This window comes from Ictidomys tridecemlineatus, chromosome 10, assembly GCF_052094955.1.
Source record: "Ictidomys tridecemlineatus isolate mIctTri1 chromosome 10, mIctTri1.hap1, whole genome shotgun sequence".
NCBI classification, from domain to species: domain Eukaryota; kingdom Metazoa; phylum Chordata; class Mammalia; order Rodentia; family Sciuridae; genus Ictidomys; species Ictidomys tridecemlineatus.
In genome coordinates this window covers 19,061,331-19,205,509 of record NC_135486.1, presented here as the reverse complement: position 1 = coordinate 19,205,509, position 144,179 = coordinate 19,061,331, and the positions used below count along the sequence as shown (strand labels likewise).

The 144,179-nt window shown below is 33.5% G+C and overlaps 2 long non-coding RNA genes across 2 annotated transcripts in view; both read right to left on the bottom strand.

Annotated features, from left to right (window-relative positions):
- Window positions 1-290, bottom strand: part of LOC144367010 (uncharacterized) — a 7,209-nt gene extending 6,919 nt beyond the window's left edge. Inside the window, exon 1 of the long non-coding RNA XR_013426223.1 lies at window positions 1-290. This exon is cut by the window's left edge and continues 30 nt beyond it. This is a non-coding gene — a long non-coding RNA (uncharacterized LOC144367010).
- A 39,383-nt stretch (window positions 291-39,673) lies between these two features.
- On the bottom strand, window positions 39,674-135,303 carry LOC144367151 (uncharacterized). Its single transcript, XR_013426446.1, has 4 exons — window positions 134,789-135,303; window positions 122,067-122,164; window positions 96,363-96,405; window positions 39,674-45,478 (listed from the first exon to the last, which is right to left on the bottom strand). It is a non-coding gene; the product is annotated as an uncharacterized LOC144367151 (long non-coding RNA).
- Window positions 135,304-144,179: the final 8,876 nt, after the last annotated feature.

The window sequence follows — 144,179 nt, the reverse complement described above, 5'->3', positions numbered from 1 at the left end:
TCTTTTGACTAGTCCTAGAAAGGAAGAAGGAAGGGGAGTAGAGACAGAATAGTTAGAAACTACCAACTATGATGTTATAGTGTGTACTTTGGACAAGAGGGATATGTTTATATATATATATATATAATTTTTAAATAGTGCATTCACTCTTGCTTTATTTTTTTCTCTGTGTCAATGTATCAATCTCTTTTCCTCATGGACAGCCTGCTTGAATAAAATGTTAGTAAATGTGATTTGAGGTCAATCATTTTGAAAGCTTTATTCAGAAAATTGAAACATTGCTAAGTACATTTTCCAGGAAAATGGTGTACTTATTATATTTACAATATTATATTTACAATATAATGGTGTACTTATTAAATTTACAACATAATAAGTAAAAGGTCCTTCTTGTAGATCTCTACCTTCTTCCATTAAGATTGTGCACTCTTTAGAAAGTTGTTTTCAAATTGTGACCTAATGTAAAAATTACCATTCATAGTTTCTGGGTTTTTTAAAAAAATATTTGTTTGGTTATTTTGTTTGTTTAACATTGGAGAGAGAGGAAAATGTAAAATACAGTACTTTAATATACTTTTCAAATTTTTCATTGATGCATATTAATTATACAGAATTTGGGGGGTCTTATTGTGGCATGTTGATATGCATGCTATAATAAATTACAAATACAATTTGATTAATTCATTCCCCAATTTTTCTATCTCCCTCCTTCTGATACCCTTCCTCTACCCTAAAGTTCTCTCTTCTACTTTTGTAGCATCACACATAACTCTTTCTTAGTTCTTTCTTTTCCCACTATATCCACTTTATATGAGTAAAAACATATGATACTTTTCTGAGTCTGACTATTTCACTCAAAATTATAGTCTCAGTTCCATCCATTTCCTGAAAATGACATAATTTCTTTCTTTTAAATGGCTGAATAAAACTCCATTTCTATACATAGACCATACTTTCTTTACTTATTCATACATTAATCAACATCTAGACTCATTCCAACAATTTGATTATTGTGAATTGTGCTATGAAAAAGATGGGTATTCATGTATCTCTAAAAGTATGCTGATTTTAATTCTTTTGGATAATTACCAACAATTGGTATAATTGGATCATATGGTAGTTCTATTTTCAGCTTTTTGAAGAACCTCCATACTGATTTCCATAGTATGAATTTATACTTCCACCACCAGTGTTTGAAAGCTTCTTTTTTCTTCATCCTCACCAGCATTTTAGTGTTATTTGCATTCTAACTGAAGTAAGAGAATTTCAACGTATATTTGATTTACATTCTCTATTGGCTAAATATGTTGCATATTTTAAACATATAATCACTGCCGATTGTACTTCCTTGTTTTAGAAGTATCTGTTCATTTTCTCATTTATTGATTGGATTATATTTTGAGGCCTTTTTTTGGTGTTCTTTATATATTTTGTATGTCATTCCCCTGTTGAAGAGGAGTTAGTAAAGATTTTCTTCCATTTTTTAGGATTCTCTTTACTCTGACAGTTGTTTCCTTTGTTATACAGAAGTTTTTACTTTGGTTTTTGTTCTTATTTCTGGAGATAGAAGTGTCCTGTTCAATTTTTTTTTGCCTGCACCACCATTATGATAAAATGTTCTCCCTAAAAGTTCTACAGTTTCAGGTCTTATACTTAGATCTTTAGTCATATACTATGCTATAGTTTGGATATGAGATGTTCCCAAAAAACTCCTCTTAAAATGCAAGAGTTTTCAATGGTGATAAAATTAGATATTAAAAGCTATAACCTAATTAGTCCTTCCTAGTTCAGGCAACTGACTGACTGGGTGGTAAATGTAGGCAGGTAGGGCAAGACTGCAGGAGGTAAGTCATTGGGGATGTGTCCTGGAAGATTGTTCTTCCTCTGGCCCCTTCTCTCTCTTTTTCTCTGTTTTCTGGTCCCACAATCAGCTGAGCAGCTTTTCTCTGCTGGGTCCTTCTCTGAGAAGTACTGCATCACCTTGAGCCCAGAGTAATGGAGAAGATTGTCTATTGACTGAGACCACTGAAAACATGAGGCTCACACAAACTTTTTGTCAGATATTTGGTCAAAACCATAAAAATTAGACTAAACCATAATGTTGTTTAAAAGAATAAGCAGAATATTTTTCCCAGGTTTATCCTTGAATTTTTTTTTTTTTTTGAATCTTCACTCTAGAGTGTTTTGATGCTTTTGGAGAAGATATATCTTTACCTCTGGAATACTGAGGGTGATGATAACCAATAAATGAATTTTAGCAATCCAAAGGGTGGTTTTCTAAGTTTTTTAAATTTATATTGAAGTTTTCATTATTAAAAAAAAATCTTGGTTACAAAATATCAGCCTTATCAACTAATTTGAAAACTTGATGTTTATACATGAATCTTCACATCAATGTTCATAAAAGCATTACTAATTTTCAGCCCAAACTGGAAACAATCAAGATTCCTTTAAGTAGGGAAACCAAAACCAATACAAAACAAACAAACACAGGAAAGTTAAAATGAAGTCACACTGTCATGGAGTGGGGCTTTTAATACAGTATATCTGCTGTCCTTCTAAAAGGAGAAGGGACACAGACAAACAAGACAGAAGGAATACTGTGTTGAGACACAAGGAAGAACATCATTTGAACTCAGTCAGACATCAGGGTGCCAAGGATGGCCCAAGAACACCAGAAGCTGAGAGAAAAGGGTGGAACAATTTCTTCTAGAACATTTAGAGTGAGCATATCTCTGAGGACACCTTAATTTCAGACATCTGACTTCTACAATGATATGAACTCTTGTTTAGCTTTTTCATAGATACAGATAGTACAAATTTGAAATGTACAGCACAAATTCATTTTTAGTTTATTATAGATGATAAAATTTTGATAATTTTACAAATATATTCATATACACAGGATATCACACAAAATTTTACCTTCCTCTGTTAACTGGGGGTAACTTCCTCTGTTACCTTCCTCTGTTAACTGTTAACCCATCTCTTGGTTTCAGTTAACCTTATCCAATAAAAACAAACTTATGCTTCTTGCATAAATGTCTGATTATAGGATGGGAGTAGGCAATATACAATATGAGCTAGACAATAAACGAATAGTCAAGAGGAAAAAAAATCATAGTAATGTATGGCAATGGAAAAAAAGGAATCAAGTGAAAGTGTTTATAATGTCCAAACCAGGGCAATTTGAACCACAGAAAAATTATGTTAATATCGGATTCATATCCTAAATATTAAATATATGAGTTCATGATGATATTAATGAATGACTGAATAACAAAGTAAGTGGAGAAAAATGAGAGAAGTCTCTGCTTTGCAAGAATGCTAGCGCTCAAGGAGGTCAAACCTCACTTCCCGATCCAGCATCAGCTTTGTCACAGTGATTGCCTTCCAGAGAGGACAGAGCAGAAAAAACCAAAGGTTAAATTCACAGTGGGGAAATCTGAGAGTCAACATCAACCACGACATCCTGCTCTTAGTATGTACCCTTCATCTGATGTGATGTAAATGGCACTGTGTCTCTATCCTCTTCTTTCTAAAACTCCATGACCCGGTATATCACTGAGAAAAATATCAGGAAAATGACATTTGAATACATTGTACAAAATACCTTAGCAGAAATCCTCAAGATTGTGATTTATCAAAATCAAATCAAACTTTCTTTTCCCAGTGAAAAGAAGGTTAAGGATTCAGGATGACTCAATATGGCCCTGTATTCTAGAAGGCATTCTGAAAGAGGAAAAGCACATGAGTAAGATGTGGATTACTATTAATAATAACATACCAATATTGATTAGTTATATTTAGCAAAAGTGCCACACTAATGTACAATTTTAATAGAGCTAACCAGGTATGGGACATAAAGGAACTTACTGAACTATCTTCTCGATTTTTCTATAAACCTAAGATTTTTCCAAAAACGTAAAGTTTATTTTTAAAATGCCTATCTGATTTACTTTTTTTTGAGAAAGAGAGAGAGAGAGAGAGAGAGAGAGAGAGAGAGAGAGAGAGAGAGAGAGAGAGAATTTTTTTAATATTTATTTTTTAGTTTTCGGCAGACACAACATCTTTGTTTGTATGTGGTGCTGAGGATACATGCCAGGCGAGTGCGCTACCGCTTGAGCCACATCCCCAGCCCCAAAATTGGATGTTCTTTTTTGGGGAGTGGGGTCTGATTTACTTTTGACATTTATGTCACACTAGTCTTTATTGGCCTAATCACAGTTGTTCAGAAGTCAGCCATGTAGCTTTTGAAAATCTTTATACTGAATGTCTTTAACAACCATCCCAAAACCTAGTCCAAGAAATATCAGAAATACACTCAGCCACAGGATTATAAAACAGAGATAATATTGCAGTTAGAATTAAATTTCTAGTGAGGAAGAATCAATGTATTCTACTAGAGATCATAGCCTTAGGCCAAGAGCAAATAAAGTTTGATGAAGCAACAACAACAACAACAACAACAAAACATAAAAAAGGCTAACAAAGCTTTAAAAATTCAGCATATAAATTGTAGTTTTAGTGTCCAAGAATGACAATTTATAAACTAAAAAATTAATTTAATAAAATTATTTTTTAAATGTACTATATTTTGACAATAGAGCTTAAATGTAGTAAAAATGATTACCTGAAGTTCTGAATATGTACAACACATTATAACAAACTCTATTAAACTGAGCCTCTCAACTCTATAGAGGACTGAAAAAATGTAATATTAATTTGTAGAAACTTGAATTGGAAATGTGATATCACTATGTCTCATTCTAGGTTCAGTCATTATCATTGGAATGGAGTCTTGTTATTTCATTTTCAATGTTTCATTAGAAGCTTTATAATAAGAATGAAACATTAGCATTTTCATGCTTTGTGAATAAAATTGTTGTTGAACTTGCTCTTAGACATGTGAACAATCATTTTTCAAGTGCTCTTTCTCCATTGCAATTAAAGATTGGCTACTTGACAAAAATCCTGATCTCTCAAGTAATAGGCAGCCTTGCTTTTAAGGACTGTATTATCATTCAGAAAGCATTTTGTCCCCAGTTTTTGATATCTTTTAGTATTTCTACCCAAATTAGCAAGGCACTTGCTAAAGCCCAGTGCAGGCTTTTCAAGCATTATCTTATTGTCATCTCAGTTACCTTTGACCTTCACCATTCTTCATAAAATGATATCTTAAAACTTTGAAGATTCTGGATTTACTTATGCATATCTGATGTTAATTAATTGGTATTGTGTTTTTTTTTTCTCTTCTCCCAAATTTTTACTTTCCTAAGATTTCATTCCTAGCAACTATTCTTGGGAGTTTCAGAGAAATCACAATAACTCCAAGAGCTTGCATGTTATTTGATGTGGAAAAAACAGTAATCCAGAAGAGAAAGATAATTAGAATCCACGCCCTGATGACTTGAGACAGATATGTATTCAAGTATTTACTTTCCCAGCTTACTTTGTGTGTTACTTTGATAACTTCTTTAGCCATAACTTTTTCTTATATGAGTAATAATAAAAATAATAATGTTCAAAGTGTATTTCATTTCATTCTGTACAAAGCACTTGATATGGAGCCATCTGTGTCCTTTCTCACTTTAACATGGTAAAGTACTTAGTAGCATGACGGCATCATACAGACAGAAACTTGAGTAACTTTTTAAAAGTAATTTACCTAGGATTCAAATTCAGGTTTGTGTATGAGCTCTTAATATCTATTTTAAACTGCTTCACTAAGGCAAGATCTTACTCTTTTATGTAAGTGTAGTGTGTGTGTGTGTGTGTGTGTGTGTGTGTGTAGAAAGAAGACTCATATCAACAGCATGCTTACTTTCTTCAGTTAATTATAACCTGGATACATCAAATCCAACAAAAAAATTAAAAACTATTTAAAACTATTTATTTCCTTAACTATCCCAATATATCCCTCCCTCAACATACCTACTTTCCCAAGACGAAAAAAAATTACCTTTTGCTATTCATTCTCTTGCTCATTCCTTACCACCAACTTACCAAGACCCCAATTCCACTTCATGAATGTTTTACATCCATTTATTTCATCAATTTTCCAATATGTTTTTTTTTCAGTATTGCAGCTTGAACCCTGGAATGCTCTACTACTGAGGCAAATCTCCAGCAATTATTATTATTACTATTATTATTATTATTATTATTATTATTATTATATGTTGACACAGGTTCTTAACCAGGTTGGGTTTACAATTCTTCTGCTTCAACCTTGAGTCGCTGGGATGATAGGCCAATTACAACTTGGTCTTGCCCTTCCCCTAAAGCTTCAGTCCCACAGTACGGCAGTGAAATTTTGTTTTTAGTGAGATGTTTCTTTTCTATTAAAAGTTAGCAAAAACTGTCTCTCATCTAGAAACCCTATTAATGGAAAGCTAAATCTAATATTTTTGGTATGATTTCTTTTTAGAGCATTATAGTTACACATAGTAGTTGGGTTCATCCCAACAAAATCAGGACATACATGGAATCTGATCCTGATTTTTTTAATTGCAGATTAAAATCTAATCTTCTTGATGCAGTCAGCTAGGGTACTATGTGTCTGCACTTGCTTTAAATCTGTAGTCCTTTTTCACATTATTGTTTAGTAAAAGAACAGTCATTTTCCCACCTTTAGAACCTCAAGTTTGCTTTTCATTGTCTCTAGGAGTCTGTTGTCTACATACTTTATTTTGCTGGTTCTGTTTTTAGACAGCACAGCACAGTGACTGTGAGTGTGGCTGCTGGATCTGAAATAACTGGTTTCCACCATTTTATGACCTTGTGTCTGTTAATTCACCAATTTGTGTTGCATTAATTTTCACATCTGCAAGATGGAAATAATGATATTGTGTGACTCCATGATTGCTATGAGGAATAAATGCTTTCAGATATTTACTGAAGCAAAATTAGTATTTATATAAAGACTTTAGAAGACTCTAAATAAGAAAGACTACATCAGTACATGCCATAGCAACCTAAAATCCTAGAATGTTTATATAATATATATATATATATATATATTATATAAACTGTAAGTATATATTATATCATAATAAATACATTAGTAAACTGTAATGATGAGTTTAATGTTAGAAAAAAGAAATAGGGATATAAATACATCCTACGCTATTTCAAGGCAAGATGCTCAATGGAATTCTGGCTAATAATCAAATAATTAATTTAATTTTTTCCCTGAAATAAATTTCTGTACATGATTTTCTTGGTCTTTTTAAAATAAATGAGAGTATTTCTCAATACTGTCCCATCTAGTCAATAAAATTAAGTAACTCATTAATAAATTTCAAGTAAAACTTGTTCTAAAAAGCATGTTTCTTCTTTGTATAATAATGTTTCATTTGTTCAGATTTACATGTACTATAAAAATCAGCATATGTTTTTGTTAAATGTATATAAAATATTTTAAAATGGAAATCATAAATATTTTGCATGATAATTCAATCAAGTATGACAGACTTTTTTTGTTTACACGAGTTGTTAACTTACAGGCATGACTGTTCAAGAGTACATTTAGTTTTGCTACAAAAACCATCTATCCAAAGAAAAATAATTGTATTTCCTTTTTTTTTTTTTTTTGGTCTTCGTTTTTACATTTTCTACTGAGGTGTTCATACAGCAAATGAGGGCAGTTAACTTTTCCATAGGCTAGTGCAAATTAAAGAATGAAGCTTTTCAAAGGAAAGGTTAGAATCTAATATGATCTGTTCTCAAATTTTGACCTTTTTTCATTGAGGTTTCCATTATTCTAAATCAGCAGGCAGAGTGCTAATTACTCATTTAGAGATGCTAAGGTAGCTCTGGGAGGTAGATGAAAAGAAGGAAGACCCTAACTAGAAAACATGTCCCCTACAGGGACTGCTTGTTAGCAGCTCTTTCCTTTGCAAAGTTGAGAGGAAGTTTTTTACAGTCTGGAAAAAGTCTATTGTATTTTAAGTGGAAACAATAATTATTATTAGAATTTTAACATTAAAAATTACTTCATTAGAGCTTTTCCTCAGACCCCAGAGTTCTTGCTTTTGCATTACTTGCTGTTAAGTACACCCAGGGGAAGGTCCCACCTACAACCCTGAAATTTGGACCAAGGCCATCTACTTGTGAGCAGATGCAGTGGAGGGGCAGGAAGCTCCTACAGAGTAGTTGAACAACAGGCAGTTAAAGAAAGAAAATCAAGTCTGATTTCAATGGTATTTTTGTTAAAGCAAATCATAATGCAGAAAATACAGGTAAATAGCCAATAGAGTTGCCCAGTTCTTTCTCAAAAGATTGATCAGAAGCAACTTTATCAATAATGCAAATCAAGAAGCTCTGAAAAGGATATAAATTTGTATATTTGGTGAAGTCTTTTGAAGAGCATCAACTAAAACCACAAATTCTCAAAGGAGCCTATGTTAAGCTCTTTAGCTGTCCATCCATCAGAAATGTATCAGCTTTGATGTTCTCAGAACCAAACTGCCCTCTCAATTCTATGTGAAAGAAGAGCTTTCTACTGTCATGTGTAATTGATTAAAACTAATAAAGTAAATGAACAAACAAATAAATAAAAGACCTGGCTTTGTCTTGGTCACAATCAGCCAAGCAGGACCAAAGAATATGCAATCCCTGCCTCTCCCCATTGCAGAAGCTCCTGTTGTAAAGAGGAAGAGTGAACAGACAATTGAAATTTACCCTAAACCCAAGTCAGCACAGCTGCTCAAAGCATGAATTGGAAAGGGGCCAGAACAATGAGCAGTGTCGTGGGTGTATAGAAGCCAGTGGAGTGGAACTGCTGTCCTAATTCAGAATTGTTCAAAATTGTTTCAATGTTGACCAAAAAATATGCAACTAAGAGGAAAAAGTGTAAGTGCAAAAATATTCACATAACTTTTCTTAAATTGTGATTTTTTAATAAAATATTTGATAAATTCACAGAACATAAAATTTAACATCTCAGCCATCCTAAGTGTACAGTCCAATAATGTTAAATTCAATAACATTGTACAATCAATCACAAGAAGCTCTTTACTTTGAAAGTCAACATCCGTTAAACAATTCTCCCTACTTTATCCCTCCTCCCTAACAATGATTAGGGACTGATCTATTAGAGGAATCATTAGAGATAGGATCTATCATTTTGTTATTGGTTAATTTCACATAGTATGATGTCCACAAGTTTCAGACATGTTTTAGCATATGTTGAAATTTCTTTCCTTATTAAAGAGGAATAATATTCCATTGCACATATGTATTACTAAATTTGTGTATTCAACTTTCAGTGGACACTTGAGATGCTTCCACCATGTGGCTATTGTGCATAAATATTTCATGAAGATGAGTGTACAAATATCTCTTTAGTCCCTGCTTCTGTTTGTGGGGTATATACCCAGAAGTAGAATAATGGATCATATGGTAATTCTATGCTTAATTTTGGAGAAAACACCACAATTGTTTTCCACAGTGACTGCATCAAGTTCCCAACAACACCAAAATTGCAATTTATCCTCATCTTCACCAACATTGGTATTTTCTGTTATTATTATTTTTAAAAATAATCATCCTAATGTTTGTAAAATGAACACTAATGGGAGTTAAGCAGTATCTAACCAGCTACTTATATATCTATCCTAATGGGTATGAAGTAGTATTTAACTAGCTTCCTATTTGTTGTGGTTTTGACTTGTATTTGCTTGTATTGCTTGTATAGTAACGATTAGTCATACTGAGCATGTTCTCAAATGTCTGGTCATTTATACATTTTCTTTGGAAAAGCGTCTATCGAAGTCTTTTGTCCATTGCCATTTTTGAAACACTTTATTTTAATGTTTGATTGTTCAGTCATAGGAGCTTTTTTACCCTCTGGATAATAATCCTTTATCAGATATATGATGTGGAAGTATGTTCTCTAAGGCCACAGGTTGCAATTTTTTGTTTTTGTTTTTGTTGATTGTGCTCTTCAATATCTGGAAGTTTTAAATTTTAATGCAGTCAAATTTAAACATTTTTCATATGTTGCCTCTGCTTTTGGTGTCAGATTCAAGAAATCATTGCAATACAAATGATTGGACTGAAAAAAAAAATCCATTGTCATCAAGTCTCTCCCCAAGATTTTCTTATCAGAATTTTAGAGCATTAGCGCTTACATTTAGGTCTTTGATCAATTTTGAGTTAAATTTTATATGAGACGAAGTCAGGTTCCAACTCCATTATTTTGCATTTGGGTATCCAGGTTTTCTAATACCACATAATGAAGTGAGAAAATTATTACAGTGCAAAATAATGACATTTGTTGTTGAAAGTACTTGAAAGATAGGTCATTCTTACAACTTTTCCTCATCAGACTTCATTTACATTTCAGTGGATCAGAATTGTCCCCAGTTTAGTAATGCCACTGTGTATACATTTTTTTTGCATTTCGAGATAAGCTAGAATACTCTGTTTATGCCTTTTGGAGGAACCTAAATTTCCCTAAAATAGGGAACCTTATATTATTTTTCATTTATTTGCTCTCCAAAGTTAATTATCTTACCTGTTATTTCTATCATTCTTGCAACTCCACCTGTACAAGGTCTACAAGAGCATTATTCTTTCTTTAAATCTATATCGCTCTCCTTCGTATTTTTTTTTCTCTAACTCCTGTTACCAAGAAAAGTGATTTGAAAATTCTGCATAGTTCAATGTATGGATGAGTTTGTTTTTCATCTTAAGTTGTGTATTCATTGGATGTCTATTTATTCAGTAATTTAAAATTATTTTAAGGCATTTTCATAAATGAAGGCAATAACATTTACATAAGAGTAAAACTGAAAGTAAAACAAAAGCAAACAAAAGTTCTTGCTATCAAATCTTCTTTAAACACATATGAAAGGACTTTATCTAGACTGAAAGCATATGCCCTCAAACAGTGATTAAATGAACATTAAGAGATAAAACCAATGCAGCTAAATAAGCAATTATTAAATATACTATCAATTTATAATCATTCACTTAACTGACTTTTAAAAAAATTATATAAGGCAATGCATACACGTTTGAACTTTATCAGATAAAAATACAAATTTGTATATTTTTGATAACTGCATGAAGAATACAAGTTTGAAGACAGTCATACAGGAAAATAACAAAAGCATAGTGACTTCAACCTATAATAAATAAACAACCTACAAATAAAGTAAACCAAAAAAGGCTATTAGAAAGATTAGTAATAGTGACCAAATTATATTGTTATATCGTATACATGTATAAATATGTAACAACAAACCCCATCATCATCTACAACTGCAATGTACCAATAAAAAAAATGGGAAAACAATGATTATTGTAAAAAGCCTTATAAATATGTACTTCTTTTTTCTTTTAGCTCCAAATATTTGAATTATACAATTATTGTAGCAATGCACATGTGTTCATTTTCCATTGTTACAACCAAATACTTGAGACTAGATAATGCATAAACAAATAATAATAATTTTATTTAGCTTACAGTTTTAGAGACTAGAAGGTCAAACAGCATGGCGCCAGCTCTGTTTAGGACCTCACTGTTGATGTCATTACAAATGTGGGAATGTGCATAAAAAGCAGAGAGATCAGTAGTGAGACATCTAGCCAGAGCTTGATGAGTGTCAGGCCCTTACTTTTAACTGACTTTTAAAAAAATTATATAAGGCAATGCATACACGTTTGAACTTTATCAGATAAAAATAAAATAAAACAGATTCTAAAACAAATCTCTTGCAAGATCTAACTGCAATAGCAAGAAAACCACTTAATTCCTTCCAAGAGCAGCAAACCTAGTGACACTGAGCACCTTCCACAGAGCCCTGTCTCTCAAAATTCAACCAATACATGAAATCTTGGGTGAGGACAGACTTACATTGTATCTAAATTGAAGCACATTGTATTGTTGAATTTGTAATATTTATTGATATGACATGTACACAATAATGAGGGAAGGAGGTAGCAAAAGGAATAGTGTAACACTTCTATAACCACCAGGAATTGAGGTAATTTTAATCTGAAGTAGATTCTGATCAATTAAAATGTGTATTTTAAACACAACAACAGCCACTATTAAAAAAATCTCAAAAAAAATTTAGTAAAATATCATTGAAGAAATTAAATATTATATTAAAAATATTCACTTAATGCCAAGGAATTGGTAAATGAAGAATAGAGGAATAAGAGACATGAGCCATATTTAAAAAATTAAAATGGCAGATGTAAATAGAAATAGAATAATAATATTAAAGTAAGTAGAATAAACAAAATAATTAAAAGGAAGTAATTATAAGAATAAATAAGCAAAAATATCAAATCTATACTGTCTCCTGGAGATACATTTTAGAGTCAAAAATACGAGATATGAACTAAAAGGGTACAAAAGATAAATTGTATAAATATCAGCCATAAGAAACCTGGAATGCGTAAAACATGAAACTAAACAGTAAAAACTGTTCCTAGACACTAACAGGGACCTGTTGTAATTGAAATGACATATTTCTTAAGAAGGCAGTCTAAGGGATTTAAAAGGATCTTGTACAATCAAGCTTGAATTTTTATGTTTTTACTTAGCTTTGGCTTGACTTTATATATTTGTGTGTTTCTTTATATATTTTGTACTGGCTTTCTAGCTAAGTAGCTGAATACAGACAACCGTGAAGCAAGGATGGGGCTTGTTTGGTTGCAGGCACAAGGCTAAACTCTAGACACTGGTTCATTCAGTCCTGCTTATCAAGGTCCATACCAAAGTCTGAGAATACAGTTGAGATTTATTTTATAATACGCTTTCTTAATTTGGTTCTCTATGTATATATTACTCCTGGGATCCTCTTTGCTAAGCAATTTTGAAGGGGTTATTTAGATTTTAATTTACGGAGCACTGCCATTTCTTAATCTATATCCATTTATCTTAATCCCATAATCTTTTGTCAATATGACTGACTATTCTGAATTTATCTGTTTAAAGATTCATTGTTATGGACATGCTTGTGAAGGAAAAGGTTTGTGGCTACAGAAATGCTCTTAGCAACATTTGAGAAAGCAGAAAAGGAAATTTGTAATCTTATTGGAAGTCTTGTTAAATTGCTTGCTGTCTTGTTTCGGTTGCCTAATTGGTTAAAGTCAGAGAATCATTAGAATTTAATGTTTATAATAACTGTAAACCATATGAGTTCATTAATCAGTCATTAAAACACTTGCTTGAAATTTAGAGGATCCAATTATAGACACATTCTGAAAATTAATTTTGTATATAAAATTGGAGGTCATGTACATTTATTTCTTCCCTGAAAGAATGATATATTAATTAAATTGACAAGAAAAGGCATATTTAAAATAGAATTAATGATTTTTAAAGAAACAATAATGTACTATTCAAAAAAACTATTTAGTTTATACCTGGTATTGAGAATTTTAAAAAAATAGAAAAATATATGGAATATAGTTGTTAAATCCAATTTAATCATAATCTATAGTTTTAGGATTCATTAAAGAGTGTAGAAAGCTCTAGAGATTTTCTAAGCCAGTAATTGTTGGCCAGAAGGGATTTTGCTTCTAAGGGGACATTTAAAAATATTTGAAGAAATATTTGTTTTTGTTTATGTTTTTGTTTTTTAATAAATTGGAGGGTGTGATGTATTACTAGCATGGAGTTAACAGAGCCTAAGCAGACTGCTAATCATCCTGAATTAACAGAATGGTTTCCCCACAAAGAATTAACTCGTGCAAAATGTCACTGGTACCAAGGTTGAAGAAGTCTGTTCTCTGTTCAAAACAACATCAGTTTCATAAGTGGCTCAAATCTTAAAAAGTCATTCTCTCTGATTTAAATATTGTAATTTCTGCTCAAATTTTCTGCTAATTTAAAACTTATCTAAAAATAATTTTATTTTAAAAAGCTAAGATGAAATACATCTATATAGATATATATGTATATGTATATCTATCTATATATATGTATATACATATATGTGTGTATATATATATATATAAAGTAAAATTAGGTGTGAGGACAGTTTACAATGCTATTATAAAAACTATATCTGTGTCATGACTGTATTTAGAGGACTACTGCATTGAGCTCAAGGGGATTGGTGCAAAGGGCATCTAGAGAATGACCAAGCATAAAAACCACATGACACAAAGTAGAGAAAAGTGATTCTGGCATTAATTTTATAAACCTGAACTTATATAAGAATGTTTCTTTTATATCATGTTATTCACTGTTTCTAGGTTGAAATCTTTAGAATGAAGACATTTTGTACTGTCCCAAATCATTATCACCAAAACTTGTTCCCAGATTTATTTCCAAACATCCACCTATCCATTGACCCCATTATTTCCTTACCTGGTGCTTTACACATGTATTTAATGCAATGTTTACTACAAGACTGTGTGAAGTCATTTGGATAAGTACCTGTCTTATAATGGAACATGACTGTCATAGAAAAATGGGCTGCAATTTGTTCTTTTTTTTTAATCTAGTATGCTCCCTAGCATATATATGTGCTCATATGTGTATGTATGTGCTCCTTGTCCTCTGGAGAGGTTGGAAGCACTGACGGAAGGAGGAAAGGAAGAAAGTAGAGAAAGAGAAGAAGGGAGGAAGAAAAGAACAATGGGAATTTCACTCCTAAAAAAATTAAAATATTTCTCAACCTTCCTGTATCAGTTAGCATCTAAGGAAAAGAAGAGAAAATCTAATTTAAAATCATCCTAATAGATATGGGAAATGAAAAGTCCCCCAAATAATGTGGGCCTGAGAAAAAGGGAGTAAAAAAGAAACCCATGCACTGACAGCTTTCCTCTCCCAAGACAAAAGTTTTCCTGGTGCTAATTGCAGGCAGGAAGGAGGTGGCTCATCACAGGAAGGTGATTGCATCTGAGGGGCACTGACCTTCTTCGAAGTAAACCCTCTCCAGGTACAGAGTGCAGACCCCTGACACAGGAGATGAAATTCGCAAGCACTCTAACCCACCCCTTCACTGATAGATAAAACAAATCCCAAATTCCTGGGTGCCCAAGAAAACTGATACCCCCACTAGACCAACTCTCTGGATAACCCATACAATCCAAGTCTCTTCCTTTGTTCAGTGGCTCATTTTCCACCAGGAAAGTGGGTCCATCCCCATAGGGGTAATCCCATTCCTGAATAAAGGCTGAAGTGATCTGTGAAGTTTGTGTCCAGCCTGGTCTCTTGGTTCAAGCACATCTCAAAATGCAGAAGAGGGAATATGATGCATTCTAGAATATAGGAAGGTGCTATTTTGACACTGGAAACCTTGCTCCTGGAGGCACTTACATTGTTAGCAGCATTTTTTTTTTTTTTTGTAGATGGATAGTATGCCTTTATTTTATTTTATTTTTATGTGGCGCTGATGACTGAACCCAGTGCCTCATACTATGTGAGGCAAGCGTTCTGCCACTGAGCTACAGCCCCAGCCCTGTTAGCAGCTTTTTTATTGTCTTATAAAAATAACATTGGGCCACTATCTGCATCTACAACCAGAAGGAGTTTTGCCTTACTTCTATTTCAAAACCTGCCCAGAAACTAAAAAAAAAAAAAAAAAAAATTGAACTTTGTTCTTTATACTAAAAAAAAATTCATGGTAACTTCAGTATTATTCAATTATATATATACACTTACTATACAATTTTTGTATGGAAATATCACATTGATGTCAGTGATAAGGAGAATCTATAAGGGTGGAGTCCTGTTTTCTCAGATGTTGAAGAATGAACCTATATAGGCAAGTGTAGAAAGCAAGTTTTATTTAAACAATAGAACAGAGATAGACTTCTCTGAAGAGAAGGGACCCCAGAGCTGTGTGTCCCAGGAAGTGGGTATATCCTGCCCCTTTTATATATTTTTTATTTCCTTTTATTTCATGCTTCTTCACCCATCCTGTTTAGATAACTAGTGAGCCCAAGGTGTGCCAAAGGTGGAGTGATCCAAGGGCACATGAAGTGGGGTTTGGGGGATACTCATTAACAACTCTTACAACTCCCTCCTGGCAGAGAGGAACAAGTCTTGTCAACAGGTTGTAGGAGGGGACAGGATCTGGAGGAATTAGCATTTCATTACCTCTTAAATCAGCCTCCATCTTTCTGATCCAATTATTTATTACCTACACTGTCTCTACCCTCCAACATCATAAAAATAATATATTTTACACTTTATTTTGATCTTACTTTTTTCCCTCCTATCTAGAAAATTCAAATATAAAGTTTATAAGAGTTTTCAGGAAACATGCATGCTTCTTTGAGATAGACCAAAGTATTTAACAATCAATGAGCAATCCATTTTTCTTCATTAGATTGCAATAAAAATTTCATATAGTAGATAACATCATGGTGACATACCACATACCACATTTACTTTTTTTTTTTCTATAATTTCCTTGAAAACTGATGCTGTCTAGTAGATGAGCATGAATGCAAGAGATGTGATCACCCACACAATTTGTCTCAAGGTCATTATTGCCTTACAAAGTATTAAAACTTCTGAATATTATAGTTCTCTTTTATAATAATAGAGTAAGATCAAAATCAAAAATAGCATTTCTTAACATTTTTATAGTAATCTAACCTTTCTAAGTGAAATGCTTAAAGATGCCATAAAGTGTATTTTAAGATAAATTTCCTGAAAATTGTTCCATTGTGTGACAGGAGTCATAAGCACTGAACTGCCTTCATGTTTATCTTTAAAATTCCTCTAGATATTGTGATTCTAAGAAATAATTTATGGAAGAAAGAAAGTGCCTAGAATTTGGAAAAATGCCTCAAAATGTCATAAATCATTGGAAGATTTCTGAAATGGAGCAAATTTACAAATGTTTTAGGCCAGTTTTATTTTCAGTAAATCCAAGAAATATTGGGAAAATTAATTGTAGGTTTATATATAACAGATATATTTTTCTTAATGTGTCTATTTTTTAAATGTGTGACTATTAAATTATAAATCATAAAATTATGTTTAACTACAATGAAAATAATTTCAGAGCAAAATATTCATGAATGTGTGTATGTACATGTATGTATTCTAATGCTTTGTAAAAGAAATATGAGAAGACTTATCATATTCCGCAAAATCATCAATTTAATGGTAGGATGTAAACACATTATTTACTTTTTATTGATATTTATTTTTTCTATTTTATAGATGTGCATTCCTCTTTGAAAATCATAATATAGACTTTTTACTGTATTCAGTAAGAAATAATGTTTTTAAAAGTGTATGTTTCTAAAAGAAAAATATTTTTCTTCCCAGTGAATTTGTAAGTAGCAGTAGACCACATCAGCAAGAACTTATTTAGAAGATAAAGCAAAATCTAATTATACCTGCATCTCTATATCTGGGCTTTTGCCAACACTATGGAAAGTGATTCTGCTTTTGTGAGTACAATCAGCCTAGAGTACTAGGAATTAACAGCCCTTGGAGAACAGGCCTCAATTAAGACTGACACAAATTAGGATATGAATACCCCACCTTCATTTCTCCTCCAGTGTGAGAATTCTGTAGCAAGGGCTGTTTTAAACTGCTTCTCTTAGTTTTCATATAAAACAAAAATCAATCACTTATAATCATAAGTGGCTTAAAATTAAACATTATATTTCCTTAACTGGCTTTTTTTCCTTCTTTTATCAATTCCTCACACTACAGGTTATGTTCCTTGTACCTGCCAAAGGATTTCTTACACTTAACATCATTATATAAGGTTGAAAATTTCATCAGTTTCATAACAAAGATGAAAATAGTGATGATGGTGGTAGTTTCTTACATGCTATAATTTCAAAATGTCCAAGGATCTCAAATATTGTACATCATTATAATATGGTGGCAATTTCTGTAAAAGCTTATTACTTAATAGCGCAAAAATATGCAGCATTTTTTAGTATTTAAAAGATAAGCTTAAAGACAAAAAAAGATAAGCTTACAATGGTAATTTTAAGATCTTGGCTGGTTAAGCTCTTGTAGTTGGTTGGGTGATGATTGTTAAATATCACCAATATAATGAAAAAAAATTATAGCATAAGTCACAACAATCACCTCAGACTATGGTGTGAATGTCATAAGGCCTTTATGATTGTACTTAAGAAGACTTTCTTCTCCTGCAACTGGAATATTAGCCTGAAATAACTCTTCTAGACCCCAGTATGACAACAATAGAAAGGAAAGCCTAATTTACATCATAAGTAAAGTCTAATGGGTCAATAGGGCATGCATAGGGATGGATTTTGAGGGAGCTAGAAGAAGGAGAATGCAATGATTAGATAAGGAGAATTTCTGGATGAAGTATTCTCTTCTGAGACTGGATTTTGCAAACTGCCAGGAGCCAGTCCCAACACACAGCTGGAATTCCTATTTGGAAGATAAATAAATAAACAAGGTACTTAGTTGGAAATGATAAAATTGATCTGGCAGAGTACTAAAAAAGGGATCAAAGGCTCAAGGAGGTGAGCATGCTGTTTTGCATTTATTGCATAGACCAGAGAAAAGAAAGCTAATCATGTTTCTCAGGAAGCACTAAAAACATTCTCTTTAATAAAATTTGTAACAATAGGCAATAGCTGTGAATATCAATGAGAAGTCAGAGTTGATAGTACAGAGACTTTTTTTTTTTTAACTAGGGATTGAACCCAGGGTGCTTAGCCACTGAGTTACACATCATATCTCTCTCTCTCTCTCTTTCTCTCTCTTTCTTAATTTTTAAATTTAGAGACAAGGAATTGCTAAGTTGCTTAGTGACTCATTAAAATGCTGAGGCTGACTTTGAAATTATGATCTTCCTGCCTCAGCCTCCTGAGCTGCTCAGCTTAGTATATGAACTTTTATAGAATTTATGGGGATTCTTACTATTGGCATAAGTCAAAAGACATTTTTCTTTCAGAAGTAAGGTGGACATGTTACTGTAAGGTACAAAATGGAAATTGGAAAAAATACTCATAGAGATTTGTAGCAATTGCTAATATACCATGGTATTCCTGGAACAAAAGAGATGAGACACCTACAAGAATATTGATGAACCTATATAACCTAAAACTAATGTCAACCAGGTAAACAAACAAACAGCATTTTAGCCAGTTTCCAGACCTGAGCCAGTTTCAGATCCATCAAATTAGATGGAGCCTAGGTCATCTTTAAAATGGATTTTAAAACACCCCAGAAAGGGAAAAGAGCAGCAATTTCTCTAATATTTTTTTCTTAAGGGACAATGCTTATTTTCCAAAGAATTATTGTCTGGACAAAGGGGGATTCCCAATTATTTTCATGACTTTTGAAAACACAGATTGATCTAATCCTAATGTAATAGCAAAGAACCACAAAGGAACAGCCATGGTTTTTGGAAAGGAGGTGATTTATAGGCCCAAAATAGTTCATTGAGTACATTCTTAAGCAGTGGCTCTCATTATTGGTGCTATTGGAAAACCAAGCCACAGAAAACATACAGTGACTAATAGTGTGATACTGAGCTACACACTGTGGATGCCAGCCTTTCAGGTGGCCATGGGTTGATTGTGAAGTTGCATTCCATCATGGAGGTTGATGTGATACCTATTTACTGTGGTTTGTAACACATTCTGAATACAGATGTGTTTTTCTTGCCTGTTGTGCCTCAGCCAGGGCATTACTTGAGGGCTTTCCGGAATGCTTGATTTATTATCTTGGGCTTTCTACCTTAGTATCACCATAGAGAAAAGAACCCATTTTTATAGTAAATGAGTTGTGACAAAAGATCATGGTGACTTGAATCACTGGCTTCAACATAAATCGCTTTGCTCAGAAGCTGTTAGACTGACAGCTTTTGGAATGTTCTCTTGTTACAGACATAATTTTATGTGTCCTCCAAAAATTCATACATAGAAACCCTATCCCTCACATGATGGTATTTTTAAGTGGTACATTTGGGACTTTATTAGGTTTAGATTAGGTCATGAAACTAGGGCTGCTGTAATGGGATTGATATCCCTATAACCAGGAGGAGAGGAAACTACAACTCTCTTCCTCTCTCTTTCCCCCATGTGAGAATAATATCAGAAAGTAGTTATCTAAAGCTAAAATAAGACCCACCACAGGGAACAGAACTACCACCTCAATCTGCACTTCCTGTCTTCCAGAACTCTAAGAATTAAATGTTTGTTGTAAAAGCCACTCAGTCTATGGTATTTTATTATAGAAACCTGAGATAGAGTATTCATATCCCTGTGTGTACAGGTTAAGGCCTATCCCCTGTGGGATTTGTGTACTATATTCTAAAAAGTAGAAGGTATGCTACATACTTCAGATGTAATGTATACCCACTGCAGTAAAATTACTGATGTCTGGGAGCCAAGATGTAGAAGATGCTGTGTTTTGTCTAACTACTAATCCCTGTGACTCACCTGAAGAAGGAGTTGTTGCTTTGTTAGTCAGATTTCCATTTCTATTATAAAATATTTGATGTAATCATTTTAAATATGTTTATCTTGGCTCACAGTCTTGAAGGTTTCAGTCCATGGTGAAGTTTCTCCATTGGTTTTTGTCCTGTAGCAAGGCAGCAATCATAGAGGGAAACTGTGGTGAATCTAAACCTCTCACCTGTTGTCCAGGAAGCAATTGAGTGAATGGGATGCCAAGGTCCCAGAATATCCTTTGAGGGTATTCTCCCAGTGACCTGAAGACTCCAACCATGTCCCATCTTTTAATGGTTTCACTTCCAATAGCACCTCCTGGGGGATTGAATCTTTAACACATAAGCCTTTGGGAGACATTTAAGATCCAAAGTATAGCATCTGTCACATCAAATTTAATCATATCTGGTCGAAAAGTGCTATTTCAATGACAAGATTGTTGTGCAATGGGAGCAGTAAACATTCTTCGTAACCTAAAATCATGCCTGCCATCTAAGAATATTGGGGTTCTCATAACAACAAATTAGTGGGTAAAAGAAGGAATTATTCTATGAGATAGATAGCTGACTTGACTGTTGTGACAATATAAGGAAATATTATTAGTTAATAGCAGCACTGAAGAAAAATCTGGAAAGGAAAGTGCTCATGGGGGAAGTGAGTTGTACTTCGTTATCAGCATATAATTTATAAATCGGAAATGACAATCAAGTAAGCAGTGACTCTGATGAAGGTCTGAGTTTCCCAGTGGAGTGCAAGAGCTGGCTCAGACCAGTTTAGGAAGAGCTGTTGTGAAAAATTGTAGGACTTGAGCTGACAAAGTTAGTAATATTTAAAAAATTAAATTATATAAACTGGCAAATAGTTCTATAAAGACCAAAGGTAATAAATACTTACAATTCATAACATCCTAATTATTTTGCTATGTTTTATGTCTTTCTACATTTTATATTCTATGCTTCTAATTTCATTTACTATTTATTTTTTCAAACATTGTATATAATGGTAAGCTACTGTGTATCTCTTTCCAACTCAATCCCAAAAGCATAGTGCCAAGCTGGTCATTGTTGGAGTATGTATATCATAAGAATTTACAAATGTACAAAGTTTGATTCATTGCTTTATTGATTATCTATAATAGGTCAGCAATCTATAATCAATATGCCAAATCAGGCTTGTGGCCTGATTTTTTTTCCCCTAAAAAGCATGTGGTGAGAGTGATGTTTACCTTTAAATGAATAAATACATACCTAAAAAAAGAAAAAGAAAATAGTAAAAGAGAAAGCATATGCAATAGAACAATAAGTGGTTCACAAAGCATAGACTATAAAATGGATTTTCTGTTCATATTTCAAGAAATATGCATAAAATATTATTCATACAGATTGGATTTCATCATGTGTTAGTTCTACAACTCTTTCTTGTTGAATAGTTCAAACAATAGGGAAAATGTATCCTCAAGATTCAAAAACTATTTTCTGACTCGGCAAAGAAGTCACTTGTGTCAAAGACAAATGAATGAGGCTTTGGCATATAAACTTTGCTTTTTGTCTTATCTGTTAACACATCATAAAAAAACACATCAACTAAAACTCAAGTTGCAAATTCACTGAAGGAGCTAGAAGGCAATTACCAGGACCTACCAGAAATATCCACTGGCAAGCAACTTAAACCTGGAAAAGTGCTATTGGAAAGTTAAGGGAATCTAATATATGTGATAGAAGAAGACATAATGAATATTAATTGGATTATCAGAACTGATTGCCTCAGAGTGTACAAGGTATTACCCATCAATCCTCCTATTAGAAGTGTGATTCTTAGGTGTTGTAACTGGTCATCACCTTAAAGAAGTAATAACAAGATGAAAGGAATGTAAGATGTAGCACAAATAGATCTGATTGATGAAAAGTGTGGACTCTACCAGAGGCTGATAATACACCCCAAACCCCCATAATATGCTTCAGTAGTTTTGTAGACACTGTTAGTTTCTCTGTGTCCAAGAACTTTCATTAACCACAAAAGATGACCCTCAGTGCATGGGAGTTGTTAAGTGCCTGTAGATGATTAGTCCAGGTACCATTTCACCACTAATGCAAGGGGTGGAAGTTTGAAAGCTCAGTCCCCCTTCTATCCACTAGGATAATTCAGACTCATGTAATTTACAGCATTTCCTAATTTACACATAGGTTTAACTCTTGTCACCAGGGATTATTGGCTAAATATGGCAGACTTTCATGACTGTTTTTCTTCCTCAATTTAAATCCCCAGTCTCTTGTCAATGTTCCTTGCACCTCCCCACAAACATGGTACACTGGAATTTTTATCTTGGTGTCTGCTTCCCCAATAACCCAAACTAAGACAACTCTCAGCAACTTAGAAAAATTCCTAGGTATTAATGCCATCTTCTATATTTCCTTCTAAGTGCTTTAAGCCTCTGAAGACAAGAAGAACATTTCTCTGTCGCTTCAATGGTGTTTATAATGGTTGATGTCAGTTACAAATTGGAATAAATTGAGAAATGTCTAGAGAATTGTTGAAACTCAACGTGAGTATCTGTAAGGGTGTTTCCAGAGATGATTCGCCTATGGGCTGCCAAACTGAATGAATGCCCACCCTATAAGGGTCAGCACCACACGATAGCCTGGGAGCCCACATACAACAAGATTCAGAGGAAGGGGGAAGCTTGCATTCTCACATGCACTGCTTGTTCTTGAGTGGGTGGGGGTTTTGCTGTTGCTTTTGCCCATGGTAGGGGTTTTGCTGCTGCTATTCCTCATCTGCTAAATAGAGGCTCTTCAGGGGACTTCCAGGCCCTCAGCCCTGGGCTGTAGCTGCATCGTTTTCCCTTCTTGCTCTGAAGCTTCCACCTTCCTGGACTGAAAAGCTGCAAGTTTTCCAGCCTTCAGATGGTCACTTTGGGACTATTTGCAATCCAACTGTGTAAGCCAATCTAATAAATCTCCTATAATTATATATATTCTATTGGTTCTGACCTTCTAGAGAGCCTGTCTATTAAAGTTTTTTTTTAAGATTTAAAAAGCAAAGTGAAATAAAATAAATGTATTTTAATTGTTTATGTTTAATTGTATGTTTAATTGCATATTATAAATTACCTGTTTTCTTTAGCATTTGACAGGTCATTAGCTAAACCTCTGGTCAGTGGAGAAAATATAAAATGTATTATAAATGAAACTAGGTCAGATTACCTGGTAGATAATTATTTTTCCAGGGATACCATTTCTCTCTATCACTCTCCCTCCCTCCCTCTGTACCTAGCTATCATTCTGAGTTGCAACTATCTTTATGGAAAGCATTAAATATATAACTGAAGGAGCTGAAAAAATAGTATGGATTTTTCTGAACCCCAGAGAAGCACTAGAAATCCTCTCAGTCATCATATACTTAAATGTACTCTGGTAAAACTAGTACTTCCATAGCTCTTTAAAAAGTAGAAAATTTAAATATCATCTGCAGAGACCATGAAACCTCTACTTCTTTCACCCCAATCCTCCCTTTTTTGTATTCCCAATGGAGATGTGAAAATTCTAGGTTAAAAAATATTTTACTTTTTTCTTAAAATATTAAATATTACTTAAATATTACTTTGCTTCATATTCATCTTACTTTATCAAGGATTATGAAGGAGTATGTATAGTTACGTGAACTCTGGAGAGCCCTGTCCATGGTGCTCAGACATGAAAGAGTCAGAATTCTCAATGACATAATGTGATCTCAAGAAGATCACATTCTTCTGCACATTTCTGTTTATTTAATATGTTTCCTCCAGTATGATATGTTCTATATGAAGTGTGCAACCTTTCCTATAATAAATATGGACCCTACATTGATTAATGAATTACTCATGTGTTTATAATGTGTTTAGTATCTCAAACACTGGATATAGTCAGCTAATCAATTGGTCTTTTCTAAGCAAGTTCAAAATTTATTTAAAAGAAACAATGTAAAAGACAGATTTTAATATTTAATAAAGGTAGATGTTATAAAGAAAGGTTTTATAGAATGTATCATTTCTTTGCCATGAATAATTTGAAATTTTAGAGGAAAACCAACTTACGTACATTTATGAGTACAAAAGTTATCTTAATAAATTCAATGCTAAGCATCACTCTATATAATAAAATTGTTTCAAAGAAAACAAATCTCAGTATAAACTTGTCTATAAGTTCCTGTGAATTGTTATTGCATTAATAAGAAACTACATTAATTATATTATATTAGTAGTAGCTGATTTTCTTAAGTCTACCCATTTTTCACTTCCTAATATTGGCTAGTTCCGTAGTATTATTCAAAGTATAATTTCCATTGATCCAAAGAGAACTTTCTTCAAAGGCACAGTAATCTTCATGTTAATGTAGCTTAGAATTTCAAGGGCATACCTGATATAACTGTGTGTTGTCATAAATATTTCTGACATTTATTCATTGTACTTTCTTTAAAAGCAAGTTAATATTTCAAAAATAAATGAATAGTAACATCATTTCTCAGCTCAATTATAAAATATGCTAATGTGTCAGACATTCTTAATGTATCAGGATTGGCTAGGGACAGCTGTATCATAAGTAAAAAGAATCTTAAAAAGCAGTATTCCATGGTGAATAATTTAACCATATGGTCATTTGGCTTTGATTTAATTCAGTGATGGGTGTTAGAGATTTTATGGTGTAACTAAACTAGATCTACTACTTCTAAGGGCATTTTACAGAAAGGAAGATATAAATAGTATGAAAACTTCATTTATTACATTTTTCCCAAAATTTTAACTTGGGTTTTTGAAACTCTCCAAGGAAACATATTTTGTTTGATATATTAGAAATGACTTATTCAATTCAGACCAAATCCAAGAACACTGACATCCTTAATGTGCATGAATTATATTTTGGATGAACTTTGAGAAATCAGGTATTATCAGGGAAATTTCTCTCAATTAAATTTTAATTATTTCTAGATACCAGAAAGAGAAAGGCAGAGAGACAAAGACAAGAGTTTTTTTTTTTTATTGGTTGTTCACAACATTACAAAGCTCTTGACATATCATACTTCGAACAATAGTTTCAAGTGAGTTATGAACTCCCATTTTTACCCCAAATACAGATTGCAGAATCACATAGGTTACACATTCACATTTTTACATAATGCCATACTAGTGACTGATGTATTCTGCTACCTTTCCTATCCTCTACTATCCCCTCCTCCCCATCTTCTCTTTCTATCCCATCTACTGTAATTCATTTCTCTCCTTATTTTTCTTCCAATTCCCCTCACAACCTCTAGGACAAGAGTTTTTAATATTCAATTGTTCTTCCCTGATTAGGTAAAACCTATATTTTTTTCTTTAGATTTATTTTGAGAAAGCACTTCAAGTGAGTGAGTGAGAGAGAGAGAGAAAGAGAGAGAGAGAGAGAGAGATTCTAATATATTTATATTATATTCTTACATATTTATATTATATTATATGTGTGTTTATCTATTCTTGCACACACATATACTTTTTGGGATTAGAAATTTGATTTTCTAATAAGGTAAGTGTTATATTCAAAAGAGAGCATTCATTGGAGCTTATTTCCTTGGTAAATCAATGCATTTATTAATGGTTACTGTAAGGGGACCCTGTATTTACTTTGTACTCCTGAGAAAAAAAAGCAGGTCATGATAATGATGTTAGCAGCTGAAGTAACATGAGCAGGATTTGATAAAATTTAGGCTGAGTTTTTGTGAATTCTATTAACGTCTTGTGTTTAAAATGTAGTAAAAGTCGATGACATGTCTTTGTACAGGATGTATTACTTCTTGAGCATTCCCATCTTCATTTATAAAATAGGGATAATAATTTCTGCCTTACATTCTTCTTGATTTTATGTTGAGTGATGATAATTGAAAATACCTTTACAAATATAAAGTTTTATTATTACTTCTATTTTTGTATCTGTCTGTATTTATCACCCAAATCTGTTGGGCAGGCAGAAGATGGTATGCTACAATAAATTGAGGCAAAGAAAATAAATAAGAGATATGAAAGTGGAGTTACCATTTAGAGAAGACATGAAATACATTTTTTAAACTGACACTTCCAAATGAAAAAAAATGGCACCAGAGAAGATTCAGTGTATGCCTGATATTCTGTGGAGGAGGAAGAGATGGTAAAATGCTGCTTGTGTATTGAAATCTTGGACAGCATTCTTCACAACATAAAAGTATCACAAGGCTGTGAACATGCTACTGATAAAACTGAAAGATAAAATTATCAAATCCCATTCTAAGAATGATCATCATAATTATGTTTAATTGCAGCAATGTGATACTTTATCATCCTTTAAACTATCATTACTAGTGGAATCCATTAATATGATGCACAGAGCTCAATGGTAATTTTAGGCAAAGGTTCGCCTTTCCTTTCTAGAAACTATGCAACAACCACTGTTTAGCATCTCTCTTGCCCTCCCATTAATTCACTTCACTGCCCTCTGTGTCAGGTGTGACCCCTAATTGCCACCAATATCACTCTATTCACAAGGTGACACATGCAATAGAAGCTCTTGCACCTAAATCATCATGAGCAACACTATCGTCTGCCACCTATTTCTCTGATTGCTTGGTCCCTATTAGGAAGTTTTTGCTTCAATTAAATTTAGTGAAATATATTTGGGATTCGAGAAGAGGAGAATGTGTGAAAATTGCTTGATTAAAAAGAAAAATATACTTTGGTGCTTACTTCATATCTCTGCTTCATTCTATATTTTTTTTATTTGCACAGCATATATTTTCACCTTCTGTTCTGTCTAGGATAAATCCACTCCTTCCTCTAGTGTTCATGATTATAGAGGACAATTAGTATTGAGATGTTGAAAAGAAAAAGATAAAACAGTGGTTTATTAAGCATTATCCCTCAGAGATACAAAACAGTCAATATATTTGGAAGGCTCCCCTGCAGTTCCTAGTGTAATATTCTTGTTGCCTTATTACTTTGGAATAAAAACAGTTTAATCCTGACCATTCCACATCTTTCTTTATGATCCTGGCAAGTTGTTCAGCTTCTCAAACGTGTCTTCTGATCACTAATTTGGCAATATAGTTTTAAATGGTTTACATCATATTTATTTATTTATTTATTTACCCATTCATTCCTTCTTTCATTTATTGATTTCTGTAATGTTTATTCTTTACTGCATGGCAAATTCTAGGAAAAAAATAATCTGCTTTTTAAACTTTATATTCCTAGTGCCTAACATATGCCCAGAATGTTATACTTAATAAATACATAAATATTTGAGAAACTACTAAAATATTCTGCATTATGTATGCAAAAAAGAGAACATACATGTTCTAGAACATGCATGTTCTAAAATACATGTACTAATAAGTTGGCAGTTTGAAAGTCCTCTAAATAGGAATTTTTCCAAGTTGATACTATAAATTCTTGTACATAGGGATCAAATTAGATGTTATAAAAATTAGATTATATGAAGGATTTGAAAAGAAGAAGGTAGATTTGATCAAAGTAATACTTTGCCTTGTAAAGCATAATTGAAATCAACCATATTTGATAAATGCATATTAAATATAAAAATTATATTTGTTATTTAATGTAAATTTTATGTTTCTTTATTTTTAACTCATCTGCATACTTGTTATCAATTTTTTTCTTTTGTTGGATGAAACTGTTTTTATTCCATTTTAGTTAGATATCTCTAATTCCCATTTAACAAAAAAAGTGTCAGAATTCTAGATTGATAAGTATTTCCCTATGGTACTATAATGAAACATTTCATTGATTTTGGCTTGCACTGTTTCCCATGAGAAAGATGCTGTCATCTCTTTCTCCTCTGTATATAGTTTGATTTTATTTTCTGTTTTTAAGTCTTTCTGTTTATCACTGATTTTGAGGACTCTGATCATGGTCTAATTTTATTTGTGTTTCTGATACTGGCGGTTATCTCTAGTTCTCTTCCTTGGAGGTGTTCCCCTGTGGTTCAGGGAAGGAGAACTGAAGATATAGCTTTGTGGACTCCTTGAAGACACAAAAGTGGCATGGATATCAAGGTGACTAGAATTTGCAGGAAAGAAAGGAAGGAAAAATAGAGAAGAGAGTATTGGGGAAAAAAAAGTCCTTTAATCAAATAATGGCAAATAATTGTTCCCCCTTCTTGTATCCATAAGAATTTGATCAATGTATACGCGTGAGAAAACTACCTGAGTGAGAGCAATAATCCCATAAAAACATTCAGAGGAATAAATTATGGGGATATCTTCAATGTTTAGGCTTAATGTTTTCATCAAATTTGACAAGAAACTTGGTGATTATGCTTTCAAATACTTTGTATCCCTTATAATATCTTCCATGCACTCTTATCACACATGTATTAGCTTTTGGAAGTTGTCTCACCACTCAGTGCTATGTCCAGAATTTTTATTTGTATTTGTATTTCTTTATGTGAGTGTATTTAATTTTAGATATCTTCTATTGCTTTGGATTCAAACTTACTACTATGTTTCTTTTTCTTTTTAATCTGAAATGACTAATCTATGGTTAATTTCATCCAATGTATTCTTCATTTCAGTGTGGTTATAGTCTCTATAAGTTATATTTGGATCTTCTCTTTGTATCTTTCATGTTTCTAGATAAAATGTTCAGTCTTCATTTTGTAAGATATGAAAGAGAATAATACTAACTTGTCTTTACTAGCTAATTTTATACTCTTTCTCTTCTTGGCCAATATGTTTGATTATTTATAACGTGGATTACATTTGTCCTGTTTTTTTTTTTTTTTGCCTACATAGTACATTTTATCAGATGCTAGACATTGTATATTTGACATCACTGAATGATAGTTTTGTATGTGTAGATGTATTTTGGAATGTCTTACTTGGAAAGTGATCAAAGATTCTGGTCCTATTTTAGGCTTCTTAGAGGAAAAGACTACTAAGACCAGTGTGTAACACAAACTTAAAAATACTTCTCTAAGTACTCCACTTAATGTTCAATGAATTATTAGATTTTTCAGTGTCACGAACAAAAAAACAAAGACAACTACTCCCAGTTCTATGATATCCCCATAATTTATTTCCTAGAGAGAAAAAAAAAAAGGTTAACTCATTAATTTCACATTTCACAGAGTCCTACTTTTTTTAGGATGAACTTCTGACTTTCCACAAGATAAATGTAGTATCTTACAGATAAAAGTCTAAGATTGTGATGTCCATGGTGTTGTGCTCCCTTTATAAAACCTGTTAGATTCTTTCCTTACTTCTTTTAGATTTTGGTAAGTTCTCTGTATTTGCCTGAAAAAAATCCTTGACGTTCTTTGATTTTACATATGTTACAACTTCTGCCTCTATTATCACATGGTCATCTTTTCCCTCTGCAATTCCGTATCCTTACTGAATGTTCACCAGTCTTAGAAGAATATCAGATACCACTGTAGTTCATGTTCTTCCCTCTCCACATGCCAAATTCATGTTCTTCTTATGCGCAAAATGTATTCTCTCCATCCCAGCGTTCCCCAAATCCAAATCATCCCATTATCAAATTTCAACTCAAAAGTTCATCCAACTACTGTCAACTTAATAAATCCCCAATCTTGTTTAAACCATCTAAATCCGTTACTAATGAGACTCCAGATATGTTCTATGGTGTGGTAAAAATCATACCCATCTATAAACCTGTGAGATCAGCAAAGAAGTTATTGCCTTCAAAAATATGGTTGTGGAATATGTATCATATAAATTTTCATTCAAAATAGAACAGATCGTGGGGGGGGGGTAGGGATCACAGTACTAATCAAGTCTTTTATCTAAGAGGAAAAAATCCATTAGATTTTGAGGCTAATGTACTGTATCTTGATTATCTGATCTCTGAGCTCAAGGAGACAACCCTATTCCTATGAATCTTGGCTACAACTTCACCCCTCAGCCCTTAGTGACCTCACTCTCTGAAGGTGGCCCCACATTCTGGGTCGGTGCCTTTGGCCTGTACATCTAGGGATTGGCCCTTGGAATCATTATTCTTTCATTTTGTTTCATTTATGTTCCTTCATTATAGGTTGACACCGTCTCTGCTGATAGAAAATTCTCAAAATACGTGTTAGCCTTCTGGGTGATTTTCAGGGCTCCTAGCCAACAGGCAAGTATGTCCTCATGGATCTTCCTGCATAGATGTGTCTCTATTCTTGATTTCTGCTGATATTGTTAACAGGATACATGAATCATTCTCTGATCTCTTTTACAAATTCTTGTTGAGCTACACCTTTAGTATTCTCCTCAGAGTGTGCTTTCTAATTTTTCTGCAAGATGGCTAGGGTGATAAATTCCAGATATTGATGTTCTGGTTTGTTCAGGCTTAACGATTCTTCCCTCAATTTATTTATTTCTTCTCACATTTTACTCTAAGCAGCAAGAAGAAATGATGTTGTACTTTCTATGCTTAGAAATTTTCTCAGATAGATATTCAACTTTATCTGTTATAAATTCTACTTTCAACCCAGCAGAAGGACATATTTTAGCGAAGTTCTCTGCCATGTTATAACAAGGATCAACATTTATTAATTTCACCAACAATATCCTCAAGTAATCTAGGATTTTACTATTACCTCAAAATTAACTACTCTATAAAACTAAGGTGGACAAACTAATAATCCAAATGGAAACTAGGAACAGGTGATATTGTAAATGCACTGGGGGATATATTTCAGAGCCTTGTAGGTGATGTGGATGAGTTTGGGTACTATTTGTTATGTAATGAGAAGCTGGTAAGTTTGATAAGAAATAACTGTTATGTGTTTTTGCTGGTGATGGCGTTGCTTATAGTTCTGAGGCATGCTGTTTAGGGTTTGTACTATACATCTTAACATGTCACTATCTATATTCAAGATTTATTATACAACTTCACCTGCAGTACAAGAAATTAATATAGTCCCAGTCCCCCTCTCCCAAGCCTTTGCTCTTATGTTTATTATTATTTAGAAATTTTCAAGGTTGCTTTACTAGGCAGAATCAAAAGAGTCATTATTTTTAAGTTAATTTCTCCTTACTTCTAAAGCAACACTTTCATGGGAAGGCAGTGCCTGATGTACTATGAGATTTCATTATTCTTTCTTTGGGAACATAAATTACCTTCAGAAGGAGTGTGACCTCATAAAGTTTTTCTCCTTTCTTTCTCATGATCCTGTGAAATTAGATGGTTGCTCCATCCATATGATCCCAGATCAGTTCAGTTTGTGACAAGTTACTCTAGAGATTTTTGTATGTTGCTTAGTATTCTTCCCTGCAATAAATCTAACCACCTTCTTCTTCTGAACTTTCTACTCCATCCCCTCAGTCCAGGGAGATTTAGATGCTCTCAGCTTTCATTCTTTGCACTGAAAGTAAGTATGGTGGGATAATTGTTGAGCATATATTTCACTATCATTGACTTTGATTTTTGGATGTCTAGTGTTTTGAAAACCTCTGCTTAATATATCTCCAGTTCTTAATTTTCTCCTATGGGAAGATAAATCCAACATATGATAATACATCATGGCTAATATAGAGTGTTTTATTCTTTCTTTCTTTTTTTATAATCAGAATAAGCAGCAGTAATCTAGAAATAGCAATGGAAAATAAATAGATCACCACCTCACATCTGGATTTGAGATGCATCACACATGTGGGCAAGTATAGCTTCCCTTGAGAGGTGGTAAGGTGGTAAGGTAATTCAAAAATAGATTTTTTTTAGAACAGTTTCTTAGAACAGCTTAAAATAGTTTTGTTTAGAATGCCAAATAACAGAGTAAGAAAGAGGATAGGTTTAAATGTATGAACATTTATTGAATTAATTGAAAAAGATTATAATAAATTCTAGGTGATAATGGATAATAGCTCATATTTTAGGAAGTAACTAAAGCAAAATGTAATGAATCATGCTAAGATTTGTCCTTATCATCTTTTAGATAAGATTATAATCATAATTTTATAATTATATAAGCAAGGCAGAATATATTAACTAGTTATAAATTAGCCAGTTTCTCCTAAATTAAAAGAATTTGAATTTTAGTTTAGGTTAATTCCATCTGAAAGATTATATTTCCTTGTCACTTTTGAAAATAGGTGTTGCCAGGCATCTCATTTTGACCAATGAGTTATAATAGAATTACAGGCACATAAACTTCTGCACAGATTTAGCAGATGGTTGAATTTGGTTGTCACATGACAACATTAAGTACACCAGAACAGAAAATCTAATGGAACTGTTGGTCTGATTAAGGTGTGTATACTTATTCTCACAGCAAATAAAGGGTTATATATGATCAACAGTAGGATTAATTTCCACCAGAAACAATCACTGCCATGATGAGCTATTGATTTTAATGGCATTATGCTCTTCAGATAAATTGAGAAGGTATGCATTTTGAATTCTGTTTTTACAAACAAATAGCATTAATAAACATAAAATTTGAGAAAATAAGATTCAATACTTCATCAAGCTTATGATAAAAAGAACAAGTGAAAATTATTTAGGAATAAAAGAAGTGTTTGAGAATAAATTGATATTTAAACAAAGGGTTACCAATGAAAAAGAAAAGATATATTAAATCCTCTAGAGTTAGCAGACAGCTTCTAAATGATATTTGTCCACACTTTAATTTTGTAAAAGAAAATGATGTACTAAGGTTTCTACTTACTTAATGAATACATGAGATAATGTAATACTGGGATGAAGATCAGGACCATACTATTTAATACTCAAAATGATGTTCACCTTACTTCATACAAATTTCATAAACTCAACTTTTTTGTTCAAATCAAAAGATTATCATTAAAAATAAAAAAATACATTTTAATTTAGGAAGTTTTAAAAAGATCCTGTTTTAAATGATAAAAACACAAGAAAATTGCTGGATTCTTCATCTTATGCCACCTGCATCAGCTGCTCACCAACCTTAGGAAGGACTTGTTTTTCATGTCCTTAAAAATGCATAGGTAGCTGGGCAAGGTGGTGCATGTCTCTGATCCCAGTGGCTCTGGAGGCTAAGGCAGGTGACTATGAGTTCAAAGCCAGCTTCAGCAATAGCTAGGTGCTAAGTAACTCAGTAAGACCCTGTCTATAAATAAAATACAAAATCCGGCAGAGGATGTGGCTTAGTGGTTTAGTGCCCCTGAGTTCAATCCCTGATACCCTCCCCCACCAAAATGACGCATTGATAGCCATTTCAATTATATGAAACTATATTTTCATATTTTATTACATTAGTGCATTTAATGATACATAGCTAGCTATTTTTGATGATGCTGGTATTAATAGAAAAACAAATAGAACCAAGAATCTAAATTTTTAGAATATGCAACTTCTAAAGAAGTGTGTTTTGGTCATATAAATCATTGTATAATGGAATTTTGACTCACCCAAAATATATTTTGGAGAAAAATATTTTGATTCATCTAGGAGAATACAATTCACAGGGGAAACAAAGAAAAAATAATGAATATGTAACTCATAATGATATATTTTAAATTGCAAACTTAAAAGAAAACTTTAAAAACCAACTATAATTATAAAGCATAAAATTTAATGAAAAGAATAATTACTCTATTTAAAATTTTATTATTATCTTAAAATATTCTCTCTACTTGAAATATTTATTATTTTTAATATTTTAGAGGAAATGTTATTTGATTTTGCTTTTAATTAATCCTTTGGGGATAGTGTGAGCTAAAAATTTATCAGTGCAGATGTAAACTTTAAAAAAAGAAAATGATTAGTATCCTCATGTTGTAAAAACATTGAAAATTATACTAATTGGGGTTGTTAAAAAAAAGTATTAAAATATTTCCCAGTAGAAAAACATATATTAACTATATAAAATTTACATATAAAATTAAATATTATCAATTATGCTTTTCTACTTTCTACAAGATATTTTTCATAAATTATTTTACTTTGCAAACATTTTCTGTGTGTTCATATTTTATAAAATGCCTTAAGTAGCTTTCTTAAGAATAAATTCAAAATATAATTTATATATCAATAAGTGTTTTCTAAAAACATATTTGGCTATTTTACTAATATACTCATCAAATAGTTATTTAGTGTATTTTCTCTTATAGTTATTTTTCTGTACTTAGTGCCTCAACTTTTTATTTTATATTGATTTTAAAATAGCTTTAAATTTACAGGACAATTGTGAATTTAATGCATAGAGCTGCCCCCCAACTCACATCTGTTATTAACAGGTTAACTGGTGCAATTTCAGGAGAAATGAAGCCCTAGGGATGCATTGGTATAAATTGAAGTGCATACTTTATTCAGGTTTATTTATTCATATTTTGATAGTTATAACCTAACATTCTGTTTTTCTTCCAGGATTCCATCCGGCTATAACATTATGATTAGTAATCCTGTTTCCTAAGGCTCCTTTTGGTTGTCACAGTGTATAATTCTTTTTTTTTTTTAAGTAATGTTTTATTCCTAGAAATTGTCATTGTTCTCAAGCGTTCTCTCCTTCTCTCTGTCTCTCTTTCTTTCTGTCTTTTTCTCTGTCTATATATACTGACTCTATAGCAGCCTTCAAAACTATATTGAATGAGGAGCTTTATTTACTTTGTTTTTAAAACAAAGCAGCAAATCATTATATAATAATGATGAACTATTTAGTAATGCATGCCATTTTAAGTAAAGATATATTTTTAATTTATTAATTAACCACTTCAAAATATTTATTGTTGTATTGTTTAATCTTAGGAGTAGATACATAGTAGAAAAACCTATTCTAAAATGTAAGTGGCTTGTGACAATAAAGATTTAACTCTGGCTCATTTGGCATGTCCATTATGATTCACTGCATTTTTTTGCTTTGTGACCTGGTTGAAGGAAGAGTCAATCTTTGAGGCATTGCTAATCTTGTGGCTAAAGGAGAAGACTTGATAGCCCTAATAGCAGAGAGAGAGAGAGAGAGACAGAGACAGAGACAGAGACAGAGAGACAGAGAGACAGAGAGAGAGAGGGGTGAGTAAACAGACTGTACAATACAGTGCAAAAAACCCAATGGTGGTGGGGCAGGGGTTCTGGAAATATTTCCAAGTGCTTTTTTGAGACAGATTCTTAAAAAAAAAAAAAAGTAAAATATCCTAGCTGAAAATAAATTAAGAATGACTCAGGCAAAGAAAGCAACTTATTTAAGTGAAAGAAAGCTGGAGATTTCTCAGTTCTTTTAGGGAGTTGTAAATATTTAGGATGATTAAGGGGCATAGTGTGAGGGTGAAGCAGAGAATGAAAGGAGCTGAGCCTGCACAGCTATTAAGTGTGTGTGTGTGTAAATATTTTTTATTTGTTGATAGACCTTTATTTTATTTATTTATATGCAGTGCAGTGCTGAGAATCGAACCTAGTGCCTCACACATACCAGGCAAATATGCTACTGCTAAGCCACAGCCACAGCCTCTATCTAGTATATTTTAACTATTAGTTTATTTGATCATAACAGGAATGAGTGTAGAAGCAAGTAAAGCATATATCTGGGGGAAAAACGATTGAGCATTGAAACGAAATCCTATCTGGCACTTCCCAGGGTCACTGTGGCTAGAACATAGTTAGCAAGACAGCTAATCATAGGAAATGATGAATGGGGAAGAGGGGTTTGCTTAACTACAGAAACTCTGAAGCTATCCCAAATCCTTTGAACTCATCTGTATTACAATTTGTATGATCTTTTCTTGATAGTGATGGCTCAGGAAAATAAATTACAAACAGAAAAATAAAGAGCAAAATTATCTATAGAAAGAAACAATTCTAACATAATTTAATATAAGCCTATTGAAATTCATGATCATGTGAAAATATTACAGAAAACAATTTAAAAAAATCTGTAACATATTACCCTAAGGTAAACAATTCCATAATTTAAAACTAATAATGGATAAATGTTTTCATATTGAAAATTACAATTCAAATATTTAAGATACAAATGGACAAAACAGCAGGAAAATATAAAATAAGTACTTGTGGAATTTAGGAAAAAAAGGAGAAAATGACAAAACAATCTCAAATGTGAAGGGAACAATAAGTTATGCCTCATTTAAAAGAAGAAATATGAAAGATGAGCAAAAAATAGACATGATAAGAATAATTTAAAAAAAACAAAATTAAACAAAGACTGGAGAAGAGAAAATGCATACTAAAAGACAGCCAATAGAAAATTAACACCTGTGCAATGGGAATAGCTGAAGAATGCAAGCAAGCACAGTAGTGACACCATATTTAACAGTACAATTTGCTGGCATAAGTGATAATGGCAGAGTAAGATGTTCAAAAACTCTCCCTCCATAAAAGTAATAAAAATGACCAAAAAAATTGTTAGAATCAAATTTTTCAGAACTCTAAAAATTAACCAAAGACCTTAATGGCCTGGAAACTATTTATTCAGGAATATGGCTGAATCTCAGTAAGAACAGTAATTTTTGTGGCACTTTTATATGCTCTAATTCCATTCCTTATTATCCAGCTAAGCACTATCCTTGAAAAATAAGTCCACATTTTTAGGATGAGATTGAGGAGAGTCGAATGAAGCTAGAATTCCTTCAAACTATCAGTGCCAAAAAAATAAATCTAGGTAAATTTAAAAAGTTTGAAATCATACAAATTATGCCTTCCAGATACAATGAAATTAAATTATCAATTTATAACAGAAAACATTTAGAAAATCACACATATGTAGAACTTAAACACCATACTCCTAAATATCCAAGATGTCAAAATAGAAAATGAATTGAAAAATAGCTTTGATAGGAATAAAAACAAAACAGAATATATCCAAACATTAATGATATCATTTAAAAGATGCTTAAAGGGAAATTTATATCTGTAGGCATCTATATTTTAAAGAGAACAAAAGATTGATGAAGTCAATATCCCAATCCTTAATTTTAAGGAAAAAAAAAATAGAGCAAAGTAAACCCAAAGTAAGTGCAAGAGCAACTATATCAGAAATCTACAAAATATAGAAAACCAATAGATAAAACAAAGCTGTTAAAATTGACAAAATTTAGTAATACTTACCAAGAAAGAGAGAATACAAGGATTACAAAAGAAGTAACTATAGAAGTGACATTACTACCATCCTTACTATAATAGAACATGCTATAATGCAATACTCTAAACAATTTTATGTCAACAAATTAAAAAACTTAGATGAGATGAAAAATATCCTAGACAAACACAAGCCACCAAAAAAGCTTCAAGAAAAGAATATTAAACCTTAATAGACCATTGGCAATAAAAATGGTGTAGTTGGAAATCAAAAATCTCTCCAGAATAAAAATGAGAGACCAGATGGATTCATGATGAATTTCACTCATTGCAGCATGAACTCCTGTCCAAAGCCTTTTCTGTAGTTTTCTTAAAAATACAGATTGCTTTAAGCAATCTGTATTTTCGTAACTCATTTAAACCTGAAATCTGTGAGACTCCAGACATGATGGGTCCTTTAACAGAATTCTGTTCCATCTAAGGAACTGTGAAACTATAAAACAAATTTTCTGCTTCCAAAGTAGAATGGTGTGAGTGACACAGGGGAATAGAGCCAAATAAGAAACGGGGAAATGGAATGAAGGAAGGGGTCATAGAGTCTCAAGGAAGTTTGAAATATTGCAGAACCAGTGTGTTGGGTTCAAGACCCTGGAATAAACTGTGGCTTGAGGATGCAGTCACTGTGCTCAGAAATATGCCCTCCTTCCTATAGATCTGTCCTTTAAAGCCATACAAGGCTTTTTTGTCCAAGAATCTGTCTTCTGTGTTCAAGGCTCCACTCTTGGAGTCATCCTGGCCTCCTGAAAGGGAATAGTTGTTTTATCAGCTAAGGTTTCCTGCCTATAGAATTTTCGGAGTATGACAACTACCAATCATATCATCCTTTCTCTGTCCATTTCAGTCCAAGATGGCTATGTCTGTCTGGTAAAAAATTCTTAAAATCCTCATGCTTCTTTCACATATATCACAGGGATTAGACAAGAGAGTTCTCCATATCATCAGATAATAGTGTATGTCACAAATCTTTTTTTAAAGATAATCCATATCTATTCCTTACTACTAATAAAATGATGAAAGCAATCTGTGATAATGTTTTACCTCATCAGCAAAAGTTTCCCCAGGCACATCCTTGATATGTGCTTTTTTTCCAGAGAACATTTCCCAATAGTGAATTTTAGCATCCTTTGCAATGTAGGTAGACCAAGAACCTCCCAAATAATCAAATACTATTTCATTTTTACTTAAAAGGGTCTTCCTCAGTTTGCCTCTTTTCTTTTACATTTTTCTGTAATTAGCAAGGAGTAACCAGAAGATACACTCAACAACAGTTTTCTTGGAAATTTCCCCAAATATCCAAGTTCATCACTTAAAATTTCTACTCCCCATACAATAATGGCTAGATTTTGAATTCCCTAAAACTATGGCCAGAATCCACATCAGATGTATTTTGATATTCATATTTCTTCTGTAATTCTGTTTCTGCTTGTATGTGCATTCTCTAAGATGACATAGGATTTTTTTTTAACCAGTCTTTTTTATTTCGTATTAAACATTTACTAAAAATGCCTTTCATGCCCATTTCTAGATTGCTTAAAGCAATCTGGATTTATATAAAATATACCTTAAAATTGAACCTGCCTATTCAATTTCAAAGCCACTTGCACAATTTTTTTTTAACTGCAACACTGTAACTCCCTTATGAAACTCTTTACTTGGGTACTAAGTGCTATTGCAACAAACTACTAAAGACTTAAAGCCTTAGAAGAACAAGTCTAACATCAAGGTGGTCAGGACCATGCTCCCTACAGGGACTGGGGAACAATCCATTACTTGCTTTTTCTAGTTTCTGGTTGATGCTGGCATTTCTTATGCACATACTGCTCTGATATGTACCTTCATCTTCCCATTGCCCTCTGTCATTTGTGTATCAAAAGTCTCTTTGCCTGTCAGGCCAGTTGCAATGGCATTTAAGACTCACCCAGATATTCAAGAACCATATCTTTGTTTCTATATCTTAATTGCATCTGCAAAACTTTGCCATATAAGATAACATTCAGTGCTCCCAGAGATTAGGATGACGCCATGATGAGAAATGACAATCAGCCCACTATACCGGACAAATTGGAGTTTTTTTTTTTTTTTTTTTTTTTTTTTTTTTTTTTTTAACAGTTTAAAACCTCTTTCTTAGTGAACCACTGTTACAGATGGTCACCTATATTATTTCTCTGATTTGATTTGATTTTTTTTATAAGGGATGGAGAAATGATCATAGACACTGGATTGAGAAGTTTGTTTTATTCAGAGTTTTTCTCAGATAAAATACATAAACAAGGAATCAGTGTATGGAAGCAGAGATTCTCAATACCTCATCACCACGTGATTATTGGGCGCTTGAAAGACAACACTTAAAAATACTTCATCTGAGCCAAATGCTGTTTTAGAGAGTTAATTTTAAACTTGTATCAGTTTTTAATCACTATTCAAATATTTACCTCCAAAATTAGAATCAACTCCATTTGATCATCACAACAACATGAGACTAGGAGTCATGCCATCCTGTTTTGTATATGATAAATGGAGGCATATTTGGAATCTGAGGATGAAGGAGGACACGACACAACTTGAGTGATGAACTTACTCTATATCATGGAATCTAACTTTGATCCTTTTATCTGGATGGTTTTTTAAATAATAGCAATAAGAGCAAGTGTTATTAAGTGCCTACCATGTGTTTTCAGACAGCGTTCAAACCAATTTTGGTTGATTCCCATGATGAACTTACTTTTCTCCCTCATAGCTATCCTCCTGGCTTACTTCCACTCTGATCTTCCAGGCCCCTAGGCCATGTGGTTCTTTCTTCTGCCTTTCTACCCAGTGCAAAAGTGGTACGTGGAAGGGAAGGCTGACTTCTTGATGGACGCATATTATATACTTGAATTCAGATTCTCACCACCTGCACAGCCGCGGCTCATCTCAAGCAATCCTCTCTGACCCTCCATTGAACACCTGTCTCAATTCTTCATCCTCCCCAAAGTACCCCTTTCCTCCCCTGCACCCTCTATTTTTTTGCAAATGGCCTTGGAGGTGAGCTTGGAGGGGAGACTCAGCTTCAGCCTTTTCACATTTAAGTTCCCTCTTTATTCTCACCTCTCTCCAACCAATAAAAACATGAACCATGAAGGTGAATAAAAGAGATCTTTTAGGCAGGCAAAATAGCTGTTCTGTTTCTCTATTATAATAATTATAATGGTTTAAAAAAATAAACTCAATTTACAATTTTACCAAACAAGATATTCAAAAGAGCAAATACGAAATAGGATTAAACTTTTGCCTCAAATTCTTATATGCTTTTACATTTTACTAAATTTATTTTAATTTGTAATCAACCAATTTGTTTTTTAGATGACAGATGATAATTGTACATATTTGTTGGGTGCACTATGATATGTTGGTACATGCGCACACTGTATATTGATCAACTCAGAATATTTAGGTTATCTATCCTCTCAATCATTTACCATTTCTCTGTGATGGTAATATTCAAAAATCCTCTAGTCCAGCCATTTTATTTAGAAGGCACAATCACTCTTCTCTGCCATTTTTGACAACTTATTCCTCCTATCTCGCTATGTTTATATTAACCAATCTCTTGCCATTTCCCCCTCTCCTCTAATCCCAGGTCTCTGGTAACCATTATTCTACTCTTTGATTCAGTGAGTTCAGCTTTACAATATTCTCTTTATGAGGTAAATCATGGAGTATTTATCTATTTGTTCCTGGCCTATTTTACTTAGCATTATAATCTCCAGTTCCAATCATATTAACACAAATTACATGATTCCATTCTTTTTTGCTCACTAGAATTCCTTTCTGTGTAATTTCAGCTAATAATGGATTATAGATTTACATGTAAAACCCACAACTATTAAACTACTACAAGAAAAGAGAAGAAACACTTTAGGATGTTGGTCTGGGCAAAGATTTCTTGGATATGATCCCAAAAGCACAGGCAAAAATTGGCAAATGAATTACATCAAACTGATACATCAAACTCTGAAGGTTTTTCATACCAAAGGGGAAAAAATATTCACAGCCTACAGCATGAAAAAATAAAAAGTATTAGCAAATACACATCTGATAATAGTTTAATATAGAGAATATACAGGGAATTCAAATAGCAGCCAAAATAACCCACATAATTTGCTTTAAAACTGGATACAATAACTTCAAGGACAGTTCCCCCAAAGAGGACATACAAATGATTAAGAAATATTTGAAAAACTTCTCAACATCACTAATCATCAGTGAAATGCAAATGAATTATATTGATATTACTTTACTCTAATTAAAATTGGATTATCTAGAAGCCAGAAGATAAATTCTGGTGTCGATGTGAAGAAAATTCTTACACATTCTTTTGGTGGGAATGTAAATTACTATGAATGTTATGAAAAACAATACAGAGTTCTTCAAAAATTTAAAAGCAGAACTACCATATCATCCAGCAATCACACCACCGAGTGTGTGTCCAAAGAAGAAATATAAGTATACTGAAGAAAAAGGTGTGCTCTTGTTTATAGAACCACTATTCACAATAGCAACATATAACTTAGTGTACATCAATGGACGAATAGAGTGAGGAATGTTGATTTGTGTGTTAATTCACTTTCATAACTGTGACCAAAATATCCAACAAGCAAAACTTGGAGGAGGAAAAGTTTGTCTTTGGTTCATGATTTCAGAGGTCTCAGCCCATGATCAACCAACTCCATTGCTCTGAGCGTGATGCAAGGCAGAACATCATGGTGAAAGCATCTATTGAGGCAGAGCTGATCAGCTCATGGCAGGCAGAAAGCAGAGAGCATAAGGAGCAAGGGACAAAATGCATAATCCCCAAGGGCATGTCCCCAGTGACCCACCTTCTCTAGTCACATCCCACCTGCTTACAGGTACCACTTAGTAATTCGTTCAAAGTTGTCCAGAGGATAACTTTGAAGAAATCTCTGGACATCTGGGGAGAGGGATCACCTCTACAATTGGTATAGGAAAGCCAGAGCACTGGACAGGAATAGTTTCTGTTCTAGACAGAAAAGACGTTTGGAAAGAGGAAGGGTAGAGGGCTGTTAGAAAGTTCGTACCTTAATCAGTATCCTCTTAAGGCATACATGAGGAAGGAGTGACTGTAAGGGAATTGGAATCTGGGAAGCAGTGTTATTTAACTGTATTTTGTATATTCACAAGAATATCTTGGCAGGTGATTATAAGAAGTATGTAAGAGAGTTTGCCTAGTACCATGGAAGAAAATAATACAACTGGTCTGAGACAGTCACTAATGAATCCAGAGTATTTACTTATCCAGTGTTGATTTGTCGTAATTTTTATCTGCTTTGCTGCAATAATTACAATTGAATTCCTTAAAATAAAAGCCTCATTGATAAAATGGTGGAAGATGTAGCCCACCAAACAATCATGGGTAAACTATCTAAAAGAAAGAATCAGATATTGACCTCAAACTAAAGATAACTGCAATTTATCCACCATGGTGTCTGGTTTCTTATGGTATCCTGCCCCAATCCATTCCCCATTTATAACATTTCTCTTGAAAACAGTTAAGAGTATGTCAAAGGGGCTTTGTGATGAACTCTCAGCAGTGCTTAGGCAAGTGGAATATTTGCAAAGCATCAGCATGAGTTTGAATCTAATAGCATACTCCTGCCTGAGACCTGAGCCCACTTTAATTAAATCCCATAAACTTTAGTTTATATGCCCAGGAAATATAGTTTCATACTTAAGAAACCTGAATCTCATAACTATTACAAGACACTCTGGGATTATCTGTGTATCATTGTTGATAATATTTATTTTGCAATTTTTTGCAAGTTATACTGATTGCATGTTTCATACTAAGTTTTAAATCTGGTTTTCAACATAAGTAGAATAATTCCATATTTCAGAAGAATTTTTCCTCAAATTATGTCTAGTATCCTTTAATAATTTCAGATTTTAAATTTAACTGCTATTTATGTCTTTGAGAAGCACATACTAACTCATTCATCCAGCAAATCACTAGATAGACCAGACTAAAAACTACACAAAAGCCAGCACTTCTGCATTATAAAACCTTAAACAAGACTTGTAGCAATGATCTACAAACCCAGATGTGTTTTGGAGCCTTACCAGGTACATAAATTAGTGAAGAAAGGCTATAATAATAAGGGTATAGTAATTAAAAAGTATTTTCTGCATATGAGGTCAATTAAAACAAATTCTATAAAATATAACTCCCATCAAATTTGCAATTGAAACTTTAGAAGGCAAATACAACTATATTAAGTATTGTACTAGAATAAGAGAAGCTATGCTGCAGTAAAACAAACCAAAAATGGCAGTGGCTTAATGAAATAATATTTTATTGCTTCCAGTGGTACTGTCTATTATGGTCAGTGAGGATTCTGTCATATGCATTCATTTAAATAGTCAAACATTTATATTGTGATTTACTTTTAAGTTTTAGTATTTCACTTTCTTGGTCACAGCAAAAGAGGAAAAAATAAGGTGAGAGTTCTCCCAAGAGGATTTCTAGCATCATGTCTAGAAACCAGATAAATCATTCTTGGTCATATTTTATTGGCCAAATAATAGTCATACAATGGGATTACAAAGTCCTGGAGCAAAAGCAATTTTTGAAAGTCCAGAATAAAAATAAGATAGATTCTAATACAAAGATTTGCCCAAAATTATATTTCAATAAAATGATGCAATTTCCTTTTAATAAAAAACACTTTAATTATGCTTTAAATATAATAATAAAATATTAAATTAGTAATTATATGTGATCACTAAACTGAAAAAGTTAAAATGCAATTTATGTAAAATACTACTCAAAGTTTAACTATAAATTTAATGATTATATTTTTTATTCTAACAGTGTTCTGTCAGTGCCTTATATAGCAACTATAATTTTGTTTAGCCTATACCATCATAGAGTGCTTCAGTACAAATTATCCCAGGATTTGCTAAAGACAAGATATATTAAAAGTACTTCCAGAGGCTGTTACCAAAAAGTCAGAGTTTTTGTTTGTTTGTTTGGTACTGGGGATTCAAATGGGGCACTTGACCACTGAGCACATCCCCAGACCTATTTTGTATTTTATTTAGAGACAGGATCTCAGTGAGTTGCTTAGTACCTCAATTTTGCTGAGGCTGGCTTTGAACTCACAATCCTCCTGCCTCAAGCCTCCTGAGCTGCTGGAATTACAGGCATGTGCCATTGAGTCAGGCTATAGATTCATATTTTAAAGGAGAGTGATTTTCTCAGTGATATAAACTCAACCATTGCTCTTTGCCTAAAAGGAAACTTTAAGTAACATTTCTCTTTGTACTCCAATAGATAAAATATAGTCTTCTGAAATTTTGACACATTTTCAGCTTAATCAAAAATAAAAGTAGACTAAAATAAATAAAAGTGAGAGAGAGAAAGAGAGAGAATCTTTAAAGATGGTATCAAGAAGGTAAAAATTCTCAGCACAGGCTTACAAAGGCACCATAGCATGTATTCTTCTTACTCTTTTGTCTACTATATAAAGATATGTTAATTTTTTCCCAGTATAATAAAATAAACTTTTTCAGGGCAATGACCATATTTTTATGTTTTTGTTTTTATTTTTATTTTTTATTATTTGGTGTCAAGACACCTACTGCAGTAGCTGGCAAAATCCTCTATGAATTAACCAGTAAGTTAATTAAACTTAAAGGGAAAACATAGTCTATGGTTAATTACAACATAGGTAAAGCAACTTTGTTTTTACATCTTTCTTCCTTCTTTTAAATTTTTTTGTATTTTTCTTTTTGGATCTCAAGAGTGGCCAAGTATCTAAACATACAGACTTAAAATAATTTGTAGTTATTTTCTCAGTTTCCATGAGGTGGGAGCATGGGGGTCCTCTGTTAGGAGTCTTGCAAGGAGGCAATCAATGGTGTCAGCTGGGCTTATTCATTTTTAGAGCTCTTCATTCTCTTCTAAGCTGAATGGAGGATGGCATATTCCTTGGGATTATAGCACTAATGTCCGTGTTTTCTTAGAACCTGTAAGACAGAAACCACTTTTGACTTCCAGAGGCAGTCTCAGCTCTTGGACACAAAATTCCCTCCTAAAAGCATTTGCACCATGAGAGCATATACATTGAAGGCCAACATGGGACTCTATGGCTTCCAAAAGAAGCCCTGATCCTCTCTAAAGGGATTGCCAGATTAGTTGAGGCCCACCAAACTTCCACATTATCTCAAAGTCAACTGGTTAATGACATCTGTAAAATTACTTTTGCTGTATGACAGCATATTCAAGATAGTGGTCTCTCATACCCAGAGGACATGGGTAATTGAGGTTCATCTTAGAATTCTACCTACCACACCCCAGAGGACAACTTGTAATTTAATCATACTCTTCACATGACTGAATATACTGAATCTGGTCAGTGCTCCAAGTCATCAATACTCTGCAATGCTTCTCTCCTACCTAGTCAATCTTTGCTTATCCTCTCCCTTTTAAATCTGCTATGCTGTTTCAATCCATATGCCATTGCTCTTATGTGTTCTTGTGAATATTTGATTATTTATTGGAGCTTATTTTTTGTATGTTAATAGTAGTGGGTTAGGAATCATTTTATATGTTATTTTTTCTCTAATCACCCTTTATTGAAAAATATATTCATATTTACATATGAGCACAAATCTCTTCTTTCTAAATGCTCTGTAGAGTCCCATGTTGAGAAAACATTGTTTCATTTAACTGCATCCCCTGGGATGTAGCCTCAAACTGCCTTCTATTCCTGATGAAGTAAAAAGTAATAGAATCTTTATATTTGTTCTTTTAGGTCCTGTATCTTTTGAATAAATATCCAGAAAGATAATTCCCACTTTTTAATTTATAGTTTTAGCTTGATTGCAATAAATGATGCCAGCTAGTTCTCCATAATAGCTGCACAAATCTATGATACCAGAGCCAGCAATGAGGTTTGCAAGAGACCCATATGCATGTTTAATTATCACTTTACAGTATTTAGTCCAACAGATACAATTGACGTACCATTGGTACCATTGTTGTCTGACATGAGTTAAATTGTGTTCTCCAAGATGACATGTTGAAGCCCTCACCCCAGTTGCCTTAGAGTGTGACCTTATTTGAAAGTTGGGTTGCGGAAGATACACTTAATTAAAATGAGGTTATACGGGAATAGTGTGAACCCTAACAAGACCACCTGGGTCTTTATAAAGAGACGGTGATGCAAAGATATGGAGGTACAGAGAACCTCCAGTTGAGATGGATAGAAGCCAGGAAATGTCAAAGGCCACTGGTTTCTACAAGAAACTAGGAGAAAGAAAGAAACAGATTCTACCTCAACCCCCAGAAGGACCAGTCCTGCTAACCCAACTTCCAGCCCCCATACTGAGAGAGAACGTTGCTGTTAGAGTTGGTGGTTCTCTTGTTTTACAACACTAGATAACTAAATTTTATCTTAGAAAACATTACTATGATCATTAATATATTTACCTATGTATTAATATATTTACCTATATATTTACCTTATGCTTTTTATCATGTTGGGTTTCCACAAATGACCTATTCATGTTCTTTTCTGATATTTTAAATGGATGCCCCTTCTTCTTTTTTGTTTGATGGAATTTTTAATATTATGATAATATTATGATATTGGATGGTATAAACATATTCTCTTAAATTAAAACCCTCTGAAGTTGTATATGGTGTTATTTGTTGAAAAATCTTATCATAGATGGTCAAATTGGTTTTATTTTATTGCTCATGGTTTAAGTAGTTCTAGACCATTTGCTATCACAAACAGTTTTCATGTATTTTCTTCTTTTCACATTGCATTATACTTTTCAAAATTACCTTTAATTCGTGCCTAGCACATCTATACATGAAGTGTTAGATTCCTGATTTACTATTTTATTATAGAGTGAGACATACTTCATGGTGCAAATCATTTATCTTTTCCCATAGATTTATAGTAACATTTTTTCTTTCTTTTTAAAATAAATAAATTTGATGTATATTATATAGACAGAAAAATACCAATTCATATATCACTGAGTTGTCATTCTTCATATATAATCTTTGAGCCCTTTGTTGCTCCTCTACCTCTATTTCTGTCTAGAAAATGCACGTGCATGTCTCAAAATCTCAGCTTTTTACTCAGTAGATTTTTACTCATTGCTGGAAATCCTAATACTAGCCCCATACCCTGGCAAAGTGTCCTAGCCACAACTCTCTGATGACACAAATGAGCTTTTCGAAGAGTTCCTCTGATAGTAACCTATTTGGGGGGCAGTAAGAATAAAGTCTATGTATGATACCATACAATCATGTAAACTCCCAAGTGCCACATCCAGGAAGTTATCCCCACAAATTCAACAATCAGCCCAAGGACTGGAACTCTCAGCCCAATCTCAACATACCTCCAGGAGGGGGTGCTTCAAATTAGAAAACTGCAAGTGCCTAAATTGCTTATTGGGGGCTGAGGGGAATTCTGTGTCCTTATTAACAAGCTGTGTTACACGTGTACATAACCGTCACCAACTGTTATTATAGCAGGGGACATACATCAAAGAAGTGTACTCTACTAATTAAACAGATGAAAAAACTAAAAGGCCTCCCCTTTTCTGATGTATTTTTCTGAATTCCCCTACCCTATCCCCCTGAAATGGGTAGATGGCTATAAATACGTTTGAAATTCTGGTGTGTGTTCATATAAAATTCTGGACCTTGAAGTTGTTTTTGTTTGTTTGTTTTCAACAAACAACTTAGATTGTAAAACAACTTTCAGCCAGGGATGGTTTATTTTACAAATGGGTTAACTCCATCTCTGTGTATTGGCCCCTACTTTGCTTCCTTCTTCCCAGTGGACTGAGACAAAAGCCAATAGCCACTAATTACAAATCTTTATATCCCCATTTAAAGAAAAATTAGCCAAAAAGAGCAGATTTTTAGTCTCTTATAGACCACCTTCATTGTATACCCAGAAAAGTTTGCTCAACATCTGCTAACCTTAGGATGAGTAATTTAAGGTGGGTTAGCCCTAAGGATTCCAAGTGGCTGCTACCTTTTAGAGTCCTTTAATGCAGAGTATCTCTGCCATAATGCTAAGTGATATAAACCTAGGAGTTCCTTCTGTGATCCTTTCTTCTCTTTCCTGCCCCTGAATGCAAACCTGTCAAGGACAGGCAAATAAAGCTTATATGCCCTACTGCCAAATCATAGAACACCGTTTACCTCGATTGACCTCAAAATTTCTCACACTCCCTGCAATCTCAGTACAGATACATTAGCATTCAGATCCTCAAACCGAATAAAGCAACTTTATCTCCTGGAATAACAAAAGAGAATAAATGCCCATGAGAGTTGTAAATTACCAGAGGTACTAGCTTCAGAAAAAAATGGGTTAGGGTTTCCAGGCATCTATATCCTAGCCACTATGGAGTCTAAGGCAGGAGGATCATAAGTTCAAGATCAGACTAGCAGTTTAGGGAGATGCTGTATCAAAAGTAAAAACAGAGCTGGGGGTATAGCTCAATGGTAGAACAACTATGGGTTCAATTTCAAATACCACACACATACACACACACACACACACACACACACACACACACAAACACAATGGATTAAGGTCTCAAATTCAGTTTTCTTGCCATTATAGACTTATTGTCATTTTCACTAATAAAAACAGTTATTACTATTGAATGATTAATATTGGTAAATTGTTGTCACACATTTTAAGAAAACCTGAATCTCTTTTTATACTTTCACTGACAAATTATAGTGATGATTAGATAAAATGCTACATGTAAAAATATAAATTTCAATACCATATTGTATCTATTTTTGTATAATGTATTATTGGCTGACAAATCATTTTATTTACTAGGTTTTTCAAGGACTCCTCAAAGCTGTTTTATACACACACCCACACACACACACACACACACACACACATACACACACACACATACACACACAATTATTTTATATATACATAGCCATATATACATATATATATACACACACATATATAGATTCACACACACTCTCTCTCTATATATATATATACACATAACTATGGTTTTATATATATTATATATATAAATGTTGGAAAATGTTTATGATCTATAAAATGTATCATTTGAAATTTTCATTTGGCATCATGTTTTGTAGTCCCTACATATGAGCACTCATATCCAAGGCAAAGGTCAAACATGTTTTAACCCAAGTCTAAACAAAAAAAAAAAAAAAGAAAAGGAGGAAAAATACAGAAAAATAAATAAAATGAAGTTGTCATGTAATACCAAAGTCTCCATGCATATTTGACAAATGGAGCAAGGAGACACTGCCCGTAGTCCTCTTTTAAGAAGTAAGTAGCTGTAGCCTCAGTCATATGTCTAAGAATGACTTTGTAATGAGAATTCAGGAGTGTGCACAAGAGCACATGACTGAACTTAGAGTTCTATTACAGTACACTATAAAATGATGAACTGTTAATTTAACAGAGTTTTGCATGAAAGTCTAGTCTTTTTCTGTGAGACTGGGTTTGTTAGAAAGAATGATTGGAAGCCATTAGAGAGGAAGCAAAGCTAACTCCTTCCAGATGCAAGGTTTCTATATCCCCACTTGCTCTTCTTACAGAAATATGGGCAAGGGTAATAGGTTTGGCTTCAACAAGAAAAATACTAGCACTTTCACAAGTTAACTAATTCATCAAGGGGACAAAACCAATATGGAATCATCTACGGAAGCCAAGAATGCTAAATTGTGTATGGTCATCATACATGCTGCCTTGTAGAAATGTAATGAGAAATAATCGTCTTCCTAAAATCAAGTTGCTTCACATTTAATTAACCAATATCATAACATTCACTTGCATGCTCAGGGGATAGATTTCTGAGAGTTGCTCCTGCAGTTTATTGAGCTCTTTTTTGCACGCAAAATGGTTTTGTTGACATGTAAAATAAGGAGTTAGATCCCTTTTAATAAAACCAGAATCCCACATTGCTTAGTCAGTGGCATAATTACATCCTGTGATAGGAAGCTTTGGAAAGAAGAAAACCTAGCTAAGAAAGAAGTTCAAATAAGGAAACATTTTTTAGTTACATATGATGATTTTTGCATAGAGGAAAAAGAAAATCGAAAACTGAAAAGAAAATCAGAAACTGAAAAGCTTTATTTTAAGATGTCGGGTTTATTGTCGTTACTACAGAATGTGCATTTTTTCCCCATTTTTAATAATGAAAATGTGAAGTAGGAAGAAAATCAGGAAGCTGACATATTTAACAAGCGTAACACAATCCTTCTTGCTTATGATTTTAGAAGTCATGGTTGAAATGATTCTCATGACTGAGGGGTAACTTCTTTTTACATGAGGGGAAATGTGTGCCTCACTCCTAAGAGCTGTAGCTTTCTTTGCCTTAAGCATTAGTGGAGGGTGAGCAGGAGGCCACTGAGGAGAGAAAGTATAAGTCATAGAATGTACTAAACGAATATAGAAATCTTAAACATACAAAGAAATACTCAAGGTTGTCCTAAGGATAAATACGATTTTTGAATTACTGTTTCAAATTTAATTTGAATTTTTAGAGAAAATCATGGTCAAAAAGGAATCTAGAACATTTTCACATTTAAAATCAATGCATTAATTAAGCAGCTTATATTCATCAGGCAGTATTAATTAACTTTGATAACACAACAACAAAACACAATTAAAGTAGGACCAAAGAACTTGATTACACATTGCTTCAAATAATGTATGGAAATGCTGAACATTATCAGGCTTTAGGGAAGTGGAAATCAAAACACCTTGTAAGACACCTTGTCACACTCACTAGAATGGCTATCATAAAAAATAAAAAGGGGTTTGTGAGGATAGAGAGACATTAGGACTCTTGTACATTGCTGGTAGGAAGGTGATATGCTGTCAAAAGCAGTTTGGTGGTTTCTCAAAAAGTTAGTTGTAGAATTACCACAAGACTGTTTAATCTACTTCCAGTTATATACCCTAGAGTGAAAATAGGTACTCAAACAATTACTTCTACGTGCATAGTCACAGAAGCATCGGTCTTAGTAATCAAAATGACATATATGTCCCAAATATCCACCAACAAATAAATGGATAGGCAATGTTAGATAGATAGATAGATAGAGAGAGAGAGAGAGAGAGAGAGAGAGAGAGAGGGGGGAATATTACTTAGACATGAAAAGAAATGAAATATTTACATGTGTTGCATTATGAATGAGCTGCAAAAATGTTATGCTAAGACATACAGGGCAGATATTGAGTCAGATTCCATTTATACGAAATATTCAGAAGAGGGAAATCCATAGAGACAGAAAACAGTAGTGGTTGTCACAGCTGGGGGCAGGTGGCAGGTAGAAACTGCTGAACTATTGGATGGAAAATACTGTGATATTCTTCAGACGTTGGTATTCAGAAGTTCTATTTAGTCATTGAAAAGGACAGTGTTGCAGACATTAATATAACACAGGAAAGTAAACATCATATAAAACTTAATAGGGGAATTGAGCCCTAATTACTAATTTAAAAAAAAAACCTAACTTTTACTCCTACATAAAAATCTATTTTATATTGGTGTTACCTATTAATGGGATAAAAGAAAAAAATATGTGTTTAAAGAGGCTTTTGAAAGTGTGAACAGATAAAACTCTAAATAATCACTTCATCATGCACTGCTCTTTCCAAGATTATCCCATTCCGTGGCTGGATGGGGTCACTGAGTTATACTACACAAGACTAAGCAAATATCAATTTTACTACTGTATTTAGGAAAATGAAAACATATCCAAATACACATGATTCTTGGCATTTCTTTTAATTTTCACTTTTTAATCCATTTCCCTTTAAGTTTTTAATCATCTTTTCAGAGAGGATTTCCTTTTATTCTGTTCCTGTGCCTGAGGAATTAACAGTCCTATTCTCAATGGTTTCAAGTAATCAAAACCTCCTGATTCAAACAGTGTGCAATCGGCAGGGGAAAATTATTATTAAAAGGGCTTTTCAGATGTGTGCAATACTCTGTATGGAATATGAAAGTGCAGACTTTTAAATATATCTGAGAGGAGATTGTCAATCCGTTACCCTGCTGGAAGAACTTTTGAACTTGACATTTTCCATTATTTACAGTAGGAAATACTTGGAGTCAAATTTCTGCTAGACATGATTTTGGGTAGTAGAAGGTACAGAATAAGGCCAAGTTTGTAGGTTTCAGATTCATGAGTTCATTCATTTTTAAACACACCGAACATCAGTCAGTGATTTGCTGAAGGCCTTTTGAAAGATTCTCTAGTGAAGGTGAGGCCATTGGAGGCAGTTCACACTATTTGTGTGTGTGTGTGTGTGTGTGTGTGTGTGTGAGAGAGAGAGAGAGAGAGAGAGAGAGAGAGAGAGAGAGAGAGAGATAGATATGAACAGACACACAGACAGGCCCTCTTGCAAATGCTTATGAAAGAGAGAAAGAGTTTTACCCTGAATACGTTTTCATACCAAGAGAATCTGCGTCACTGAAATGAAAGGGTGTCCTGTAATGAAGTGCAGTCAGTAAGCCCAACATAATCTTTAAGTGTGGATGTTAAAGAAAGGAGAAAATGGAACAGTAGCTCAAAAAGGCACCAGATTCAAAAGATATTTGCAAGCACAGATTGCAGGATGCAGACAATCTTAAGTCTAAACTTCAGCTCTGCTGAACACAGCAAGTGTGAACTCAGACAAATTGTTTCATTTCTAGTTCACATAAAGTTATGTGTGTAAAATGGGGCACACTGTACTTATTTCAGACACTGTTACAGTCTATGTATAGATAGATTACATGACATGGAATAAGTCATGGCATACCTACATAAAATTTTCAGTCTGTGAATGTTACTATAATTATTAACTATTGGGCTGCACCTAATTGTTAAAATTCTTCTATTTTCCAGTAATGTAATTCAATCTTTTGCTAGGTTTGATGTGAATCTTGACATGACTGGCATCTACTCTTTGATAATTTATTACATTTTATATTGAGCAAATAGAAAAATAAGATTTCCCGGATTGATAGAATTATGATTTTATATTTGTTAACTACAAATGTGCAAGTTTCTGATCTTGAGCTGATAATATTTCTAAAATTTTTGGATTTGAAAAGATAGATTTTTTCTTTAAAAAATACATTATAGGTTGTCTTAGATATCATGGCTTTCTCTTTCTTTTTCTAGAACTGTCTGAATGATATTAATTTTTATAGCAATTTACTTTTTTCTCCAGTAGAAGCCTGAAAGAATATATAATATATGTATATATAATATATATATTTAATTTTATTTAAACACATATATATTTCAAATTTAATTTTATTTATTCTAATTTGTTATATATGACAGCAGAATGTAATTCAATTCATATTACATATATAGAACATGATTTTCATATTTCCGATTGTACACAAAGCAGAGTCACACCATTTGTGTCTTCTTATATGTACTTAGGGTAATGATGTCTGTCTCCTTACACTGTCTTTCCTATCCCCTTGCCCACTCCCCCCCCACCCCCCCACCCCACCCCCCACTGGCTCCATTTAAAGTTCCTGCATTCCTCCCATGCTCTCCCCTCATCCCCATCATGTATCAGCAGACTTCTATCAAAGAAAACGTTTGGCATTTGGTTTTGGGGGATTGGCTTACTTCACTTAGCTTTATATTCTCCAGCTCTATCCAATTACCAACAAATGCCATGATTTTATTTTCTTTATAATCAAAATGTATAGGAAAGTTGATTTCTTATTATTAAGTAGAATCTAAAAGTTCTTTGAGTTAGAGAGATTGGGTAATGTGAAATAGGGAAAAAAACGGAGAATTAGGAGAGGAAACTGAAAAGATTCTCTTCTTCAAACAAATAGATTGGGAGCCCAGGGAAGGGGAAAATTCAAAACAACTGGGACACACAGGATTTTAATGCCGAGTTGGCAGAGAGGTATCAAGGCAGTAAAAATCCCTGTAGAGATTTTTCTCAGAGGTAAAATTCAGGACAGGTTGAAATACAATAGTAATTAAAGTCTGGGACTAAGGCCAGGGATAAAAAACAATAGAAACAAATGGAAAAAAAAAGATTAAAGATTGATTGATAATTATTAAAATTAGGAAAAGGTGCATAAAATGATACATTTTTCCAAGCTATGAGCAGATTGCATCTCCAAAGTTTTTTTTTATTAAATCTATTTACCACTTGAGAATATTTTCCCCCTTTTCCCCATATACTCTCTCTCTCCATGTATGTTCACATGTATATATATGTAGATACACATATGTTGCTCTGTTTTGTTACGAAGCTGCTATGGGCAAATCCGTTATGATTGAATTGTTTTAATGATTGTTAGATAAGCAGTGAATGAGTAGATAAAGCCTTTGACAGTGACAAGCCAATGGTAAGAACAATCATAAAGAAAATCAGAGCTAATATTTTGGAGCATTTATATGATGGGTGCTATCATTTAATTTTTCAAATTAGGAAAATGAAACAGAGACATGTAATACCTGAAAAGCACTATCAATTAAAAAGGCAGAAATTAATTATTTATTATTTGAGAGAGATTGATCTGGGTTCACATTCCCTGAATCTCCAATAAATGAAAGTTAATATAAAGATAGGATGGTACCAAACACAAAGGGGAATTAGGGAAGAAAAAATGGATCATACTGCAAACCCTTCCTGAGTGGCTCAGTGCTTAACCTGCATCTTGGATGAAATGTATGAAAGGACCCAGCAAATTTTCTCATCATTTAATTATGTTCTTGCTGAATTTCTCCTATAAAAACAAGACAATTCCTCCACAAAAACTTTATTTATTTATTTATTTATTTAGTCTGTTCCTTTGTTTTACTTGGATAGGCCTTGGAAGGGGCTTAGATTACCAAATGGGTTCAATTTTGTTTTCTACACAAATATATGAACTCCTTAAAAAAATGAACCATTGTTTTTAGTATTGTTATGCCTGTTTAGTGACATATACTGAACCATAATCCAAACATCCCCTCATAAAAACAATAAGACCTACTATTTGTACAATAATTTGTATGATATTTACATTTCCACAACATGCAATTTATATATATCAATATAATAAAAATCTTAGGATATTTTCCCACATCTTCAAGACTGTATAATTATACATTAATTTCTGACACATTTTGTGAATATTTATGGAAAAGTCAACCAAGGGGCTTATGCATGATGTATAAACTTGTTTAGAAATACATTATACCAGTGCATTATATTTATGTACCATGATATAATAGAATCATAATATAAAATGGTTCCCAAATAGGTAGGACATGAAGGTATTTTGAAATGCCAAACCATATTTGTTTTTTTCACCTGAACACAGAGCTGCCCCCAGCATTTCAACAGCTGTAATTAATGACAAATCTTATGTAGTAAATCATTATGCCTGCTGGCTCCTTACCCACTTGCTGATTATCCTGTGATCTGTCTTGCTGTTTTGTCAACCTGATGACTGGTGTTGCCCCCCCAGACACCTTGCCCACCTGTTCATCATTTACTTTCAGCGTGTCTTACTTGACCATTTTATGAAATTTTAAAAAAATACTGTGAAAACGACCACCTTCAGTGCAGTGATTGCAGTAATGCAGATGTGTTGGCTGCTTCTTCCCAGCTCACTAACAATTGCCCTATATTCTTTTCCCTCATATTAAACAAGGGCACTTTTTAAAAACCTGATTGTTCTTATCAATGTCCTTCACAGTGTGCTTTAAGAGTATATTCTCCAGGTAACCACCTTCTTCCTCTCTGCAAAAGCTACTGGGACCAAGGGGAGGAAAAAAAGCGGCAGGTGTGCTGAGGGCCAATTAAAAAACAAATCTGCACTAACTGATGGGTAATCTTCAGTAAAATCGCTAGTGACAATACCAGATGCCTGGGGAAAATTGACATTGACCAGATCTGTTTATTGCTGGCAGTGCTTTGATTCATCTGCACCAGGCAGCTGTTGTAAAGGTAAATGGCTTGCACTTCCATTTTCTGCTTTTATGGGTTTGTTTTGTTGCAGCACTCTTAGTATTTCTCTCTCTTTTTTTTTTTTTTCACCCAGGCTTGTAATAGGTCAGATGTTACCATTTTCAAACAGCCTTTCCATCTTTCATGATTTCCCAGAGAACCAAATTTGCAAGTAGATTAGTGTTGCATTTGAGTTAATCACATTCTGAATCACTAAACTGTTCGAATATATTTGATGAATGCACATTTACCTAAAAGGTGGACAATTCTAATTAGAAAAACATGAGACTTTGCCCTATTTTTTCTTTTATCTATGATATTTAATTCCAGTGCAAGTTCTCCCCCCCCCCCCATTTAGAGACTGTCTCTCTTGCTCTGAGTACATAGGTCATAATTTGGCACATAGTTAGCACAAAGTTATGTTTGCTTATTGGTGACTTTTTTCATCTTTATTTTGAATGGATGTTCAAATATCAATGTCTTCAAAGTTTTAATCTTTGCAGCTATATAAATTCTGTTGTTTTGTGATTTGTTAGATCTGTGTACTTGGAGGTTAATTCAGGGTGCATAAAGTTATTTAAAAAAGGCACAAAATAGTAAATAATAAAACTTTTCAACATAACGAATGATCTCTAATTTTATAAGAAGTGAAAATCTGCTATGAAGTGTAATTAGAATGCTGTTTTTAAATAAACAAAGGAATATGTATATATGCATACATATATTTGTGTGTGTATATATAGTTTGGATATATATATATTTATTTATACATGTACATTATTATATATATATACATGTTCTCTCTCTCTCTCTCTCTCTCTCTCTCTCTCTCTCTATATATATATATATATATATATATATATATACACACACATATGTAAAATAGAGGTGTTACCTGGAGAATATATTCTTAAAGCACACTGTAAAGGACATATATATTATTTATTCCAGTCTTTCAGGAGGATGTTGAGATATAATTTTAAAACTCGCCTTTCTCATTATATGACACTAAATAATTTAAAAACTGTATCTTGAAACAATCCAATTTCAAGCCACCTATAATAATCATCTAGATCATGGATTGTCTAATAATAATATATGCATGTAAATCACTTTAAGACCATGTTAAAATGAAAATTCCCTTTTTTCTAAACTTGGGGTAGGCTTTGGGGTCCTGAAGTTATAATCTCCCAGGGACACTAATGCTGCTTGCCCAGGTGCCACTTTTTGAATAGTCAGGATTCAGCTTTTTTCCTTGTTTTCACACTCCTAGCCCTATCTTACTTACATGGTCTATTTGCCAATGAAGTTTTTTTCTTTAACAAAAATCTAAAGAAAAAAAGTCTGTTAAAGAAAAAATCAAGAGCATCAAACCTTTGATGAACTCTATCAACTTTAGCTGCTGTTATTTCAATGCCTCACTCAAGTCAGCCTCTTCTCACCAGAGCTCACCAGTTACATCTGGTATCCTTTGTCTGAATTGTTCTACTACCAACTTTCTTAGTCACTAGCACCCTCATCTTTCAGGTGTCAGCTTCAGAGTTATTAACACAGGAAGTGTTCCTTGGCCACCTAGTTATAAGTGGCTACTACTCTCTGTGTTCTCTAAATGAATATATATTCACTATACATTTGCTTATTTACTTGATTATTAATTGTAGTCTCCTAAAGAAATAAATTTCATAAGAATAGAAGCAGTGCCTGCTTTATGAACCAACTAATACACAGGGTGCACACATGGTACTCAGCATAGAGGTGCAGTTAATAATATTTTTACATAAATAAATTATTCTATTTCTGTATTTGTTTACTTATTTATTTATCTATCTATTTATTTATTTGATAGGAACTAAGCCACTGGGCTACATCCCTAGTCCCCCCACCCGCTTTTAAAAAATATTTTATTTAGTTGCAAGATCTCTCTAAACTGCTTAGGGCTTTGTTAAATTTCAACTGCTGGCTTTGAACTCACTATTTTTCCTGCCTCAGCCTCCTGAGACTCTGGATTCATGCTTATTTTTAAATAATAATTATTTGTTTTCAAGATATTTTTGGCAACATGACTTCTAAGAAAAGCAAAATTTCTAAAACTGTCTTATTTTACTTTTTCCTTATATATCAAAATATTCAGATTTATGACATAGGTGTATTTTATTTCACTACATCTGCTCGGTCTTATCTGAAGGTATGAATTTCCTTAAATTTATTAAGGAGGTATTATCATAAGTTCAGAATACAACTGAATTTCATAGGAGGACTCATACATATAATACCTCCAACTTGTTTGCAACAATTCTGAAATCTGACTTATACTTGATTACTAATCTATGAAAGTCTGACATGCAAATTCATAATGTATCAGTAAAGGAAGTGATAGTGTTAGCTTAGAAACTGACAGAGGGCCTGACTCTGAGTCATATTTTGTAATTCATAGTTAAGATTTACTGTATATTTACTATGTCTTCTATTATTATCACCCCCCACAAAAATCATGGCCAAAGTCATACACATAAATGCTATCATAATGTGGATGGAAATATACATCTATCTTGTCTGCTGCCTTTTACTGTTACATTTTAATAGACACATTCCTTTCTTTTTTCCTTTCCCTCTTCTCTACTTTTCCTATCACTACCAGAACCCTCCACCATCTTCCCTTTCTCTGTCCTGTCCTTCCCATCAGGATAAACTATATTTTGTTTTGGCTGCAAGATTAGTAATGCGGTTTGGAACCTATCATCCCTTTCCTGTTTTTCCATGGGCTTTAGGATTAGGTGAACATAATTATTTTTTAAGCCAGTCTCTAAATCAAATATTGAGACACACTTAAAGGTAATCAGTCAGCTTAGCACAAAATGCCTTCCTGAGAAAAACAGGAAACAATAGTTACCTTGATGGCTAGAAAAATATTTTAGCTTTTTTTTCACCACCATGGAAACATAAAATGATCTGTACAAAATGTCTTCAAGATGCTGGTTAACAGAGTTTAACTTTAGTGTCATCTCCATCTGAAATTGCTCTAGAAACCACTCTTTGTACACTTCAAAACGAGGATTGCAAAATATACAAAATTCTTCCTGCCTCCTTTTCCCAGAACACATTTCTGAGTTCCTAATTCCATTTACAGAAGGCGAAAGCCAATTCCTTTCTTTTTAAATCAAAGCAATCTTCAGCCCCAAAGTCTCCTGTTATGTTCTTTGAGAAGTTCTCTCCACCCTCACCTGCAGGACTATAGACTCTGTGGCCTAGGGGGAGAGTGCTGTTAATTGAGAATGACCAAAAAGTACTGCCAATTTGCTCCTGCAAGTCAGAGAACTTGGAAAAAGCTAAAAAGGCTATTCTCCCTGGTATTGATCTTCGTATGAAGCACAATCACAGGTCGCCAGCAGTTTTTCCTTCTCTTGTTTAAAATCAGACATAATTTACTGTTGACAAACAGCAGTGTGAGATGTGTTCGATTTGAGGTCACTTCTCTTCACTCTCCACTTTGATCGTGTATTGAACACCCAAGAAATGTTCAGTTATTTTTAGCTGACTAAGATTATACCAGCTCTCCATGGAGACTTGCAGCTTCACCTGTAACTTCATCTCACATCTGTCCATGAATAACAAAACACACCTGCATCTCTACAAGCAACCACAGGGAAACAATTCCCTATCATGGCCACTGACTTATGGAGATAAGAATATGGATATTTTAAGAATGGAGGTAATTATCTTTATCCATGAGAAGTATTTATTTGCTATCTTTTATTTTTCTATATCCCAGTATTTAAAGACAAAATCTTAATTCTGAAAAAAAAAAAAAAAAACTATGTAGGTTAGGTATCATCTTCAGTTTAGGTATCATCTTCAATTTAGAAGAGAGGTAAATAAAGGGAAATCATGAATAATGATCTAAAAAAGACGCACACAGTTCTGTTAGAGTCCTGGGAGGCCAGAAGAGAACTATCCCAGATTAGAGGGGGAAGTAACAGACTCTCAACTGGACAACAGAACTCCTGAATTGATTAGGCAGGCGCCACCTACTGGACAAGGAGGGAAGAGCACTTAATGTAAGGGAGGTTTTGTCTAGGGTCTGGAGATCAAGGTCAATGGAGGAGACCTACAGGAATTATAAAGTCGTCAATATAATTTACCCAAGGCAAAAGTAGAAAAGCGGAAAACATACAGTTGAAGAAACAATCTGAAAATATATCATAAAGGCCCTAGAGAAAAGGCTGTGGTTTATCTTAAAACCTAAGGGGAGTCATATAAGACTTTAATTGGATAATAACAACAGCCAACCTGTACTGACAGCTTGCTATGCGAACAATACTGCATTCAGTGTGTTCCATTTATTATCTCATTTAAACCTCATGTTAACCTTATGATGTAAGCAGTGATGATCTTTTCTTTATAGAAAAGTGAACCAAGACTTGGAGACATTAAGTAATTAATTGTCAAGGCAACAGGGCTAATAAGATCAGGAATTCTTACTCAAGAACCTGCATGTTTTTAGTTCCCTGATTACTTTCCAAGAAGGAAAATAACATAGCAAATGTGTCTTTTAAGAACCTTGCTATGTGATATTGCTGATCAGGTATTAAGGAAGGACAATTTGGTGGCATGACATCAAATATCAGTGGGAAGTAGTTACTAATGCTGATCTAATGCAGTGAGGAATACTGAGGACTTAAAATAGAGAAATGACCAAAGTAAAAGATAATATGTAGGAAGAGTTTAGAAAAGTACATGAATTGCTGACTGAATATTTGTTTTCTCACCAGATTCATGTGTTGTAGCTCCCAAGGTGACTATTTGGAGGTAGAGCCTGTGAGGAGGTGATAATCGTTCAATGAAGTGATATGGTGAGTCCATTCCTATGGAGTTGGTCCCCTTACAGGAAGAGAAAGAAACATCAGAGCTCTCTCTCTCTACCGTATGAGGATGTAGGAAGTCAGTGGCTGTGTACAAGCCAGGAGAGAGACCTCACAAGGAACTGAACCAACCAGCAATGTGATCTTGAATTTTTTTGCCCCCAGAACTGTGAGAAAATAAATTAGTGTTGTTTAAGTCCCCCAGTGTATGATACTTATTATGGCAGCCAAGGCATACTAAGACAATGACCTTCTAAACATGGAAACCAAGGAAAGAAAAGTTCATCGACTTTCAGGTTTCTAACTGGGTCATTTGTCATTTCCTGAGATGTGGAACACAGGACAAGTTGAAGGTATCAGGAGAGAGGATGAACAGTGTTATCCATGGAGACTTTCTGATGGCAGAAGATAACTGTGTGAAAATGTTCACTAGGTGCTGAGCAATTGGAAGAGAGGTGTTTGAGTTGGAAAGATGAATTTGTTTCCGGTTGTGTATTGTCTATACATATGATAATCTCTTTTAATGGTGCACAAAGGTATATATTTATATACATATATATGTATAATATATTTTTATTTGATGGAGATAACTATAAAACAACTCCCAATTTGATTAAATAATAATAATTGAAGCCTAATGTAAAATGGATTTAATACTATTTAAAATTAGGTTCAATATTTTGAAATACATTCTATCACTATATCCAAATTACAAATTAATAAAATCCTAGGTATAGAATCAACAACACAAAACTTACAACAAATATCTTACTAATGGTAGACAAAATATTGTAATTTCCTTAATAATGTACTATTATTTTGTCTATAATAGCCTTGTTTTCATTTTCCAAATATAAAGCAAAACCTGTTTGTATTATCAGTTTGTCACTGAGAAAAATACCCTTTTAAGTTCTAAATTTTACACAGTACGGAAAGTCAAGAATTTAGAACCACAAGATCATATTTTGAAAACTATGATTCTCCCTAATGGCTCCTGTCTGTCTCTCAGAGACTCGCCCTCTCAATGTCATTGCTGCTTCTTGTAAGAATCCCAGTTCACAGGAATCATTGGATAGTCACATGGATAAGAAGTTAAACTATTTATCATCCCTCTCATATTTTTTTCAGCCTAGTTCTCAGAGTGGACCTGCAACTTTCTGAGAAGCAAGCCACTAAATAACTCTAGTGCTGAATTATAAGGTTTTGTGGTTGTTTTCATGAAGTAGGGCATTTGCAACCTTGTCTTCAAAGCAAGGTCACAGCTATGATGCTGAATGCTAAGCCATCTACTTTCCATCTCTTTTTATTTGCTTTTCAATTGTTTTAGGAATAATCAGGGCAAAAATTCATTTAATTCTTTGGCTAAAATAAGAACACTGACAAGGTAATAGCTTCATGATGCCCAGACTTTGAGAACTCACCTTCTGCAGATCAACAGCCAGCAGAAATCTGTAGGTGAGCAAGCCCACCTCAGCATCCATCTCCTTACTGATGGAGAGGAGCATTAGCATCTCAAAGAACATGCCTCTTGATATACAGTTTATTCAGGGAATATTCATATTTAAAGGCTGGGAAGAAGAAAATGAGTCCAAAGTAGTTACTGAGAATTATTGATCAGAAAAGAAAAGATTGAATGAGGAGAGAGTAGTGCCAAGAAGTCTGGAGAGGGTAGAGGTCAGTTTTGTCCAATGTTGCCAGAAAGTCAAATGGGAGAAGTATTCTCCAGTGAAAAGTATTTGCTGGCCTCATTAACTAAAAAGCATGTGGAGATATGGGAAGGTGTTGAGAAGCATAAGGTTCAAAGCGACATGGTGGTGATGAATAGAGAGAGCAAGGGACCCTCTTTCAAAGAGCTCCCAGGAGGGCCAGGAAGGCAAGCTTTTCAGTGCAAGAGGTGTTCTCTTCTCCCCCTGAAATACAGAGAAGCTTTTTAAAAATAGCCGTAGGGTGACAGCAGGGAAAGATACAGGTTGCAAGTACAAAAGGGTATAAATATAATTTATGAATGAAAGACTCATGATGAGATACAACTCTTTGATTCCTTTTGGTAGTAATGGTGGGTTCAGAGTCATAAAGGAAGGTGAGGTTTGGTGACTGTTGTATAGCTTCAGCCCCAGATTATTATAAGCAAGTCATATTAAAAGCAAGTCATCCCCAACACTTCCATAAATACAAACATTTACGGAACAAACATTTATTACTTAGCAGATTCAAGGTACTTTATTTAGCCTATTCTAAATTTCAAGGAAGCAAAAGACTTCTGCCCTTTTACATGAACCAGCCACTACTGTGTATATGAATCTCATCAAACCATTATCAAGATATTCCAGAAGCAGTATTTAGTTGGCATATGGCAACCTGAAATTCTACCTTATATAACTGAATTCCAGGCTATGTAAAGATAGACCTGGGGTGCCATTTTAAGGAATAAAGATTCGTAAGGCATCTCTATTTTATTTGTTGATCATGAAAGGTATATCTCCAAAGTATTATAAGCAAATCATTATCTTGCATATCCTAAATAATATCTTAAATCTAATACATATCACGTTTAGAAGAGAATACAAATCTCCCCCTTGAAAATATTTCTAGATCATCAGTATGACAATTTTCAGAAATATGTGGTATTCGAATATTCAAATAAGATTAGAGTTTCATCTTTTGCTTATTCCTGGAGTATGCTTTCCTGACTAGAGTTAACTGATTAGCTTCATTTAACTTAACAATTAATTAACATAGGTTGCATTGTTAATATTAAACCACTGCAGAGTTTAATGTGTAGAGAAAGGACACTAAAAAGTAGCATGGCAAGTAACAAAGAACAGAAAAAGTGAGCCCAAACAGATTGTCACAGTACATTATGCAAAGTATAAAGGCATAGGGAGGAAAATCAGGGTTGTTTGACTTGACAGAAATCAGTCTCATCAAGACACCTATATAATGAAAATACAGAGACGCAAACAGATACAAGAGTATAAAGACCACAGAATAATAGTGGCATCTGCAGCAAGGGACAGCCATTCAGCTTCTGTAAATATTGAAGGAGTCCCAGAAGCAGTGTTACTGCAGAAAAGACCACCCCACAACACTGAAACCAAATAGAAACCCAACTCAACCAAACAATTGTAACCAAACAGAGGATGGTACCAGTAACCACATCTTTCAGGCTTGAGACCCAGCCTCTTGCAACACAACATCTTTAATGCTGCAAAGACAACAAGCAAAACAATTTGGGAGGAGTACCATATATATGAACACTATATATATTCATATTGTAATTTTGCTATTGCTCACTTCTTAATATAATTTTCCTTAACATTCAAAATAATCCAAATTTTCATAAATCCTGAGGAAAAAGGTCTGAGAATATTTAGTGATAGAATCAGACTAAATATCCCATCAGAATCTGTGTCAAGGCACCTGTGAGTATTAATTCAAAGCATAAACTCCAAAGACTTACTGCATGAATTTGAATCTTCAAACTGTCACTTTGGTAGCTGTGTGACCATGTCCATATAGCTACTTGCGTATTCTAAGTTGAATTTCTTGAAGTAACCTTGGGAAAAAAATCCTAATTTCTGCTTCATAAGATGGGTTGTGAAATTTAATGTAGAACATTTCTAAAGGAATTAGGACAGTACCTGAAATTTTGTACATACTTAGTATCTATTTTCCATAGATATTAAATATCTGTCATACTTAGTATCTAGATTTTGATTTTTTATTATAAAATGGCAAATTCATTGCACAACTTAGAATTCTGGCAAAGCTGCTTTTTTTTATTATTATTATTCTGGTCATTCAGCTTTTACACAAGAAAACAAATCATTCTGGTAGAATGAAGGCAATGTTCTTTGGAATACCAGGAGGAAGCCACCACACCTCTGACTTACCTGTGTGTAAGCTGAATCACCCCAATCAAAGCAAAATAAATCTTTCAATTTCTGTGGTCATTTTTGATGCACTACAAGTAGGAAAAAAAATTCATTCTATAAATGTATAATGGAACACAAAGCTTGAAAATTTAGTTGACTGGGTACTAAATAGTTTCACGGGTACAAAAGACTTTATTTTTTTTTAACTTCCTTCTATGTTAGAAGGAACCAAGAAGTTTTAATCAAAATTGACTTATTAGAAAGCACTCACAAACAAGTAATCTGTGTACTTACCCAGGTCCACCAGTCCAGTGCTCTTATTTAAGAGCCATATTTGATTACTTGCCACATTTGAATCACACCAAAATACTTTGAACTGAAAGACTTCTAATACATTCAGGAGATGATAGAACATTAATGAAACTTTTGAGGTTTTATTTTGGTTTATAATTATCTTCTTAGACAGGCTTAGAATACTATGTAAATCAGAATAATCAGCCTTTCTGGCCATGCTTGCTTTGGATGTCCTCATCTAAAAAAAATGTATTAAAAAAAGTATAAAGAACACTTTTTTAACTCCTCTGCACTGAGCTACCTGCAGTATTTTGGAACAGGATAAATCCAAACTATTGCAGAAAATTTGTAAAATTTACATTCAGAAAAAAAAATAGAAAATCATATTGATTTTACTCATTTAAAAAAATGAATCCTAAGCTTGGGCATTTTTGTGCATCACAGAATCATATAAAGTTTATAGCAGTTGAGAGCACATTAATATTTGTTTATTTTGGTTGTAGCATAATACAGTGCATTGCATTTGGTGATTACAGGTTGACTCTAACTGGAAAATTCTTATCAATTATTTCAATGAACATGTCAGCCACAAACGCCTTATTTAGAAATTCTCACCGTGATTCATTATTGAATACAGATCAAGCTTTCCTGTTTATCTTGTCATTTGTGGTTTCACAGTATTTGTGTTATGATTAGAACAGAAGATGAAATTTTCACATTACCACTATATTTTTCTTTTTCCTTCTGAGAAATAAGGGCATAAATGTTTAGCAGAAGGAGGAGCTACTTTTGTTATTTAGCTCCAGTTATTTAAGGACCCAGCAAATCATCATTATGTATAAGAGGGTTGACACTGCTCCGTACTCAGCTACAATTGTGTAGTCTTCCAGCTCTTTTATTGCTTTGAAAACAAAACCACCACCACAATAAAATGTCTTGTCAATGGCTCTTTCATGAAGTCAAGGGAAAATGAAAAGTCACATACAAAAACTGAGTAATTTGAGGGAAAAAAAACACCTTAGAGTTTGGTATATCAGCTAAATTCCAATTTATAGAATAGTTCCAACTCTTAGTGAATAGTGTTTAGAGGATTCTGAATTGAAGGACTGAGCTTCTTTTACACTAGTCTGAATTTCTTGTCCTCTTTAGAGGGACCAAATGTACTAACTATGAGATATGATTTCTTTTATATATATATAAAATATAATTGAAAATAATATTCATAAGAAGCTGTTTTTGTATATACTTCTTGATAGCTTTTCTTTATTGTTTCATAGTAATAAACAACTGTTTTTCATATTTTGTTTTGATGGCAAACATATTAGCAGACACTGGCGGCTCTTTTCTGTTCAAACAGGCAGAAAAAGATGAAACCACGCTAGAAAGAAAGAAATGGTCTATTCCCTTCTTATGCTCACAGCAATAGGCAAGTAGGCTTTATTTTTTATTCAACCATGCTTTCTAATTACTGATTTGAATGGTTCTGCAGATTAAAAATAAAGTTCTTAATTGAGTATAAATGAGTTTGGAAAATATCCAACTGGCAAAGCTCCTTTTTCCTAACATTTATTAGAATCAAGATGTTTCCTAATTGAAGAAGCTATAACATGGCTATATCTTTTTAAATCTTATATGTTCAGGTCTTATGGGAAAAAGCACTGAGATTTAATTTTTGTGCTTTGGGAGTTCAAGTAGGATGCTATTATAAATATATTAAAAAACTCTCAGAACAGATTTTTATCAAATTAACTACTTCATTTCTTGAAGACTCTTGAGGAACGTCACAATAGCAAAACAACAGCTGCCAGAAGTTTTTTATTCTTAAATACATTTAAGATAAGTAATCATAATTCTTTGTACAGCCTCGGGCAACATGTGTACATATTTGAGAAAGAAAAGCATTGCTGAGCAATATAAGACGGATACAGACCCTACCAAAGCCTCATTTCAGATCCACTGACACCTGGCCCCCCTCCTCATCCAGTGGGGCACCTAATTCTTTTTATTTTCTATGCTTCCAAGACTTTCTTGAATTGACCTGATATACATCAATTGTGCCAATCATGTCACATATATCCATTTATAAAACTATTAGTAAAATGAGTTCTTGCTATTACATATATTTTGGGCTCTTCAAATAAAAGGTAAAAGTTCTCTTCAGTGATTTCAAGTAATCAACAAAGGAACACTGTTTCTAGTTGAATACTCTCATTTTCCTTTTAAATTTTTTTCTAACTCTCCCATTCATAGAACATACACTTAATAGGCCCAAGGTAATTTGGTTGAAAATTGGAATAGAAGAGAACAACACAGCACTCTGGCTTCACATACTTCATTTTGACCCTTTCATCATGATTTACAGTTACACTTGGTCCTAATCTGAGTCGATATGAAATCAGACATTTACATACTTTCCTCAAAGATATTTGGAGAACATCCTTCTGGGTCCCAATTATGACACTGGCTTGTGGGCCCACAAAAAAAAAAGTATACATTTATCAAGAAGTTCATTTTAAGTTCTCACCTACATTATATAATAGAGCAAAACAGACATTTCTACTTTCAAATATTTTATTACAGTGCTGATAAGTATCACTTTTTTCTGAATTGTATGTTATCATTATAACATTAACATTGGTTATATATTGTCCCTCTTAGGTAAGCAAAACAAGTTTCAAAGAAATGAAGTAATTGTCCAAAGCAATATTACTAGCTAATGGCTAAAAACAGAACAACAACAACAACAACAACAACAACAAAACTATATTATGGAAACAGAATTAAGAATTAAAGCCCCCTTCCTTGAGCACCAAAGTAGTGCTCTTCCTGCTGCACTGACTTGTTCTTCCCCAACACAGGGGAGGTGTAAGGATGCTGACTGATTTGCATAATAACTTATTGTTGGCTCTAGTTCTCAATCACAAAATGTGATAAATAGGCCAGTCTTCAAGTGAGACTCCTCAGCTGTTTGTTAGCTAATTGGATTTTTTTGAAATCATGTATTTGTTCTTTGCAAACACAATAGTTTGTTCATAGTCCTGTATTTTAATGCTCACTATATTAAGTCTGAAAATTAATACCCCCAAATGTGTATGAGGAAATTTACTTTTTGTCAGATCAAAGAAATATCTTAGAGATTATGAAAAAAATGTTGGCAAATGATGTGCATGAAAAACTCCTTCCTGTATATGGAGTAGCCCTACCACAGCATTGGTTCACAAAGCAGGTCCCGGTCAATGAAGGTTCCCAAAGAGACAGAAATACTAGCTGTCAACATGTTATATTATAAATTCATTAATTATATGGACTTTTTATTAGACAGTTTACAAAGATTCATTGAAATTCTGAACGTTTTTTCTATATGCATTTGAATTTTTGCAGTGTATAATTTCTATCATTATAAATTAAAGTCTACAGAAGGCATATGTAAGTAGTTTCTACTTCACTCTTGGTAATTTGTTAATTTTGTCTTTATTTTTTTTTAATTTTAAAAAACTTGAAAATGATTTTGGAAGTTTCATGTTTTTATTTACAATGGGTAAATATAAGCAAAAGTGACACTTTAAAATATAGTCCTGTGGATGAGAGAGTAATCTGGTTGTGACACTTGTCATGCCATTACACTTCATGTGCCTCTCTTCCAATGATGTAAGCCTGTGGAAGAAGACAATCTTACCAGTACCTGAGTACAATTCTTTGGTCAAGGGTATATGAGCAGCTGTGCTACTCTACTAGAACCTCCAGTCAAGCTCTGAAGGTTCATTTGTACATAAAATTAGGTAGTTAAGCTTCAAGATCCAGATACATTCAAAAGAGACTGCGTGGGGAAATCTATCTTGGAAAGTAAAAGAAAGACAGAGCAAGAAAAAAGAACTAGCCTTTTATTTTAGGTTAATGGGTGGGTGATGATTTACCTGTTTTGCTTTATTTTAAATCTTACTGCATTGAAAATGCAATAATTTCAAAACAAAAATCAGCACATATTAGATTATGATTCATCTCATGTAAAGCAAACCCATATATCATATTCAAACTTTAAAAAACAGGTCTGTCTTCTGATTGACTTCATTTGACAGTATTTTCCCACCCAACATTTCTGAAGGCCTTTGTGTCATCAGAAGTCATGGTCATTTGGCAGGAAAACACGTTCTGTTATATCCTGACCAGTTAACATTCTAATCAGGAAGAAGTATTCCATGTGCAAAATGAATTTAGCCCCTGAAATATAATCCTTTCAAAGCTCTATTTTTATTCTTTATTTATTTTTTTTTAATATCTGAGCTAACCACAAAATCAGAGTTACAAAAACACTCCCAGGCGCTAGGCTGCCTACCCAGAGGAAACTTCTGGATAAACATATCATGTAATTAATATAACAGTTTTAAAATCTCAGATCAGTTGACAGAGCATTTCTAGACAGAGTCTTGCTTCCCTATTCCTATTTCTGTAAACTTATTAGCATATTGTGATAGTAAAAGTCACTGGTAATGATAAATTAGGTCTTAATTATAAATGATGTTCCAGCAGAATTTAAGAGAAAAGTGTTTCTGGTCTCAACATTTTGGCATGCCCGTCAGCAGTCACACAGACAAAAATCAATATTAAGTTGTAACTCAGCAATAGGCTTGAAAATCATCTATACCATTATCACTATTATTTTGTTGTCTCTCATAGGGACATCAGACATCTGGTTTCAAAGATAATGGCAGTAACAATTATTTGCATCATAGCCCTAGCTAACTAGATAGCTGAAAACATCTGTTATGATCTTCAGTTTCTCTAACCTGTCCCTAGAGAGGCTTTGATAGCTGAAATATTCTTTTCCTTTTTTTTTCCATTTCTGTCTGCAATAATCATTTTTGCAAAATACCGATTACTTGATACTTAAGGAAATTGACTCTAATGCTGCTTTTCTACTTTTGAATTTGAAACTGGAGATGGGACATTAAGGAAGAATTTCTGAGGAAATGTTTCAACAGAGTTGGATTTTACTGTCAGAGTTATGTTGAATTCCCTTTTTGATTTGTGGTCATTATTTTTTTTCTGATATCATTAACCTTAGGAAAGATAATGGCACTGATATATACATTTGCACATAAGATATTCATGAAATCACTTGATCCATGAAATTTAAAGACAAAAACTATCACAAAAATATAATTTAGTAATATAATAAAATGATTAGGAAGAATTTGTGATGCTACCATATGCTATCAGTATAGGAAGCTCTGGGCTCTTCGGTGCGTATGAAAAATGGAAGTCATATGGTCTTTTCTGACACCTAGATTTTAAGCTTGCAAAGGAACTTGAAGTCATTAACAAGTAAGAAGACATATAATATTAAACTACAGGATATTTATAGTGGTTTTCATCTGAAAGAAATCTGAAGAAAATTGGAAATGTAAGATTTTTTTTAATACTTTTTTTTGGAGCATTATAATTATATATAATGGTGAGATTCATTGTTCATGCACACCATGTAAAATGATGTAATTTGGCAATATCCTTCCCCAGTACTACTTCTTCCTCTTCCTCTCTCCCTGCCGCTGGTCTACCTCCTTTACTCTACTTGTCTCACTTCAATTGGAAACAGATTTTAACCTTCACTGACAAAGACTCCCTATGACAACAGGTGAGACATTGATCACCCATTAAGCATTCAATATTTGTTGATTGTGAGCAAATGAATGCAAGAGTGAATGAAGCCGGGATGGCTTTCTAAAAGGAGTTGTGTCTGATCTGGCTTTGAAGAAAGTATTGATTATAGAAATTCAAGAGAAGCAAAAAGGAGAGGGGAGTATCACTATCAATGGCTTTAATGAAGATGGGGATGGGACTAGAATTAGAAGAGATAAAGGACCTGGGGAAGGAATACTCTTGAGGGCAGGGGGCAAAAGGTGGAAGGTAACCTGAAAATACTTGTCCAGGTACGAGTCTCATATGACTCATGAGAAAAACATTTTATGCCACTATCAAAGTTATAGATACTATAGAAATATTTAAATGATAGGTTGAAGAGTTATTTAATGCATTAAAAAATTTAAGCAGGAAAGATGAAGCACAGAAAACAGTGAGTGAAACCTGAAGAGAATGGGAAACATGATGAACACCTTGGTCTGGCAGGTAAGAAATTATAATGGCTGACACAAATGTAATTATGCTAGTGTAATTTACATGAGTATAAAACAAAGCTTTAATAACAGTTCATGACTAATTAGATCTGTAGAACAAAGAGCAGAGGTTTCCAATGCTGAGAAATGTGGGTCACATTAGTGAAACTACAGGTGCTGTGTGACAAGAGAACTACCTTGAAATTGAAGGTCACTTTCATTTTGAACATCCAAAATCTGAGGATTCAACCAACTATAGGAACATATGAAAAAATGGATTAGAAACAGAGGTCTACAATTCAATTCAAAGGTTATATTTGGAGCTACAGAATTTGTAAGGAGCAAAGGTAAATATGTGTGTATTGGAAAAAATTTAAAAGATGATCTCTCAAGTATTATTTACTTTTATTTAAGTTACAAACTAATTTGAGATGATTCCCAAAATTCTTTATCTCATGTCAAATTATTTTTTATTGTTACCAATATTTGAGATATTTCATGGTAAGCATTTTATATGATTTTTATAGAAAAAGTATCTTTGGTCAAAGTTCACATAATTTCAATACTTTATGTGTATTGAAGCTATCTGAATTAAAAATTCATTAGTGAAAAAATGCTATATTTTATTGTATTGGTATATAATTCTTCTTAATAACATAATGTTTAGAATCTTTAAAATATTAAACTTTACAAGGAATGTATTTATCTAATTAAATAAAAACATATCCCATTTTTTTATTCTTCTAAGTACATCAATATTTTGTGACTAGTTTTGTCATCTTTCTATGCTGTGAGATTTGGATGAAGCTTATTCTCTTTTTATAAATGTTCTTCAAATTCAACCTGCTGTGAGCCTAGGTGAATATAATTGAACTCAGGAGAATACTTTAAAGTGCAAGAAAAAATAGGGCAGAGAGAAAACATATGGTTTCCTAATTATGCTGAAATCTTTTTTTTTAATCTCTCTCTCTCTCTCTCTCTCTCTCTCTTTTCTTTCCCCACCCCACTGTGTATAACAGGTTCTATCATATGTCTGGCTTCCTCATGCAGCAACAGTGGACATACATTACACTGTAGAAAATTGGCACTTGAGCTTTTCAGTTGCATTTGTTAGAGATCTAGAAGTTTGGAAGCTACAAACTATGTTTGCACTGAAATCTTGCCATCAATAGGAACTCTGGTTTATAACTGACCAGGCTGTCTAGAATTCAAGGGATTTGGGGAAATTTTCTTCAATTAAAAACAATTAAGCATAAGTGAAATGGCTTCACAGTATACTTTTGGCTTTAGCACCACAAAATACATTGAAGACTTTTTAATTTACTTTTTTAAGAGTTGGGTGTATATAATAATATTCACCTATAATTTTATTAAACAGACACACATATCCTGAATCAGTAATAATAAAATTGAACTTGAGTCATGTATATACTGTGAATAGTTATAAGTCATACATGGTTTTGAGTAGGTTCCACATAGGTATTTTTCCAAGTTTTAAAAAAATAGGATTGAGATAAGATTACCTTAAAAAATTAAAGCAGAGGGAAATAGCAGTTTATAATGCCTAAGATAAACTGTCTGTATAAGTGATTTATCTTGAAAATATTTTCTAATATATTGTTATTGGTACCATCATAACTATTTTGATTAATGTTCTTAGGTATATCATTACATAAGATATGCTTTTTATTATATCTTTTTAGGTAGCAAATGATTATTACATTTATTTTAGGTACAATTTGATTTTTGATGTATGTTTTTTTCCAACATGGATGATTAATTCTAGCTAATTTACATATCCACAACCCCACATGCATACTGGTTTTGTGTATGTGTCTGTCAAGAACTTATAAAATCTACTCTCATAGCAGTTTTAAACTATAGTCACATTATTACTAGCTATGTCACCCTGACCTTCAATACATATCCTGAAATTATTGCCCCTAACTGAAACTTTGTAACCTCAGATATTCTTGTGCCAAATAAATGATATATCCATGTTTGTTAATTCTCAAAGATTATGGACTAAGGGAATTTGTGAATATTTTAATAAACATAGTAAAGAAAAAGAAATATACTATTCTGATGTACATGTCATTGTTAAAAATTTTTAACATTCTCCATGGAAGCAAGACCTAATCATATATTTTCAGGTGTTGGACAAAATATTCCTCAATACACCAAATACATTTTTTCGCAGTCTGCTTGTCAAAATACCTGGTGAATTCTAATGTGCTTTCAGTGGCCCAGGAACACTGAGAATGAGAAGGAAGTGTCCTTAACTCTTCCAAGAGGAATTTAAATTGATGTTAAGGTACCTTCTGTTTCAAGGTAATAAATTGGCATTCTGATTTGTCAATCAGATTTTTATGGGTTTCATTAGTATTTCTTACTCCCTCAGAGACTGATTAACAAATTTCTGTATTTATAAAGCTGAGCAGGAGATCCAGATGTTTTGTATGGGACAACTTAATGTCTTCCTGCTAGAACATCTTTATAACAACAGAGAAGAAAATAGAAGAGAAATGCAAATTTAACTAAGATTTTTTTTTCAAAATTACTTTAAGAAATATATTTAAAGACTATTAATTATGCATACAATTTATTGAAAATCAATGTTCATTGAGAAACATATTTGGCACAGTAAGCTAATGATATGAGACAGGTTACAATAAATGAAGGCATCCTGAAGATGATCTGAAAACTTTAACAAAATCTCCCAGTTAATCCCCAAGTCATTCTCCCTCCTAACTATCCTATAATTGAAATGATGAAGAGAAATTATATCACCAGAATATTGGTAAGTAGTAAGTATTGGTGATAAACCGTTAAGATTATTTGACAACAGATTCCAGTGTTGAATAATACAGATAAAAATTTGTTTATTGATAAAAAGTCAAGATTCTCTTACTTAAAGATTTTTTTCTCTGTGCCCCAATTTTTCTTTTCCCTCTCCATAATATAAGTTGACATCTTCATTGTTTTACTTACCATACTTACTTTATGCTGCAATGATGGTTTAATGTTCATTTTTAGTGTCCACAATACGAAGATATCAACATTAAAATGAAGTTCTCTATACAAATATTTTTAATTCTTTTTTTCTATTCAAATGATGGTATGTGAGTAGAAATCTATTAAAATATTAATATTAAATATGTATTAACTTTTTCAATTTTGCACTTTTCTCTCCATCTATGTACCTTATTTTCTTACTTATAACTTTATAATCAAAGTGCCAAAGGATAAATTTAAGTTTCCATTTCTTGTTTTGTATTCTCCTTTTATTTAAATTAACACTATATTGACTAATCCCAGTGAACAAGAAAAAAAACAACACACACACACACACACACACACATACACACACAATCATGCTTATCTAATCAGAGAGAGAAAGCTGGCATTTTTCAGTACCTCTGAACTTCAAATAATTTTCCTTACATCTAACTGAATTCTCCTCTCCCACAAACACTGGAAAATTGATGTTATGATCTCTAAGTTATTAAGAAATCTAAAGCTTAGAAAGCTTAAGCAACTTGGCAAAAGTTACCTATAGCAAGAGAAAGAAGAAGCCTTACTATTCGCCTTCATTTCAAAGTTTGTGATTTTCATAAAATTACTAGCTCATAAACATGCATTTTTATAGTATGTTGCCAATTATTTTTTGCCATATATACATTGAAGCTACATTTTTTACCATTTCCTGACACACCTTAATTTATTTGCTATCATATTTTAATATAGTTGTAGATGAGCAGTCTGCCTTTATTTTGTTTATTTATTTTTATGTGGTGGTGAGGATCGAACCCAGTGTCTCACATATGCTAGGGCAAGTGCTCTGCCACTGAGCTATAGCCCTAGCCATATTTTAATATTTTTAACTAAATATATTTAGCTTATATAAGTTAAAATGAGTATTTTCTTATGCAAATAGATATTATAATTATGATAATAAGTTAAATGACAATAAAATATTCTTGGCTGACAATTGTTGTATGCTCATGAAAAGTTTTCTTAAAAAGTTATTAATAAGTGATAAAGAAATATCAAAAATTTGTTAACTCCTTTAAGAGTTTTATATTTGAGCCAGTCATGGTGGCACACACCTGTATTCCCAATGACTGAAGAGTTTGAAACACAGATATCACAAACACAAGGCCAGCCTCAGTAACTTAGCCAGACCCATAGCAATTTAGCCCCTTTTCCAAAATACAACAATAAAAATAATTGATGATGTAACTCAGGGGCAAAGTACCTTTGGTTCCAATTCCCAATACTGGTAACAAAGGAAAAAACAAGACATTTATGTTTGAGTTCATGAGAAAAACATAAAGGAAATTAATGACAGAATACTCCTAGTGTCACTTTCTCTTTCTCATTTTCCATTACAATAAATATCCATGATGTTCTATCCATGTGTTGCTTAAGGTCATCCTGAATCCACATTATTTATGTATCACAAATGGGAAACTCAGAACTAAATCAGTAACCTTCTAAACTTTAGGAAGAAGCAAAGACATTCTAAGCACACTGGAGACCAGAAACACTGATTGGCATCTCTACTGGTTTAAAAATTTGCTAGTTATCTATAATAGTCTTTAGACAATAAGACTTTGAAATCATAGGACTTGTGGAAAATGTTTCTGTCCATTAGCAATTGAGAGAGAATGTATTGTACTGACTGTATTTTTATGATTGGACACATTAACCCAGAACAAGTAAATTTTCCAATAGCAGGTAAAATGAGAATCAATTTGAAATGTCTCTTCTATTGAAGTGTCTCTTCTATTGCCCTGCACAGATCTATGATAATTATGTGCTTCCAACCCAAAGATTAAGGTAACAAATAGAATCATAGAATTGAGTATAAAAGTATGTTGCACATAATTTAAAACTAAAAACAAGCTTATAGAACAACTAATATAATCTGCTTCAAAAAAAGTAGAAACTGAGATATAAATAGATGAAATGATTGCTCAAGGTCACATGCTAATTATGATGTCTTATTTTTATCTAGACTTTGTCCCAGTGCAATTCAGGAATATGTCTGCTTATGTACACAGAATAGAAACAACAACAACAATAAAAAAACACATGGTGGATTTCATAACCTCAAATTGTTTGATAAAACTTGAGTAAAGAAAGATAGGATTTGTTTGCATCAAATTTCCTTTACATAATTAATATGTTGCTTCTCAGTTTTACTTTTCCACTTCAAACACAACTGAAGGTAAGCATAGAATTATATTTTCTACCATTACTGGTATATCTTCAAATGCTTTGTACTGGGTTGATAAGTGAACACCCTAAACTAATTAAATTAATCAACACACTTATAATTGATGAATATTAAAGAGTAAAAATAATGACCCCACTATTACTTTCTATCAGAGGGGTTAAAAGTCATTGGAAAGAATAAGAATTTTGTGCACATTATTGAAACTGCTGTCTAGCACTATTTCCAGCCATCGTTCCTACTTTAAATGCCATTAGATACTCTGGAGATTACTTTTTCAAGTACTACATCATAATTAAGTCACATTTTACAGAGAATGTAAAGAGACACAGTCTGGGTTTATATAGAACGGCTTCACTGACTTCTCAGTTCTACTGTGGGTTGTAAAAGCTCCAGGTTCTGCACTCCATCAGCACGACACATCGCCTTTATTTCAAGTGGTAAAATGATCAACAACTTCTTCGATGTTACCTATAGTATATCTAGTCAAGGCCTATGTATATACACATGAAAATTATTTGTACTTTTTAATGAAGTAAAGAGTGTACCAACATAAAGATTTGCTTCTATAAGCAAAATACAAATGTGGGTGGAACTATCTTAATAAACTATTTGTTTCACCCTTTGTTCTTGTATACATCAACATATTTGAAATGCTTTCTTTTTTTTTTTTCTTTTGTTACCAGGGATTGAATTCAGGGGCACTTGACCACTGAGCGACATTCCCAGCCCTATTTTGTATTTTATTTAGAAAGAGGGTCTCACTGAGTTGCTTAGTGCCTCATCATTGTTGAGGCTGGCTTTGAACTCAGGATCCTCCTATCTCAGCCTTCGGAACCACTAGAATGACAGGCGTGTGCCACCATGCCTGGCTTGAAATCCTTTCTTTAGTAAATTCTTCTTTATTGGTGCCTAATATGTGAGATTATTATTTCAATTTTAACATAATCTCCAATCAAGTGAAGAAAAGAGATTCAATGTGGGGAGATTGGGAACATGCACTCAATGTTATGTGTAGAAAGGAAAAATTGGTGCTGTTTAAAAAGTCAATAATATTTTTTCACATTTTTCTTTCCTTCAATTGAATGCTTTAGATTCTTTCATATAATAGGAAAATGTAATTAAATACAAATATTAATAGAATTTTAATGGAATTTATGGGAATAAAGAAAATGAGTGAGAAAAAATATGATGTTATAGTTGTTTCAATGTTTTTAGCTTATATTAATTCTACTCAGTATGAAAAGGTCCTACACAGTGCATATGCCTTAAACTTCTTTTAAAGAATGATTTTATTATAACTTATACATAGAATCATGTAATTTATTAATACATAAAATTCACAGAATAAGACCTCATGTCTAATTCCCCAGTGCAAAGTGTAAAATATTTTATCACTTATGGTGATTACTTTCTCTTGATAATGTTGCTCATCTATTTATTTTAATACTCTCTATCTCTTCTTGTACTTTTCTCTTCCAATTATCATTCTTTGAAACACATTTATTAAATCAGATCAAGGCCAAGAGCAAGTGCTGAGTGCAGAAGGAAATTAATCTCTTATAGGAACAAAGAAAGGCATAAGTATATGCATATTTTCATTTAATATATATTTGTCACCTAAAAGATATTTTTATAAAAAAAGACAAAAATTATTGAGGTTAGTGTGTCACAATAATAGCTTGATAAGAGGAAATAACAAATTTTAATTTAGCACATTGATGTTCACTTATTTTAAAGTCTTAAGTTTTATGTGAATGGGGAAGATGATTTATTTTGGCAGAAATATTTTGATGTGACTTTGGAAAACATGATAATATCTTTGCAGATTGTTTTTCAGTGGTTCTGGGAATTGAACTCAATTCCTCACAAGTGCAAATCACATAATCTACCACCAAGCTGCATCCCCAGTCCTTTATAGATTATTTTTAATGGCAGAATATAGGAATCAATTCCAAAACTAGATACAATGCTAATGATTTATGTTTATTAAATCTAATTAACTTTTCTATGATTTTTAGACAGCTGTGATTGACAACATGTGCTTGATTATCGAAACTCCAAATGTTTTCAGTTATCTTGGGTAAGGAATACTGAGTAGAAAATTGGATTATTGATACCTAAATTCACTGGGAAGAAAACACAGTAATTGTATATAATATTAAATTTTGCTTGCTTCAGGCTAATTATACTATGTAGGCTTCTAAAGTAATAAAAATAATTTTCTATCTTTTATGAAGTATAGGAAGATAGGAAATAATTACGAAGTGTTTACATGGTACAGAATATAAAAGTATTACACTAAGCAAATTGTTCTCATTTCTAGTGCATTGGATTAGGCTCTCATTAAATCTTATATCCACTGCAGTAGTCACCTGTGTGCTATCAATATTGTCACTCTGCTTCTCTTCCTAAAACAAAGGCCTAATTATGTCATGTCCCTGATTTCAGAATTAAAAATCAAGATCTACCTTGCTAATCTGATCTGTTTCAACTGCATCTATCCCTCCCATTAACCTCCAAATTTCTTAATTCTATAGCATTTGCCTTTCTCTGAACATTTCTTGCACTTCTATATTTCACAGACAACACTGAGTACTCTTTCAAGATCATTTCTTCCTCTGAGGCACTTACTTGATACTCTTTTGCCCTCCTATTCAACCTCTAAAAGATGAATCAAAAGCTTTAATGTATACTTGAAGTGTTTTCCCCAAATGGAATTAAACCTGCTCATTCTGTTTTCCTAGAGACATGTGTGGTACTTATTCCCTCTTCCTGCTTCAGCATTTAGGAAAACCTTCAGGGCATTACAATTTACACAAGCTTGTCTAACCAGCCAGGTTATCAGAACCTTAAGAAGTATAACATCATAGTAATTGTGTTTGTCAGAAACTCTGTACATGGTGATCAATAAGCGCATGTTAAATGCTATCCTTGTTCTTTGTTTTTTGGAACTTCAAACACTATCGTTATTATTTATCAAATTTTTAAGATATACATCAATATTCTCAGTATATTAAAAGAAGTTTTAATTCTATTACACAGTTAGGGGAAAAGTCTAAATCATTTCTTCAGAAGAGGTTGGCATCTGCATAAATCAATCTTAATTAACATTATACACTAAAATTAAAATATATCTTCATTATAGTTTGTTCCCTTGTTTGTAAAGGACACCATTTGAAAAAAAAAGTATTTTTATTTCATTAATAGGTTAATTTGCGGTCAATTCATTTAATCTAGACAAAATGTGTTTACTGAAACTATGCATCTTGAATTATTTAATATTCAACAAATATCTTTGAGCTATAAAATTTTGACTTATTATACTATTTATAAGTAGATTCTGAACATTTATATATATTCATGAGAGATTACCTTTAATTAATCATTATATTAATTTACTTTTATACAATGCTTTTATTTTAAATATTACCTATAAAACTCATGATAAAAAAAAGTCTACTGATATTTAAAAACACCTTCCCTCATTAAAATTCTAGCTACATTTCTTCTTTTCTGCCTTTTTAGGTGTTGTCTATTGTCAATACCTGACTAACAATAAAGATCAGTTATTATAGAGAAGACTTGGAACATATAGTAGAAAGAACAGAGAGTTACTAGTGGGAGAAAAATAGAGAGAGATGATGAGAATAGATTGAGGAGAGAGATAATTGTTATCACAAACTGAACTTGATGGGAAATTCTGAATTATAAACTGATAGAGATCAAGAAAGTTTGTATGACTTGTGTGATAAACTGTGTAACAATATATACTGTAGAGAATTACCAAAAAATTGTTTTTAATGCTATTTCAGCAATGATATCTACTATGGAATTTCTTAAAAAATGTGTCAATGACTTAAATGTATTTTAATTATTTTAATATGTCATGATTATTGAATTATAATAAATTTAGATAGAATATTGAATTGAACTAAGTGATAATTTGGCATTATCCAAGCTACATAGGCCTCTCACAGGTCATCAGCCTATAACCAGATATTTGTAGCTATTTCACTAACTGAATTTGCCTTTATGTTTTTAATAATGTTGGCTCCATATAAACATTTGTAAGACTTACAGCATCTATGACAGCTATTAATTTGCTTTGTCCTCATGTTAAAGCAATGTCTATTCTTGCACTCTTATTATAAAATCAACACTCTACTTCTTTGTGAAAATCCACATTTTCCTCAAGTTTAATTTTAAGTTATTCTTCAAATATTTAATTTAAATTCTAAAATTCAAAGAACACTGCCTTAATTGTTATGGGTTTATATATTTTTTTTAAAAAAAGCTCTAAGTGGGAGTAACAGATAAATGTATCTCAGTTTTCTATTGCTGCTTAACAAATCACCGTAAACTTGCCGATTTAAAATAAATATATGATGTTACTTTTCTGGAGGCCAGAGTCTGAAACCAATTTCACTCGTTTACACGGAGGGGTCCACAGGGATGGTTCTTTCCAGAAGCTCCGGGGAGTGTTTGTTTCTCCGCCAACCATATCTTGGAGAGGTTTTCAGTACTTCTCATTCCATGACCTCTTCTAGCTTCACATCTCGTCATTCCTTTTCTGTGGTAAATCTCCCTCTGTCTTCCTCAAATGAAGATATTCTGGTGACATTTAGGGATGATATAACAAAATACTAGAGACTAGGTGGCTTAAACCTCAAATATTTATTTTCTCAGTTATGAAGGGTCAAAGTCTAAGACTAAGGCATCATCAGGGTAGGTTTCTTGATAAGGCCTTTCTTCTCAGCTATTTGTGTGTTGTGTGTGTGTGTGTGTGTGTGTGTGTGTGTGTGTGTGTGTGTAGAAACAGTGCACTCACCTTTCCTTGCCCTTTAAGGACACCAGTCTTATTGGATCAAAGTCCCATCCTTATGACATTATTTAACTTTTAGTATCTTTTCATAGGCATTATCTCCATATATGGTTACATTGGGGATTACAGCTTCAATATATTAATATAATGGACCATAACAAGAGTTCACAGTGAAAGAGTTTCTAGTAGATGACTGGATTTAAAAGAAAACAAATAGAGAAAGAATAAGTGAGCCAAGCAAATTTTGAGAAGGAGTTGAAAAGATTGAGAAGGGATGGAGTACTGGAGGGGTGAGAGAGTAAATGGGGAGATCCAGGTGCCTTGGTACACACCTATAATCCCAGGAGCTCTGGAGGCTGAGATAAGAGGATGTTGAGTTCAAAGCCAGCCTCAGCAAAAAACGAGGCGCTAAGCAACTTTATTTAAAGACCCCATCTTTAAATAAAATACAAAATAAGGTTGGGGATGTGGCTCCGTGGTCGAGTGCCCCTGAGTTCAATCCCCAGTACCAAAAAAAAAAAAAAAAAAAAAAGAGTAATTGGGGAAATGGCAGAGATGCTTTCCTTTATTATTAGGTGAAGGGAGAGGAATGGAGAAACAGCATAGGAAGATTAGTAGAAAAAGACAATCACAAACAGAGAGAGAGGGAGATAGGCTTGGAGAATGAGATTAGACCCAGAACAAAGAAGAAATAAATGAGATTAAGTGAGAAAGAAGAGAGGAAATGGGAAAGGAAAAGAATAGGAAATGTAACAGAGGGAAAATTCAAAGAATAGAAGCTAAAAGGGTGTGGATTAGTAAAATCTTAGAGATTAGAACAAGTTTTTCTTTGTTTTCCTTAGCCTAATTTTACATGCTGAATATATTAATTATTTTTAGTGTTACTTTTCATTTACTGTTTACCCAAAAGATTCCTTTATGAGTGATTGAATTCAGTCTTTTTGTCATTTCTCAGTGACCCACCAAAAATCAGAACTGTCTGTGATATTTATATAAATTGAGATTCCTGGACATCACCCTACAGATTCTGAAACTGTGCTTTACCTGCAAATATTCATGTTTACCATGCAGGCTACATAATTCATGTGCATGCTTAAATTTGAGATTTGAGGTTTTGTATTTATGAAGACAGTTTTCAAGTAAGCCAAAGCACGTATCATCCAATCTGTGCCAACATTTATTCTGTGATTGGAATTTAAATGCTATTTTTCATTAGAGTTTTATAATGACATTTCAGTGTAATGATACTTTGGGGAAGAATTAACCAAAGGTACAATTTCATACTCCTCCAGGGACCTTAGTTTTTTTTTTTTAGGTTTTCATCCCGCTTGTCAAACATTGTCTTCCAGGAGTTCTTAAGTCTTTGTGATTCCAGGACATCAAAGCTACTTTTAAAACTAATGCCTCCTCAATGTTACACAAAATTACATATAAGAGGTTGTGAGGGGAAAGGAGGGGGAAACAAGGGAGAGAATTGAACAACAACAGATGAGGTAGAGAGGGAAGACGAGAGGGGAGGGGAGGGGGGATAGTAGGGGATAGGAAAGGCAGCAGAATACAACAGTCACTAATATGCCATTATGTAAAAATGTGAGTGTGTAACCGATGTGATTCTGCAATTTGTATTTGGGGTAAAAATGGGAGTTCATAACCCACTTGAGTCAAATGTATGAAAGATGATATGTCATGAGCTTTGTAATGTGGTGAACAACCAATAAAAAAATAAATAAAAATATCAAATATTAAAAAAAAAAACTAATGCCTCAGTCACAATCCAGAAATCTTGTAACAGTAGACTGTGACAGTGCTGTCACTGTTATTTTATGGTTTCCCATTTAATGTAATAGACTGCCGAGGTTGCCATCATTTAATTTGAGATCATAAAAGAATGATTCTTAACTGGGAATATTCCATTGCATTCACTTGAGTTTAGACCAAGTAAAGGATTCCTACTTAAATGTGCACATAGTCATAACTCTTTTTGAAGATGCATTATTAACTGGTGATTGGGTTTATTGGAGCAAAAAGATTAATCAGGATCTGGCAATACTCTGCTCTCCAAACATACAGCTGTTGGTCTCCTCATCACATAGCAGTACTATGTGGATGGGGAACTTTCTATGTTAAAGAATAAATGAAACAGCGAATCCCTTATCATTGGCTACTTAAAATAAAATATAAGCTGCTAAAAATGTTTCTCAGTATACCAAGAGCAAAGAATTCAATCACGCGTGGGAGGAATTTTAAAAATAATATTTGACTCATTTTTCTACCTTTAACATTGTTCTCAAATGTAAAAAAGCTTCTCTTACCAGAGGGGGCAGGGGGAAGTAGCTATTTTGACATAATGTAGCTATTGTCTAATAGCTAGTTTTAGCTGTGTCTTTATAGTTTATCATTTGTATATGTTAAAGTTTACATATCTACCTCTCTCAGCCTTCTCTTTAATCCTCATTAAAATTCATTTTAAAAAGTTGTTGAAATCTACTGCATGAAAGATATTTTATATGACAGAGTAGTTTCCTTCTTATCTGAGCCAAACTTCTAATATCATGTGCACACTATAGTAACCATAGTTAATGATGCAGTCTATTTTAAAATAGCTATAAGAGAGGATTTTGAATATTCTCAACACAAATAAATAATAAAACTCTAAATTGATGCATATGTAAATTGCATGAATTCATCACTGCACGATGTATACATGAATCATACCCCATAAATGTACATAATTGTTATGTGCTTATTGAAAAAAATTATATGCAATTATACAATAATATTTGTTGAAATAAGTTAATCCAAAACAATCTGCACTTTTTTTCTAAAATTCTATTCAAAGTCTAAATTTCAAACTTGCTAGGACACTTAGAGACATTTATGTGTCTATTTCACTGAACATTAAAGCAGTATAAAAATATGACTTCAGAAAAATACTGGTGGAAAAGAAACCACTTCTTTTCCACTAAGTAGAGTAAAATGTCCTTTTTAACCTTCCTAATAGCACCCTCCCTTGCTTTAAATTGAGTCATTCTGAGTACCTGAGTTTCACGTTTTATAGTTTTATAATTTGTAACGTCTGGCAAAGATCAAGGATTCTCACTTTCCACCTCACAGATGTCCTTGCAAACTGGAACACGATTTAAATGGTTTACATACATATATTACTCCATTAGTGCCTAATTAAAACTACATCTGACAGCTGGCAGACATGAAGGTGCTTCAGATAATCCAAGTGAACTGATCAAGGATAGAAAATTGTGCTTGCACTATTTATACGAATTCATGGCATTTTTGTGTCATTAAAAAAAATGTTTTCTTAATTCTCTATGAGCTTTATATATTTTATATACATGACATTACTGACACATTCATGCTGCATTTAGATTAAATGTCCTATTTTATAGGAGTAGATGGTTTACTTTTCTATTAGAAATTCTCCTTAGATAAAAGTGAAAATGAAAGGTCTTGTCAAATGAGCCATGAATTTGGTGCTGATTCTCTGATAGCTAATATTAGCTCTGTATTCTGCTATATATGTTAAAGTTTTACTTGGGTCTTGCCTTTGAATATTGTGTAGCTGTACTGCCAGTGGAAAGAACAAGGATTGACCACCACAGATGCTGCATTGGTCAGAGATCTCCAGAAACGCAACGATTGGATGTGAAAGGATTTATACAGAGAGAGACTTATTCTAAGGAATTAGCTCACATAATTGGGGGTCTGGTGAATCTGAAATCTGCATGGCAGGCTGATGCTCTGGGGACCCAGGGGAAAATCAGACATTGCAGCTTTAGTGCAAAAGCAATCTGGAGGCAGTTATCTTTCTTACTCAGGTGACCCCATTCTCACTCTTAAGGACATAGGTAGATTAGATGAAGAATGCCCATTTTACAGATGGTAAGCTACTTCACTCAAAAATACATTTAAATGTCAACCTTGTTTAAAAAAAGATCTACATGGCAACATCTAGACTTGTGTTTAACCAAAAGTTTGGTTCATTGGCCTAGTCGAATTGATTTAAATTTAGCCATCACAGTCACAAGAGGTGAATGTACATGCAAAACTCAAAAGCAGTGTGAATCAATGTTGCAAGCATGAAAGTCTACTTTGTGGAAAAAATTAAAACATAGGTGTGATTAACATAAACAAAACAGGGAATTATAATGAGGTAGGGATTTGGAAGGCAGAAAACATTTAAAAGAGTTGCTAGAAATTTCAGTCAACATGTCTTCCTATTGTTTCTTCCTGTGTTCACTTTAAAAATTTTAATCCCAAACATCTGGTCTTCTAGGAGAAGTGAATTGCAGGCAGAATTCCATCACTTGCATTTTTTTCCCCCATAATGCAATATGGTTGGCATAGGAACTACTATAGTTGGCATAGCAAAAAAAAACCCTTCAGTGTTATGTAGAACCACATGTAATAATTAGAAACTAGAGCTCTGGGTTACTAAAGCTATAAGCCAGTAACAAGTTTTTAGAATTCTTGGAAAATAATCTTGATCAATATTGTAGATGCGAAAAACAGAATCTGAAACATTAACTTGTATAATTGGTTAAAATCTAGCTGGATCACAAACTGTTACTTGGAAAGAAAACTGCTGAGTTAAAAATACTTGTGGATTAATATCTATTCTCACACTCTTGATAAGTGAAAACATTAAAGTATATTAAGAAATATAGATCAAATATGCAGTTGTTGACTGCTATTGGCCAATGGCATTCTGGAGGGAGCTCAAATTTGCAAGAATCACTAGCATCTCTTCCCAACTTGGCCTTTAGAAATGTCAAATTGTTAACTAAATATGTGTAGCATAGAAAGTATCAAATACATTTTAACCATAGATCTACTGATTAAAATGGAAATATTTACGATTTTCCCCTATACATCATAATTTGCACTATTTATCTTTCAAGTAAATTGCTATCAAAATGTATGTAAATATAGTCTAGATAAAATTTACTATTTCATCTGTTGTATACTGATCTATTTGGCTTTTGTCTTTGTTTCCAGAAACCCTGGAAATTTCCTGAGTGACAGGATTATCTATTATTTGGGATGGTTCCCTTGGACTAAACCTGAATTTATGCTAATTGACTCAGAGTAGGCTCAAAAAGACAAACCATGTGAACCAGGTAAGCATCAGTCTGTCTTTTGAAATGGAAAGAGAGGCTAGAAATTGAGTTCAATCAGATAGTCAATGGTTTTATCATGACTATATAATGAAATCTCTGGACACGGATGTTCAGGTGCACTTTCTTGGTTAACAATGTTCTTGGCATATTGCTCCACAACGATCTTTTGAAGGGTGATTTATACTGACTCGATGGAGAGAGGAAGTGGAAGTTTCAAATTTCAGCCCCTCCTAGACCTCATCTTCTACATCTCTTCTTTTGGCTAGGCCTTATTTATTTCCCTTTTTGCTATAATAAAACTATAATCTTTAAAAAATACTTCTCTGAATTCTGACTTGTTCTACTGAATTATCACATCTAAGGAGGTAATGGGAATTCCCTTCCCCAAATTGCAGTCAGTTGGTCAGAAGAATGGGTGATTTGGGAACCACCAAGCCTGTGGCTGGTTTGTGAAGTGAGGGCAGTCTTTTGAAGGTTTCTACCCTTAACTCACTCATGAAGTCTGGCTTAACTCTGGATAGTTAGTGTACGCATTGCATTGCACATCATAGATCTAAAAATAAAATATTTATTAGTAATTCAATTGAAAAAATATATTAGTATATCAAAACATTTATTAGTATATCAAATGGAAAAAAATACTTGAATTTTATTGCTACTTCTTCACATTTCCTTTAAGGTACTATTTGATTTAACCTGTAGCATTATTTTTGTTTATTTGTTTTTGTTTTCCTATTGCATTCTATCTGACTTTAGTTATCAATCAAAAACAACAACAAAAAACCTAATGACAGACATGTATTGCAATATATAATTAAATCACCCTTTAATTAAGTTATCTTTGTATTTTTTTCATTGCTGATTGCTAAACAGATATTATCTAGGAACTGGAAAGTGAAAAATAGAAAACTACATGATAAAATTTGGTCATTCTTCTTTTCTTCTTTTCTATTTTGCCTTGTTTTCTTGCATTCTAATTAGAACTATACATATCCAAGAAACTTGTCACAGTCACTAGAAATTATTTATATATTAATAAAATAATTATTTGTTTCAATTTTAAAGTGTTTATACTTTTAATATTTTAAATTTGAAGCCAAATTATAAACACTGGTCTAGAATAGTTTTGTCTAATAGAATTGTCTGCAATGATAACATAATCTATAATTGTGCTATCCAAAACAATCCATACCAGTCCATACTAGTTACATCAACATGTAACTAGTGAAGGTAAAGTATTGATTTTTGAATCAACTTAAATTTAATTGTAATTAATTTGAATTTAAATAGCTTCTCTACAACATAACAGTATAGATGATGATTTTTTAGCAGAAAAAGCACAAAGAACAGAGATGAAAAACAAAGTTTAAATGTATAAGAAAGATTCAAATATATGAAGCAAAATATAGAGGCTGTAGTATTGTCTGATTAAAAATTAAAAAGCAAACTCAGACTGTATCTTGTAGTGATGAGTTGAAAAAACTCAAGGGGGCAGCCCATCAGAAAAATATTTCCAGTGTATGATAGAGAGCCCTTAAAGAGAACAAATCCAAAAGCATGAAAAGCTTATGTCTAATTTGTCCTAAAGCTTCTTTATCCCTGCATAGAAGGAACCCAAACTATCTGGGTCTCTGACATGAAAAGAACTAAAAAAGAAACTTGAAAGAACTGTGTTATCTAAGTCTGTATAAACTTACAAATACAAACAGCACTCTGAGAATTAAACAGCATGAAAAAAAAATGTTATTCTTACATCCTTTCCCAAAGATATCCTCTGAAATGATGAATGCTAAAACTATGGCAATACAGGAACTGAGTTTTAGGATTACTTTTGATATGTCACAACAAAAACAACTTAAATAAGCTTTAGAACAAAACAGAAGGAAATGGTTCATGTAATTGAAAATACAGTGGTTAGAGAGCTTTCATACACAATTTATTCTGAAGAATCAAAAAATAGTGTATAAAGAAATAGTGTTTCTCTATCTTATGTCTCTGCTTTCCTCAGAATTAGTTTCAGTTCCTGTCACTAGTAGTTGATTCAGGATACAGTATCCCAAGTTCCCACTCTGCTGGAATGAAGGTATGTCTATCTACATTTTACAGCAAAAACCCAAGGATTGGAAAACGATAACTCTGAAAAAGACACTCAGGCCTGTGTGCAGGAGTGAATGAAGAAACTGTGGCATACATATACAATGTAATATTGTACACCTTTAATACATAATCTTATGCACCCCTTAAAAAATAAGATAATCCTGCCACTTGTGACAACATTGATGAACATGAAGGACATTGTGCTCAATTATGTCTGACACACAAAGACAAGTATTGCAAAGTTTCACTAATATGGGGAATCTAAAAAAAGTAAAGTAGGCATAAACAGTAAGTAGAAAAGTGGTTACCAAGGACAGGGAGAATAAGGAAATAGGAAGATATTTAAGTCAAAGGGTACAAACTTGAGGTTACGTAGGATGAATAAATCTATAGATCTAATGTGTATCAAATGGATGATAGTTAATGATATTCATAATTAAATAGTGACTATATTATATTGTATTATGTACTGAAAACTAGATAAGAGAGTAGATTTTATGTGCTCTTGCCACATATATTCACCAAAGATGACTATGTGAAGTCATGGATATTGTAATCTACTTGACTTTAATAATCATTTCACTATGTATATTAGAACATAATGATGTGCAACTTAAATATTTGCAATAAAAACATGCATGTTTGTGAGTGGCTCTATACCTGTAACACAAGGAATGGGGAGTTCTGTTGTACTTACTTCCAGAGGCAGAGTTAAAATCAGCTCCTTAAAAATCTCCTGGACTTACAGAAAGGTGGTTATCCAAGGAAACTTCAGAGGGGATAAGGAGTGCTCAACAGACAGCACCAAATTCTGTCATCAAATGCCGCAGTCCGGCTGCAGCAAAATAACCGGGGGATGACGAATAACTTGTGTACATTGATTGATACAGCAGGAGTGGAAGCCGTTTATTGTAGGACAACAGAGGTATTTATACATTTTGCACAGTTTATCTTAATTAGCATAAACTAGATACATCAGTCAACCAATAAGGAATCTCCACACTTAATGGCTCTCTTTTGTTACTTCTCAAACCACTCCCTCTGGCATTTTGCCAGGCACCATTTACACTTGTTTATGAACTCTAACATTCCCCTGGCAAAATACCAGGTGTTATTTTTACTTGTTTACAGACCTTAACAATCAAAAAGCACAATGGAAGCTGCCATATGCACTACTGAAAGAGTGAAGTCCAGAAGCTTTGGAGGACTGGCAGGAAATGCACTGAAGCCAGTCAGTCCAAACATACTATCAGTGGTCCCTCAGTGGAAAACCTGTCCTTGAGCACAACATCCTGCTAGGCACACCAGGGAACACTTATGAAATAATGGAAGAGTTGGCACTTTTGCATTAGCAAATGAAGATGAAGAACCAGTAAAACTTTGGTTCTTACTCTTAAAGAAATCTCATTACACCATACTCCAGCAAGTAGTAAAGAATTTCCATTAAATAAAGGAAGTAGTTATATGTAGGAAATTTGCTTGTGGCTACTTTCTAACATATACTCAGAGCACAAAGGAAAATAATAATGAAATAAGCTGACAATACAGGAAGGACATAATGTTAGCTACATTGAGGTGGATTATTTAATTATAATGTATGTACATATGCACATCTGTTCTTTGGAATTATTAAGATAATTTTCATTTATATTTCTATTTAGTTGATTTGAAAATATAGGGTTAGACATAATTCTAACATACAGAAAAATAATGCTAATAGTCTTATACCATAATGGTCTTACACAGAATTCTCTCTATCTTTCATCAAGTTTCACTAAAGTAATGCGTTACTATGGGTATTAAAACAGAATATGGAATAAAGATAGAGATTGAAAATATTTTATCCACAATTTATCTAAAAAGTGAAATAAAGATACTCTGATATAAGACATTTATTAATACTTTTGTTACTTTGGATATCTTATGGAATATGATGATGACACATAAATTGATAGATGTACGTGTAGCTAGAGAGATGTGAGAGAGTAAAAGTGTTAGATGGAAAGACTTCAATGCTTACAGGTAACAAACTGATTAGAGTTATTAAGAAAATTGTCCCAGAAATTATTCTGAATTTACTATATTTATTAATAAAAATGAAGAAGGAAAGAGTTCAATATTTAGGCACTGAAAGAGAAAGAGAGATCAGACACTGATCCTTTTGTGGGTATGAATGTGTCAGTGTGTGTGTGTGTGTGTGTGTGTGCTTTGTAAGAAATAAAGTGAGGCAAAATATCTGTGTGTATCTGTGTAGGTACACCCATACATATACATTTCTTTTTCATTTCTGGTGAGTAGCAGCTGCAGCAAACATTATTACCCTATTCTTTAGATGGAGAAACTGAGTCAGAAATATTAAATAATGAGTAATAGTGGGTTTAACATGCATAGTCTGGTTTTGCTAAAATAGTGGGATAGGTTACTGAGAGACCAAAGAAAGCACCCAGAAGTGTTTATGGGGAAAATCCAGTGGTGATGGGCTGGACAGGTACACTTCTGTGTTCCACGTTGCCTCCAGTGCTTCACCAGAAAGAGCACCTCCTATCCTCATGGGCCTTCCAGCAAGGGCCTCCTTGATGAGGACTTTCTTCTGAATGGTGTTCTGGTCTGCACTAGTTACTGCAGAGGGAGGAGTTTCATAATTTTGGTTATGGAAACTGTGATGTCATTAATTTGCTTAGTTTGCATTGTTGTTTGCATGACCAGCATCCCCAAAAGCAGCTGTTCTGGCATGTTTTATACGTATCACACTAACTTGCCCTAATTTCCAGCATACATAAGAGAAAGCCAGTGTCCTTCAAGATAATATGTATCTGAACATTCTGAACCAAACTTTCATTCACTGTTACCTTAACTTGGTTAGGTTTTGGGGAATACAAAAGGAAATTTTGGACGTTTTACTAACCTCCTTCTCTTTAAGGATACCATAGTGGGTTACAAATCTGAGATTAGAATTCAGGTTGTCTGATGCTTTAAAAAAAAAATCTGAACACTTTTCTCTTTTAATACAAAAACTAAAGAGTAATAATTTGTCATATTCAAAATAACCTTTTTTAACACAAATCTATCCCTAAATACTATTGTAAAATAATACATTCTATGATCACATCTTATTTCCCAAGCTCTGGAAAAATAGTATATTAACTGCTGTGTAAACTGTACTGTGTAATTATTTAATTATTATTTTGTAAATTATCATGTTTTGAGCATTGCAAAATTTGTAGAAATTGATTCCATATATAGAGTTTAATGGTTCTTCAATTACTATAAAGCATTTATTAAAAAATAGAAAAAGTATTCCCTAATCTTTGTGACATTTTCTAGATATGTGACATGCAATACTGATTTTTGTCAAAGATCTGGTCACTTAGCTATCTCTTTGATGCTTGCTTTTCATTTGCAGTCATGATAGGTGAAAAAAAAAATTAAAGTTGGCAGGTCAAGAAGAACAACTAGGTAATAATAAAAAGGACTGGGAAGAGAGGATTTCTGTAAGAGAATCAGAAAAATAAGAAAGTATTTTGCTCAAAGTTACTTCAGCTCAGGAAAATTTCAGTAAAACCTTTAAGACAAAAAAAAAGGCAATTTGAAAAGAATTGTTTCATCCACATGTTCTGAATGATTAGATTTCATCTCATTTACTCTGAGAAAGTATTTTGCCTCAGTTTATTTCTTACAAAGTATAACATCTTTAATTTATTCTTAATCAAAATATTTAAAAGTAAGTCTTATTAATGTTATAATTAAATGGTTACCTACTTGTCTACTAATTAATTCCATTATATTCTATTTTTTATAGGAATTAAGCAGAAAATTTGCACAGTTTGTGTTTATAAATATAGATGTAAATAAAAATTGTGTATGGAAAGAGGGTACATGACTTCATGAATGAGACAAACAGTGATATTTGGTGTGTTATTTGTGGCAGATGATGTAATTTAACAAATGTAGCTACTTTTTTTTAAAACCAAATTCTACATCTATTCATTTTAAATACATTTAAAAATCTTTTTTTTTTCAAACAACTACTGTATTTAAACCTCACAGAATTGGCAAAGCTATCCAACTGGTTCAAGTGTTACAAAGGAAATGAAATCTATGCACAAAATAACTATGATTCAAGGCATTATGTGTTAAGAGTCACATAAGTGTTGCAAAAATGAAGGTATAAGAAGAAAAAATCAATACCAGCTGGGGTTAATATGGAAGGTGTTGTAGAGGAGTTGACTTCTAAGTGGGACTTTGAAGTGTTGGTAGAATTTGAAGACATAGAGATGAATTTTAATTCCATTGAAGAGATGCCATTTTATCTGGAGTTTAGTGTACACCCTACTGCGGTTTAAGAATGACTCCAGCTCTCTGCTTTCAAAGCCTAACTAGTAACTGTACGTTTAATTTATATCCTAACAGACCAAATTAATTGCTGTACTTTGCCAAGTTCAAAAAGATTTTCCTTTTATTTAGCTTTCAAGTGGAAGTATTAAACCTGCTGTAGATATCGTTACCTTTCTTCGTAAAGAGGGATAAAAATGTGCAATTAACTTCAGACATGTTCTTAGAAATCTTGTATCCTACTGGGCAATTTCAAGGCAGCAATCGCTTGATGATATGTTTCTTCTCACCTGACTTTAGCTCCTAAAAACATTACTGGGGCTTTTCAAGTCTGTAAGTGGAAAAGGCACGTCTCTGTTAGCAAGACTATTAATGTAGGCTCTGAGTAGAAAGGTTATTAATGTTCAAGGAATTGGGGCTGCTCATGAGCCAGTTCAGAAGATCATCCTGCCATTGAGATAGCCCCACAGATTTTGAGTTAATAGAAAGTACTGGATCAAAGTTTAGAGAGCTGCTTAAGAAGAGGAATGAAGCAAGATCACTTGGGAAAGTTCCCAGAAGAACAATATATATATATATATATATACACACACACACACACACACACACACACATATATATACACACTTCTGAATAGTTCAGAATAATCAAAATTCTCTAAATTTCACTTTAGCAAAATTAGCTTCTGGTGCTTTTAATAAAGATTCTTTATATTTTCTCATTAAGGATATTAAAATGTTTACATATTAATTTAACATAATTAAGAAAGATTTTATTGATTTAATTAATGTGCTAATTGGCTGTTCAGGCCAGATTACCACTACTAATACCAATGTCCCGCCCCTTCTCCTTGAATCTGAACTGACCTGCTTATAAGCAATAGAATACAGCAAAAGTGGCTATTTGCCTATCAGTGATCGGTTAGAAAAGGCCACACAACTTTTGTTTTGGATGATGAAAATTATGAACTTTAACTGAAATTATTTATTTCTTTGAATCACTCTCTATTTCCTCTTCATGACAGCTGCCTCCTATAGGCCCTCTAGTCTACAACCTAGTCTGAATATACCATTGGATTATCCCAGCCCAGTTGCCATATATTTGAGAAGATGGGTGTTCAGGTGATTCTAGACTACAGGCTGAGTTTATCCCAGCTTTCAACCTTCCCACCTCAGCCTTCAAACATATTGAAGTCCAGACCACCATCTCTCCAACTCCTATTCCATCCTGACCAAATTCTTGCAATATCATTTATAGGTATAACACATAAATATTTGAATTTCTTAAATTTGGGGGTGGTTTGTTGTATGGCTGAAACAGAGAAAGGCTATTTATATGCAATCTAAGCTGTGCTACATTAACATTTTTTGTTTAATACTATAGCCCATTTTTGAATTTCTTTCTGCTTCTCTAGACTGCTTCTTTAAATTCTCAGCTTGGCCACCCTTCTGTTCAGGCAAAATAATGTTTCTTTTTAACTATATCCAGAGGTATTCAGCTACATATTGGGTGTCTTACATTCTTTTCTATGGAGAAATAGGCTGGCTTATGCAACTTTTTTTCAATAAATTTTCTTCTTATTAGAATACTGTGTAGGTGCAGAGGCATGCTCTGGATGAATAGAATAGAGTTATTCAAATTCAAGATGTTGGTTTGAGCTGCTTCAACCTTTGACTGCACAGCCATTGTTGTAGTTCAGACAGGGCAACTGTAAGAAACATATATATATATATATATATATATAAACTTTCCAAACATGCCTATTTCTATAGACTACTATAGAGCGGCATTACATATGTGTTCTATAATGCTTACATGAAGAAGAGATTTGATCCTCACAAGCATATGCAATGATGGTCAGAATGAAAGGGAGCAGAGAACTTTTATGGTCGAGAGAACTGGGGTGATGTGACTCAGATTCCTAGATCTTTTTCAGTATTGTGATATGTTAAATTTCCAGAGATAAAGAACACAGATAACTGGGTAACCTTTTAAGCCTTATTTCTCTACATCCTGGGCAAGGGAATGTTCTTCTTCTATCTCCTTGATTTCATTTTATCTCAGATCTAGCAAAGTATCTTTGTGCACAAATATTTGTTGAGCTCAAAGTTTGAGATGATATTTAAAAATGTAAAATATTGGGAGTTATGTCTTAAGTTTGCAATGCAGTAGAGATAGACTGATTAATTGGGTGATTTTAGGATAGGATGATAATTTGAAATGTGCATGTGTGTGCGTTTATATATATGCACCTGTGAGTTTTCTCACTTCCACCTAAAAGCACAAAACAATGTACTTGTGAGGATCCAATTTATTTTCACGGGTAAGTTTCTCCTTAGAATTGTTGGCTCAGGCAAGCATAGTATGCTACCTGCTTTTTTTTTCTCGGAACAAGCAGTTGCAAACATAATCATCTCATGGGAGGTATCTGGCTAGACTTTTTCCCGCTCCTGGTTAGATGTCTCCACTCTCACTTTTCCCCTCGCATGGCCATCCTGTGACAGACTGTAGTTGCCCGATTCTTAGTCACGTTATAGGAACCAATGCAGAAAACTGGCTGATGAAAAGTTCATTTTACTTACTAAAAGCCACTCTGTCCTGCTGTTAATGAACATTGATGTAGGCAATAAACTGGTTAAAATTGTTTTACTGGTAAATGACGAAATAAGCTATTTAAAGACAGACATTATTTCAGCACCAAGAGCTTGCAAATTTGTAGTTTGGGTTTTTCACATTAATATAATGTAAACAGCTAGCTGGATTAAAAATGACCTGTCACAGTCAAAAACTATTTAGAAAATCAGCATGATTACATGAAATTATAATGACTTGTTTCTTCCATTACCAAAGAATTCTGAAATGTAGTAGTTTTTAAAGAATATTATGTGAATATAATGGAAATAGTTTCTGTGAAAGATTCTTGCCTTGTGTTCATTACATTTCCATATTATTAGCAGTTGTTTCTAGTTAGAAGGCAAATTTAAATTAGTTTATTCAGTTTGGGGGGTGGTAACAACCTACTGTTCTAAATAATTAACTGTAAAATACAGTGTGAGTTTACATACAAAATGATAAATATATGTCACAAGTACTAAATAGAGTGCTTGAAACCAGTATTGCTGCTACTTACCAATTTGAGAATAATTTTCTTTGTTCTATTCATTAGGGAAAATCTAGAAATAAACATAAGCATGATTTAAAAACCATCAAAGAAAAGCTATGACTTTAATTAGCATCATTATTCTAGGGAAGGAAAAATGATTCCCATTCAACTGATTGCATTCATCTTTACAACACATGAATGCATTCCAGGGTTAAATTAAACAAGTAAGTAGAATGCAGAGTAGGAAAATAAATTTAATTAAAATACTGTACGGATACTCATTATGTGCCAATATATTATATCACGTATCAATAAAAATCAATATAACACATGGCAAAATTTGTGTTTATATCCTTTGAAAGCTTACAAATCCATTGCTAAGGATAGGAAGGCACGTGAAATAAAATATCTAAAAGAAGAAAATCAGAAAATCAAAGTAGTGGAAATACTGTGTTTCCATGGATGTGAAGTTTGAGGAATCCGACCTATGGTGGGATAAAACATTCTGTTTTGTTTATTCTATTTATAATTGTATTTTATGAGTCAAAAAGTATACTGGGTATCTATTGAATTATGTAGCTCTGCTATTTCTCTAGGAAATCAAAATATATTACATGTTTCACAATCTAGCCACTAAGATAAGTCATATACATAAATAATATGTGCTAAATAACACAAAATAAAAACTAAAAATTTAGAAAGGGAAAGTTGACTTTCAACTGTAGATGCCAGAGAAATATTGTGGTGGGAGTAAAACTTGCCCTACACTTGGAGCATGCATTGAATTTAAGCAGAGCTTGTCTTGTCTTTCTTCCTTCTCCTTCTCCTCCTCTTCTCTTTCCCCTTCCCCCTTTTCTTTTCTTCTTTGCCTCCTGTATTTCCTTTCTCTCTCTCTCCCTCCTTGTCCTCTTTCTCTTCTCCCTCTCTCTTTTTTTTCCTTCACCATTTTTGGAGGAATGTGAAATGAAGATGGTATCATACCATATTTACTACCTAATGCTTATTTTCACTGAGTTCTTATATATCTATTTATCTATCATTGCTCACTTCTTGTCTGTGGTATCGGAAGTAGAAGCAATATTTTATTCACTCATTGATTTTAGGGCTAAGCACAATGCCTAGCACATGACAAACCCTCGATAAAAATTGTACATTTATTGAAGAGCAAAATAATCAAAGCCCAAGGACAGAAATGTGAGGGATGTATTCATGCACTGAGATAAAAACCGTTTGAAGTTGGTAAACAATGGTATTCTGTGTAAGTTTTTTTTTAAGCATAATGCTTTATGAAGATTCTGACAAGCAACAAGGAAATTGACATTTCTCCTGCACAACATGGTGGATTATAGGGTATTAATATCATTTCTTCCAGGCTACTTCTTTTCTCCTATTTATAGATGTTGCATGTTACCAAAAGTGCAGGATATATAAAAGGCATCACTATATGACTTCAGTGAAGTCATAAGGCCCTAAAATCCAATATTATCTGGATAAACCAATTTATTATGATGTAACAACAAGCAATTGTTAAGACTTAAGCACACTGAGTTTGAGGTTAGACAGAATCTCAGTAATCCTGGCTCTGTCACATCCTGTTATTTAAGCCCTCTAAGGCCCAATTTCCTCATTTGTGAAATGAGGTCAAAGAATATCTACTTAGCAATTTTTTCTGTAAGCATTAAATGAGGCAACACATATATCACAGTGTAAAGGGTGTACTCAATAGGACGAGATTCCTGCATCTCTACAATCATGAGGTGCTTCCATACACCAATTTTGTTACCATCCTTGATCAAGCATTTCCTTAGAAATCATTTATTGTATAGAAACAAAGTTCCAGTGATACAAGGATTGATAAAATATTGTCCTTTGAAACTGTTCTTCAAAACTCTTCCTGGACAGAAGGATGTCTGGGAAGAGGAAAGTGTGTTCATTGATAAGTGAAGGCAATTTTAGGCTCTTCCTGTTGCTGCTTCTCTTACTACCTACTCACAGTATATTTAGGAAATATTTGTAACTCAAAACTAATAATTCAAGAGGAGATTGCCAGAGCAGGAACTGTGTCTGTGGTTCTGACCCCCTGTACTAGAAAGCTTGATAACACGTGAAGCTTGACTATTGTTTGAAATTACCTATTCTCAGGACTTAGATTACTCGTTCACAGCTCCTATTTTCCAAAAAGAAAAAGAGGGTTTCTCAGCAGAGAGATTATCATAGCATCAAACAAAGGCCCAAAGTAGATTTTCAGGAATCATTTCTTATTTCTTTATTTTCCCCACACTTTATTATTAAAGAAAATGAGGAAAGCCCATAAACATTTAGAATGTCATAAGAGGGAGAATATCTGATACTCATAAGGCAGCTAGGCTTTCTAGCCCTGCAGCATTTGTGTGTGAAGAGCTCAGAATTTAATAGAGGAATATATGTTCAAAGACAGTAAATAAATGAATGTTTTTAAAATTTTGAATTTTAAACTTGCATTTTTCTTGAGATTTTATAGTTTCTGATAACATGTAATTGTATCTTTTTTCTCAATAAAATTCTTATGTCAATTTTTAAATTGTCAAACAACTTACAAAAAAAACTGACAAAACAAATTCTGATGACCATGTCAGTTTTAATGAATCATGTAAGTTTTAATGATTTAATTAAAAATACCAACTTTAAAATTAATAATTATACTTTAAGGTATGATGTACAGTAAAAAAAGTTCTTTATCTGATATGAGTAAATTGAGTGTGATGAACTATACTATACGTAGCAGGCAGGAAAACAGAAAGACAACCCAGAACTCAGGTTCCATGTCTTTTGAAACTTTGGGGACTGGAGGTGTAGTTGGGGACTGGGGGTGTAGTTAATATATAGAGAGCCCTGAGTTAATTTATAGGATGCCCTGAGTTCAATCCCCGTGGCACATACAGACACTCTGACACCAATTTTTAAATAATTCTTAAAGTTTCACTCAAATGGTTTTACTTTTATGGATAATTTCATGGCTCAATTAAAAAATCTACAGTAAAACCATCAGCACAATAGCTTTACATTCTTAAAGGACAAATAGGACTTTTGGCCATTTTATTTTGGAAATAGAGTAAAACATTAATATTAATTTCCAAATAAACTCTGTTACACTCAGTGCTCTCAATCTAAAATAAAGGGGGAACTTTAATAATATATGCCTCTTAGGGCTATTGCAGCATTTAAAATAACTGATCAATTAATAACCTGTCAGAAAATATCGCACATATTAAAACTTTAATAAATATTACATACTAATTCTGATGAGGACTTAGGCTTTAAATAGCCAAGTGTGTTGCTCAAATATGAAAAAAAAAAAGAAACCAAAAGAGAAAACCATATGGAACTCAAAATGACATTGCTTTGAAACTTAATTGTCTGATACTAACAGTTATGCTAGGCAGCCCTCAAATGCTAGAAAGCAGAAAATAATTGTGTAACAACAATAAATCATCTCCAAAAATCAAACGATGAATAGAGCAGATAAAGATTTTCATTCATGGAATTTATATTAAAATGAAATTATGACCAAAAAAGAAACAATACTGAATTGGTTACAGATTGTATTTAGTTCAGTGAGAAAACTTAATAAGATGATGAGAAGAGAGAAAAGAGAGAATTTTTTAGATCTGATAATCTTCTCTGAAAAGGTGACATTCCGGCTGAGACCTGATTGATGAAAATGAACCACCTGGTGGAAGAAACAGGATATTCACACTCCTGTCAGTTGTACTAGAATGTAGTGTTCCAAGAACTGAGTTAGGAAGACTTATCTTGCTGAAAGATAGGGGTTCAATTTCACTCTACCACACAAGGATTTCCAGTTTTCCCAGCACAATTTGTTGAAGAGGCTATCTTTCCTCCAATGTATGTTTATGGCACCTTTGTCTAGTATAAGTATTTATATGGATTTGTTTCCGTGTCTTCTATTCTGTACCATTGGTATTGGTGTCTGTTTTCATGGTACCAATACCATGCCACTTTGGTTACTACAGCTCTGTTTTGTAATTTAAGGTTACTAAGCTCTGTTTTGTAATTGTGCTGCCTCCTGCATCACTTTTCTCACTGAGGATTGCTTTGGGTATTCTGGGCTTCTTATGTTTCCAAATGAATTGCATGATTTTTTTTTTCTATTTGTGTGTAGAATGTCTTCTGGATTTTCATAGAAATTGCATGAAATTTGTATAGCACTTTTGGTAGGATGGCCATTTTGACAATATTAATTCTTCCTATCCAAGAACATGGGAGACGACCTCTTTCTGAGGTCTTCTTCAATATATTCTTTAGTATTCTGTAGTTTTCATTGTAGAGGTCTTTTGCCTCTTTTGTGAGATTCATTCCCAAGTATTTTATTTTATATTTTTTAGGTTATTGTGAAGGGGATACTTTTCCTGATTTCTCTTTCAGCTAAGACATCATTGGTCTGTAGGAATACAATTGATTAATTGGTATTAATTTCATACCTTGTTATTTTGCTGAATTCATTTTATAAGTTCTAGAAGCTTTCTGATAGACTTGTTAGGATTTTCTACATATAGACTCATATCATCAGCAAATAGGGAGAGTTTGAGCTCTTCTTTTCCTATTCAGATCCCTGTGCTTTCTTTCTTGTTCCTGATTGCTCTGACTACATTTTCAAGGACTATGTTGGAAAGGAGTGGTGTAAGAGGGCAATCCTGGGGGGGTGGGGGGGGGTTCTGTTTTTTTTTTTTTTAGAAGGAATACTTTTAATTTTAGATTATTGGAAACTAGTTAGAATTTCAAGGACAGAAAAATCATTGAAAGAAGCTTAGATTTGATTTTTCTAAGGAAACTTTACTAAGGAATCTTTGAAGAATTAAAGTAAAGTACTCTGAATTGCTTTTCTGAGACTAGATTTGGTAGTCAAAGAATGAAGACATGGGAGCCCAGGCTCACCAATTAGCTTCTCAACTCCAAGAAGTTGGGGCAATTCAATTAGGAAGGAATAATGAGGGAGAAGGATAGACTAATAAAGGGGAAGAATATTAATTTCTTCACTGGGAATAGGCAGAGATCTTCCAGGAACTTGAGTGTTACCTTTTATTCACTCTTTTCAAGGTCATAGTGAATGGCATGTGTCTTTGGCTTTAAAGTGAGAAGATAGAAAAAGCCTAGGTAAGTATAGGTCAAGATAATTCTAGATTATAAGTTTGGGACAAAATATTAACATGTCTACCTAAAATGCTGAATAGCATCTGACTCAAGGTTCAGGCAACAAATAAGATAGACCCACCATGAGGATAGAGAAGTGCTGCATTCCAGTCATACAGCAGATATCTGTAGGCCCAAGGAAATGTGAGTGTTTTTCAGTAACAGTGGCCTTCAGGTCCCTGAAGGGTAACATAGGCAACCATTGTCACTAAAACCTGAACATCAGAGGTGTTATCTACAGCCATTATAGTGGGAGACCATAATGTATCACCTAGCCATGTGACCTCAAAATTTGGTGATTTTTAAATTAATTAGGAGCAAGTGAAATTAGAAAGCTTAAAGTTTTATTCTCAGTAATAGTAACATTATGAATAATCCTTCTATCCGTGGAGTTGGAAATATATGTATTTGAGAAATATTTGGGGTAGGGTAGAACTGACAAAACACAGTGATGAATAGCAATTGTGTTATGAAATGCAGACACTTAAACCGTTCCTAGTGGATCAACTGATGTTGATGAAGTTTCCTGTTGGATCTCATTAAATTTGAGAAGCTCCTTACTCATCCAAGAGGATATTTGCCAATACAAGGGAAATGATTGGAAACATGTCCTCTGAACTGCCCAGTGAAGACATGAACAAGAAGGGGAGAGTGCGTTGGAGGATGTTTTGAACTCCAAGATCATTCTTAGTATGAAGGTTCCCTTTTCTTCTCAACAGAAGAGAAGACTCTTTGCTTCAGAATACTGCTTTTAGAATCAGCAGTTTCTTCAAAAGTTTACTCCTGCCCAAATGAGAAATCAGCTAAACTATCTCCTATTAGAGATAAAATCACAAATCTTAGCTCCTTTAACAAAATAGAAAATTATTATAGTGTATTTTAATACTGTTTTTAAAAATGATATTAATAGGTACCACATGAGCAGTTCCTAAAAGACCTGTTTTAGTAACTCCTGTATTCTTTAATTCATAAAAGTGGACCTGTTAAATGCAAGGGGTTACTCTGCCTTCTAGTTATGTTATGCTGAATATAATAACAGCTAGGTAATTAAAATTTGGAAATAATTGAGTTCAATAGTGAGGTTTATTGGAATGGGGCTAAAAAGAGTACAAAAGATCAAGTGAATTTTGTAGTTAATTAGATGTGGATATTCTACACAGAAATTTGACCTACTTTTTCCTAAGGAGTTAAAGAAAAATATATTTCTGTTCTGCCTTTTATATGTCTTATCAAGCATAAGAACAAGGTATTATATAAGGTCTGTTGAATTAGCATATAAACTCACGGAATTCATGCATGCTATAAAATTTAAAGATGAGATTTTGCCCTTCACACTGGAAACACCCACTTATTAGAGGGTAAGTATAAATGGATCACTTCACACTTGTTTCATATTTTTAATAATCGTATAAAATTAAAACTTGGAAATAGCCTATGAGCTACATTTTTCGATAAATACCTGGTATTTATAAAAACATTTTCAGCTCATTTCTATTCACTAGAAACCAGAAAATTGTATTTATTTGTAACTGATATGGTAAAAAAGAAATATTTGAAAATATTGCTCGTGTTTTTAAGTTGTTTGAAGGCCAATAATGCTTTCACACTGTACATCTTGATTATATACAATTTTTGTTTGTGAATGATACCTCAATAAAGCTGATATTAAAAACATAAAAATAAATAAACGTCAATAATATTTTATTTAAAGCAGCTTCAAAATGCTAATTCATTTCTTCAGAATTAAAATGTCTCCTTATGATCCTCAAATTTTCTACCAGATTAGTGTTCAGGAAGGAGCACAGACATATCCTCTAACCAGGTACGGATAAGAGAACAAGGGATCTATAAGTAAAAAATCTCCATAGTGATATGTTTATCCCTTAGGAAATAAGAATTCATGGATCAAGAACAACATTATTAAACTGAGAGATCAGAGCATATGGCTATTGTTTTAAACTCTTCACTGACTTTAAAATACAAGTATCTTTCATTAGAAATTAAAATTCAGTCTTTCAACAGAATAGCTAGGGAGTTAATATTATGGAAGAGCTTTGTGCTCAAAGGAAAAACAATGAAAATTATAATATTAAAAACAACATCATGGCCCTTTTCAAAAATAATATTTACATGCCTATGGCCACTAAATCAGGAAGAAATGCAAAGAATTAGCTAGAATTGATCCATAGGCCTGCTAGGCTTTGAGTGTAGGAGTGGTAAAGGACAAAAGTCTGGATCATGCTAGGATCACTATTCTGTGGTCATCTACTTTCAGCTAAGAAAATAGGGTAGGATCCCTTTTAGGTAAAAAAATAATCTGGAAATATAGCAAAAGAATACCTGTGTCTATCAAATGTTCCTGTCAAACTGTGCTACAGATCTGCATGAGAAAAAGATAGAAGGGGTTGGTGACCAGAAGGTCAAAGATATGTCTCTTTCTGAGAACTCAGGAGGAGGTCAGTGGGAAGGGAGAAGCCTCTGTTGGCAAATTGTCTGGTAATGAAGAAATAGGAGAAGGGAAATAGACCAATAAAAATATTTTTAAATATTTGAGGAGTTAGATATGTTTAACCGGATTTAAACATTACATAATGTACATATGTGTCAAAACACCACACGGTACCCCACAGATATGTACAATTTTTATATTGTTATGAATCCGTTTAAATAAATGTAAATGGGGGGAGCCTCAGGCAAAAGTTCAATGTCAGCACTTATGGAGTACCACATTGACTGAAAGCACGACTGAGGAAAGAGAAAGCATAACAAGTAGGTAAGAGCAAACACCATGATAGACATTAATGAGCTGACAACAGTTTTCTGGAAAGTTGGTTCTTCATTCACTTCATTCACAGTTTATATTCAGAGAAGCCACACGAAAATACTAAGCTTTTGAACCAGTAAAGAGGAGAAGGGAAAATTTTTTTAAAATATTTTTTTTTAACTGAAGCACAAGAGAAAAAAATAATATGTATACTATAGCTAACTGGCCAATGTTCTGCAGGCAGAGATCAGATCTACATTTGCAAGCTCAAAAAGCACAGCCACAAAATGAGGCTCACAGTGTACTGAGGTTCCATAGCACCAGAAATTATCAGAATGGGAGATGATAAGTACCCCCAGAAGACGGGTGAAGCATTGATTCAATGCACAGGTTTGTGGAACACTGGACAGATCTGGATTTAATTGAGTTCAATCTTGGATGCATAGTCAGCTGTGGATCTGCTGATATTGGCCCTAGACTCCCATATCGGGTGACAGCTGTCTGTCCACTAGTACAAGATGATATTGGGTGAGAAAACTGGGAGGAATCAAGCTGTCTCCTGGTGTCTCACATTGCAGCCAGCTAACCTGGGCATGATCACATGGTGAAGACCACAAGCAAAAACGTGAGTGTAAATATGTAAGTGTTTTTTTAAACTTTCTGCTAGACACCCCACAGCCTGTAGCAAATTTAATAGTTGAGCCTGCATTCAAGGGGTAAGGCAGAAGATCTCTAGACAAAAAGGAGACAGCAAAATTACATAGCAAAAGATGGAGATACTGGGACAGGGGTTTGAAAAACTGGAACAGTTAAAATAATCAATCCATGACATTATGCCATAAAAATTTTCACAATGTTTTTGATCTTAAACATTTTCTCATATGTTTTAATGACATAATTAGTTTAACCACTCCCCAATCTTTGAAAATTGTATGCTTTCACTTTTGTTATGTTCCAAAGAGCATGTTTAATATTCCTAAAATTCCTTCTTTAGAAGTAATTTTCAAAAATGGATGTTTATATTTTAAGAGTATACAAGTCTTAAAAGATTATAATATATATTGTCAAATTGCTTTTCATAATATAATAGTAACCTATTTTCTGTAAAAAAAATATTCAAAAGTCCCCATTTCTGGGAATGAGTTTGTGGCTCAGAGGTAGAGCACTTGCCTAGCACATGTGAAGCACCAAGTTTGATTCTCAGCACCAAATATAAATAAATGAATGAAATAAAGGTCCATAAACATCTTTAAAAATGTTTAATAAAAAGTCCCCATTTCTCTCATTCCTTTATCAAAACTTAATTTTAATATTGTAAAGATGCACCCAAATTATAGAATCCTTTGCATATATCATTTTATAGTATATCACTATATATATATAGTGATATACTATAAAATGGGAATATATATATATATCATTTTATAGTATATCACTATATATAGTGATATACTATAAAAAGGGATATATATATCATTTTATAGTATATAGTATATAGTATATTTATATAGTATATAGTGATATACTATAAAAAAGGAATATATATATATATATATATATATATATATATATTCCCCTTACATGCATTCCATAGTTTATGGCTATATTCAAAGGCATTCTGAAAATAGTATATAGTATCTCCATTTCATAAAAATAGATGCCAAACTGGATTTTAGCTTTAGAAATTTTTGAGCTTCAGACAACCCACCATGGACGTACAATTTTATTTTGTATTTTATTACTTATATTTAACTGTTTAATATGTAAATATAAGCATTAGTGATTATTAATTCTATGTGCACTAACCACTTATGATTTTATATATTTAATGATTCTTTGAAAAGACGGATAGCTGAACATGACTAGCACATCTATACTTCATAGAGAGGCCAAATTGATAATGAAGAAAATTTTTGTGGAAATAGTTTAAAAGGAAAAAAATATAGTTTCCCCAAGCAACAAGAACACTTAAAAAGCACATTGGACATGTAAGCATATTAAACAAAATTAAAATTTATTCTGGCATAGTCATTAAATTAATGTCCCTAGAAGAGGCCTTTGTAAAGTAATATTTTTATTAGTAATACTTTAATTACATAAAACAACTTCTATTTTAAGATGATCATTATTTGAGCTCTATTTTTTAACTAGGAATAATATACACAGCAAGTTTTTTATGAGTAACCAGGTTTCTCTCTTTAAATTCACATATTATATGTATTGAAGAGGCACACTGATACTGGAGGTAGTTGACTTGGAGAGCTAGAGGAAGTAGCATGCCTGCATCCTGACTCCTAGGCTCTGAGCAACGTGATGTCACTTTTTTTGTTTTGAATTGGCCAGAGGAACAATGCCAGACCCAATTAACAGAGGGAAGAAACAATTCATATCTCAATGAAGGATGCTATATATAGAGAGCCATACATATTTGTACTCCTTGGGTAAATCTACTCTAAGTCTACATTTTTCTCTTTCTGTCCCTCAAAATAACTATTCATGAGCATTTCAATTTGTGTCGCAGACTAGAATGAATAATATTCCACTGTGAATTAGTACCTTAATTTTTAATACATACATCCATTGATGGACACTTTGGTGGCTTTCACATCTTGACCATTGTGAGTAGTTCTGCGATGAACATTGGAATTACAGATATCTCTTTGGTGCACTGGTTTAACTCCTTTCAATATATCCTCAGTACTGGGATTGCTGAAACATGGTAATTCTATTTTTAGTTTTTGGAAAAATAAACTCTATATGCTTTTCCAAGATGGCTGCCTAATTTACAAGACCATCAAGGACATAAAAGTGGCCCCCTTTCACCACAAATCAGACAATACTTACCATCTTTCATCTTTTTAATAATAGCCAATCTAACAGGTGTGAGATATTATTTCATGGTAGTTTTAATGCACATTTCTTTGATGATTGAAGATGTTGAACAGTTTTTCAAACACATATTGCCCAAATATATCCTCTTTTGAGAAATATCTTTCAAAAAATATCTTTTCAAATTCTTTGTTTATTTTTTAAGTGGGTTATTTATTTTCTGAGTTTTGAGTACTTCTATATTCTGATATTAGCAACTTGCCAGTGTGTGATTTGTAAATATTTATCCAATCTGTGGGGTATCTATTCTTGCTATTATTTGTCTCCTTTGTGTTGCAGAAGAATTTTGGCTTGATGCCTTCCCATTTGTGTATGCTTCTTGCTTTTCCTCTGCTTTTGGGATCATAGTCAAGTATCTCTCCCAAGAACAGTGACATGAAGCTTTTCCACTATGTGTTCTTCAAGTAGTTTTAGGTCTTATTTTCAAGTATATATTCTATTTTAAATTGATTGTTGTGTAAGTGATGAGATAAGAATCAATTTTAATTCTTATGTATGTTCAGTTTTCCCAACTGTGTTTATTGAAGAACCTGTCATTTTCCCAATGTATGTTTTTGGCATCTTTATGGGATATTATAAGAGACCATATAAATGTGGGTTTATTTCTGGGACCTCTGTCCTATTACATTAGCTGATGTGTTTGTTTTTATGTCAGTACCATCCCATTTTATTATTATAGCTCTGTAATGTATTTTGAAATCCAATAGTATGATGCCTTCATATTTGTTCTTCAACTTTCTCATACATTCTAGTCATATTCCTTGGTGATGCTTGTTTTGTTCCCAAATGTACAAACACAAACACCATAGTTTTTTATAATGCATATTTTTATAGTGATTGTATATTTATATGTTTTTATATTTGTATAAATGATTGAAAGTATATAGGTTCCTCTAAACATAACTTTCCTGAAACACAGACCATATTTATTTTTCTGTTAATGTATCCCAAATATATACAAAAGTGACATGTATTGATAATACCCTTTAAAAACATTTGAGGAATGAATGTTTAGTAAATAAGTAACAGAACTAGAGATATTTTCCATCATATACATTCTTTTTAAATTTTATATTAATTCCTATGCTTTAAGCTCTTTACTCAATAGATGTGTAAGAGCAGAATTGTGTATGAAATTTATTAAAAATCACAAGGACAGGTGAGTTAAGTTCAAACCATTGTTAACTAGATTGAAATAGATCAGTAGATTGAAGATTGATTTCCTAGTTCTAGTGTTCTTCCCACTGATCTACAAAACACTAATTTTCATTGAGGATTGATAGCATATTTAAATGTTATTTGAAGTAACAAGTCAAACTTTCAGTGCAATGGTATTATGTAATTGGCAATTAGAATTCAATTGTCTTGTAGAAGATAACCTAATGTTTAAAGTTAAAATACAAGAACATGTGTTTTAGCTCAATCATAAAACAGAAGAAAAGAAACTACATTGGTTGAGAAGCAGAAGAAGAGTCTACTAATTAGAATTTCATTATTGCTCACTTATTCCTTGAGATTTCTTCAAAAACCATGAGGAATTCATGGAATGTTGTATGAAAACCATGACTTTTACACAATTCCTTGAAGGACTGAAAGAGCTATATGCCATTAATCCTTGCCTTATATATTCATATTGCTTCTTAAGTCTTGACAAGTCTTAGATGTATGTCAGAACTCTAAAACTTAAATGTTCTGATGTAATATTGCTTTAGAGAAGAAGACCCTAACAAATTTTATACCCTGACAAGAGGTAACTGTTATGCTGAACACTGCTTTATGAAATATTTTGCTTAATTTATGATTATTTATGATTATAATATTTTTCATATGAAACATTTGCTTAATCCAAAATCACAAATATTTTGTCCTATGTTTTATTTTACAAATTATTCACATAACATTTGGTTTTATTGGACCAACTTGGAGTTAATTGCTCATAATGGCATAAGGCTATTGTCAATGTTTGTTTGCTGTTAGCATGTTAATGCAAAGTTCCCAGCACAATTTTCTTTTCCCCATAGAATTACCTTGGAACCTTTTATGAAAATCAATTTGCTATGCATGTCCTACTGTATTCCTGGAAACTTCATTGCATTTAATTTTTTTATTTATCTTCTGTTATTCAAATGCCACATGCATAGAATTCTACTTTTGTAGGTAACTCTTAGAGTGGTAACTATTAAAATGAGGTAATATAAGTCCTCTAACCTTATTCTTTTACAAATTGATTTAGTTTACCTAGAAACTTAGCATTTACACATAAATGTCAGAGTCACCTGTCAATTTCTCTTTTCAAAAAAAGTAAAGGGCCCATTGAAAATACGAGAAAGTTTATGTTGAAACTAGAAAGCAATTTGAAAAGAATTAGCATTTTAATTCATTTCCAAGTTATGAACATGCTATATTTCTCCATTTACTTTATTCTCCATTTTCTTTGTATCTAAAATATCTAAATAATAAATCTTTCAATTCAATAAGAAAAAAGAAACAAACCAATTAGAAAAAAGCAAAATGATTTGAACCAAACACCTAATTAGTAAAATTGTAGATAAGTTCAGGAAAAGATGTAGGACATAATTAGTAATTAGGAAATGAAAATTAAAACTACAATGAATTACTGTGTCATTCCTATTAAACTGGCTAAAATTACAAAGAATGACAATACCAAGTATTAATGAGTATATGAAAGAACTGTAACTATCGTACAATATTTTAGGGAATTCGAAATGAAGCAATCACTTTAGAAAACATATTTGATGTTTCTTATCATCTACTTATTATTTTACTTGGAATTCCTACACTTAGCTATTTTTCAAACAAATTAAAACATGTGGCCACACAAAAATTGCATATAAATGTATAAGAACGTTATTCATAGTAGCCTCAAACTGAAGCACATCATAGACACTTAATATGTTTTCTACTTATTTATTCTGTTTTCTTTCAAAGTATTTTTGAGTGGCTATTATGTACCAAGATCTATTCTGGATACTATGGATAAATCAGTAAATAGCTCAATGTGTCTACACTCAAATATCCATCAATTAGTGAATAAATGAGCAAAATTTGGGGCATGTTCATTTATGGAATACTACTTAGAACTAAAAAGGAGGATACTACTGACACATGCATCAGAAAAGATAAATGTCAAACACTTTACACTACATTGAAGAAAACAGGTGCAGAGACAACATACTATATGATATCAATAATGTTGATGTCCATGTGAGGTAAAATTAAAACATCATAATAGCAGTTATAAAAAGCTTCAATAAGTGGGGAAGCATAATGGCAAAAAGTTAAGATGTAACATTATTCACAGTGGAACTTGCTCATATTTTTATTTTTTAAAATACCTTTAATTGATTTATTTTTATGTGGTGCTAGGACCAAACCCAGAGCCTCCTGTGTGCTAGGTGAGTGGTCTACCGCTGAGCCACAACCCCAGCCCCTCATATTTTTATTTTGTTGTTATGTGAATGATGTCCATTTGAAAATTATCAGTTCATATCTTGAAAAGGCTCACTTTCATTGTATGTAAATTATGCATTCTATAATCAATTTATATCAATGTGATTTCAAAAAACAAAGAACCAAGAAACAAAGCTGAATTCAGTTTTTTTAAGAGAGAGAGAGAGAGAGAGAGAGAGAGAGAGAGAGAGAGAGAGAGAATTTTTAATATTTATTTATATTTTTTAGTTCTTGGCAGACACAACATCTTTGTTGGTATGTGGTGCTGAGGATCGAACCCAGGCCGCACGCATGCCAGGCGAGCGCGCTACCGCTTGAGCCACATCCCCAGCCCCTGAATTCAGTTTTTATAGCCTCTGAGGCCATTCAGTGTGATTTATAATATCTTTTAAAAGCATTAGTTTGAGACCAAGGACCTCATCTTTTCTTATCCTATATGACTATCTCCTAAATGTTCTCCCCAAAATGTAATTCTGCTGCTATTACACTCTGCATACTGCATGAGATTGATTCTCAAGATTTTTTAATGTCTATCTCATTAACATTGTACCCAAGTTTCTTTATTAACAACTACAATATGAATATTTAAACATTGCTTGAAGTATCTTATGTTGCCCAATTGACCTATTTATTATTCTTACATTACACAAGATATATTTCCACTTCCACGTCTTTTTTCACTGTCTCAATTCTTTCTAAGGATTGTCTTTATTTACTCCCACTCTTATTGGCATAAATGGGTACCTTCTCCATGATGCTTTAACAATCATTAGTTTTATTTCCAACACACAAAACGTTGTCTATACTTATGGGGATGTTATTATACCTTTCTCTAATTCTGTAGAACTGAAAGTCAAAAGCAATGATTTTGTCAATGAGTTAGTCAGCTTTTTGTCATTGTGACCAACATTTATGACAAAAACATCTTGAGAAAACAGTTTAATTTTGACTCACAGTTTCAGAGAATTTAGTCCATGGTTGGCCAAATCCAAGGCAGAAACACTGTGATAGAAGGCCATGGTAAAGAAAAATCTACTTGGCTCATGACATCCAGAAAGCATAGAAAGACAGAATAAGCATTTGGGGATGAGATAAGTCTTTCCATGTCATTCTCTCTATTTCCTCTAACTAGGTCCCACTTACCAGTAGTCCATAGAGCTATCAATGGATTAATCCATCAAATGGATTATAATTACTACTTGAAACAATCAATTTGTTAATCCATTTATTATTCCATTTGATGGATTAATCTACTGATGAGATCTAAGCCTTCATGATCCAAATATTGCCTAAAAGCTCCACCTCTCAACCTTGCCATATAGTAGACTGTGCTTTCTACCCAAAACTTTGGGAGACATTCCAGATCCAAACCAAAACAGTAAATTCTCTGTAAAAATTTATATTGTAAAATATCTCTGGAATTATGGTCCCTCTTTCTAAATAGATTTTTGAATACTGAAGCCTTGAACTACATCTATGTGTTTGAGCTTCTCTTATCAGAATCACTGAAGCACATCATAGATACTTAATATGCTTTTTACTTATTTATTCTTTTTTCTTTCAAAGTATTTTTGAGTGGTTATCATGTACCAAGATCTGTTCTGGATACTATGGATAAATCAGTAAATAGCCCAATGTGACTACCTTCAGAGGATGCTCAATTAAGGAATCCAGAAAATAATTAAGTATAGAAACAAGTACTTATAATTACAATGAAATGACTTAAATAAAACTAAATTCAGGATCAGTGGACTATGAGCCATAATAAGAGCTGACTTGGTGGATTAGGATCACTGCTGAAAATGAGCAGGAAAGATAAAAAACTGATGTTTACTAAGTAGAGCACTTAAGAGGTAAGATTTTTTTAAAAAATGTAGTAGGCAGTTATAGGTAGTATAGAATGAAAAAATGGTAGTAAGAAATTTATGTGAGATGGAGAAAGTCATTGATAATAAGCAAATTCCGATATCTACGAATTGAACATTTTGTCAACATAGTTACTTAAATAGCTCAGAGCAAAGGTATGACTATTCATTAGGAGATACATAGTGAGCCTGGTATAAATGTCTTAAAACATCCAATGTTAAAGACTGTGGAATTTATGAATGTTTGTAGCATCAAAGATTTGCTATGGACTAAAGACGGTTAACAAAACAGTTTTCTTCCTTCCTTCCTCCCTTCCTTCCTTCCTCCCTTTCTTTCTTTCTTTCGTTCTTTCTTTGGTTAGTTTGAGGATGGGAGGAGAAGAAATGGTCTGAAAGTGAAAAGAAAAACCATTTCAAATGGGACATGGTGGGAAGAAGAAAACAACTTCCAACCGGAGAGGGCTACAGAGGAGTGGCAGCTGTATGTTTGTTCATGTGTTCTTATTTTTTTCTCCCAGCTCTCTGTTGGATCAAAAATATGTAAAGACGGGATGGGATTGTGGCTCAATGGTAGACCACTTGCCTAGCAGGTGTGAGGCATTAGATTCGATTCTCAGCACCGCATATAAATAAATGAATAAAATGAAGCTCTGTCAACAACTAACTAAATAAATATGTGTAAAGATATCGAAGATATAGATTTAGTTTCAAGTTCTGGAAGATCAAACAAAAGCATTTGTAGGATGAGGAAGGGAGTCTTAGAGCAGATCAGATTAGGGAGTATTTATGTTGATGGACCTCATGAGAGTTTCAGATTAAAGGTAAGAGCTGAATAAATAGGGTTGTCAACAATACTGGAATTAGTACTTCTGTTTGTAGAAACAAAAGGAAGCAATGCTAGTAATCATTGCCTCCTCCTGGTAAATAGTCTTGAGCAGCTGTAGATTGTGAGTGAGATGGCATTTGGCAGAAGGAAATGATTTGGCAGAACCCAAATAACAAACAAGAGAGGGGCTCTCCTGGACTCCCTTAAGTCTCACAGTGGGCAAGTCATGACTGGGGAGAGGGTCTCAGTCAAGGCCTCTTACTGGTTGTTTAGATGGTGATTGTTCCAGAGCATTACAATGAAATCATTCATAATGTTATCATGGCAGCATTAAAATGCTGGAACCTTGTACCTCCTTTGGGACCTCAGCCATTATTGGGCATTGGCTGAGGTGGCTTCATGGGCTCTTCTAGAGCATTTCCATACTCAAGACCTGGCTGGGTTGGTGAGCGGGCTTTTGACCTTAGCCCCACCTAATGGTTTAACCTGAAATCTGCCTGCCCCCTATTGGTTCTCGCTACTTTCTCTTCTTATTCCCTCCTTATATCACTATATAATTTTGTCCCTGACACAATAAAGCTGAGATCTGCTGCGCCTTCATGGCTGACACAACTCCCAGCTCAGTGTGGTTTCTTCCCAATCTTGGGGTGGGGACTGGGCCATAGACCCTTACCCTCTCTTTCAGCCCCTCGGAGACGACAGGCTAGTCCTGCCTGTCTCCCACATACCTTTGTTGCAGGGAGCAACATTCAAACACATAAAGTAATTCTTAAATAGTAAGTCAGCACTTACTATTTAACTAGGAAGATTGACCATCTGTGGGTAATTGCCACTGGGTAAAACAATAATACTAATGCTGATATTGATATCATGGATCAGTTTAAACTCTATTCTGTATTATTAATTTCTTTCCCCATTTGAAAGTATAAGAAAAAGAGGACACCTTATTAAAACTATTTACCCTGTACGGTTTACCTGTAATCCTGAAACTGAGATTTTTATAAACCATTACAGGAGATATGCTAAGATACAGGTGAGCATTCTGTGCAGCAAACAGCTTTATTTTTTCCCACAGGCTCTCACTCATCCCTGCTTCAGATCTCCAACCCTTGTCAATCCCAGTGACTGCAGCTGCAAACCACTGTGGGACACCCTGTAAAGAAATGAATTCTATGAAATTATTCTGCTGTACACAGACTTACTATTTAGTCAATGCTGACAGATCCCTGTAGCTAACAAGGCACTGTGTCAAAATGACATTTCTTTATAACTTGTATTACTGTTTTAAAATTTGGACTCCTGAGGTATAGACTTCTTAATCGATTTTACAGAGACCATGCACACTTCTGTAAAAATAATGCTGAATATGAGCTTGTGCTTATTTGGAATGTGCAGAAAGAAATAGAATTTTAAAAATAACCTATCAGAGATTGTGTGTGTGTGTGTGTGTGTGTGTGCATGCAGACGCTCACGTGTGTGTAGCATTTATTCTGCACAAAGAAGCATAGGAGGTGACATAGGAGATTTACAAAAGTTATTAAAATACTTCTTATTTGTCAGTAGATACTACACATAATGCAAGATGTTCATAAGGTTTAGATATTTATTATTATCCCTGCTTTAGAAATAAGTAAGCTGAGTTTAAAGGAAGGCTATGAGAATAAGGAATCTTTCCATTATCACATAGCTGTTACCACTTTGACCTGATCACAAGAGAGACACCTTTCCATATGTTTTATTTCATCTTCATAAGAAATATTCCCCACTCATTTCATGGGGTGATAAAATGCCACAAAAATATGTTCCCAATAAAAAAAATAAGGGATAATATACAAGATAATATAAGCAGAGAACTTGTCCAAGGTCCTGTGAGATTTCAAATAAGCAAGAGGTAACTACTGGGGAATTTCGTTAAACAAGTTCTATCTTATTTGGGTCAAGTAAGACAAAAAACAAGTTGAGAGATTTGAAAAGACTGTTTAAAGCAGAGAAAATTGGATCTCCCAGATCAATTGAGCTGGTTTCTTGATTCTTCACACTATTTTTGTTTTTCTATTGAAAAGAGGATAAAGTAAAGTGTACATGGTGCAAAATTATCTAGACAATTCAGAGATTGAAGATGTCAATTAGAGTGATGAGACTTGAAGCAATGCTCTCTATGTAATCGATACACAGTCATAACCACCATCTGCCATTATTTTTAACTTTTAACACTTCTAAAATCAGAATGGCTCCTACCATTGATGTTATGATGAAAGCAGCATTACAAGATTTTATTACCAGCATTTTTCCTTTCTTAGGAATATATAAAGTAATTGGAATCTATACAAGGATTGGATCAATTTGATAAAAATGCTACAGATATTACTGGTTTATATATCTTGAGAATTCCAGGCTCATATTTTATTTTTTTATCCTTTTTTTTTAAGTGTTCTTTCCCACCAATTATTTTCACACTGCAGTGCAACTCACAGTTTCCCTGTCTTAAAAATGTCTCTTTAGTGGCAACCAATCAGGTCAGTGCTGGTGAGTACCAGAGCTATGCTCCTGACTCTGCTCTCCCTCTCCTTACCCCTGCACTTTCTCTGGGCTGTCCTCTGGACTCTTCCACTTTCATGTCTACAACTCATATGTCATCTCTGCACTTCTTTAGGATTGCAAACTCAAACTTATATTCCTCATACAAATTCCAAACACATACAGTCTAAATCTAAAAATTGTCTGCTGTTTCACTGCATCTTCTGTCTTAGAGACAACAAAACACAACCAACCTTCAACTTTTGATCTTGTTAGAAGTCAAAATCAGCATATTCATCTATTCCAGAAATCATAGTTCAGTAAAAAATATGTTGCTTTTTACATTTGCTAATTCTGGCAAACAGAATTAATCTCAAAGTTCGGTTGATTATATTTATAAAGTTCCTTCTTGTCAGCTACTCCTCACTTTCAAGAATTATTTTTCTTTCAGCAAATGAAATGTAAAAAAATTACTTTATTCACTAATTCTGCAAAACTGAAATGTTCACATATATATGTGTATGTGTGTGTGTATATGTATACACATATATATTTATCTTCCAATAGTTTTGTTAATGATAGTTAAAATTTATTGTATCATTTTCTAATTGTCCTTTTCATATACAAAGGTATGACTCAATATGATTTTCCCACTTCTTTTTTAAATTTCCAGTGATAAATTTCTAACATTTTTTTCTTTAAACTACTGAATAGTTCCTTCACTGTCATCCAAATAACTTTAAATGGGTCACCATTTACTGTAAGATAAAACAGAATCTATTGGAATTTAGAAAGTTCATGCCTAAACAATATTTATTTATCTTCATACCATTGATACCATTTTAAGAGTACACTTTTGGCTACTTGTTACCTGAATTTTGAGTGAGAAAGCAGGTATTAAGTGTTGACTTAACTGCATAGCATATATAACTTTTAGGGAAATGGAACATAATGGAAAAATCTACTGTATAATTTTTTGGATATTTTTAATACATAACAAAAGACTACATGTGGTTTCCTCATCAGAGTAAAATTACTAATAACAAAGTCTATGGTATGAGTTACTAATATAAAATTTTTAATTTTTTTTCTAGATCAATATAATATATTTTGTAATTTTAAATTAAAATTTTTATTATACTCAGTAAATTTGACTAATTATATTAATTTTGGTTATTCTCTTCAGTTTTATTTTTTTTCAAGAGAAACCAAGCTACTTACCATTTTCAAATTTATATATACCTCTCAGTAAGAAGTAAACACACTATTTTGAACTCCACTGATGTCCTGTTATTTATCATTTGTCTGTTTTCTTTTTTAAAAAATAATTTTAGTTGTAGATAGAAACAATACCTTTATTTATTTATTTTCATGTGGTGCTAAGGATCAAACTCAATGCCTCACATGTGCAAGGCAAGTGCTCCACCACTGAGCTACAACCCTAGTCCCCATTTCTCTATGTTTCAATTTGAAGTTTATATTTTATATAAGTGATGGCTCTCAAATTAAGATGAATGCCATCTCAAGTCAACTTTGATGGTCTGCTCTCCAGAAGAGTAGACTACATCCTTTCTGTGTGGATTGTTATATTGTTTACATCTTAAGGTTTTCTGATATGTTATGATATCCTTAAAAAAAATACAAAAGAAAATCCTTTCACAGTTGGTTTAAGAATATAAAATTGATCTTGTTGCCCAGCCAGCAATTTTGTGAGTCCTTTCAAATATAGGTATAAAAATGATAAATATATCTAAAACCTGTTAACTGGAGTCCTGTTCTTAAACTTCTGGTGCTTCAGTGTCTCAACTGTTAGATTGTCACTGTCATCACGTTGTAAGTAATGAACATAGAACATTTCAACAGTCTCTAAAACAGAGGCAAACATTATTAACAATAGAAATTATTATTACTTCAAGGAAAATATTGGTCTACTTCTAATCTTTCCCTAGACTATAAACTATGGACCCTGAAGGGGAATGGTAATTACTGATCACATTATGTTTGTATTTGGAAAACTCTCCATCAATATCAGATAGGAGTGAACACTCTTCCATTTATAGTTTCATTTTAAATATTAATCCTTGTTTGAAACATATGCAGCATTTTCTTGAGCAATTAGAAATCAAACCAGGCCTATTTCTTTTCTCTCTCCTCTCCCGCCACGGCCTCCGCACACCTTTCTCTCATACATACTTCCTAGGACAAAAAAAAAGCTACATGGTAGGTAATATAGGAAAACAGATTTTAATTTGGACTAGTGTATTAGGACTATTGCATGAGAGAGAAAGAGACATAAATACAGAATCGGGCTCAATGCCAATAGGAATTATACCCAAGGAGCAGTGTGGAATTCACTGGTTGGAAAATTAAAAATAATAAATATCAGAGATAGTGGATAATATTTTGGCCAAAATGACCCAACTGGCTTCTGCAGATGTTCCCTGGGGTAGTGTGTAATATGTGGGGAGGGAAGATGATAAACTTGAACGTATGGTGAGAGGTTTCCACATATCAAAGTTGTGGGTATCTGGTTAAACTGTCATAGAAGAATTCTCACTAAAATTGGACAATGTAGAATAAATGAACAGAGAATCCTGAAAGTCTCAGCCTAGTTGGAAAAGTGTTCAGAAAAACCTGAGTAGAGTTTGATTGAGAGAATCGGTGTCAACACACATACACAGACACATGTCAAAAACCACAGCGTGTGCTACAGGAAAATTTCTGATAAAACATGTCCATGGCTTTTCAAAAACTCTCCATGAAAACCTCCAAACAGTTATAGATAAGTAATGAGTAAAAGTAAACCAGCACAAAATATATAGACAGTTACTATAATAGATAAGGAGAGTAATCAGAAAAAAAAATTAGAATATTCTCTAGGAAAAAAAAATAATAATTTCCATGGAACTGTTGAGAATTTGTTCAAATATATTGCTCAATGGATGAATTGGCTCTAAGGCAGCAGCGAATGTACAGTCTGGAGAGAGGAAGATAATACTGTAAGAACTTCCAAAGCCAAGGAGAGGAGGAGGATAAAATGAAGGCTATTCAGATGTAGAAAGATCTCCCAGAGTGTGCATCCCAAAGCCATGTGTAAACAGAGCTTTGAATGTTTCTTTAAGGAGCAGAATAATAGCCTAATCAAAGAATATTCCCCCTTTTTGAGATGAAAATAAAAATCTTTGAATATTTGCCTAGAAATATTTCAGAATTTCTATATGATTGTAATGGTTGTGCGATAGTTTAAAAAGTAGACTAGAAAATAAGAAAGAACAATACTAGGAAAATGATAGAGTCATCAAAAACCAGAAAATATAGCAATGATTGTGGTATGCATTCTAGATTTTTCTCTCAATCAAGGACTTGTCCTTGATTTAAGGTGTTGTGGATAGACAATCTTTGTTTTCTTCTTTGAGAACTGCAGAAAACCATCAATACCAACTCACACCTTGACACATCCAATGATGATAGCTATGATAAATGAACTGCATTACAGCTGTTAAGGACCTCTGTAGCTGCTCAGCTCCTAGAATCAGTCTGACTGGATATGGAACTTGCATTCTAGCTTCTCCCTTTACCCCGTCCTGATATCGGTCCTTCCATTACATAAATTCTATCCTAAGTGCAATCCTTAGTGTCTTACACACTAACTTTATTTCAAAATCTGCTTCTGAAAACCCAACTAACTATAGGAGGAGAAAGAAGTTGCCTTTACCTGGATTCCCCAAAGCAGTCTCCATTAGGTGGGCTGGCTTCCCTTCCCTCTCCCCTTTCTTGGTGGCTGTGGGTGGGGACTTTCCACCTGGCTAAGAAGATTGGAAATGGCCAATCAGAAGCTGACCAGCAACGGACACCAACCACCAGGTTCCCACAGGCTGAAGCCATTGTCCTGTCAAGTCACATCAGCCCTGACCAACCCACAACAGACAGGATCCCACTAAACTCTGCTGGGCCAACCTGCTGTTGGTAGCTGCAATATAGATGGCCGAGGCCGTCCTACCTCCAGCTTCCCTTATTAGCTTTGTTCTTGCATTTCCCACCCACGACTTCCCCGCCCTCACCCTTTTGCAGACTGGTGAACCTCGCCTGGGATTGCCTGCCAATAAACCTTCTGTGGGTGCCTCATTCTTGTTCCTGATCTCATGTGCCCTTTCCGCTTTACAGTCTCTAAGATGAATATCTGAGTAAATTATTGATGTATATGATTAAACTGACGCATCTTTTTTACCACAAAGTCTCAGACAATAGAGCCAGAGACACAAGAATCAGAGATCTTACTCATCATCCAGATTTAAGAATAAGCTAAAGAATAAATGATTGTCAGAAGTGAAGCAGAGAAAAGATTATGAAAATGAGAGAACTACTATCTAGACGTTTCTTTCCCCCTTTGTGCACATAGTGTCTAGTGGAGAGTAATAGGGAAGATTTTTGTGAGATTTATTGATTATATCACACAGCAGGACGCACTGAGCTTATTAAACATCTCCATTTATTAACCTATAGTGTTGTGTAGTTTCGAAAAACTTTCCACGGAGTCCTAGCTTCCAAAATGCATGGACTCCAGGTTTGTTAACAGCAAACCTATACCTGGAATTTTCTGCTTGCAGTATTTTCTACATAGCTCTGCAAACAGCCTTAGTGTAGTTGAGCTGGACAGGATTTCCAGTTATCATCATGTTTATAAGATAGTAAAACATGGGTAGCTTCCTTAGTAGAATCCTCCCTCAAAATCCAGCTGCTTTAATTCCTCCCTCCCTAAAAATAAAAGCAGTATGAAGGGTATATTGGGAAGATAAGAAGGAATTTCTATAAACCAAGAAGTTTTTGGTAGCTAGAGAGGCACTGCTGTGGGCAAGTGAAGATTTATTCAGCTAGTGGGTCCTCTGAGAAATGGACTAATGCAAACCTAAGGTTTCTTTTAGTAAGAAACATAAATTTAAGGGTTTTTTCGAACAATTCTTTTTGTCTTTCATGGGTTACAAGTCACTGTAAGAAATGGTAACAGGACGGTTGGATGAGAATTCAAGTAAACCAGAGAACATCCTCAGGCAGAGAGACATAGGTGTGTTTAGTGTTTGAACTTCAGAGTATGATAATTGTTGGCTGTCCAATACTGCAGGGCTAAGTTTCATGATGACCCAGGGATATGGAAGAGCAATGACAGTGTCTGGTATTCAGCCAAGGGAAAGGAAATTGATAGGTATTAGTTTTGTCATGTTCATAGTAGAAAATTAATATAAACTGAAGAAAATATATCCAATATATAATCAGTAAAACAGAAAGGAAATCAATGTGAATATTAAAAGAAGCAATGACATCAAGCAAAAGAGGGTAAGGTGTAACAAATTAAAACGTTACTAAAAAGAAGAAACTAATTCTTAAAATAGTGTAAAAGTACTAAAAGTAAAAACATATCAACTCATGCAAATATTTGCAGTGATAACTATAAATAATACACAGGAGATACTCAAAGCAAATTGTCTGTTTAGATAGAAAAGTATAGGTGGTGTTTATTTAAAAAGAAAATAAAGAAGGAAGGAAGGAAGGAAGGAGAGAGAAGGCAAAGAGAAAAGTAGGGAGGGGAAAAGGAAAAAAGAAAGAAGGCTCTTTTAATGTAAGAAAGGTAATTTTTGTAGGAGAAGCATTAAATGAAATTAAAAGGAACTTTATGCCAATCAATAGTTAATTCCTCAAAGGAAAGATCTAACAAAGGTACACACCCAACAAAGGCAAACTATCCTCTTTACAAATGCATATGAAACATTTGACATATGTAAGCCATAAAGTGATACTTAATTTCAAAGGCATTAAACCATTCAGTGTGTTCACGGACCACAGTAGAATTAAGTTGGAAATCAATAGTAAAAAGATAAAAAGACTGTCTCCAACTTCTTCTCAGTTAATTAATTCCATGTTAAATAATCTCTGTCAAAAAAGAAATCTCAATGGAAATTTTTAAATGTTTTTAATTTAATGATAGTAATGATATTCACATTGCAATTCAAATTTGTCTCACACAAAATGACATAAGAATTGAATGAAATGTAAATAAAAATATCTGCATAGGTGATTTTTGGTAATATGAGATTTGTTGTAAATTGAAATAGACATGATTATTTTTTCAAATTGTATCAATTTTCAAAGGACAGACTGGTCAAAGCTACATTAAAAATAAAAATATATTTCAAGCAAGGCATGGTGACACACACCTGTATCCCAGCAGCTCAGGAGGTTCAGTCAGGAGGATCGCAAGTTCAAAGCCAGCCTCAGCAAAGGTGAAGTGCTGAGCAACTCAGTGAGATCCTGTCTGTAAGTAAGATACAAAATAGGGATGAGGAGGTGGCTCAGTGGTCCTGTGCCCCTGAGTTCAATCCCTGGTCTAAAAAAAAAAAAAAAAAAATATATATATATATATATATATATATATATATATATATACACACACACACACACACATACACACACATATATTTCAAGATTTACTTCTAAATATTAAAATTATTTTATATAAATAAAAATCACAATGAAACATCATCTCATTCCAGATCGAACGACTGTTATAATTTTTTTTCTAATGAGGATATGAAGAAAACTCTTATATACTATTGGTAAAAAAGTCAATTAGTACAGTACAGAAAACAATATGGAGGTTCCTCAAAAAACTGAAAATAAAACTGACATTTGGTCCAAAGATTCTGTTACAGGATCTGTATCCAAATTGAATAAAAGGTACATGTTGATGAGACATCTACTCTCACATGTTCATTGCAGCGCTAATCAAAATAGCCAAGATACAGATTCAACGTAAATATTCATCAATAGAACAGATAAAGAATATGTAGTGTATATAAAACAAAAGAATACTATTCAGTTACTTAAAAATATAAAACTCTATCATTCGCAGAAATAAGGAAAGAACTGAACTGGGAGTCTTTAAGTGAAATAAGTCAGATACAGAAAGACACACACTGCATGTGTGTGTCTTATATGTCTTCTATGAGGAAGCTAAAAATAACCTCATAAAAGTAGAGTGTAGACTAATGCTCACCAGTGCCTGGGAAGGTTATAGTGAAGGTGTGAGTGAATTGCCCACTAGTACAGGTGCAACTAAATAGGGAGAGTAACTTCTGATGCAGGTATGGCTGAAAACTCTGATAGCTTGGAGTAGAAATGCAGTGTCTTAGACCACTCTTGATATGTTAGACATTCATTTGTAGTGAACTGGAAGGAACTAGAGTGTATTATGTTAAGTGAAATAAACCCGACACAGAAAGAAACTAGTAGCAAATCTTGTCATTCTTATGTGGAAGCTGAAAGAAGGCAGCCTGAATAATGTATATTATTATAATGTAGTATAATGTAGTATACATCATTATAATGTAGTATAATGATGAATGGAGGTTGGGAAACATGTCTCTGTACGGAGGAGGTGGATAAAGGGAGATTTGATTAGTATGCTCTGTGTGCATGTATTGAAATATCACACTGGACCCCATTAATATGAGCATTCATTACTTGTTAATCAAATATCAATAAGTAAAATATAAAATAGTGAGGGGTTTCATCTGAGTATTCAGAAAAGACTAAACAGAAGCCTTAATTAATAGAAAATCAAAACAAGAAAAAAAATGAGAAGTATGGAAATTATACATTTAGGGAGGAAATTCCCTAAAATTGATACCATGATACTGGCATATAAAATTTTGGAAAGAAGCCCTCTATTTCCAAAACTGTCTGCTTTGGGAGCCTTTTCAATGAGCTTCAGGATCAGACCTCATAACATCATCCTGCATCCAGGGTGCAGCACTCTAGACATGCTCATGCCACAAACCACTTTCACAGATCTATGTCCTGGAGTTTAGGGATGGTACTTGTGCTGAAGAGTCCCTAACTATCCTCTCATTTTCCAGTAGAGCTTTAAGACAGACCCTCCTTGTGTCTTCTAATATATTTAGATTCTTAGTTGTGTATACAGGGTATTCTTTTTCTTGCATTTCTTTTCCTTTTCTTTCTCCCTTTCTTCCATTTTCCTTCTTCCTATAGTTATTCCGTTTGTGGTGTGACAAAGTGAACCAGAATATGGGGGAATACAAACATTCCTCATTACTTTACCTTCAAACCTTTCAAAAGGATGAATAAGTATTTGAAGTACCAGAGACAATCTAGTTAACACCAAAGGCAGTTTAGGTGTAATGTAAGCAATAGTTTTGTCAGAAATTATTTTTAAAAAATTAGAAAAAGAAAACATTTTAAGTCAGTAGTATAACTATTCTTCAAATTTTCATTTTTCAAAATGAAAAAGAATGCAGTCTTGTTCTTTTTATCTCATGTCTAATATATGGTTTCTCATGGAATGCTTATACTAATGGAAATAAAAATGAATGAAAAGTTTCTAAAGATTCTGAAAAATTTCTTCTGGATAGAATTTATAGCCCCCCAAGTTATTCCAGATTATGTACATTAAAACAAAGAAAATACAAATCTCTCTCTCTCTCTCTCTCTCTCTCTCTCTCTCTCTCTTTCTCTCTCTCTCTCTCTCTCTCTCTCTCTCTCTCTGTCTCTCTCTCTCTCTCTCTCTCTCTCTCTCTCTCTCTCTCTCTCTCTCTCTTCTCTCTCTCTCTCTCTCTCTCACACACACACACACACACACACACACACACACACATACAGGGCCTCAGTGGAACACTTGAAAATGTCATTGAACAGATGTTGTAAGTCTATGAATAAATGCATTCAGGTTTTTTTTCAAAGCACCACAAGTCCTCTGGTGTCCAAACTAAAACACAAGCAGGTACCTTATGACACATCCCTGAGATTTTCTTCCAGGGGATGTAGGATATGTCCCAAGAATCTGCACTCTGTCTTTAGACAAAGCTCTTCTTCTCAATGGGTGACTTAAGAAACTGGTATCTGTGTGAAATCAGTTTTGCTGAGTGGCATCTTAAGCATATGCCAATTACTCAGTCACATGATAAAGCAAAACAATGTCATCAATATTTTTGAAAAGCTGTCATATTTTAATTGGAATATTTAAAATTGAAAACTAAGTGGAATGGGGATATTAGAAATATGGATCTCTATGCTTGTGGCTGAACTTCAGGGGGCAGGGTCAGTCTCCCACTGGTTGGATATTGATGCCAATGATGCTTCAGAAGCACCAACCAGGGGGGATGAAAAGATGCCTTGCTCAGAGCAGCACTCTGCTTGTGGACAGCAGAGCAGGCTCTCAAACAGGTTTGAACATGATTTGAGAGGAGGAGAGTAGCTTAAGGCTTGAAATTTTAATGAGATTCAAAGGTGGAGATGGAGTAAGGGTTCCTGCCTGCTTCCTGGGCTTACATGGTTTGAATTTTTGCTGGAGTCAAAGAAGGAGGTGCCTAGGTTTTCTTTTTTCTTTTTTTTATTTTTTTAATAGGATTTTTTTTCCATTTTTTTTTTAACAGAGAGAGGGGGAGAGAGGGAGAGAGAGAGAGAGAGAGAGAGAGAGACAGAGAGAGAGACAGAGAGAGAGAGAGAGAGAGAGAGAGAGAGAATTTTTTAATATTTATTTTTCAGTTTTCGGTGGACACAACATCTTTGTTTGTATGTGGTGCTGACGATCGAACCTGGACCGCACGCATGCCAGGTGAGCGCGCTACCGCTTGAGCCACATCCCCAGCCCCTAGGTTTTCTTAGATCATGGGCAGGACGGAAAGAAGGATGAACAAGAAAGCGATCAGAAGTCAGATGTCAAAAATGGAGTCAGCATACTTATCATCGTGATTAAGATGATGTTGAAATATGACTTTTAGAAATAGGTATATGTTGGTCTGTGTGTCTGTATATATTTTCATCACCTGTATTTTTAAATGAATTAAGGACTCAGTAATTACTTAGCCATAATGAGGTTCATAGTACTATCTCAAGCACTTTTCAAAGCGTAACATATTTATTTTAAACATGAAAGTATTATTTGGAAAGTGATGTTCTGTTCTAAATCTGCTTTATTTGTATTGTTTGACTTCTGAAAGCTTATTCAAACAAGTTTAAAATAAACATTGTTCATGAGAAAGTCCATGGATTTACTAAATCACAAAACAAAATAATCTAACACTTGTAACCACTGGGTATATATAAATCCTGTGGGTCTTTCTATTTAAAAAATCTCCAAAGCTATTTCTATAAAGGTATTATTATATTACAGAAATACTCCGTTTAAGGTGAATTTCTTTCAGAAAGTGGATTCCACAGCAAGACTTCAGAAATTGACTTAAAAATAAGGAGCCAAATAATGTCTGACATGTATCTTTGTATTTTGAAAGTATTAGGGTAACATGCAAAAAAAGGAAGAAAAATGTTGACATCTCTCTCTCTCTCTCTCTCTCTCTCTCTCTCTCTCTCTCTCTCTATATATATATATATATATATATATATATATATATACCCAACGAAGTGCTAAATCTTAGCAAAGCCAAAGATAACTCACAGATAAATACCTAAATTGCTCTTGAAAATACTGTGTGAAGATTATAATTCTAAATATGGGGAAAATCAAAGTGATTTCCTTCAAAGACTAAAGTTAAGTTATAACTGAAGAAAATCTTACCTCCCACCTAGGAAAACAAGTTTGAGCGGCAGGTGAGTAAGTAAACAAGCCTTAAAAAGCTTTCAGAGGAATAAAACAAGGAGTAGAAATCGAAAAAACTCACAGGGAACAAAGGAGCCAATCATTCCTGCAGCTCTGCAGGAATGGCTATGACTGTGTCTGTGAATACCAGGGGCAGGATAAAGGGAGGTTCTCGCCTCGTTCTTCTTTTTCCAGGTGAGAAGAATGAGTGATATGACTTATTCTTTATATTTATTTATTTATTAGTATCTTTAATAACTATTGTGAGATTCTTCCTTTTTTATTGGAAAACCTTAGGTGTCATTATTATTTGGTGGGGAGTTTTTTGGTGGTGTACTAATAGCTCCATAGAAGAAGGTACAGACATTTGAGTCGTATTTTGGAAAGAGGACTTTTATCTGCTGATGAATAGTTAGACACTTTGACTTATGAGTTATAAAAACTGGTATTTCAATTTGATGGTTGTCTGGTTTTGTATATGATTGTAATGATTTTAACTAATATATGTAAAGCATATAATTATCAGATACACTAGTGATGCTGGGATCTATAAGTCTATATAAAAAATGGACTATGAGATAGAAAAGCTTAATGTCATACACATATTGCATAAATTTCTATGTGCCTCAGTTTGCTCATGGGTAAATGGAAATGATTTTTGACATGGACATTTTAAAGTTCAGACATAATACACATAAAACATTTAATTCTGAGATCATCATGAAGGAAGCATTTATTAAATGAAAATGAATAATAATAAAATAAATGCTTTATAGTGCTGTAACTAAATTTCTCAGGATGATGTAATTTGTTCACATTTTCCTTTTCTTTTTCCAGTATTAAGGATTGAATTCATTGACGCTTTAGCACTGAGCTATATCCCCATTCCTTCTGTTTTATTTTAATATTTTTTAGTTGTCAATGGACCTTTGCTTTAGTTATCTATATGCGGTGCTGAGAATTGAACCCAGATCCTCACACATGCTAGGCAAGTGCTCTACCACTGAGCCACAACCCTATTTATTCCTTTTTATTTTTTTCTTTTGATACACAGAGTCTCACTAAGTCACTGAGGCTGACCTCAAATTTGCAAACCTCCAGTCTCTCCCCACAGAGTTGCTTCGATTGCAAGCATGTGCCACTGGACCCAACTGCAAAGATTTCTTTTTAAAGACATGTGTTATTTGGTTCCATTTATTGAGTGATAGGATCGCTCTTCCTTCTGTGAATTGTTACTGGTATATTATAACTACCCCTTAATATTTCCCAAGTCAGTGATATTGTAACATATATTCTTCGGTTTCCTTAAGTACATCAGCCATTATTATTCTCTTCTCTACTTTCAACAACTTCCAAAAATTTCTATATTCTGTCTCACCTTCTGTGCACCCCTCACTCTAATGTGTTTCAATTTCTGCCCACTCCACTCTAACTGTAAATTTCTCCGTAAGTGCTTTTTGTTTCCTCCCACTGTTTTTTTTTTTTTTTTTTTTTTTTTTATGGATCCCTCTCACTTAAACAATAGATTACCTCAGCGTTCAGCCCTGGACCACTCTTTGTCTTCCACATTCACAGCACCTGATTTATTCAAGTCTATGGTTTAAAAACATACCTGTATGCTATTAGCATATACATTTATTTCTACAGCACAAAGTCAGAATCTTCTGACACCCAGACTTGTATTTCCATTTTCTCCTTTGGTGTCTTCCTCTGAAAACCTAAGGGATACTCCAAAAATTGCAGGACAAAGTGGATCCTTTGCATCTATTCAGGACCACCACCATCACAGACCAACAGTCCTTAGAAATCCACCAACCAGGGGACTGGGACGGAACACAGTGGTAGAGGGCCTGCGTAGCATTCAGGGCCTTACCTAAATGGGAGAAAGGAAACAGAGGGAAGGGGAGGGAGAAAACCAACCAATCATTTATCATAATCTGTGGAAATGTGTAATTTGAAACCACGTATTTCCTTTTATTACTCCTTCACTCTCATACTCTAATTCTACCCAATATTTTCTGTAAAAATTTCTGTAATTTGTCCGTCTGAAACATATTTGTAACCTGTGTATTTCTTAATTTTTCCTATCTCAATAACATCCAATGGTATTTTGAAAAGGGTCCAAAAATTAGAAAACCAAATCATGGATAGAATCCTTGTTAAATATGATTGGTGTACTTTCAAGTATTAAGGATTTATTTTATAAATTTTAAATGCTATTCTAAGAATCTGTCCATTAATTTTACAAGCCTGTCACAGGGATCCTAACTTGTCCTCAGAGTTGATTCTTTTGACCCATAATTCATTCTCACTTGGCATTTTTTATACAATAGGGCTGTGGTGTTAATATTGTTGTTGATTTTTTCTTGCTCATTTCTTGTCACTGTTTTGTTTGTTTGTTTGTTGTTTGGTGCTGTGGATTGAACCCAGGGCCTTGTGCACGTGAGGCAAGCACTCTACCAACTAAGCTATATCTCCAGCCTCCTTGTCATTGATTGTAACATAAAGTTCATGTTTCTTCAAACTCTCTGGTGCTTTTCAGCTTCATGTTTAAACACTATACATATATATTCTAAGATTGAAATTAATCACTATATTATTTAAATGAAGATCTAGGAATTTATTTAATATGAAATTGAAGAAAGAAGGCAGGCCTAGTACATCATAGCAAAACTTCTCCTGTGCTCTGGTTCCCTAATTTGAGGGAGAAAACCTGTCACAGGTTTGCCATTGGTGTTATTTTTACCGGGTTGTGTTCTGTGAGATGCAAGAAATCCAACCCTGGATTTTTGTACTAAGAATAACAAATCTGTTCAGGAATCACTCATTCAATCTCTGTAGCTTCTGGGCTCTTGAAATGAATTCAGGATCTACCAGACCATTCCTTCATCCGAATGAGAAAGCAGATTCCCAGACAGAAATCTGAAGCAAGACTTCTGGAAACAAAAGGCTGTTCATTTCTTGATGAGTAGAGTCAGGGATGAGGCACAGAATACAGACAAATTCATTTGTAAAACTACTGGTTGTCATAGTAACTAAATTTGACGTGTGTGTGTGTGTGTGTGTGTGTGTGTGTGTGTGTGTGTTGCAAAAGCTTCTTTTTTGTAGCTGGATTAAAGCTTTTAGATAGTAATGTAAGCAGTAGCTCTTTAAAGTTAATCTATTTAAAATGTAGAATGTTCCTCCTCAAAACTCACATCTGGTTGTTTAGTTCCCCACAGATCTACGCCCCTGCCCCACTAAAGAGACACTGAAAGAAGTGCAATAAAAAGAGGAATCCTATTAACATGGTTTGAAGCAGGTAATTAGATACACAGTCATATTTGAAATCAATATTTCGAAAAAATCATTCCAAGAAACATGTATTATTCCTTCAAGTTCCCATCAAAATAGCTTCCAATATATTCATTCATTCATTCATTTTTTGAGATAGAGCCTCAATATGTCACCCAGGTGCCCCTGGATCTTCTGACCTCAGCTTCCTGAATAGCTGGAATTAAAAATAAACACAGCTTTGTGCCTAGCCTCCACAATATTTTTGATAAAGTAAGCAGAGATTTAATCATAATTTTATTTATATTCTGAGAAGGTACCTTACAATATTTTGATATAACTTCTAATTTCTAACTCTTTCAATATATAAGACTGACTTTGTGAATTGTGAACTGAATAATTGTATAAATCAAAATATCTTATTATAATCTATGTTGCATAAATCAATAAGTCATGGGTTTTCAAATACCACTTAAAAGTTTGTTTCTTGTTATCATTATAACACTTAAATGAGAAATTAACATCTGAATATCTGTAAGTTATAATATTAACTTTAAATTTCTGTTCCAGTTACTTAACTTAAGCTTAAAAATTTGGCTGAGTGATCTATGCTTTTTTTTACTGAAAATATTTTCAAGTTTAAATAAAATATGTTTAATCTAAAAAAGATATAACTAAGAAATCTTGTTTGTGTTAAAATAAAAAAATATGCTGATGAGGCTATCCAATACTTTCATTCCAAGTGCTTTATCTTGTTTATCTCAATTTATCATATTTATACAAAAAATCTTGGATATTTGCCATTCTGTACTTGGATCCAGCTAAGTTGGCTTGATTTGAAGCCCTCTTTCAGAAGTAGCACTTATTAAAAGCTGTTGATTTCTGCAATGGAAATGATCCAGCCTAGAGTGATAGCTGGACCATGGATTTTGAGTCCTAATATTAACAAGGCAGATCATTAGTTTGGTTGAAGCTTTGTTCCAGATGGTAGGCCATAATAGTGTAGTTAGCATGGTATGTGCTATTTGGAAAATGTCAAAAAGAAATCCATTATTTTGTCTAATTAACATGCACTAATAAGTCTAATAAAATAGTGCAGTTAGAGAAATATGCTGAGTTCATAGAAAAGTTTCCTTATTTCGCAGTCAACACTTTTCTTTTTCTGAAGATATTTTCATACTCCGAATCTGAAGTTGACATCAGTTATTAGTGCAAACCCTAAAGAAAACTGAAGACTTTAAGACTATATTTGCAATGTACTACTACTATTTCATCTCTTTCATTTTTTGACCCTGTTTTCTCAGATGCCATCATTTTGCAACTGAATCAGAGCCTCTGTGGTGTTAGTAGGCACTTTGAAAAGAACTTTGTCATATTTTGTGTTCCATGAATTTCCAGTCCTCAAATACATTATCAGTGATGATGAGAGAAGTTCCTAAAATCGGATATCTTGATTTTAGGGGAAGGTATGATCTGAAATTTTATTTAAATGAACACGATTCTGGACTATTATATCAGTTTTTTGCATGCATGGTGGTAGATTTATTTTCCATCCCTCTGTTGATCATTTTATGCCTGAAGCAAAACTCTCTCCAGGATTAGTTTATTTAGGATGAATAGGTCAAACTGAGTATGAAGCCAGAACAATGAAATTCCTTATCATCTGTGCCACAGAAGGCCACAAATCCTTCTAAAAAAGAGGCGCTTAGGGATGCTACGTGAGCATCTTCCATAGCCTTAAAATAAGTGCTTTTTAATGCAGGACAAACAGTGAAATTCAAACATGAACCTTATGTGTCATACTGCAGTGTGTGATTTTAAATTAAATTATTCATTTAACCTCAATTTCAATAATTCCTAGGAAAAAAAGGAGCTCCAAATAAATGAAATATCAAGAATAGCATTGCTTCATTTTTATAGGAAATAACAAGAAATTGAATGGAAGGATTTTGATGTTCTTGGCAAAACAAATTCCTAAATTATGAATATAGTCATTGTTGGATTGTCTATGAGAAATCATGCTTAAAAATGTTTCTTATATTTTAAAATGTTTTTCTTCTCATTATTTTATCACATTTTAACTTGTAGATAGATCAATGGTAGCTTTTATAGCACTACATGTGTTAAGTATGTAAATGCTAATACATTTAACAAATTTCATGTACTTGTTAATGTAAAATTTGCCAAATGTAGAAGAATATTTAGTAATATTGAATTCTCATACACGATGGGAGTCATATATGTAAACAAATTCCAAAAGAGATACATGCTTGTAACTGTTTTTGTATTAACTTGCCATATATTCGTGTGTTGCTTAAACATGATTCTTGAAAAAAAAAATGTTCTTTTAAAAACAATTTTTTTCACATCACCTGTATTTTTTTCAGAAGAGTTGTTTAATGAAATGAGTACCCTTGGATATATTTTCAATTTATTTAAATTGGGCATTGTTTTTCCTTTTTCATTAATAAATTTAATAGCAATTCTTGTAAAAATTATTTCAGGTAAATTATTACTTTTGAAAATCCAGAAAATCAATAAATATTTTAAGGTATATTTTAAAATGGTGTATGCTATAATACTGTTTTTAAGTGGTTTCCAAGGTTTTAGAGAAAAAAAAATCTAAAAACATTGAAACAATTAAAGAACTGTATAACATCACGTTATCAACCCACCCAGAGAGAATAAAAGACCATATTAGGTAAATCATGTAAAAATACCTAACTGTAGCAAATAGATGGTCATTCTAAACTACTCCAGACCTTTGTTTTCAAATTTGAAAATCTTAGAATAGGACAGGAATTCCATGACTACTTTTAGTTATAAAAATCTGTGATACGGTAAAAAAAAAAAAAAAAGTATTAAGATTTAAAGTTGTTAAAGAAGTCTTCATAAAAGAAGTATGACTTCATATGAGCCATCATAGTTACATGTGACTTGGTTAGACAAATGAATGAGCATCAAGGGAAATGAGTGGAGAAGGATGTACAGGAAAAGGTACCCCACCTCACTGGAAAGAGTGCAGAGATTTTTAGGCAGTAACTGCTGGAGTGTGAGGAAGTAATATGAAAAACCTTGAATTCTAGGATGAAAAGCTTGGACTGCACCCATGGGAAATAAAAAGCTATGGAGCAGCCTGAAGCATAAAAATGGCATGCTGAAATTTGTCTTTATGATTTGCAATTCTGGATGAACTGGAAAGTGGAGATAAGAAAGAATGTCCATCAGTAGGTCATTATGGTGTCCAAGTATAAATGGTATAAAGGAACGAAAGCTTGGATTGTTGGCACTAAGAAGCAAAGAACAGGGAAAATTCAGGTCACTTCAAAGAAAATTAAACATTGAAAAAAAATTACTTAAAAAAACATCTTTATATTTAGCATGATTCTCTGCCTGGTGATCTGCAATTGAGGTCAAAGAGAGACAAAAAACAATGTTAAAATAATACCATGTGAGTTTGATCTGAGTCCATAACAACTTACTAACTTACTAATTGTGCTTTCTTGTATACCTACCTAATCTATTTCCATATATATATATATATATATATATATATATATATATATAAAGGATATATATATATATATCCTTAAAAATTATCTAGCTTAAAGTTGGTATGCAATAAATACTGATGGAATAGTTAAGGATACTAATTTCCTCATTGTGTTGGGTACTAATTTCCTGATTCTTAGCAGGGTATTAATAATAACTAATTTTTAGAAAGTAATAGATTAAATTACATAGTCAAATAGGACATTATAAATGCAAATGCAAATGCAAATTTCAAATTCTTCATTGACTATTATATATTTTAAGCATTTGTTTCAGAAATTCTACCTGAATGTATGTTTTCCTTTTAGGACAGCTAAAATTTAATTTGCCATGTATCATGGACAAGACATTGAGGGTCACAGTGGTTAAATTTCTATTTAAGGTCATATAGCTTATTAATGTCACTCCTGGGGATAATCCCTGTACTTGCAATTTACAGTCTACTGTTTACTATTAAGCAACATTTTATTAAGTGTGTGGGTTTATACTTATGCCAAGAATATTTGTTGCATAGAAGTATGAATTAGAAAAAGGGCTAAGAATGGTTTCACAGATCTGGTAAATTCCATGGTTACCTGCTAATGAAGGAAGGAAGGTCATGAAGATCATGTTAAGGCTCTGCAAAATCATAAACCTCAAGAGCTTACTTCCCAAGGTATCTCATCCCTTTAATTCACTAATTATTTTATGCTAATAGGCTCTTGCATCATCAAATATTTTGTTGTCTTCATCCTCCACATATTTTCTGGAGGACATATTACCATGAAACGAAGTAAAATACATATTCTTTACTTTTGACCTAAAGTAACAAACAACTTGCAGATTTCTAATCAACTTAAATATGGCATTGTAGTCTACCTTTCTCACAATCAGTTTTATAATGTTCATCATCTTAATGCAAGTGCAATTATATGATTTGAGAAAGAATAGGTAAAAAGAAAAATATAAGTGTGTATCATGAAGTAATTTAAATTAAAAAAAATTAAAAATATTTCTGAAACTTGCCATTTCAATCACAGTCCAATCTGCAAAAGGAAACCCACACAAGACCTTTAAATAGAGGTGAAGAAGAATAAAAACAGCCCTTTAATCCAACTGCTGCCAGCCAGCCATTATCTTTCAGGAAATAACAACATGAAATAACTCTAATTGAGAGAGACAAAACAAGATCACTTTGCAAACATGTTCAAACACAGACAAAACAAATACTTTGCCACACCAAAAACAACTGCCATAATTCTCTCCTAGCTAATGTACATGGCTGCTAGTTTTCCAGCAGTTAACATTTTAGAGATATTCTATCTTATGCATATCCAAATAAAAAATATGCAGACAATCAATAATAGAGTTAACCATTCTTTTGACAGCATTCATTCCAGAGCTAAAACAAAATAAAATGAAAAAGGCTTACATCTTTGAGTTTTTCACCAAAGCACCAAATGCAAACTCAAATCTCACAATGAACTGATCCTATCACTATCTGAGATGCTGAATGCTTACCTTGTTTGTGTCTTTCCTGGCAGCAGAAAATAATGACCCCAACTTTTACTATAGTTTTGCTCCTGGGGCTGATTCTCTGGTGGGAATCAACAAACTCTTAAAAGAGGGTGACAGAATAAGTAAAGGAAGAAATTGGGAGCAATAAGGTCTTCCTCTGTGGAAAATGATGACTTGGATCATGATCTCTGACTGCCTTGGGCTGTGTTTTGGCTGGAAACTTCCTGTGCAAAGGTGCAGGTCCTTATTGCCCAGTTGCTATGGTGTCAGCCTACCCGAGGTGGCTCTGTGCAAGAGCACAGAGTTACATCAGTCTGGACTGATGTCACCAGCTCCCAGGGATAGAGAATTCTAGAGCATAACAAGATAATCCTAATGTTTCACTAGTGCTGTGTCCTTCAGTATGCCTGCTATGCAGAAACCTTCCCACAAATAAATTTCAGGTACTTCTTTTTATTGCAACTACTCAACTCTGCGCTGTTGTGGCACAAACTCATCCCCAAATACATATAAGTGAATGGATGTGCCTGGGTTTGCTTGAGACCTAAACAAACATATGGGGATTTTGAAAAGGAACATGCTAAATTTTAAATGGATTAACTTTAAAGAGCTACTGCCTAAGTACTGCTTGAGAGTGGCATAAGCCATGGAGGAAGGGCAGAGATAGTAATCCTCTTATTGCACAAAGATAGGCTAATTTTTTTAAGGGAAGATGTGTTATCATTCAAAATTTCTATTTGTTTTCAAAGATAAGATCAATATTCAACAAAATATACCAGAATACCCAAAAAATAGCATTCTAAAAACAGAGCAAATGAAAACATAAAAAAATTTAAATAAATCCAAACCCTGGAGACTTAAGAAGAATCTAGATTCTATTTGAAAATAATTCTCATTAATACCTTAAAGAGAAAAGAAAACATAATGAAAGGTCTTGGTCAGAAAATTGAAGTTACGTAAGAATAAAACTATAATTCTAAAAATTTTGAAAAACATATAGTAGCAATGTTTAGTTTCATAAATGAATTGACAGGATTGCAGATACTGTTGAAGATAGAATCAGAGACCTAGAAGATAGGTTAGTAGTAAATTCTCCTGAAGTACTGGCAGCATAAGTGTTGGAAATATCAAGAATTTTACAAAAAAAATTATGTACAAACATAGCAAAAAAAATTGATTTGCAATGTCAGAACTAATGAGTAAAATTCAATGTTATAGAAAATATAATGTGTTTTTAATATATAAAATTAAGTAGGTCTGTTATCCTGCATGATATCAAAAAGAATCTACTTATTTGCATGATAAGTTTTAAATTCACCATTTAATATTAATTTTTATTATTTAAGAATTACAACAATCTGTTGTTCCCTAATAAATTTTGCATCTTATCACTATTTTCAATTCATTACTTTGTTTTTCTTTTCTTTTTTCTTCCCTTAGGTATTTTAATGCCACTTGGACATCAATTTTAGGTGCATATAAAACTAAGAAAGTGTTTTTAGTTGAATAGACTTATTTATCAAAAATGAATATCTTGCTCTGTGATTCAGGATTCTGCTAGTCAGGGATGAAAAATGTTTACTGTAAAGAGATAGATAGTGAATTTTTTCTATTTGCTGTCCATATTCTTTTTATTGCAACTACTCAACTCTGCTGTTGTGGCACAAACTCATCCCTAAATACATATAAGTGAATGGATGTGCCTGGGTTTGCTCTCAGAAACTTTTCTTTAAAAAAATAGAAAGCTAGCAAGTTTACTGTCTCCTGAATTAGCTCAAAGGTTTATAAGGACAGTTTTCCTAATTAACATATATATGTTTGTTTGTTTGTTTGTTTTTATTTGTTTACTATTATTCTTATTAGAAAACAGAATTAACAATAGAGTAGCTTATTTAAGTTCATTAGGATCCCAAATAAAGATAATATTTCTTAAAATTTCTCTCACATATTTTATTGGAAGACATTTCTTAGAAAAATAATAATTTGAACATTTTATACTTTATTGATTCATTTAAAAACTGAATGGGATGTGATTATGCAAAACAGCATTTAGAATTTAGAATTATAGAAAACACTGGGCTTCAAGTTTGTAAAAGCAAGTATTTCCTGAGTGTGGCGATGCACGCCTGTAATCCCAGTGGTTGGGGAGGCTGAGACAGGAGGATTGCAAATTTGAAAGCAGCCTCAGCAATTTAGTGATGCCCTAAACAACATAGCAAGATACTGTCTCAAAATAAAAAAAAAAAATAAAAGTGTGTGGTTTAGTGCCTCTGGGTTCAGTCTCTTGTACCAATATATATATACTCATCAACATGCATATGTACTTCTATGTTACTGTTTTGCTAAAGTGAGAATATTTTACTCTTGAACATGCATATGTACTTCTATTTTATTTTTTTGCTAAAGTGAGAATATTTTAGTCTCTTAAGTACAGTTATTGTTATGGTCGGGATATGGGTTATCCCCCAAAGTTCCTGTTAATGCAGAAATATTCAAAGGTAAAATGATTAGGTTAGGTTAAACCTAACCAGTCCATCTTCATTTCAGTGAACTGACTGGGTGGTAACTGTAGGAAGATGGGGCATGGTGGAGGAGGTGGGTCACTGGAGCATGCCTTGGAAGGGTATATCTTCCCCAGGGCCTTTTATCTTGCTTCTCTGTGATCTCTGACCCCACCATAAACTAAGCAGTTTTCCTCCACTGGATCCTTCCCCTCTGATGTCCTGGTCACCTTGGGCCCAGAACAGTGAAGTCAGCTGCTTACATTCTGAGATCTTTAAAACTGTGAGCCACAAATAAACTTTTCCTCTTCTACGTTGTTTTTGTAGAGTATTTTTGTCATAGTAATGGAAAAGCTAATTCATTCATTTTCAGACATTTTTTTTTGCTTTCAATAAATATGCGACCCAGAACATCAAACAAAACTTCCTGCCCTTTAAGATAAAAATACTTTTTTATTCTAGTCCACATTCAACATTTAATAGGAAATCCACTGCTCCTCTGTATATATTTAGGAATTTTGGGATAGCATTAGTGGTAATGGTAGAGCTATGTATTTTCTCCCCTAATCTCTGCTTCCACGTTTTTTCTTCAAAAAGTGTTTCAGTCTTGATTCGACTAAAAGACATGACCAGGACAATTGCAGAGGAGGAAAAGTTTATTTGGGGGCTCACGATTTCTGAGTTCTCAATTCATAGACAGCAGACTCCATTCCTCAGGGGCTTGTGGCAGAAGAGTATGGCAGAGGGACGCAGCTGACATGATGATCAAAAGAACATACAAATATATACCCCAAAACCAACCTCCTTCAGCCACACCCCACCTGCTTTCAGTTACCACTCAATTAATACCATCAGATGATTAATTCACAAATTAGGTTAAGGCTTTCATAACCCCTTCATTTCTCCTCCAAACCTTCTTGCATTGTCTCACACAAGAGCTTTTGGGGGACACCTCATATCCAAACCATCACAATAAGCTTCGAGAACTTCTCTTGATTTCCTGATTATGTGTTCTTTCACTCTCCGACTTTAAAGAAATGGACACTTTGTTATTCAGAATACTTGTGAAATATCATAAATAAGGAATAAAATAGCTGCACATTTTTTAATCTCCTCCTACTCCTCTCCTCCTTCTTCTTTGTGGTGCTGGGGATAAAAACTCCCTATCTTTTCAATGTCATACTCCATCATTTTCTGACACAATCACCAAAGGATTGTTTACTATTCTAGAGAAGAATAGCAGTAGTTGACTAAATGTTTACTACTGATTAAGGCTCAGATTTAAATCTATGGATTCCTGGTAAGTATACAGATTACTTCCAACGTTACATTTTATTGCCCTGTCAGACATCCCTCATTTTTGTGTATAGAGGCAAATTCATATCAGTGTTCTTTTGAGTAAATGACTAAAATACTCCATTCCCTGATTTTCACTTGAACCAGCTCACCTATCCTACAGGTTTTCTTGTAAATGAAACCATTGAGCCACACTAACATAATATTTATTTATGAGTAGTGTTCTAACTTTCTAACTTTATATACTGGCAACCCATATCATTTACTCAAGTTCTAATTAGTGGGATATTCTAGACATTAATAACTCCATTTTAATTCTAGAACCACATCTTAAAATAAAATTTATAAACTGCCAAGAAAAAGAAACTTAAGATACCCTATTCCCACACCTGCCCCACACAAGGTCCCTAAATACAAAAATCTGTTGTTATGCAAACACCTGCACCCAAGGTCATTTCCAGCTTGCTCTTGTTCCTTGTGAAAAAAGATATATAAACCTCTATTCAAGTGACTCTGGCTGCTGTGCCACTCAACTAGGCAGGGTGGCAGCCCTTCCTTCCCTGTTAATAAACTTTGCTTATTGAGTATGAGACTCTGTCTCCAGAGATTTCTTTGAACCTTCTGTCCTAACATTAACTATTTGATAGCATATGTGTAAGTGATTTTACCAGAGTTATGGAGTAGAGAGAGGGTTACAGTGCACACACATATGTTTGGGTACACACACACACACACACACACACACACACACACACACAAACACACGACTGGATCTGAGACCTGACTACTGTGAAAATTGCTTTATCTATTTATAAAAGGGGGTGGTGTACTTTTTAACCTGTACCCTGGCATTGTACCCAGGGTTGTATAACCAGTGAGCCACATTCTTTTGAGACAAGGTCTTGCTAAGTTACTGAGAGTGGCTTTGAACTCACAATTTTTCTGCCTCAGCCTCCTGAGTCTCTGGGATTACAGGCAAGCATCACAGCACCTGGCAATATATTTCCCTTTCTTTTAACATGCACCTCTTAATTAATTGTAACTTCTCTAATTCCTAAAAAAAAAAACTATGAATTTACACATAGACTAGATTACTCATCATGTTTTATTTTATCTTACTCCATTAAAGCTATACCCAAAAGCCTTCACTTATACAACCAAACACATCTGCTAAAAGAAATATCTAAAGCAAAGATATTGTTCCCTCAAGACTGACTTTTAAACAGACTGAGATCTATATAAAATCAAGAAGCATGTTTTGTGAAATGAGGATATTGAAACATGGAAAGCATTGAGAAATGAGGAACAAGAGACCTTATCAAGAGGTCAGGAAAAGGAACCAACATTCTCAGTAGAGAGCCCTTATTCAGTCAGGATGGATTGAAGTCTGCAGAAACATTTAAAGGACAGTTTAACCACACAAATAAGTGTTATCTAAAAGGCTTTAGGGAAGAGCTGAGAGGAGAGAATAAAGAATCAGGTCAACAAGAAAGTGAGTGATAGGAGATAATATACAGCCAGAAAAGTTTATATTTGGTAAAATACTAAGAATGAAAAATGTGTGGTAACATGTCTGGCAGGAGGAAATCCTTATCAAGATTGAGCTTGGACATTGCGAACATAGAAATCTCATCCATCAGAATGCAAAGTGCCAATGATGAGAGGAATTATTTATGTGTGCTAACAGCAGGGAGCCTGGCCTCATAGAGGCAGCATGACATAATGAATGCCAGGGGTAAACAAGATACTGAAACATGCATCAATATCTAGCAAAGATAAACTTAGTATTGGTGACATATTTGGTTATAAATTATATTGAATAAGGAAAAGCAGACACTAGCATCTGGGAGCTAGCCTGTACTATTAGCTCTTGATGTTGTTACAAGCTCCTCTGCCACTTATTGATGGGCTATGCTTTCCTCCTGTTAAACATAAACATTTTCACGGAAAGCCACCATCAGACAAGGATAATCTGTGATCATGATGAATCAAGACAAAAACTAGACCACTTTGTCATAATCATGATTGAATGCAGACGAAAAGAACATTGTCCTAGCACTAAAAATGACCAAGCACACCCCTGTTGTGGCTAATATAAATGACTGCTGGTAGGAAACAATCATTAGCTTCCCTCTTTTCCCTATCTCCTGAAGAGGGATTATTAAAAGAACCAAACATAGAATCATTTTGGTTTCCTGGCAACATCCAATTCAGTGCAAAGCCCTGCTTTCTTGAAGCCTCCTCAAAATCAGCAGACAGAAACACATGTCTTGAAATGTTCCTCTGCTTTTACTGAGACATCCTTCAGTTTCCAGTAGTGTGTAATATCCCTTGTTACTGTGTGCAAATTGTCCCTATCTTAGGTGAGTTCACCATGTTCTTTGGCTATAGGGAGTTGATATATATTCAAAGTCACTTCCTCACAGCATATTACTTAGAGTGTATTAGAATTATGTTTGAATTTTCATTGAAAGTTTAGCTTCTTAACTTTAATTTCAGTAAAAATTCTCAGTGAAAAAGCATGGTGGCCAGGGCCCAGTTCCTAAGCAGTGAAATGCTGCTTCTTACAGATGGTTGCACAAAGTCAAGGAGGAACATAATCATTGTGCATGAAACCATGCACAATAATGCATGCTCTTTCCATGGAGGAGCAAATGCAGACTTAGCAGTTCCTTGCTAAGGTGTGTTCAAAAAACTTACCAGCTCTGGTGATCTCGGGAAGACCATGGCAAGCTTCAAAACTTGTCTTGCCAGGGTATAGGGAGGTTCAAGAATTAGAACTGAAAGATGCCAAGTAGCCTCCATTTCTGCATCTTCTGCTAAGCTAAAATGCAAATACTATTATTTTGCTTCTTATCATTTGAGCTTCAAAGAAAGGAACTAAAGTACATTAAAAAAAGAGAAGAGTGTTTTTTAATTGATAATATGCTTCAATGGGTTCGTACTAATCCTTTAAAAATTACCCAGCTATGTCCAATATCAGAAGCAACCTACAACCCAGCTCATGACCTACAACTCTCAGTACTCCTTTACTCCTGCTTCTATATGTGTAACAACGGAGGTGGGAGCTGCACAGAGGTAGTCTTTCTTTGCTCTACCACAATTTCTGTCAATTATAACAGTGTGTGTGAATTTTGAAAATAGCAATGTCAATTCTCCACTTGAGATTAAATGAATTGTGTTTTCTGCTGCCATGATCAGGGCACTGTACTTTTCTTTAGAGCCTGCCTTCGAGGGACAGTGTTGAAAACTGATGTTTCAGTGGATTTAAATTAATCATTAAGTTGTTAAGATCCTTGAAGGAAAAGATCAGAGATATATCAATCAGAAAAATTCTAGTCATTCCTACATGGGACCAGTTATAATTGGCTCCAATACTACATAATTATCCAGGACCAATGGGACTAAGAGTTGAAGATCTCAATCTCAATACAAATAGGATGCAATCACTCAGATTCTGCAACAGTCAAAATAGTATTTCAATTAAATTTATTCAAAAGTTATGTCAAGTTCAAAGCCAAATATGTCCTATTTTATATTATATTTCAATGTTTGCTTAATTAACTCTTGTACACTCAAACTTACCAGCCCTGAATAACATCAAGTAAATAAATGAATATAATAGCATAAAATGCACTAAATTTGCTTCCACTCTGAAAAAAACAAATACTTAAAATATTCAAGAAGATGCCAGCTACAATGGCCGAAAAAGGATCGTCAAAAATATTTCCCCCCAGAAAAACAGTGATAAAATGGGCAGAAATTGTCAGAATCCATTTTTTTTTGCCAACTCTGAAAATGAAACAAAGACTTGCAAAAATCCAGGAAACATTTATTCAAGAGAAATGCTTTAGTCTTGGTAGCAAGAGCAAGTTTTGTGGAGTTTTAACACATCCAATCTCCCCAGCTCTGTGGCAGTCTTAAAAAACGGCAGCTCCTAATCAAGGTGAAAATCAGCAGCCTGACAGTCGCCAGGGGTAGCAGGACAGGGTTGGAGCTCCTTCAATGCTTCATTTCCAAAGAATTATTATTTTGCTTGTCTGATAGTTCCCTGGAAGACCCTCAGGAGAAATACAGTCCCTATTTGATTTTGTGCTTACCTGGTATGGAAATACACACGAGACAATAAATAACATGGTAAAAGTATAGCCATGTTTAAAAGATGGTATATTTTTTAAACATGGCTATATGCTTGTAAGTTACATTTTTTTCTCCTATCATACTTTAAAAAATGTATAACATAATAATTATACATGAGTGGATGGACACAGTGGATATTGATGTCATTTGTATGAAACAGAACAAAGGAGGGACCTTAGGTTGTTATTACCAAAAAAAAAAAAAAAAAAAAAAAAAAAACCTGGGAGGCTGTAGGAAAAGATAGAAATGAAAGAAAACACAATAAGTGACTTTCTTGATATGCTAGCCAATTCTCTGTCAATGAAACCTGTGCACCATTAATGAGCCTAACGCATTTTGGGGGAGAAAACTATCATGTGGTTAATTAGGCTATCATGCTTGTATATCGCAGGGAAAAGGATACTCTGAGATATGAACTTTGACTTCTAGAATGTGGCATCCCAAGCCAGTTTTAGCCATTTTGTAATGTGATTGTGTCACCTGCTGTATACAAGTTTTTCCTGAAGCTGGTTTCCTCTTCAAGTATCACTTCTGCCTTTGTAAAATTTCTTCATTTTTTAAATAATACCTAGACTTCTAAAATTTTGTGGGTTCAGTCTAGTCACATAACCTCTAATTTTTTGAGCAAAAGGCAGATGACATTTTCAAAACTCAGTGTGTAGAGTGTCACAAAAATCCCAATTTCTTGCTCTTTAATGTCTAACACTTCTTTCTCCAAGTGGAAGTTTCATAGCTTTTTCTCTCCACTGCTTTTCAAAACACTTTCTAAGGCTATTCTTGTGTGCTAAATAGGAAGAAACACGTTGTATAACACAATTTTCTCCTGAAAAATTCCCTTTCCTCCTCTCAGCATGTGAAGTGATTTTAACTTTTGTTCTCCCTGATCATGAACAAAGTTTCATTCCTATTACCTATTTCCTAACATAGAAACATAGAACTGTTTCCCCTGAAGACCATATCCTAACATTTGTTTCAGATACAGGACGTAGCAACAAGAGAATGTGAGTCCTTAAGTGGTATCCAGCACTTGTGTTCCTAGCCACAATGAGGTATGATTCATAGTCTCCAGTATTTGTATAGTTTACTAGTCATTTATGAACTTTCCTTGTTCCTCTTGGTGAAATTATTCTCAATAACATGGAATCCTGATAATTCCCTGTGGAAACTTGTAGAATGACAAGGTACTGGAGTATCTGAATAATTCATTAGTTCAGTGGAGAAAAGAATTTACCTGATTAAGCCTAGTCCTCCAGCCTCCCCTTACCTCCAAACCCATGTCCAAACTACCAGGCAGCTTTAAAGGTAGAGACATAAAGAGAAGGACAAACTCTGACATTTGGCTTCAGTGTTATAATCATTTATCCTGAGGCTTCTGACTCCCACCACAGTGGCCTAATAGGCCTCATGCTGACCCTGTGTAATCTCCACTTATCCCACTAGTGGTGGACAATGAAATG